Source organism: Artemia sp. Qi Xiang Cuo, chromosome 4 (assembly GCF_049724085.1).
Source record: "Artemia sp. Qi Xiang Cuo chromosome 4, ASM4972408v1, whole genome shotgun sequence".
Classification (NCBI taxonomy): Eukaryota; Metazoa; Arthropoda; class Branchiopoda; order Anostraca; family Artemiidae; genus Artemia; species Artemia sp. Qi Xiang Cuo.
In genome coordinates this window covers 72381405-72525583 of record NC_142797.1, presented here as the reverse complement: position 1 = coordinate 72525583, position 144179 = coordinate 72381405, and the positions used below count along the sequence as shown (strand labels likewise).

General features: G+C 35.1%; 1 protein-coding gene, 1 long non-coding RNA gene and 1 other non-coding gene across 6 annotated transcripts; 2 read left to right on the top strand and 1 right to left on the bottom strand.

Annotated features, from left to right (window-relative positions):
- Positions 1–18507: 18507 nt before the first annotated feature.
- On the top strand, positions 18508–18590 carry TRNAL-UAA (transfer RNA leucine (anticodon UAA)). The gene has a single exon. It is a non-coding gene; the product is annotated as a tRNA-Leu (tRNA).
- A 49416-nt stretch (positions 18591–68006) lies between these two features.
- Positions 68007–119792, top strand: LOC148953406 (uncharacterized). 4 transcript variants are annotated; one of them, XR_016141638.1, is made up of 7 exons: positions 68007–68038; positions 90563–90816; positions 95262–95424; positions 106595–106744; positions 114947–115085; positions 118602–118787; positions 119566–119792. It is a non-coding gene; the product is annotated as an uncharacterized LOC148953406 (long non-coding RNA). The 4 variants fall into 4 exon arrangements; XR_016141635.1 differs by lacking the exons at positions 118602–118787; positions 119566–119792 and having other exon boundaries at positions 114947–115192; XR_016141636.1 differs by lacking the exons at positions 68007–68038; positions 118602–118787; positions 119566–119792 and adding an exon at positions 72580–72598 and having other exon boundaries at positions 114947–115192.
- Positions 119793–120822: 1030 nt separating this feature from the next.
- LOC148953405 (hexokinase-2-like) lies at positions 120823–137239 on the bottom strand. The gene is made up of 7 exons (XM_089087952.1): positions 137234–137239; positions 133708–133923; positions 130080–130179; positions 128482–128674; positions 127401–127646; positions 124488–124674; positions 120823–121826 (listed from the first exon to the last, which is right to left on the bottom strand). Exons 1-7 carry the CDS (start codon positions 137237–137239, stop codon positions 121722–121724), a joined length of 1053 nt encoding a protein of 350 aa, XP_088944078.1. The 3' UTR covers positions 120823–121721.
- Positions 137240–144179: the final 6940 nt, after the last annotated feature.

The following is a 144179-nucleotide window of genomic DNA, read 5'->3' as shown; positions in this document are numbered from 1 at the left end:
TGGGTTGTCTAAAACCTACAATTTGGGGTAGGTAGTTTGCTATTTCTGGCTTTTATGTGCTAGGTTTCATAGCCTTTTGTATGTGTGTTGTCTGAAACCTATGGTTTGGGATGCTATTTGGGCTTTTCAGAGCTAGTTTTCTTAGTCTCTCATAGGTGTGTGTTATCTCAAAATCTGAAACTTAAGTCTATTTTTGGATCGAAAAATAAAACTATTTCCGTAAAATCTGAGCTAAAAACGTTTTTTCACCGTAAACTCTAGTTTTTTGTAAGAAAATTATGGAAAATACAATTCTCTGGTTCAAATCTGAAACTTAAGTCTATTTTTGGATCGAAAAATAAAACTATTCCTATAAAATCTGAGTTAAAAGGGTTTTTGACTGTAAACTCTATTTTTCTGTAAGAAATTATGGAAAATACAATTTATTGGCTGATAGGTGAAAATTTAGTTCAGTTATGGATCGAAAAATAAAGTATTTCTGTAAAATCTGAGCTAACAAATGGTTTTTGGCCGTAATCTCTAGTTTTTTTTTATAACAAACTATGGAAAATATAATTCCCTGGTTCAGATATGAAAGTTAAGTCTATTTTTGGATCAAAAAATAAAACTATTTCCGTAAAATCTGAGGTAATAAGGGTTTTCTGACCGTAAACTCTAGTTTCTTGTAAGACGACTATGGAAAATACAATTCTCTAGTTCAAATGTGAAACTTAAGTCCAGTTTTGGATACTTATATTGATGAGGACTGATGAATCTAATTCAATATTTTTTTCCATAAAAACAGACAATTTTTTTTTAAACTTCGAAATTTTTTTTTAAGAATTAAAATAATCGTTGATGATAGAGGACAACTCCTTGCTACTGTTGCAGGTAACACATTACCTACTGATACATCCAATCGTCAGCTTTAGGGTATTAGCATTCACGGGAGGTCAATAAAAGAAAGGCCTACTCTTCTACTAATGTCGTAAACCTTATCTTGTCTACGTGCCGAAACTGTTACCTGTGTAAACATAATGTGGTAATAGACTGTGAAACTGCCATAAAAATAAAAAGGTCAATGTCAGAAAATATCTTGATGGAATATAAAGATGAATCGATGAAAAACAAAGCACCAGCAAACATTACTGCCTATGATCAAACAGTCAATGAACCAAATAATACCAAAAACGAAAAGCATATTGAGCCTGTTGATGAGACACCATTAAAAATTGTGTATGACTCTAAATGGAATAGTGATTATTCTACTGATTACGAACTAAGAGAAGACAATAGCTACAATATCAAGGGAGAACCTGGTGAACTGTTTTATGGAACAAATTCAAAATGTCCAAAGTTAATCATTGATATTAATAATGTATCATAATATATTTTTGTATTAATATTATACATAGCATTATCTCATTAAAAATAGGATTTTCTCCATTTTATTTTTTAGATTTAAAATATTTTACCAAGCCTCCTATATTTAATCTTCGTCTGTCTCTGAACTGTTGGGGGGGGGGGGGGGTTGTTAATAGGTATGCTTTTGCTTTATGAATTTTTGTCTACCTGGTCTACATGGTTCTATAAGCGAAGTGTGGGATTGTAAGTTATTATGTCGTGTGATTATAATCTTGGGGATTAATTGGACGACTTCGTCTTTACGTCAGAAAAAAATTTGGGTCATTAGTAATTCGGTTTTGACTGAGGATTTTTATGCTTGGAAAGATGGGTGTATCTTATAAATTATTCATACGTTTTGGTTATGTTTTGTGCGTTTTGTTTCTGCTCTTGAGATTAACAGATTAAATCTTTTGTGTTTTAAATTCAAAAGTTATTACACAAGGTTTAAGCTGTTTTTGGTCGCTGATACCTCGACATAAGGACTTTAGCTTTTTATTACAGTGTCGTTTTTGGAACTAGTTAAATTTCCAGACTTTAACCTCTTTTAATGAGTGAAAATATTGTCAAGATATTGATACTAATGAATACGTGGATTTAAAAACGCATGACACTTAAATTGAATATGCAAATCAAGCTTGGAACAAAAAAAATTCAATGCAACCAAGAGATTAGAGCTTTTACTTGGATGAGACACCTTTGAATTTTTTACGACAATCACTTCCATATAAAGTATCCCTGGGAGAAAAAATAAAATATATTACATTGGAGCCGTATGGCCTTTACTATAGACAAAGCAATAGCGTTGCCACTGATTTTAGCTGTTTTTCCTTATGAGTAATAAAATGGTCACGCGGTTATTTTTTCTCAGTGTATTTTTTTAGTTTTGTGACAGATATGGTTTGTGATATCATGAATCCATTTATTATATTTTGTTTACATAGTGTTTCTTGTTGTTTGTTGTCAAAGTCTGTCTCGTCTTTTAATTCTGGCGATAGCTTTGCGCGTTTTTTATAGGTTTTTTATACTTTTTTCTTTTTTTTTTGGGGAGGGGTCTAGAAGTTACCCCACCCCATTACATGAAAATACAAAGTCCATGAATGCATCACCCAAGGCCATATCCTGGTAGAAGAAGCTGCGAGCCTGGCAAGTGATGTGGTAACCTGGAGGTGCCTGGTATCATCGTTCTCTACGCCGAACCCTCAGCAGGCGCCTCAAGTCAAATAAGTAAAGTCTTTTTTTTTTGGTGAAAGTGATCATTTGTAGGCTAGTTTTGTTGTGGCATAGTTTCCCTTCAATCTCTTTGGTCGCTTAAAAGAGGCACTAGGATTCTCGAAAGAGTCCTCTCACAATATGCTCTGGCTACACGATTGACACGATAAAACCAGGAAAAAAACAACAACAAAAAACCAAGCAACCACACATCCGTTATATTCCTCTTGGAAAAAATAAATGGTTCAACATTTTCAAAAAGTTCCTGATAACAAAATGTAAGTAAGGAGCGACCCCGCTCAATAGTAACCGAATCTTTACACAATGGATTTTTAATAACATTAGATGCGTAAAGGATCAGATCTCTATTCCGACTTTAAGTAGATACGATCCACAGAGTCTAGTCTAATCTATCAAAACTTTTGGACCTGGAAAAAGCTTTATTATTTTCGAAAAAAAAGGGGAAAACAACCCCTGAAAGTAATAGAATCTTAATGAAAATCAAACCGTGAGATTCAGCGCACCTTAAAACGCCACTTTTGATGTATAAATCTCCAATCCTTTTATTTGCTGGATTGTGTATTTTTACAATGAGTATAATCCCATAATCGTGCTTATTTGTTGTTATTTTTTGTTTTTTTCTCTGTTGCTATCATATCCATCCAGTAGAACCAATCTACCGATTGGGGTGTAATTACACAAATCCTAGAGCGTGTCATCGACTTTTAGAGGTTCCATAGAAAGATTAACGGTTGCTTAGACCCCTCTATGACTCCTTTTTTCACAAATTCACCCACTCAAAATGCTGAGATCGCTATTTTGCTCAGCAGAGACAAAAATTTAATAAATATATCTTTGAGGATGACTTAATTCCCCACAATCCTCGGGGGGAGGGCTTTAAGTTATGAACTTTGCCCATAGTTTATATGTAATCTCGATTATTGGGAAGCATACACACTTTCTCAGGAGGGATTTTATATGGGGGTGGAGGGGGTAGGAGGATGGATATAGCTATTTTGGTCAGCATAGCCGAAAATTTAATAAATATGTCTTTGTGGATGACTTAATTCCCAACAGTTTTCGGGGGAAGGGCTGCAAGTTATGAACTTTGCCCATTGTTTACATATAATATTGGTTATTGGGAAGTATAGAGACGTTTTACGATGGGATTTTTTTTTCGGGGGGCGGGGAGGCGGCGGGGGGCACTTGAGAGAATCTTTCAATAGAGGATGTTTCCTTTTTTCTTAGGATCAATATTTTGTGCTGGAGGTACATGTGCGCATATAAGGATTAAAGTAATAATATTTGGGGATTTAATACATTGTCATATATAGATCTTAAATCGGCAAAGGGGCCTTATGTCTTTAAACTTCGTAGATCGTTTCGTAGTTGCTGTGTGGGGGGGTTGAGAAATTTTTTTTTTTTGCTTATTAAATTTTTGTTTAATTTAACAAAATTTTTATAGATAAAATTTTTTTTAAAGGGTGTTATTTATTATGCTAAAATTAATTTTTATTATTTTAACGTCTTAGGTTAAGCGTTAGAATTAAATTTGGGTCGTTGGGCTTATAGTTTGGAATGTGGTGCTTCTTTTCTATAATGTGTGGTATTTTCCTAAATATCTTCCTGTTTGGGGTTTAATTTTTGTATATATTGTCTCTGCTCTTGAATGTCTTAGAGTAAAGCTTTTGTGTTTTAACTTCAATAATTAGTACGCGAGGTTCAGGCTGTTTTTTATCATTGATCTCTTGTAATACAGACTTTAACCTTTTCTTACAATCTCGTTTTTACAATCAGTTTAACCTCCAGACTTTAACCGCTTTTAATACAAACAGACATACAATAGATATTAATGCGTATGAATAAATGAATTTTAAAACTCATGAAACATAAATTGAATATGCAAATCAAGCTTGAAACGAACAAAAATCACTACAAACAAGAACTTTCAATTTCCAATTGGATGAAACAACTCTGAATTTTTTTCGACCATCCCGTCAAAATAAACTATCCATGAGAAAAAAAATAAAATATAAAATATTGGAGCCGTAAGGCCTGTACTAAATGGAGTTTAACAGTACTTTTCTTTCGGACACCTTGTTTACCTCGTGCGTTATTCGATGTTTCCTGGGTTAAAGTTTCGCAGTGTAGTGAATTATTTACGTTAGGTTTCATGTTTTTGATAGTAAGACTTCGTTTAATAAATTGTTTGTTAAATAGTATTCCGTAGTTTTGTTTTTCAAATTTTGCGTTGTATTTTAAATTTAGTAATAATGGTTTGCGTTTTTTTATACGTTTTTTTATACTGTTTTGTTCATAGGTTAGTGGACCGCAAGAAGAGGCAGCCACCCACTAGGTGAAATAACAAAGTCTATAAATTCATCACCCAATTCGACATCCTGGTAGAAGAAGCTGCGAGCCTGGCAAGCGATGTGGCATCCTGGAGGTGCCTGGTATAATCGTTCTCTACGCGAAACCCTCAGCAGGAGCCTGAAGTCAAGTAAGTTTGCTCAGCATAGTCAAAAACTTAATAAATATGTCTTTGAGGATGAATTGAGTCCCTAAAGGTCTCGGGGGAAGGGCTTAAATTTTTGAGATTCTCCTTTTGCTTGAACATTATAGCGGTTATGTGGAATTAGAAATCCGGGTTCAGGAGGGTTTGTTTGGGGGTAGGGAGAGGGTAGGAGGAGGGGGTAGGAGGAGGGACATATCAGATTTTGTCATATCTTCCGAATATATGACAAATATGTGATTGATGATAATTTCATTTACCAATATTATTGGGGGAAGGGCTGCAAGTTATTAACTTTGCCCATTGTTTAAATATAATATTGGTTATTGGGAAGTATAGAGATGTTTTCAGGAGGTATTTTTTCTTGTGGGGGGGGGAGAGTCGGCGAAAGGGGCTAGTTCAGAGAAGTTGTCCAGGGAGGATGGGTCCTTTGGGGCAGATATAGTTCTGTGAAGGGAGTGCCAAATTTCTCATCGTTATTTAAAATATGATCATAAATTAAATAGTATATAGTATTATCCAAAAACTAAATTTTGTTTGATATGAAATCAAAAAATGAAATTTTGATTTTTTTTTTATTATCAATATTTTGTACTGGAGGCAAATGAGTGCATATAAGTATTGAAGTCATAATATTTGGAGATTTACTCCATTTGGAGATATACTTAATGGAAAATTATATTGGATTTACCTTAATAATTGGGGTCCAAGACAGGTGTGTTGATATGAGGTGCTATGTTATTACGTTACATATACTTCTTTGATTTTCGAAAGTTCAGTAGCTTGTGTGTCCGCCCTGTAATTAGATATCTAGTAGATATCTAGATATTTACCATATTTCAGTCGAATTACATTATGTAATTTTCTGTCATTTCACTTTATGTAATTCATTACGCTAATGCCTTACGCTATGTTGCTTAATGCCTTACGCAAATTCCTTACGTTATGCCTTACGCTAATATTAATTTTTTGTTTTTTTTAACGTGTTAGGTGTAGTTTTAGAATTAAATTTGGGTCATTGGGCTAATAATTTCGAATGTGGTGCTTCTGTTCCATAATATGTGGTATTTTTATATATATTTTACTGCTTTTAATATTCAAATTTGTTCAATATTTCAAAAAGAAAAACTTTATTTTTTTGGTTAAAAATTAAAATAATTCAGAATCGTCACTTCAAGGAATATTGACCAGCACTCTTTTTAAATTTCCTTGAAATGGTGATTCTAGAATTGTTTTTGTCTTTTAAATTGTAAGTATTTTATTTCCAGTGTTATTTTTATTTGTTTCTACTTATCTTTGAAGATATAGGCTTATAGGCAGAAAGTCAAGCTATTCTTATAGCTAATATTTCACCGTTTTAGAATGATTTCCATGTGTTGAATCTTCATCGTTTGTAATATCTTTATTTGAGTATACATAAATACTATCTAAGAATTTAAGATGAATGCCTAACGCTAATGCAAAAGTAACAGCCTTTTATACGTCCCGATAAGTTCCCATGACAATTGTGTTTTTAATTAAAAACAAAAGTCGGGTAATCGGAAATCTGGTGATTAAAGTAGGGTACAAAACTAAATTACAGCGTAATGTATTATTTATGAAATTTTTTTCACTCACACACAGGTAAAAATATTATAATTTTGAATAACTAACGCTTAAAATTTTGTAAATTTGGGATAAAAAAGGAACGGTTTTGCATAATTTTGGAGCATAATAAGTATTACCAACAGTACTCAATAAAGTTGACTGCTTAATTTTTCCTTTTTTTTGTGGATTTGTCGGATCACGGTGGTTACTTTAGTTGGAAATTAAATTGTTTACTTAAATTAATTAATTTAGAAGACCCTTTTTCCAGATAAAACAATAATATAGTCCCTTTTGGTATTTTATTTTTTATTTTTTTTTTGTATTGTTTGTTTGCAATATTAAATAGTTCATTTTGTTAGTTTCTAGTCTTTTTTTTGTTTTATCTATTTTCTCTCGTGTTTCAGTTAATGTTTAAAAGGTCAAAGTTTCGTCTTTTTCTGGGTTCCTTATGTTATATCTAATATTGTTTTTCGTCATCATCAAGGTTATATATGATTTTTTAAATACTGTTTTTGATTTTTTGGGTTCAAGTTAAGGTTATTCTTCGTTTTCTAGTATTTTTGTTTTTCTTTTTTTTTTACTTTTTTTCTTTTATTGTGGGGGGGGCGACACGGGGACGCCCCCCCCCCCCCGACTAGATGAAATGACAAAGCTGATGAGTTCCTCAGCCAAGACCACATCCCAGCGGAAAATGCTACGAGCCTAGCCACCGATAGTTTCAACCTGGAGGCACTTGATCTCATCGTTGTCTATGATAAACTCTCGGCATGAGTCTATAGTCATGTAAGTCAAGTATGACTTTGGTAATAGTAATCCGGTGCTGGAGTCGTTTTTTATATTTTTAAAGATTCTTCATTTATCTTTAAAGTTTTTTTGCACTGAAATGCACTGAACTCAGCATCGTTTTAAAGTTCACCGAGGTAACACCAAATTAAATTGGATATCATTCCTTGCTGGATTTAGGAGGGACATTAAGAAAGGAACTTGCTCTGAAATGCCCTTTGAAAAGTATTTCTTGGTGTTGAGGTATCCAAAAAGCTGTAAAGTAAAGTTGTGAGTGAAAAGGATGGGTACTTCAAGTTGGAAAATGGGTTTAGAGGGGACATTAAAAAAGGAACTTGCTCTAAAATGCCTTTTGAAAGGTATTTCATGGTGCTGAGGTATCCAAAAAGCTGTAAAGTAAAGGTGTGGGTGAAAAGGATGGATGCTTCAACTTGTAAAATGGGTTTAGAATGGACATTAAGAAAGGAACTTGCTCTGAAATGTCTTTTGAAAGGTAATTATTGGTGTTTAGGTATCCAAAAAGCTATAAAGTAAGGTTGTGAGTGAAAAGGATGGGTACTTCAAGTTGGAAAATGGGTTTAGAAGTGACATTAAGAAAAGAAGTTGCTCTAAAATGTCTTTTGAAAGATATTGCTTGGTGTTTGAGCATTCAAAAAGCTGTAAAGTAAAGTTGTGGGTGAAAAGGATGGGTACTTCAACTTGTAAAATGGGTTTAGGATGGACATTATGAAAAGAACTGGTTCTGAAATGCCGTTGAAAAGTATTGCATGGTATTGGCGCATTCAAAAGAACCAAAAAGCTGTAAAGTAAAGTTGTGGGTGAAAAGGATGGATACTTCAACTTGTAAAATGGGTTTAGGAGGGACTTTAAGAAATTAACTTGCTCTGAAATGTCTTTTGAAAAGTATTTCTTGGTGTTGGGGATATCCAAAAAGCTCTAAAGTAAAGTTGTGGGTGAAAACAAAGGATGCTTCAACTTGTAAAATGGGTTTAGAAGGGACATTAAGAAAAGAACTTGCTCTGAAATGTCTTTTTAAAGGTATTTCTGGGTGTTGAGGTATTCAAAAAGCTGTCAAGTTTAGTTGTGGGTGAACAAGATGGGTACTTTAGCTTGTAAAATGGGTTTAGAAGGGACATTACGAAAGGAACTTGCTCTGGAAGGTCTTTTGAAAAGTATTTTTTAGTGTTGAGGTATCCAAACAGCTTCAAATTGTAATTGTGGGTGAAAAGAAAGGATGCTTCAACTTGTAAAATGGGTTTAGAAGGGAACATTAATAAAAGAAGTTGCTCTGAAATGTCTTTTGAAAACCATGCCTTTTGAAAGTATTTCTTGCTGTTGAGGTATCCAAAAAGCTGTAAAGTAAAGTTGTTGGTAAAAAAGAAGGATGCTTTAACTTGTAAAATGGGCTTAGAAGGGAACATTAAGAAAAGAAGTTGCTCTGAAATGTCTTTCGAAAACTATTGCTTGATGTTGGGGTATTCGAAAAGCCTTATAGTAAAGTTGTGGTGATAGGATTGGTACTTCAACTTGTAAAATGGGTTTAGGATGGACATTAAGAAAATAACTTGTTCTGAATTGTCTTTTGAAAGGTATTTCTTGGTGTTGAGGTATCCAAAAAGCTGTAAAGTATAGTTGTGGGTGAGAAGGAAGGATGTTTCAACTTGTAAAATGGGTTTAGAAGGGACATTAAGAAAAGAACTTGCTCTGAAATGCCTTTTGAAAGGTATTTCTTGGTGTTGAGGTATCCAAAAAGCTGTAAAGTATAGTTGTGGGTGAAAAAGATGGGTAGCTCAACTTGTAAAATGGGTTTAGGAGGGACATTAAGGAAGGAACTTGCTCTGAAATGCCCTTTGAAAGGTATTTCTTGGTGTTGAGGTATTCAAAAAGCTGTAAAGTAAAGTTGTGGGTGAAAAGGAAGGATGCTTCAACTTGTAAAATGGGTTTAGAAGGGAACATTAAGAAAAGAAGTTGCTCTGAAATGTCTTTTGAAAACTATTGCTTGATGTTGGGGTATTCGAAAAGCCTTATAGCAAAGTTGTGGTGAAAGGATTGGTACTTCAACTTGTAAAATGGGTTTAGGATGGACGTTAAGAAAATAACTTGTTTTGAAAAGATATAATAAAGCCTTAAAAAAGTATTAAAAACGGGGAGGGGACTCTTTGGGGGTCCGGGAGGGCCTTTGGGGGTCTAATGGGCTTTTGGGGTCCGGGGGCCCTTTGGGAGCCCGGGGGACCTTTAGGGACCGGGGGCTTCCTTCGGGGTCGGGGTAGGGTGATCGGAGCCCTTTGGGGTTGGGTAGAGGACCTCACGACACTGTTCAAATAGAACTTGTGTATTATAACGACCACAGAGTTTCACCCTCAAATCCTCTACTATATGGTGTGGGCGTGGGAGTTTTTAAAAAAAGTGTCCGGATCGGGATTCGAAGGGGTATTGTCCTCGTGGGAGCTCATGAGGCCTTTCTACTCCTAAGACTTTTTAATCGACAATAAGTTGGTCCAAAATTGGGCAAGATTGTAGTTCGGTGTCGCAAAATGGCAAAAAGTACAACTTTACTGTGGCACAATCTTTTTCGTCACTTTAATAGGGCTCACAGTTTGTTTCCACACACTATTTGATTCTACATCACAAAAGATGAAACTTACATAATCCAAATTTACAATAAACTGTATCGATCCTCTATGTAATTTCAACTGAGAGAAGAAATAAAATTATTATTTATAATTTAAAGGAATTATTCTAATTTCAATTAACAAATTATATTCTTTATTAAAACCCTAAAAAAATAACTACGTTTTATAACAAGTACATCTATATGCTTTTTATAATATTAAAAGTCCTATTTTGATCTTCGTATGCAAGAAAATGTTAATAACATATGTTACTCCAGTGTTATACAAAAATGCAGTTTTTCGTAGAAAATTGATCTAATTTTAAAACTTTTTTTTATTACAAAATGCACTAGATCTGGGAATTTCCTTTAAAATAAGCCATTAAACAGCTCTCTATAATGTTTCTATGGCGATAGAGTCCTAGCCAATTGCGACTTCGCAGATGATATTGCCCTAGTATGCACTTTTGCAGCTGAACTCGAGGCAGTCCTTAATACAGTGTCGGAAAAAACCTCAGAAGTGGTACTACACATTAGCTGGCAAAAAACAAAAACAATGATCATCGACCCGGCAGGTAATTCCACCAACTCACAAGCATTTAACGCATTAGGGCACACTGTTGAAGTTGTTAAGTATTTTACTTACCTTGGATCTACCGTCTCGGATAACGACTCAATTGAAATGGAAGTCCAGTCGCGCATCGCCAAAGCCACCTCTATTATGGCTCGATTATGTCATTCCGTGAGGCAAAGAGTCACATCTCTCTCTACGCTGGACCACCAGTAGGAGCATTAAGTTAAAGTAAGTTTATGATGCTCCAGTGCTGCAAATGAAACTAAAAGAAAAAAGGATTCCGTATATGCAGAATATTGTGGTTTCAGCCACTTTTCTTGTTTTTTAAGTCAATAGGTTTTCCTTGTCGTTCAATCCAAGGAACGGTAAGTTTTCTATATAGGGGTATCGGACAAAGTGGTACTTATAGTTTACTTCTTGTTTTGTTCTGACTTTATTTTCAGGAGCTATGGGTTGTTGTATTTCTTAGTATGGGACGTGATTGTCTCTTATTAGGTTGCTAGCTACCGCTGCAACCTGGATTAAATAAAAAAAACAAGTTTTTTTAACTGATTCTAAGGAGCAACATTCAAACTCAAAACGAACATAAATTATTCTTTAAATGAAGGAATTGCCCCCCTCCTCAGTGCCTTGCTCTTTACGCATATGCTTTTAGCACTTTTAAAAAAGCTTCCTATTCTAACTAAACAGCCCTTGTGTTTCAGTAGCCATTCTTAAGAAAATTAAGAAAAACAGTTAAACTTTAGCGAAAAGAGCAAGGTATTGAGGAGGGCGCAGCTCTTATACAGAATAATTTCTTTTCGTTGTGAGTTTTGTGCTGGTCCTTACTTTCAGTGAAAAGACTTTTTTCTGATTGTTTTTCAAATAATGCTGGTAAGCCTGACTCACCCTCCATGAAAAATTCACCCCTACCCATCACGGACAAGAAACTTCTCTGTTGAAAATTCCTCCCAAATAAAATATACCCCCCCCCCCTCTTTAATATTCTATTAAAACAATTCCATCCTAGCTGAACCCCCCCACAAAAAAAAATCTTGTGAACGATTCAGCGTGAATAATTCTCCTGGTCATAGTTTCATTTGAAAGATACTTTATTTTCTAGTCGTTTTCTCGATAACTCCAGAAATTCGCCCTTCCGAAGAAAACTTTTTCCAGAAATCCAAACACACCGTAAATATTCCTGGATAATTCTCCTGGAATATCTAGTTGAAGAGAGACTAGAGGACAGACAGAACCCCACTGCTCTCTATCTTTTTAAATGCCCCTTCTATTTGAAAATAGTCAACATTTTTTAATTGTAAATTTTTTCAAATAAATCATTAGGTCTAATAACAATGCCTCCAGGAATGCATCAACCCATAACCCCGGAGCAAGGATTGTAAATCATATAATTTATCCGGGTCTAGGCGTTTACCCCCCAAAACAACCCACCAAAAATACCCTTACCCGGAAAATACCCCCCCCCTTCTGGTACATAATCCCCCAGAAAGAGCCCCCTCCCCGTGTGACTGGTTTTTTCCGATCACTTTTGACTTACAAAAAAGGACTAGAACTCTTTTAAACCATTAAGATGGGGCTTTCTGATTATTTTGTAGTTAGAAGGAGGGAGATCAAAGAATATATTTTAATGCCAAGACATCCCGACTCTCATTGAGCATTTAGATAAATACAAAATTAGTTCTAGGGACAGACAAGGGGAGATTGGATGTAGGAATGGGTATATAATCCCCCGAGCGGCAACCAGGACTTTCGTGTGGGAGGGGATTTTCAAAGGGGCAGGGGACAAGAAACTTTAAAATTCGCTTTAAACTTTAAAAGGGGCACACCAAAAAAGCACCCTTTAGGTACTTCCTTCCCTACATAGCTACAAAACAATCAGAAAACCCCATGGCAGGGGTTTACAGGCCTTATATATAAGTAGAAGGGCCTTATTGACTCCAGAACGAACCACGTGGTTTATGGTTTTCTCAGTGAGAATGAAAAAACAGGAATTTTATCACTTGGAAAAACAGGAATTTTGTCTGTTTTATGGTTTTTGTCAGTGAGAATGAAAAAACAGGAACTTTCTCACTTTCATGGATGTCAATAGCAATTTATGTATGTTTCATGGTTTTTGTCAGTGAGAATGGAAAAACAGTATTTTTCTCACTTTGCTGTCAGTCATTAATCAAATTGTTTCCGGGCAAAGTTTAGTAATGTCTGACAGGTACTGCTCCAGGAATAGATCCAAGTCATTAATGTTTTTGCCTCGGAAACAACTCTTTTGGTCGAACTCCAAAGGATATTAATAACCAAACGCCATGGAAACAATTCTCCATGAAACATCTTAGCGATGAATTGTTTTAGCGCGGGAATTAGGTTTTTTATTAATTTGAAATGCATTAGCGCAGAGATGCCAAAAACAAAAGGAACACGCTGACTTACGTTTGGGGATTATTTGGGTGAAAATGGATTAGAAAGGTTATGGAATTATTTCGGCGAAAGATTTTTGAAGAGATTTTGGAAGAGGATTTGAGGGTGAAACTCTTTGGTCGTTATAATACACAAGTTTCATTTGAACAGTGTTGTGAGGTCCTCTACCCCAACCCCAAAGGGTTCCGATCCCCCTACCCCAACCCCGAAGGAAGCCTCCGGTCCTCAAAGGTCCCCCAAGCTCTCAAAGAGCCCCAGCCCCCCCCCTCCAAACGCCCTCCTCAGACCCTCAAAGGCCCTCCCCTGGTCCTCAAAGGGCCTCCCGGACCCCAAAGGGCCCCCCGGCCCCCCAAGACCCTCCCCCGGTCCTCCAAGGTCCCCCGGGCCCGAGAAGCGCCGCGGGCCAGGAAAGCGCCGCATGGGGATGCGCCGCAGGGGGATGCGCCGCAGGGGGATGCGCCGCAAAAAGTAAACTAAAAAGTAAAAATTTCGAAATGTTATCCCCCAAACGCCCTCCCCATACCCCAATTCCGAAGGAACCCCCCGGTCCCCAAAGGTTCCCCGGGGTCCCACCCGGCCCCCCACACCCCCCAAGGCCCACCCCCGGCCCGGTCTTTCGGTGATGTTTGTTGTGTGTAAACGATGATTTGGGGTGTATGGGGTGCTATTTTTGAGTTTTCTAAGTTGGATTTATTAGTATTTCATTAGTATGTGTTGTCTGAGACCTATGATTTGGGCTGGGTGGTTTGCTATTTTGACCTTTCTGAGCTGGATTTCTTAGCCTTTCATAGGTGTGTGTTGTCAGAAAATTATGATTTGGGTAAGACTTGATAGTTTTATATTATAGTATTATCTTATAGATTTTTGTCTATATGATTTGCATTTATTAAATATCTATTCGAGTATAGTTTCATCATAGAGCCATAGCATAGAGTTTTTGTTATGGCTTGATTGCATTTCAAATGTAGTTAATATTCGGATTTTTTAAATTCTAGTTTTTGTTGAAGTTCTAGTTTAGTTTAGTTTTATATAAGAGTTTAGAATTTTAGCTTAGAGTCTTAGCTTAAAGTTTTTGTTAGAGTTCTAGTTTAGTTTTGTTTTGGTTAATACTTTAGAGTTTTTAGCTGAGAGTCATAGCATAGAGATTTTGTCGAAGTTCTAGTTTAGTTCAGTTTTAGTTAAGAGTTTAGAGTTTTGGAAAACTTACACACACACGCCAAAACTTACACACACACACAAAAACTGACACACACACACAAACAAACAAAAACACAAAAAAACAAAAAAAAAAACACACAAAAACACTAACAAAAACTTAGACACACACACACACACACACACACAAAACATACACGCACACACACGAAAACTTACACACACACTCAAAAACTTACACACACAAAAACTAACACACACACACACACACACACACACATACACACACTAACACACCCACACAAACACAAAAACTTACACAAACAAAAACATACACACACACACAAACACACACAAACTTACACACACACACACACACAAAACATAAAACAAAACACAAAAGCATAGACACACAAAAACAAAAACGCACACACCCAAAATAACACACACAATCAAAAACTAACACGCAAACAAAAACTTACATTCACACAAAAACTTACACAAACTCACAAAAACTAACACACACACACAATAAAAAATACACACACACACAAAAACTTACAAACACAAAAAATTACAAACACAAAAACTTAAATAATAAAACTAAATCATACATTAAAAAACAATATTAAAAACACGCAAAAAAGATAACAATAAAACACACACACTTAGAAAAATACACACACACAAAGGCTTACACACACACACAATTACACAAACACACACAAAAACTAACAAACACACGCACAAACTTACATGCATACGCAAAAACTTACATGTACACAAAAAATTACACACACACACAAGAAATTACACACGCAAAAACTATAACACACAAACACAAACACACACACACAAAAAAATACACACACACACACACACAAAAACTTAAAAAAACAGAAAAAAATACACACACACAAAAACTTACACACACACACACACACACAAAAAACTTACACCCACACAAAAAAGCTTAGACACACAAAAACTTGAACACACACACAAAAACTTACACCCACACGCAAAACCTTACATGCACACAAAACTTACATGCACACAAAAACTTACACACACGCACCAAAACTAACACACACACACACCCAAACTTACACACACACCCACAAAATTAAAAACACACACAAACACAAACACGAACAAAATAACAAAACCACACGAAAACAAACATGCACACACAAACTTACACACACACACACACACACACGAAAATTTACACACACACACGTCGAAACTTACACACACACACAATCTGAGACACACACAAACTTACACACACACACACAAAAAAACTCACACACACACGCAAAAAATTACATGAACAAAAAAACTTAAATGCACACAAAAACTTACACACACACACTAAAACTTACACACACGCACAAAAACTTACACACACACAAAAACTTACACACACACACACACGAAAACTTATGCACACACACACACACACACACACACACACACACAACAATAAAAATTACACATGCAAACTAAAACTTACATGAACATAAGAACTTAAAATCACACAAAAACTTACACACACGCAAAAAATATTACACTCACACAAAAAATCTTACACACACACACGAAAACTTACACACACACACTAAAACTTACACACACACACACACACAAAAACTTACACACACACATGAAAACTTTCAGACACACAAAAACTTACACACACACACGCCAAAACTTACACACATACAAAAACTTACACACACACAAACACACAAAAACTTACGCACGCACACGAAAACTTACGTGCACACAAAAACTTACATGCACACAAAAACTTACACGCAAACATAAACACACACAAACACAAAACTCACACAAACACATGACAAATTACACACACACGCCAAAACTTACACACACACAAAAACTTACACACACACACACACACAAAAAATTAAAAATTCACTAGAAAACTTACATGCACAAAAAAACTAACAATAACAAAAAAAAATAAAAAAACACACACAAACAACAACATACAAAACAGACACACAAACAAAACCTCTAAATAATAAACACTCACTCCAAATAAAAAACACAAAAAATATAATACACACACACACACACACACACACACACACACACACACACAACATAAAAAAAATGAACAATACAAACGCTCACACACACACGCACAAAAACATACACACGCGCACACACAAAATACAAATACACACACACACGAAATCTCACACACACACGCCAAAACTGACACACACAAAAACTTACATACACAAACAGACACACACACAAACACATACACGAAAAAACAAAAACACGCACACACAAAAAAAAAGTACACACACACACAAAAACACAAAAAAAAAAAAAAAAACACAACAAAAAATAAACACACACAAAAAATATAAAACACAAAAAAACTAACAAACACACAAAAAAAAAAACAAACACACGCAAAAACTAAAAATCAAAAATAAACATACAAGAAAACACAAAAATACTCACAAACTAAAAAATACAAACACGCAAACAATACTACACACACACAAAAACTTCCGAACAAACGAACAAATACACACACACACACACACACACACACACACACACAAAAACAAACACAATCACATGAAAACTTACAAGCACAAAAAAACTTACACACACACACACACACACACGAAAACTAACACACACACACGTCAAAAAATACACACACAAAAGATAATACACACAAAAACTTACACACACACACACACAAAAATTTACACACACAAAAGCTTAGACACACAAAAACTTACACACACTCACAAAATCTTAAACGCACACACAAAAACTTACACACACACACACTAAAACATACGCACACACACTAAAACTTACGCACACACACTCCATAACTTAACACACACACAAAAACTTACACACTTACCATATCACAGTTACATTCTCTTGATTTTTCGAAGTTCATTTTGAATTTCTGTCATGAAATGCAAGAGTTGGAAAATTTGCCTTCTCACAGTTACAGTCTCTGGTTCTTTTAACGTTAATTTTGTTTTTCTGACTAGAACGATACGAGTTGAAAAATTGAGGCGTTTTTCTACTAGCCCGAACAGTGGAAATCCACTAGCACAATATTGGGGTACAAGTCACTCAAATGGAACACTGGACCTCCACTAGATTGGAATTGGGGCTTAGTCCACCAGCCTGAATGGTCGAAATCCACTAGCTCGATATTGGGGTCTCAGTCCACCAGCCTGAATGGTGGAAATACACTAGCTCAGAATTAGGGTCTCAGTCGACCAGCCTGAATGGTGGAAATTCACTAGCTCAGAATTGGGGTCTTAGTCCACCAGCCTGAATTGTTGAAATTCACATTAGACGAGGTTACGTGTGCACACACACACACACAGAGAAAGACGACTAACACACAGGGACAACACACACAAAGAGACGACACACACAGAAAGAAACTGAATTACAATATGAATATGATTAAGAATTGTTTACAAGTCAGGTAGACCTAGTGATTAAGGTGCGAGAATCAAGATCTGGTCCCCATACGGGGTCGTGGGTTCGAACCCCAAACCAAACAAATTTTTTATTATGTAATTTTTTTATTTAAACATGTCTTGTGATTTCACTAAATAACTTATGTAAAAGGATTTATGCAGAACCTAAATTGCTAGGGTCTTTAATAGATTAAATAAAAAAAAAATAGAAAAGTGCAAAATGTTCAAATTCTCTTCTGAATTTTTCTTAAAGAAGAGAAAAAAGTTAGCCCAATTCTGAACTTTATCAATGAAACTGAATTACAATATGAATATGATCAAGAATTGTTTACAAGTCAGGTTGGCCGAGTGGTTAAGGCGCTACACTTAGGATCTGGTCCCCATATGGGGTCGTGGGTTCGAGTCCCACCCCTGACAATTTTTTCTTATTCTAAATCTTTGGAAACAGCCTCTATTTCTGACCTTTTAAGTTTTGATGTTAGTGTTGTCAGTCAAAAGCTATGACTTTGAGAAAAGAGCTTGAGAAAATTGCCTGATTATCGAAAATGGGGAAACATCCTCCAAAAGTCGACAGGAATGCACCCCCCCCGGCGCTTTCTCGGATATGTTGAATAAAATATGCAAAGTCGACATAGCATTATTTCATTTTTTAAGGTTAATTTATACGAGGTTCTGAATTTTCTTAAAGAAGAGAAAAAAGTTAGCTCAATTCTGAACTTTACCAATGAAACTGAATTACAATATGAATATGATCAAGAATTATTTACAAGTCAGGTTGGCCGAGTGGTTAAGGCGCTAGACTTAAGATCTGGTCCCCATATGGGGTCGTGGGTTCGAGTCCCACACCTGACATTTTTTTCATATTCTAAATCTTTAGAAACAGCCTCTATTTCTGACCGTTTAAGTTTTGATGTTAGTGTTGTCAGTCAGAAGCTATGACCTCGAGAAAAGAGCTTGAGAAAATCGCCATGATTATCGAAAAATGGGGAAACATCCTCCAAAGTCGACAGGAATGTCACCCTCCAGCGCTTTCTCGAATATGTTGAATGAAATATGCAAAGTCGACATAGCTTTATTTCATTTTTAAGGTCAATTTAGACGAGGTTACGTGAATGAAAATGAAAAAGCTCACACTTCAGTTCTTAATTTCTCAAAGACATAAAACATTCAAAGTTCTCTTCTAATTTTTCCAAGAAAATAAAAAGGTTCTACTTCAGTTCTGTTTTTTTCTCAAAGAGATGAAAAATTTAAAGTTCTATTCTAATTTTAAATTAAATTTTAGCTCCTTTGTATTATTGATTTACCCCTCAAATTTATAAATTAGAAAATGAGAGACTCCTTCTATTATTAAAGACAATCGTTCAAACTCGTTCATCTAACCTCAAAAACAATATGTTAGGTTAGGTATAAATAAATATTAATAAATAAATAGAAACATTTCTACATGTTTAAGTTAGGTTAGGTTAACTTTTCTTGAGTTAGCATTGGAAGTTAAAATAAACTTTTCTGGAGAGTATGGTTCGGTTAGGCTAGATTAAGTTAGGTTAGGTTAATTTAGGTTAGGTTAGCCCACGTACGCTTCACTTAGGTTAGCTTAGCTTAGGTGAGAGACAGGCAAAAAGTTAGGTGTATGATTAGATTAGGTTAGATTAAGTTAGGTTAGGTTAAGTTAGGTTAGGCTAGGTTAGCATACGTACGAATCTATGATCTTGAGAAAAGAGCTTTAGAAAATCGCCATGATTACCGAAAAATGGGGAAACATCATCCAAAATTCGACAGGAATGTCCCCGTCCAGCACTTTGTCTAATATGATGAATGGAATACAAACAGTTGACATAGCTTTATTTCATTTTTAAGGTCAATTTAGACGAGGTTACGTGAATGAAAATGAGAAAAGCTCACACTTCAGTTCTTAATTTCACAAAGTCATAAAACATTCAAAGTTCTCTTCTAATTTTTCCATGAAAATAAAAGGGTTCTACTTCAGTTCTGTTTTTCTCAAAGAGATGAAAAATTTAAAGTTCTATTCAAATTTAAAATTAAATTTTAGCTCCTTTGTATTATGGATTTACCCCTCAAATTTTTAAATTAGAAAATGAGGGACTCGTTCTATTATTAAAGGCAATCGTTCAAACTCGTTCATCTAACCTTCAAAACAATAGGTAAGGTTAGTTATAAATAAATATTAGTAAATAAATAGAAACATTTCTACATGTTTAAGTTAGGTTAGGTTAACTTATCACAAGCTCTCATTACGTGATAAACTAACCTCTTCCGGCACGTCTGGTTCGGTTAGGTTAGATTAAGTTAGCTGAGGTTAAGTTAGGTTAGGTTAGCCAATGTACGCTTCACTTAGGTTAGGTTAGGTGAGAGACAGGCAAAAAGTTAGGTGTATGATTAGGTTAGGTTAGGTTAGATTAAGTTAGGTTAGGTTAAGTTAGGCTAGGTTAGCCTACGTACGCGCGCATACGTAGAAAAAAATTGTACGTACATAAGAAAAAAATTGTCTGGTGTGGGGTTCGAACCCACGATCCCGTATGGGGACCATATACTGATTCCAGTACCTACATCCCTTGGCTTCCTGTAAACGTAAGCAAGTATTAATCAGATTAATATTGTACTTAAGTTTCAGTATGACCGTGTCATCTCTTAGTGTTTGTTGTCACTGTGTGTTAGTCATCTCTCCCTGTGTGTGTGTGCGCGCGAAAGCTCGTCTAAAGTGACTTTCACCCATTCATGCTGTTGGATTAAGACCCCAATTCTGAGCTAGTGGAGTTCCATCGGGCGTAATGTTGGAGTGAGCCCACAAGACATATAGAGAAAAGGTTCACCATATAGGTAGTAAGGCTGAGATCCCGCTGGCCAGAAAGGGACTATCTGTCGAACGGGCTAGAGGACTGGGACACCACGAAGGCGCTCGAGACGATAAACCGTTCAGGCTGGTGGAATGTGAGCCCAATACTGAGCTACAAGATTTCCACCATTGGGGCTGGTGGACTAAGACCCAAATTATCCAACTCTTGCATTTCATGACAGAAAATCCAAATTAAATTTGAAAAATTAAGACAATGTAACTTTGAGAAGGTAAAACACAACAAGTCACTACTGAAATATTCCAACTCTTGCATTTCACGACAGAAATTCAAAATGAAATTTGAAAAATTAAGACAATGTAACTGTGATATGGTAAGTGTGTAAGTTTTTGTGTGTGTGTAAGTTTTGGCGTGTGTGTGTGTGAGTTTTCGTGTGTGTGCGTAAGTTTTCGTGTGTGTGTGTGTAAGTTTTTGTGTGTGTGTGTGTGTGTGTGTGTGTTATTGTGTGTGGTTTTTGTGTGTGTGTAAGTTTTTTTGTGCATGTAAGTTTTGTGTGCATGAAGTTTTTGCGTGTGGGTGTAGTTTTGTGTGTGTTTACGTTTTTTTGTGTATAAGCTTTTGTGTTTGGGTTTCCGTTTTTGTTTGCTTTTTTAAGTTTTTGTGTGTTTATGTTTGTGTGTCAGTTTTTTTTTTGTGTTTTTGTTTTTTTGTTTTTGTTTGTGTGTGTGTTTGTTTGTGTGTGTTTTTTTGTTTTTGTGTTCTTTTTTGTTTGTGTGTTTTTGTGTGTGTAAGTTTTTGTGTGTGTAAGTTTTGGTGTGTGTGTGTGAGTTTTCGTGTGTGTGTGTGTGTAAGTTTTGTGTGTGTGTGTGTGTGTTAGTTTTTGTGCGTGTGTGTGAGCGTTTTTTGTGTTGATGTTTATGTTTGTTTGTTTTTGTGTGTGTGTCTTTTTAGGTGTTAGTAAGTTTTTGTGTGTGTTTGTATTTTTTGGCGTTTGTGTGTTTAAGTTTTCGTGTGTGCGAGTGTGTGAGTTTTGTGTATGTGTGTGTGTGTGTGTGAGTTTTTGTGTGCATGTAAGATTTTGTGTGCATGTAAGTTTTCGTGTGCATGTGTAAGTTTTTGTGTGTGTGTGTGTGTGTGTGTTAGATTTTTTGAGTGTTAATGATTTTGTGAGTGTGTGTAATATTTATTGTGTGTGTGTGTTTTAGTTTTGTGTGTGTTTGTGTGTGTTTGCGTGTAAGTTTTTGTGTGCATGTAAGTTTTTGTGTGCATGTAAGTTTTCGTGTGCATGTGTCAGTGTTTGTGTGTGTGTGTGTGTGTAAGTTTTTGTATGTATGTAAGTTTCGGCGTGTGTGTGTAAGTTTTCGTGTGTGTGTGTAAGTTTTCATGTGTGTGTGTAAGTTTTTGTGTGTGTGTGTGTGTGTAAGTTTTCGTGTGTGTGTGTAAGTTTTCGTGTTTGTGTGTGTAAGTTTTTGTGTGTGCGTGTAAGTTTTTGTGCGTGTGTGTAATTGTTTGTGTGAATGTAAGTTTTTATTCGCATGTAAGTTTTCGTGTGCTTGTTTTATTTTTTTTTTTGTATATGTTTGTGTGTGTGTGTGTGCATAAGTTTTCGTGTGTGTGTGTGTGTGAGTTTTTGTGTGTGTGTAAGTTTTTGTGCGTGTGTGTAAGTTTTCGTGTGTGTGTGTAAGTTCTTGTGTGCATGTAAGTTTTTGTGTGCATGTAAGTTTTTGAGTGTGGGTGTAAGTTTTTGTGTGTGTGTGTGTAAGTTTTTGTGTGTCTAAGCTTTTGTGTGTGTGTAAGTTTTGACGTGTGTTTGTGTATGTTTTAGTGTGTTTGTGTGTGTGTTAGTTTTTGTGTGCATGTAAGTTTTCGTGTGCATGTGTAAGTTTGTGTGTGTGTGTGTGTGTGTGTGTGTACGTAAGTTTTTGTGTGTGAGTTTTTGTGTGTGTGTGTGTGTTTAAGTTTTTGTGTGTGTGTTTTAGTTTTTGTGTGTTTGTGTATGTTTTTGCGCGTGTGTTTTAGTTTTTGTGTGCATGTAAGTTTTTGTGTGAATGTAATTTTTTGAGTGTGGGTGTAAGTTTTTGGGTGTTCGTGTAATTTCTTGTGTGTCTAAGATTTTGTGTGTGTGTGTAAGTTTTTGTGTGTGTGTGTGTTAGTTTGTGTTTGTTTTTGTGTGTGTGTGTGTAAGTTTGTGTGGGTTCAAGTTTTTTTTGTGTGTGTGTGTAAGTTTTTGTGTGTGTGTTTGTTTGTGTGTTTGTTTTTTTTTTTGTTTGTGTTTTTTTTTCAGTTTTTGTTATTGAGTGTTATTTTGAGTGTCTGTGTTGTTTCTGTGTGTATGTGTGTTTGTGTTTGTGTTTGTGTGTGTGTGTCTTGTGTGTGTGTGTGTGTGTTGTGTTTCTTTTTGTGTGTGTGTTTTTGTCTGTGTTTGTTTGTTTTCTGTGTGTGTGTGGTTTCTTTGTGTGTGGTGTTGTGTGTGAGTGTGTGTGTGTCGGTCTTTGTGGTTGTTTGTGTGTGTTTGTTTGTTGGTGTGTGTGTTTGTGTGTGTGTGTGTGTTTGTGTGTGTGTGTGTGTGTGTGTGTGTGTGTGTGTGTCTGTGTGTGTGTGTGTGTGTGTGTGTGTGTGTGTGTGTGTGTGTGTGTGTGTGTGTGTGTGTGTGTGTGTGTGTGTGTGTGTGTGTGTGTGTGTGTGTGTGTTTTTGTTTGTTTGTTTGTGTTGTTTTTTTTTTTATGTCTTTTTTTTTTGTTGTTTTTTTTGTGTTTTTGTTTTTTTTTTTTTGTGGTTGTGTTTGTATGGGTGTGTGTGTGTGTGTGTTTGTATGTGTGTGTAAGTTTTGATGTGTGTGTGTGAGTTTTCTAAAACTATAAACTCTTAAGTAAAATTGCACTAAACTAGGGATTCGACAAAAACTCTATTATATGACTCTAAGTTAAAAACTCTAAAGTCTTAACTAAACTAAAACTAAACTATAAATCTAACAAAAAACTTTAAGATAAGACTAATCTAAAATTATAAACTCTTAAACAAAACTAAAATAAACTAGAACTTCAACAAAAACTAGAAGGTAAAACATCAAACTCATAACTAAAATTAAACTAAACTAGAACCCTAACAAAAACTCAAAGGTAAGATTTTAGGCTAAAACTCTAAACTCTTAACTATAAATAAACTAAACTTCAACTCTAACAAAAACTATAAGCTAAGACTCTAAGCTAAAAACTCTAAACTATTTCCCAAATCATAATTTTCTGACAACACACACCTATGAAAGGCTAAGAAATCCAGCTCAGAAAGGTCAAAATAGCAAACCATCCATCCCAAATCATAGGTTTCAGACAACACATACCAATGAAAGACTAAGAAATCAAACTCAGAAAATTCAAAAATAGCAACCCATACACCCAAAATCATCGGTTTCAGACAACATCCAACAACCAACGCCAGGGCCGGGGGTTGGCCTTTGGGGGTCTGGGGGGCTGGCGAGTACCCCGGGTACCCTTGGGGGACGGGGGGGTTCCTTCGGACGTGGGGTCGGGGGAGGGCGTTTGGGGGATAACATTTCAAAATTTTTACTTTTTAGTTTACTTTTTGCGGCGCATCCCTATGGCGCATCCCCTTTGGTGCATCCCCCGACCCCTCGGTGTATCCCCTGTGCCACATCCCCCTGCGGTACTGTTCTGGCCCGTGGCACTTCTCGGGCCCGGTGGACAATTGAGAATCGGGGGAGGGTCTTTGGGGTCCGGGGGGCCCTGTGGGGGTCCGAGGGGCCCTTTGAGGACCCGGGGCGGGCCTTTGAGGGTCTGAGGAGGGCGTTTGGGGGGGGGGGCTGGGGCTTTTTAAGAGCTTGGGGGACCTTTGAGGACCGGTGGCTTCCTTCGGGGTTGGGGTTGGGGGATCGGAACCCTTTGGGGTTGGGGTAGAGGACCTCACAACACTGTTCAAATGAAACATGTGTATTATAACGACCACAGAGTTTCACCCTCAAATCCTCTTCTAAAATCTCTTCAAAAATCTTTCGCCGAAATAATTCCATAACCTGTCTAAAATAGTTTCGCCCAAATAATCCCCAAACGTAATTTCAGCGTGTTCCTTTTGTTTTTGGCATCTCTGCGCTAATGCATTTCAAATTAATAAAAAACCTGATTCCCGCGCTAAAACAATTCATTGCTAAGATGTTTCATGGAGAATTGTTTCCATGTCATTTGGTTATTAATATCCTTTGGAGTTCGACCAAAAGAGTTGTTTCCGAGGCAAAGACATTAATGACTTGGATCTATTCCTAGAGCAGTACCTGTCAGACATTACTAAACTTTGCCCGGAAACAATTTGATTAATGACTGACAGCAAAGTGAGAAAAATACTGTTTTTCCATTCTCACTGACAAGAACCATGAAACATACATAAATTGCTGTTGACATCCATGAAAGTGAGAAAGTTCCTGTTTTTTCAAATTTTCACTGACAAAAACCATAAAACAGACAAAATTCCTGTTTTTCCAAGTGAGAAAATTCCTGTTTTTTCATTCTCACTGAGAAAACCATAAACCACGTGGTTCGTTCTGGAGTCAATAAGGCCCTTCTACTTATATAAATGTTTTGAATTGTAAAGCAACAAGGATTTATATACAGCGAAATTTGGTTAGACTTTAAAACATTTTGGCTAGTTAGGGAGGGTGGGAGACAACTAAAAAGTTGCATTTTATTGCCCAAACATCCAAACTCTCATTGATGCTTCAGATAAATACAGAATGAGTTCTGAGGGAAAGCCATTGGGAGGTATAAATTAATGGATAATCCCCAGGGTTTTATCCAGAACTTTTTTTGGGGGGGGGGGGCATAGAACTTTAAAAAGTGCATCAAAGATGTGAAATTTATATTTGATTTCTGGGAATGTTTCCATCTTGATTTCTGAGAATGTTTCTGGTCTAAGGTATTATTATGAAAGTAAAAATTTCAAGAATTTTTGTTATAAGTCGAAAAAGATCGGAGACCTACCAGCCGTAGGGGGTATTTTCCGCGAAGGTGTATTTTACACGGGGGCCATTTTCCGGTTGTGTATTTTCCGGTGGGAGGGGTGTTTTCCAGAAGGAAGGGGGGCCTAAACGTGGGCTCCCACTATGTACATCGAGTACAATATCTTAAGAATAACTGAGAATATTAAGTTGAAACTTGCAGGTGATGCTGTAAAATGATTTTAGGGCTACAGGACCCTTCCTTTGCCTTTCTTAAATGCCCACAAGTCTCAACACTGATTAAGAATTTGGAAAGTATTTTTTTCAAAATAGGTAAAAGGTCTAGTAGCTGTGCCACAAGAGATTTAATGTCCTCCCAAGCCCCAAAGACATGGATTGTAATTTACAGAATTAATCCTTTTTAATAACATGATTTATCATTAGGAAAGGAAGAATGTTTGATTGTGAGCGTATTTGAAAAGATAAGGTGTATTAAGGTAAAAAATTGAGGAATTTTGAGGGGAATGTTTATCTAAATCAAAAGATAATAGTTGCATCAAGTTTTTCAAAATGGTGCATCGAGAATATCTTGAGAAAGGCTGAGGGTAATAAGTTATAGCTCTCAGGACATGCTGAGAACACTCTTTTATAATAGCTGATGCAAAACTATACCTCCCTGTACATAATTTCATCAAACGTGACCTGAATCAACTCTTTGTCATACTAAGACAGTACTGCCCCTCCCCCCTCCCAGCCTTAGCACCGATTTTAAAGAAGAACACCAAGAATATACAGAAATTTAGGAGTTAGAAAAGGTGTGCGTTTAACTGAACTCTTGTGTAACTGAACCCTAAACAGCTAAACCCCTGTAACAGAACTTCCCCGTGCAATTGATTCACAATGCAACTGAACCCCCGCGAAACTGAGCCCCTGTGCAACTAATTACCCTTGCACTTGAATCCCCACACGACTAAACCCTCGTGTAACTGAACCCTCCTGCAACTGAATCTCCGTACTCAATTTATCAGTATAACCAGGAAAACACAGTAAAACACAAGTCAGAATCTGTATATGTTCAACCTTGTTGGAATTTTTTGTTTTTTATTGTTATGATATAAATGCCTGTCAAAATCATACATAGAAAAGCTCTTTTTGTTGTAAAAGAAAAAAAATCAGATACCGAAAATCATTGAAGTCAGATTTATTTATACTTCTTTCAGATGAATAAGTCCTTTCATGAAAGTTTGAGCACTGAATGTCTGTGTTAAAAATCTTTGAACTTTGTTAATTTAGATAGCGCATTATGATCAGATGTCTTTTGGGAGATTGTAGCTAAACAGGGCTCAAAAGTTATCAAGTATTTTTTAGTAGGTTGCATCAAGACATGGCTAATTGTAGAAAGAGAAAAGCCAAGACAGATAGTCCAAGTAGTTGAGAAGCAAATGTTTAAATGTCTGGGGCAAGGCAAATGGCGGAAGTAAGCATGACTCTCTTATTGGACAGATACCTGTTTGTTAGTTTTTGGAAAGACATACCTGCCTAGAGTCTCAGGCATGTTGACCAAGAATTTAAAATTGACACAACACCGTTAGATTGCCAGTAATGAGAGGCAAACAAGGCAAGCCCGTCTATGGTCTTAAGAAGGTTACACTCCAACCTTTTATCAATTAAATAAAAATTCAACAAATTTTTTTCAACTGAAAGTAAGGAGCTGTGTCTTAATTATTGCAGCCACAGGAAACACAAAAAATGTCTTAATAAAATTCCCCTGCTTAGCGCTGCCATTAAGTAACATCCACGTGTGCGCTATCATCTAGCCATATATGGCATCTGTCCAGACACTTGTGAATGTCAGGTTAAATCTGATAATAGTGACATACGATAAAAATTAGACAGAAAATAGAGCTTAAAGATATAAGCCGACAATTAGCTGAATCAATCCAAGGTCCAACATTCTGTAGAATCACTCCAGCTTCCTTAGGTGAAGTGGGAAAAATTTCATTCTTGATGGATAGACTTACAATTCATGTCAAAGGACACAAAGTTGAAGGAAGAACGAATTCCAGTACCTTGGTGGTCATTATTTTTACATAGTCAGCAGTTTTGGCATATTGATAAGATATGATTAATGACTTTATTGCAGGAGTATGCTTGTCTTCTTCTTGTTCTCTTTAAAATACTAATACCGGAAAGATAATGATAGGATTATCAAAAGGTAATGTGTTACCAGCAACAGTAGCCAGGAGTTGTCCCCTATCATCGACAATTATTTTTAAGTTTGCATTCTCTTGGAGCACTTATTTCTCTGGTAATGTTACCCTCGCATATCCACCGTTTACACGATTGAAATTCTTGGGTACTCCAAAGAAATCTAACTTCTCGCTGTCATGACAACCCATGCATACATTTCCAATAGTGTTACCACTTGCACTTGTTTCATAGTTCAGGTATTTCTCCTTGTCAGCATTCAACACGACGATGATTTTTTCATGTGCGCATACTTTCGTCGAACAATTCATCTTCACTTTTTTACAGATATTAATTGTGTTTATCCTACCACTGCATAAAAAATACTGATTTAATGCACGCAGTAAACTAAATAGTGTCGATAACCTGCCATAGAGCACCAGTGGGAAAGCCGCGTCGTGTCTATGAACAAGCACAGAGTACGATTGGTAGAGCCGTAAGCATATTTCATGTCATTTTAAGATACGTAAAAAGTTTAAAAAATACCATGTTAAAGCCTAACCTAGCCTAACCTAACCTAATTTAATCTTTTTACCATTTTTAAGTTAGGTTAGCTTAGCTTATCATGAGCGCTCATGATAAGTTAACCTAACCTAACCTAACTTGAACATGGAGAAATGTTTCTAATTATTTATTAATAATTTATTTATACCCAACCTAACATAACCTATTGTTTTTGGTGGTTAGATGAATGAACTGAATTTAAGAAAAATTAGAAATAAAGTGAAACTTTTTATCTTCATGGTAAATAATCACAATCATAGTATAGCCATTCTTATCTTCTATAGAAAAATTTAGAATTGATCTTAAAATTTCTTCTGTCTTTGAGAAATAAGGAACTGAAATGGAATCTTATTTATTTTCAATGGTAAATTTCAGAATTGAGCTAACTTTTTTTCTCTTCTCTAATAAAATTCAGAAGAGAACTTTTACATTTTGCACTTCTTCGAGAAAACTCAGAATTAAAGTGAAGCTCCATATCTTCATGAAGAATATTCACACACAAGTTCCATTTGAACAGTATGGTGAGGTCCCCTACCCCAACCCCAAAGGCGCTCGGTCCCCCTAATGCCCCATCGAGCCCCCAAAGACCACCGGGACCCCTTCTCCTCATTTTTTAAAATAATTTTTAATTTTTTTAACATGATATTTTTTAAACTTGTTTACGTATCTTAAAATGACATGAAATATTCTTACGGCTCTACCAATCGTACTCTGTGCTTGTTCATAGACACGACGCGGCTTTCCCACTGGTACTCTATGGCAGGTTATCGACACTACCTAGTTTATTGCGTGCATTAAATCAGTATTTTTTATGCAGTGGTAAGATAAACACACAATTCATATCTGTAAAAAAGTGACGATGAATTATTCGACGAAAGTATGTGCACATGAAAAAATCATCGTCGTGTTGAATGCTGACAAGGAGAAATACCTGAACTATGAAACGAGTGCAAGTGGTAACACTATTGGCAAGGTATGCAGGCATTGTCATGACAGCGAGAAGTTAGATTTCTTACGAGTACCCAAGAATTTCAATCGTGTAAACGTTGGATATGCGAGAGTAACATTAAAAGAGAAATTAGTGCTCAAAGAGAATGCAAACTTAAAAATAATTGTCGATGATCGGGGACAACCCCTTGCTACTGCTGCTGGTAACACATCACCTGTTGATATATCCTATCATCATCTTTCCGGTATTAGCATTTTAAAGAGAAAAAGAAGAAGACAAGCATACTCCTGCAATAATGTCATTAATCATATCTTATCAATATGCCAAACCTTCTTTCTATGTAAAAATAATATGACAATAGACAGTGAAATCGCAGGCAGAATAAAAAGGACATTAGCAGACAATATCATCAATGAATATAAAGATGAATTGACGGAAAGCGAAGCGCGAGTGTACTAATAATGTATAATAATGTATTTAACGTATTTTTATATTAATATTCTACATGTCGTTATTTAATTAAAAATATATAATACATTAATTTTTTAAGTTTTCATTATTTTTAGGGTATGCTAGAACGTCAAACGTTCAGAATATCTATTAAAAAGGTCAGAGATGTTAGAAAAAGAATTTTTAGAGATAAAGATTCTACTAGCAGGCTCAATTTTTCATAGAAGATAGAAAAGTTCAAGATCTCTTCTGAATTTTACCAAAGAACACAATTCATTTTTAATTTCACCAGAGAAAATAAAAAGCTTCCACTTCAGTTTTAAGTTCACCAAGACATAAAAATTTAAAGTTCACTTCTAAATTTTTCCGTAGAAGATAGGAAAAGTTATACTATGATTGTGATTATTTTCTATGAAGATAAAAAGTTTCACTTTAATTCTAAATTTTCTTAAATTCAATACCGACCTTTCTCAAAGAGTCAAATTTAAATTTCTGTTCCAAATATTTTCCCTGAAAGAAGAATCGTTCAACTTCGATTCTGAATTTTCTCAATGAAAATGAAATAAGTTATTGATCATTTCTATTTTCCCAAAATAATATAAAAATTTTCCACTTCAATTCAGATTTTTCTCAAAGAGATGAAAAAATTTAAAATATTGTTCCAAATTTTTCTTAGAAGATAGAAAAATTCAAGTTCTATTCTGAATATCACCAAAGAACACAATTCAATTCTGAAATGTCTGAAAAGTATTGCTTGATGTTGGAGCATTCAAAAGCTGTAAAGTAAAGATGTGGGTGAAAAGGATGGGCACTTCAACTTGTAAAATGAGGTTTAGGATGGACTTTATGAAAAAAACTTGTTCTGTAATGCCTTTGAAAAGTATTGCATGGTATTGGCGCATTCAAAAGAACCAAAAAGCTGTAAAGTAAAGTTGTGGGTGAAAAGGAAGGATGCTTCAACTTGTAAAATGGGTTTAGGAGGAATATTAAGAATGGAACTTGCTCTGAAATTCCTTTTGAATGGTATTTCTTGGTGTTGAGGTATCCAAAAAGCTGTAAAGTAAAGTTTTGGGTAAAACCCATTTGTAAAATGGGTTTAGGAGGGACATTAAGAAAGGAACTTGCTCTGAAATATCTTTTGAAAAGTATTTCTTCTTGTTGAAGTATCCAAAAAGCTGTAAAGTAAAGTTGTGGATGAAAAGGAAGGATGCTTCAACTTGTAAAATGGGTTACAGAGGGACATTAAGAAAGGAACTTGCTCTGAAGTGTCTTTTAAAAAGTATTTATTGGTGTTGAGGTACCCAAAAAGCTGTATTGTAAAGTTGTGGGTGAAAAGAAAGGATGCTTCAACTTGTAAAATGGGGTTTAGAATGGATATTATGAAAAGAACTTGTTCTGAAATGCCTTTGAAAAGTATTTCATGGTATTGGCGCATTCAAAAGAACGTTGGGTTTAGAAGGGAAAATGAAAAATGGGTTTAGAAGGGACATTAAGAAAGGAACTTGCTCTGAAATGTCTTTCGAAAAAAATTTTCTTGGTGTTGAGGTATCCAAAAAGTTGTAAAGTAAAGTTGTGGGTTAAAAGGAAGGATGCTTCAACTTGTAAAATCGATTTAGGAGGGACATTAAGAAAGGAACTTGCTCTGAAATTACCTTTGAAACGTATTTCTTGGTGTTGAGGTATCCAAAAAGCTGTAAAGTAAAGTTGTGTGTTAAAAGGATGGGTAATTCAAGTTGGAAAATGGGTTTAGAAGGGACATTAAGAAAGGAACTTGCTCTGATATACCTTTTGAAAGGTATTTCTTGGTGTTGAGGTATCCAAAAAGCTGTAAAGTAAACTTTTGGGTGAAAAGGATGGATGATTCAACTTGTAAAATGGGTTTAGAATGGACATTAAGAAAGGAACTTGCTCTGAAATGTCTTTTGAAAGGTATTTCTTGGTTTTGAGGTATCCAAAAAGCTGTAAAGTAAAGTTGTGGGGAAAAAGGAAGGATTCTTCAACTTGTAAAATGGGTTTAGAAGGGACATAAAGAAAGGAACTTGCTCTGAAATGTCCTTTGAAAAGTATTTCTTTGTGTTGAGGTATCCAAAAAGATGTAAAGTATAGTTGTGGGTGAAAAGGATGGGTACTTAAGTTGGAAAATGGGTTTAGAAGGGACATAAAGAAAGGAACTTGCTCTGAAATGCCTTTTGAAAAGTATTTCATGGTGTTGAGGTATCCAAAAAGCTGTAAAGTAAAGTTTTGGGTGAAAAGGATGGATGCTTCAACTTGTAAAATGAGTTTAGAATGGACATTAAGAAAGGAACTTGCTCTGAAATGTCTTTTGAAAGGTATTTATTGGTGTTGAGGTATCCAAAAAGCTTTAAAGTAAAGTTGTGGGTGAAAAGGAAGGATGCTTCAACTTGTAAAATGGGTTTAAGAGGGACATTGAGAAAAGAACTTGGTGTGAAATGCCTTTTGAAAGGTATTGCTTGGTGTTGAGGTATCCAAAAAGCTGTAAAGTATAGTTGTGGGTTAAAAGGATAGGTACTTCAAGTTGGAAAATGGGTTTAGAAGGGACTTTAAGAAAGGAACTTGCTCTGAAATGCCTTTTGAAAGGTATTTCTTGGTGTTGAGGTATCCAAAAAGCTGTAAAGTAAAGTTGTGGGTGAAAAGGATGGATGCTTCAACTTGTAAAATGGGTTTAGAATGGACATTAAGAAAGGAACTTGCTCTGAAATGTCTTTTGAAAGGTATTTATTGGTGTTGAGGTATCCAAAAAGCTGTAAAGTAAAGTTGTGGGTGAAAAGGATGGGTACTTCAAGTTGGAAAATGGGTTTAGAAGTGACATTAAGAAAAGAAGTTGCTCTGAAATGCCCTTTGAAAAGTATTTCTTAATATCCCTTCTAAACCCATTTTCCAACTTGAAGTACCCATCCTTTTCACCCAAAACTTTACTTTACATCTTTTTGGATACCTCAACACCAAGAAATACTTTTCAAAGGACATTTCAAAGCAAGTTCCTTTCTTAATGTCCTTCCTAAACCCATTTTACAAGTTGAAGCATCCTTTCTTTTCACCCAAAATTTTACTTTATAGCTTTTTCGGATACCTCAACACCAAGAAATACTTTTCAAAGACATTTCAGAGCAAGTTTCTTTCTTTATGTCCCTTCTAAACCCATTTTACAACTTGAAGTACCCATCCTTTTCACCCAAAACTTTACTTTACAGCTTTTTGGATACCTCAAAACCAAGAAATACTTTTCAAAGGGCATTTCAGAGCAAGTTCCTTTCTTAATGTCCCTCCTAAACCCATTTTACAAGTTGAAGCATCCTTCCTTTTCACCCACAACTTTACTTTACAGCTTTTTGGATAACTCAACACCAAGAAATACCTTTCAAAAGACATTTCAGAGCAATTAAGTTTCTTAAAGACAATTCTCAACCCATTTTCCAACTCGTAGTAATCACTATTCTAACACATCACTTTACTATACACCTTTTTGTTTACCTCAACACCCAGAAATACTTTTCGAAAGGCATTTCAGAGCAAGTTATTTTCTTAATGTCCCTCCAAAACCCATTTTACAAGTTGAAGCATCCTCCCTTTTCACCCACAACTTTACTTTACAGCATTTTGGATACCTCAACACCAAGAAATATCATTCAAAAGGCATATCAGAGAAAGTTCCTTTCTTAATGTCCCTACTAAACCCATTTTCCAACTTGAAGTACCCATCTTTTTCACCCACAACTTTACTTTACAGCTTTTTGGATACCTCAACACCAAGAAATACTTTTCAAAGGGCATTTCAGAGCAAGTTTCTTTCTTAACGTCCCTCCTAAACCCATTTTACAAGTTGAAGCATCCTTCCTTTTTACCCAAAACTTTACTTTACAGCTTTTTGGATACCTCAACACCAAGAAATACAATTCAAAAGGCATTTCAGACCAAGTTCCATTCTAAATGTTCCTCCTAAACCCATTTTACAAGTTGAAGCATCCTTCCTTTTCACCCATAACTTTACTTTACAGATTTTTGGTTCTTTTGAATGCGCCAATACCAAGCAATACTTTTCAAAGGCATTTCAGAACAAGTTCTTTCCATAATGTAAACTTGCTCTGAAATGTCTTTTGAAAAGTATTTCTTGGTGTTGAGGTATCCAAAAAGTTGTAAAGTAAAGTTGTGGGTGAAAAGTAAGGATGCTTCAACTTGTAAAATGGGTTTAGGAGGGACATTAAGAAAGCAACTTGCTCTGAAATGCCCTTTGAAAAGTATTTCTTGGTGTTGAGGTATCCAAAAAGCTGTAAAGTAAAGTTGTGGGTGAAAAGGATGGGTACTTCAAGTTGGAAAATGGGTTTAGAAGGGGCATTAAGAAAGGAACTTGCTCTGATATACCTTTTGAAAGGTATTTCTTGGTTTTGAGGTATTCAAAAAGCTGTAAAGTAAAGTTTTGGGTGAAAAGGATGGATGCTTCAACTTGTAAAATGGGTTTAGAATTGACATTAAAAAAGGAACTTGCTCTGAAATGTCTTTTGAAAGGTATTTATTGCTGTTGAGGTATCCAAAAAGCTGTAAAGTAAAATTGTGGATGAAAAGGAAGGATGCGTCAACTTGTAAAATAGGTTTAGGAGGGACATTAAGAAAGGAACTTGCTCTGAAACGCCCTTTGAAAAGTATTTCTTGGTGTTGAGGTATCCAAAAAGCTGTAAAGTAAAGTTGTGGGTGAAAAGAATGGGTACTTCAAGATGGAAATTGGGTTTAGAAGGGACAGTAAGAAAGGAACTTGCTCTGAAATACATTTTGAAAGGTATTTCTTGGTGTTAGGGTATCCAAAAACCTGTAAATTAAAATTGTGGGTGAAAACGAAGGATGCTTCAACTTGTATAATGAGGTTTAGAATGGACAGAAAGAAAGAAGCTTGCTCTAAAATATCTTTTGGAAGGTATTTCTTGGTGTCGAGTTATACAAAAAGCTGTAAAGTAAAGTTGTGGGTGAAAAGGATGGGTACTTCAAGTTGGAAAATGGGTTTAGAAGTGACATTAAGAAAAGAAGTTGCTCTGAAATGTCTTTTGAAAAGTATTGCTTGATTTTGGAGCATTCAAAAAGTTGTAAAGTAAAGTTGTGGGTGAAAAGGATTGGTACTTCAACTTGTAAAATGGGTTTGGGATGGACATTATGAAAAGAACTTGTTCTGAAATGCCTTTGAAAAGTATTGCATGGTATTGGCGAATTCAAAAGAACCAAAAAGCTGTAAAGTAAAGTTGTGGGTGAAAAGGAAGGATACTTCAACTTGTAAAATGGGTTTAGGAGGGACATTAAGAAATTAACTTGCTCTGAAATGTCTTTTGAAAAGTATTTCTTGGTGTTGGGGATATCCAAAAAGCTGTAAAGTAAAGTTGTGGGTGAAAAGGAAGGATGCTTCAACTTGTAAAATGGGTTTAGGAGGGACATTAAGAAAGGAACTTGCTCTGAAATGTCTTTTGAAAAGTATTTCTTGTTGTTGAGGCATCCCAAAATCTGTAAAGTAAAGTTGTGGATGAAAAGGAAGGATGCTTCAACTTGTAAAATGGGTTACAGAGGGACATTAAGAAAGGAACTTGCTCTGAAGTGTCTTTTAAAAAGTATTTATTGGTGTTGAGGTATCCAAAAAGCTGTATTGTAAAGTTGTGGGTGAAAAGGAAGGATGCTTCAACTTGTAAAATGGGGTTTAGGATGGACATTATGAAAAGAACTTGTTCTGAAATGCCTTTGAAAAGTATTGCATGGTATTGACGCATTCAAAAGAAGCAAAAATCTGTAAAGTAAAGTTGTGGGTGAAAAGGAAGGATGCCTCAACTTGTAAAATGGGTTTAGGAGGGACATTAAGAAAGGAACTTGCTCTGAAATGCCCTTTGAAAAGTATTTCTTGGTGTTGAGGTATCCAAAAAGCTGTAAAGTAAAGTTGTGGGTGAAAAGGATGGGTACTTCAAGTTGGAAAATGGCTTTAGAAGGGACATTAAGAAAGGAACTTGCTCTGAAATGCCTTTGAAATGTATTTCATGGTGCTGAGGTATGCAAAAAGCTGTAAAGTAAAGTTGTGGATGAAAAGGATGGATGCTTCAACTTGTAAAATGGGTTTAGAATGGACATTAAGAAAGGAACTTGCTCTGAAATGTCTTTTGAAAGGTATTTATTGGTGTTGAGGTATCCAAAAAGCTGTAAAGCAAGGTTGTGAGTGAAAAGGATGGGTACTCCAAGTTGGAAAATGGGTTTAGAAGTGACATTAAGAAAAGAAGTTGCTCTAAAATGTCTTTTGAAAAATAATTCTGGATTTTGGAGCATTCAAAAAGTTGTAAAGTAAACTTGTGGGTGAAAAAAATGGGTACTTCAACTTGTAAAATGGGTTTGGGATGGATTTTATGAAAATAACTGGTTCTGTAATACCGTTGAAAAGTATTGCTTGGTGTTGGCGCATTCAAAAGAACCGAAAAGCTGTAAAGTAAAGTTGTGGGTGAAAAGAATGGATACTTCAACTTGTAAAATGGGCTTAGGAGGGACTTTAAGAAATTAACTTGCTCTGAAATGTCTTTTGAAAAGTATTTCTTGGTGTTGGGGATATCCAAAAAGCTGTAAAGTAAAGTTGTGGGTGAAAAGGAAGGATGCTTCAACTTGTAAAATGGGTTTAGGAGGGACATTAAGAAAGGAACTTGCTCTGAAATGTCTTTTGAAAAGTATTTCTTGTTGTTGAGGCATCCAAAAATCTGTAAAGTAAAGTTGTGGATGAAAAGGAAGGATGCTTCAACTTGTAAAATGGGTTACAGAGGGACATTAAGAAAGCAACTTGCTCTGAAGTGTCTTTTAAAAAGTATTTATTGGTGTTGAGGTATCCAAAAAGCTCTATTGTAAAGTTGTGGGTGAAAAGAAAGGATGCTTCAACTTGTAAAATGGGGTTTAGGATGGACATTATGAAAAGAACTTGTTCTGAAATGCCTTTGAAAAGTATTGCATGGTATTGACGCATTCAAAAGAAGCAAAAATCTGTAAAGTAAAGTTGTGGGTGAAAAGGAAGGATGCTTCAACTTGTAAAATGGGTTTAGGAGGGACATTAAGGAAGGAACATGCTCTGAAATCTCTTTTGAAAAGTATTTCTTGGTGTTGAGGTATCCAAAAATCTGTAAAGTAAAGTTGTGGGTGAAAAGGATGGGTACTTCAACTTGGAAAATGGGTTTAGAAGGGACATTAAGAAAGGAACTTCCTCTGATATGCCTTTTGAAAGGTATTTCTTGGTGTTGAGGTATCCATAAAGCTGTAAAGTAAAGTTGTGGGTGAAAAGGAAGGATGCTTCAACTTGTAAACTGGGTTTAGGAAGGACATTAAGAAAGGAACTTGCTCTGAAATGCCCTTTGAAAAGTATTTCTTGTTGTTGAGGTATCCAAAAAGCTGTAAAGTAAAGTTGTGGGTGAAAAGGAAGGATGCTTCAACTTGTAAAATGGGTTTAGAAGGGACATTAAGAAAGGAACTTGCTCTGAAATGTCTTTTGAAAAGTATTTCTTGGTGTTGAGGTATCCAAAAAGTTGTAAAGTAAAGTTGTGGGTGAAAAGGAAGGATGCTTCAACTTGTAAAATGGGTTTAGGAGGGACATTAAGAAAGGAACTTGCTCTGAAATGTCCTTTGAAAAGTATTTCTTGGTGTTGAGGTATCCAAAAAGCTGTAAAGTAAAGTAGTGGGTGAAAAGGATGGGTACTTCAAGTTGGAAAATGGGTTTAGAAGGGACATTAAGAAAGGAACTTGCTCTAATATACCTTTTGAAAGGTATTTCTTGGTGTTGAGGTATCCAAAAAGCTGTAAAGTAAAGTTTTGGGTGAAAAGGAGGGATGTTTCAACTTGTAAAATGGGTTTAGAATGGACATTAAGAAAGGAACTTGCTCTAAAATGTCTTTTGAAAGGTATTTATTGGTGTTGAGGTATCCGGAAAGCTGTAAAGTAAAGTTGTGGGTGAAAAGGAAGGATGCTTCAACTTGTAAAATGAGTTTAGGAGGGACATTAAGAAAGGAACTTGCTCTGAAATGCCCTTTGAAAAGTATTTCTTGGTGTTGAGGTATCCAAAAAGCTTTAAAGTAAAGTGGTGGGTGAAAAGAATGGGTACTTCAAGTTGGAAAATGGGTTTAGAAGGGACATTAAGAAATGAAATTGCTCTGAAATGCATTTTGAAAGGTATTTCTTGGTGCTGAAATATCCAAAAAGCTGTAAAGTAAAGTTGTGGGTGAAAAGGAGGGATGCTTCAACTTGTAAGATGGGTTTAGAATGGACATTAAGAAAGGAACTTGATCTGAAATGTCTTTTGAAAGGTATTTCTTGGTGTCGAGGTATCCAAAAAGCTGTAAAGTAAAGTTGTGAGTGAAAAAGATGGGTACTCCAAGTTGGAAAATGGGTTTAGAAGTGACATTAAGAAAAGAAGTTGCTCTGAAATGTCTTTTGAAAGGTATTTCTTGGTGTTGGAGCATTCAAAAAGCTGTAAAGTAAAGTTGTGGGTGAAAAGGATGGATACTTCAACTTTTAAAATGGGTTTAGGAGGGACTTTAAGAAATTAACTTGCTCTGAAATGTCTTTTGAAAAGTATTTCTTGGTGTTGGGGATATCCAAAAAGCTGTAAAGTAAAGTTGTGGGTGAAAAGGAAGGATGCTTCAACTTGTAAAATGGGTTTAGGAGGGACATTAAGAAAGGAACTTGCTCTGAAATGTCTTTTGAAAAGTATTTCTTCTTGTTGAGGCATCCAAAAAGCTGTAAAGTAAAGTTGTGGATGAAAAGGAACGATGCTTCAACTTGTAAAATGGTTACAGAGGGACATTAAGAAAGGAGCTTGCTCTGAAGTGTCTTTTAAAAAGTGTTTATTGGTGTTGAGGTATCCAAAAAGCTGTATTGTAAAGTTGTGGGTGAAAAGAAAGGATGCTTCATTTTGTAAAATGGGGTTTAGGATGGACATTATGAAAAGAACTTGTTCTGAAATGCCTTTGAAAAGTATTGCATGGTATTGACGCATTCAAAAGAAGCAAAAATCTGTAAAGTAAAGTTGTGGGTGAAAAGGAAGGATGCTTCAACTTGTAAAATGGGTTTAGGAGGGACATTAAGAAAGGAACTTGCTCTGAAATGTCTTTTGAAAGGTATTTCTTGGTGTCGAGGTATCCAAAAAGCTATAAAGTAAGGTTGTGAGTGAAAAAGATGGGTACTTCAAGTTGGAAAATGGGTTTAGAAGTGACATTAAGAAAAGAAGTTGCTCTGAAATGTCTTCTGAAAGGTATTGCTTGGTGTTGGAGCATTCAGAAAGTTTTAAAGTAAAGTTGAGGGTGAAAAGGATGGGAACTTCAACTTGTAAAATGGGTTTAGGATGGATATTATGAAAAGAACTCGTTCTGAAATGCCGTTGAAAAGTATTGCATGGTATTGGCGCATTCAAAAGAACCAAAAAGCTGTAAAGTAAAGTTGTGGGTGAAAAGGATGGATACTTCAACTTGTAAAATGGGTCTAGGAGGGACTTTAAGAAATTAACTTGCTCTGAAATGTCTTTTCAAAAGTATTTCTTCTTGTTGAGGTATCCAAAAAGCTGTAAAGTAAACTTGTGGATGAAAAGGAAGGATGCTTCAACTTGTAAAATGGGTTACAGAGGGACATTAAGAAAGCAACTTGCTCTGAAGTGTTTTTTAAAAAGTATTTATTGGTGTTGAGGTATCCAAAAAGCTCTATTGTAAAGTTGTGGGTGAAAAGAAAGGATGCTTCAACTTGTAAAACGGGTTTAGGAGGGACATTAAGAAAGGAACATGCTCTGAAATGTCTTTTGAAAAGTATTTCTTGGTGTTGAGGTATCTATAAAGCTGTAAAGTAAAGTTGTAGGTGAAAAGGAAGGATGCTTCAACTTGTAAAATGGGTTTAGTAGGGACATTAAGAAAGGAACTTGCTCTGAAATGTCTTTTGAAAAGTATTTCTTGGTGTTGAGGTATCCAAAAAGCTGTCAAGTAAAGTTGTAGATGAAAAGGAAGGATGCTTCAACTTGTAAAATTGGTTTAGGAGGGACAATAAGAAAGGAACTTGCTCTGAAATGTCTTAAAGTTGTGGGTGAAAAGGAAGGATGCTTCAACTTGTAAAATGGGTTAAGGAGGGACATTAAGAAAGGAACTTGCTCTGAAATGTCTTTTGAAAAGTATTTCTTGTTGTTGAGGTATCCAAAAAGCTGTAAAGTAAAGTTGTGGATGAAAAGGAAGGATGCTTCAACTTGTAAAATGGGTTACAGAGGGACATTAAGAAAGCAACTTGCTCTGAAGTGTCTTTTAAAAAGTATTTATTGGTGTTGAGGTATCCAAAAAGCTCTATTGTAAAGTTGTGGGTGAAAAGAAAGGATGCTTCAACTTGTAAAATGGGTTTAGGAGGGACATTAAGAAAGGAACATGCTCTGAAATGTCTTTTGAAAAGTATTTCTTGGTGTTGAGGTATCTATAAAGCTGTAAAGTAAAGTTGTAGGTGAAAAGGAAGGATGCTTCAACTTGTAAAATGGGTTTAGGAGAGACACTAAGAAAGGAACTTGCTCTGAAATGTCTTTTGAAAAGTATTTCTTGGTGTTGAGGTATCCAAAAAGCTGTAAAGTAAAGTTGTAGGTGAAAAGGAAGGATGCTTCAACTTGTAAAATGGGTTTTGTAGGGACATTAAGAAATGAACTTGCTCTGAAATGTCTTTTGAAATGTATTTCTTGTTGTTGAGGTATCCAAAAAGCTGTAAAGTAAAGTTATTGGTGAAAAGGAAGGATGCTTCAACTTGTAAAATAGGTTTAGAAGGGACATTAAGAAAGGAACTTGCTCTGAAATGTCTTTTGAAAGGTATTCCTTGGTGTTGAGGTATCCAAAAAGCTGTAAAGTAGTTGTGGGTGAAAAGGAAGGATGCTTCAACTTGTAAAATGGGTTTAGGAGGGACATTAAGAAAAGAACTTGCACTGAAATGTCTTTTGAAAAGTATTTCTTGGTGTTGAGGTATCCAAAAACCTGTAAAGTAAAGTTGTGGTGAAAGGATTGGTACTTCAACTTGTAAAATGGGTTTTAGGATGGACATTAAGAAAATAACTTGCTCTGTAATGTTTTGAAAAGTATTTCTTGGTGTTGAGGGATCCAAAAAAGCTGTAAAGTAAAGTTATGGGTGAAAAGGGAGGATGCTTCAACTTGTAAAATGGGTTTAGAAGGGACATTAAGAAAGGAACTTGCTCTAAAATGTCTTTCGAAAAGTATTTCTTGGTGTTGAGGTATCCAAAAAGTTGTAAAGTAAAGTTGTGGGTGAAAAGGAAGGATGCTTCAACTTGTAAAATGGGTTTAGGAGGGACATTGAGTAAGGAACTTGCTCTGAAATGTCTGTTGAAAAGTGTCTCTTAGTGTTGAGGTATCCAAAAAGCTGTAAAGTAAAGTTTTGGGTGAAAAGGAAGGATGTTTCAACTTGTAAAATTGGTTTAGGAGGGACATTAAGAAAGGAACTTGCTCTGAAATTTCTTTTGAAAGATATTTCTTGGTGTTGAGGTATCCAAAAAGTTTTAAAGTAAAGTTGTGGGTGAAAAGGAAAGATTCTTCAACTTGTAAAATGGGTTTAGGAGGGACATTAACAAAGGAACTTGCTCTGAAATGTCTTTTGAAAAGTATTTCTCGGTGTTGAGGTATCCAAAAAGCTGTAAAGTAAAGGTTTGGGTGAAAAGGAAGGATGCTTCAACTTGTAAAATGGGTTTTGGTTAGACATTAAGAAAGGACTTTGCTCTGAAATGACTATTGAAATGTATTTCATTGAGTGGAGGCTTCCAAAAAGCTGAGAAGTAATGATATTGGTGAAAAGGAAGGATGCTTCAACTTGTAAAATTGGTTTAGAAGGGACATTAAGAAAGGAACTTGCTCTGAAATGTCTTTTGAAAGGTATTCCTTGGTGTTGAGGTATCCAAAAAGCTGTAAAGTAGTTGTGGGTGAAAAGGAAGGATGCTTCAACTTGTAAAATGGGTTTAGGAGGGACATTAAGAAAAGAACTTGCACTGAAATGTCTTTTGAAAAGTATTTCTTGCTGTTGAGGTATCCAAAAACCTGTAAAGTAAAGTTGTGGTGAAAGGATTGGTACTTCAACTTGTAAAATGGGTTTTAGGATGGACATTAAGAAAATAACTTGCTCTGTAATGTCTTTTGAAAAGTATTTTTTGGTGTTGAGGTATCCAAAAAAGCTGTAAAGTAAAGTTATGGGTGAAAAGGGAGGATGCTTCAACTTGTAAAATGGGTTTAGAAGGGACATTAAGAAAGGAACTTGCTCTAAAATGTCTTTCGAAAAGTATTTCTTGGTGTTGAGGTATCCAAAAAGCTGTAAAGTAAAGTTGTGGGTGAAAAGGAAGGATGCTTCAACTTGTAAAATGGGTTTAGGAGGGACATTAAGTAAGGAACTTGCTCTGAAATGTCTGTTGAAAAGTATTTCTTGGTGTTGAGGTATCCAAAAAGCTGTGAAGTAAAGTTGTGGGTGAAAAGGAAGGATGATTTAACTTGTAAAATGGGTTTAGAAGGGACGTTAAGAAATGAACTTGCTCTGAAGTGTCTTTTGGAAGGTATTTCTTGGTTTTGAGGTATCCAAAAAGCTGTAAAGTAAAGTTGTTGGTTAAAAAGAAGGATGCTTCAACTTGTAAAATGGGTTTAGGAGGGACATTAAGAAAGGAACTTGCTCTGAAATGTCTTTTGAAAGGTATTTCTTGTTGTTGAGGTGTCCAAAAAGCTGTAAAGTAAAGTTGTGGGCGAAAAAGAAGGATGCTTCAACTTGTAAAATGGGGTTAGGAGGGACATTAAGAAAGGAACTTGCTCTGAAATATCTTTTGAAAAGTATTTCTTGGTGTTGAGGTATCCAAAAAGCTGTAAAGTAAAGTTGTGGGTGAAAAGGATGAGTACTTCAACTTGTAAAATGGGTTTAGAAGGGACATTAATAAAGGAACTTGCTCTTAAATATCTTTTGAAAAGTATTTCTTGGTGTTGAGGTATCCAAAAAGCTGTAAAGTATAGTTCTGGGTGAAAAGGATCGGTACTTCAAGTTGGAAAATGGGTTTAGAATGGACATTAAGAAAGGAACTTGTTCTGAAATGTCTTTTGTAAGGTATTTCTTGGTGTTGAGGTATCCAAAAAGCTGTAAAGTAAAGTTGGGGGTGAAAAGGAAGGATGCTTCATCTTGTAAAATGGGTTTAGAAGGGACATTAAGAAAAGAACTTGCTCTGAAATGTCTTTTTAAAGGTATTTCTTGGTGTTGAGGTATCCAAAATGCTGTAAAGTAAAGTTGTGGGTGAAAAGAAAGGATGCTTCAACTTGTAAAATGGGTTTAGAAGGGAACATTAAGAAAAGAAGTTGCTCTGAAATGTCTTTTGAAAACTATGCCTTTTTAAAGGTATTTCTTGGTGTTGAGGTATCCAAAATGCTGTAAAGTATAGTTGTGGGTGAAAAAGATGGGTACTTCAACTTGTAAAATGGGTTTAGGAGGGACATTAAGAAAGGAACTTGCTCTGAAATGACTTTTGAATGGTATTTCTTAGTGTTGAGGTATCCAAAATGCTGTAAAGTATAGTTGTGGGTGAAAAAGAAGGATGCTTCAACTTGTAAAATGGGCTTAGAAGGGAACATTAAGAAAAGAAGTTGCTCTGAAATGTCTTTTGAAAACTATTGCTTGATGTTGGGGTATTCGAAAAGCCTCATAGTAAAGTTGTGGTGAAAGGATGGGAACTTCAACTTGTAAAATGGGTTTAGGATGGACATTAAGAAAATAACTTTTTCTGAAATGTCTTTTGAAAGGTATTTCTTTGTCTTGAGGTATCCAAAAAGCTGTAAAGTATAGTTGTGGGTGAAAAGGAAGGATGCTTCAACTTGTAAAATGGGTTTAGGAGGGACTTTAAGAAATTAACTTGCTCTGAAATGTCTTTTGAAAAGTATTTCTTGGTGTTGGGGATATCCAAAAAGCTCTAAAGTAAAGTTGTGGGTGAAAAGAAAGGATGCTTCAACTTGTAAAATGGGTTTAGAAGGGACATGAAGAAAAGAACTTGCTCTGAAATGCCTTTTGAAAGGTATTTCTTGGTGTTGAGGTATCCAAAAAGCTGTAAAGTATATTTTTGGGTGAAAAGGATGGATACTTCAACTTGTAAAATGGGTTTAGGAGGGACAATAAGAAAGGAACTTGCTCTGAAATGCCCTTTGAAAGGTATTTCTTGGTGTTCAGGTATCCCAAAAGCTGTAAAGTAAAGTTGTGGGTGAAAAGGAAGGATGCTTCAACTTGTAAAATGGGTTTAGAAGGGAACATTAAGAAAAGAAGTTGCTCTGAAATGTCTTTTGAAAACTATTGCTTGATGTTGGGGTATTCGAAAAGCCTTATAGTAAAGTTGTGGTGAAAGGATTGGTACTTCAACTTGTAAAATGGGTTTAGGATGGACATTAAGAAAATAACTTGTTCTGAAAAGATATAATAAAGCCTTAAAAAAGTATTAAAAATGAGGAGAGGACTCTTTGGGGGTCCGGGAGGGCCTTTGGGGGTCTAGTGGGTTTTTGGGGGCGGGGGGCCCTTTGGGAGCCCGGGGGACCTTTGGGGACCGGTGGCTTCCTTCGGGGTTGGGGTAGGGGGATCGGAGCCCTTTGGGGTTGGGTAGAGGACCTCACGACACTGTTCAAATAGAGCTTGTGTATTATAACGACCACAGAGTTTCACCCTCAAATCCTCTACTATATGGTGTGGGCGTGGGAGTTTTTAAAAAAAGTTTCTGGATCGGGATTCGAAGGGGTATTGTCCTCGTGGGATCTCATGAGGCCTTTCTACTCCTAAGACTTTTTAATCGACAATAAGTTGGTCCAAAATTGGGCAAGATTGTAGTTCGGTGTCGCAAAATGGCAAAAAGTACAACTTTACTGTGGCACAATCTTTTTCGTCACTTTAATAGGGCTCACAGTTTGTTTCCACAAACTGTTTGATTCTACATCACAAAAGATGAAACTTACATAATCCAAATTTACAATAAATTGTATCGATCCTCTATGTAATTTCAACTGAGAGATGAAATAAAATTATTATTTATAATTTAAAGGAATTATTCTAATTTCAATTAACAAATTATATTCTTTATTAAAACCCTACAAAAATAACTACGTTTTATAACAAGTACATCTATATGCTTTTTATAATGTTAAAAGTCCTATTTTGATCTTCGTATGCAAGAAAATGTTAATAACATATGTTACTCCAGTGTTGTACAAAAATGCAGTTTTTCGTAGAAAATTGATCTAATTTTAAAAACTTTTTTTTATTACAAAATACACTAGATCTGGGAATTTCCTTTAAAATGAGCCATTAAACAGCTCTTTATAATGTTCCTATGGCGATAGAGTCCTAGCCGATTGTGACAACGCAGATGATATTGCCCTAGTATGAACTTTTGCAGCTGAACTCGAGGCAGTCCTTAATACAGTGTCGGAACAAGCCTCAGAAGTGGTACTACACATTAGCTGGCAAAAAACAAAAACAATGATCATCGACCCGGCAGGTAATTCCACCAACTCACAAGCATTTAACGCATTAGGGCACACTGTTGAAGTTGTTAAGTATTTTACTTACCTTGGATCTACCGTCTCGGATAACGACTCAATTGAAATGGAAGTCCAGTCACACATCGCCAAAGCCACCTCTATTATGGCTCGATTATGTCATTCCGTGAGGCAAAGAGTCACATCTCTCTCTACGCTGGACCACCAGCCGGAGCATTAAGTTAAAGTAAGTTTATGATGCTCCAGTGCTGCGAATGAAACTAAAAGAAAAAAGGATGCCGTATATGCAGAATATTGTGGTTTCAGCCACTTTTCTTGTTTTTTAAGTCAATAGGTTTTCCTTGTCGTTCAATCCAAGGAACGGTAAGTTTTCTATATAGGGGTATCGGACAAAGTGGTACTTATAGTTTACTTCTTGTTTTGTTCTGACTTTATTTTCAGGAGCTATGGGTTGTTGTATTTCTTAGTATGGGACGTGATTGTCTCTTATTAGGTTGCTAGCTACCGCTGCAACCTGGATTAAATAAAAAAAACAAGTTTTTTTAACTGATTCTAAGGAGTAACATTCAAACTCAAAACGAACATAAATTATTCTTTAAATGAAGGAATTACCCCCCTCCTCAGTGCCTTGCTCTTTACGCATAAGCTTTTAGCACTTTTAAAAAAGCTTCCTATTCTAACTAAACAGCCCTTGTGATAGTAGAGAGCTATCTTATACTCGTGACACCACACCATATATGGGCATAGAGTCCCTAGGGAGATGGTTTTTGTCAGTGAGAATAAAAAAAACAGGATTTTTCTCACTTGAAAAACAGGAATTTTCTCACTTTGATGGATGTTTTTATGGTTTTTGTCATTGAGAATGAAAAAACAGGAACTTTCTCACATTTATGTCTGTTTTATGGTTTTTGTCAGCGAGAATGGAAAAACAATAGTTTTCTCACTTTCCTGGATTATTGAGTCATTAATCAAATTATTTCCGGGGAAGTTAATTAATGTCTGACAGATGACGTCAAGTTAATTAATATCTTTGATGTATTTCCAAAGAGAATTGTTTCCGGGGCAAAGTTTAGATCACACGCGACAGATGATGTCATGATTGATTGATTTGACACGAAAGGGGAATTATTTTGTTGTTTCTAAGGGGAATTATTGATTCTCGAAAGTGGAATTAATTTGTTGTTTCTAAAGAGAATTGTTTCCGAGCGAATGTCTATTAATGTCTTTGGAGTTCTACCAAGAGAATTGTTTCCGAGTGAATGTTTTGATCTTAGCAATGAAGAGATTGATTCACGAAAGGGTTTCCATATAATTTGAAATGTGTCAGCGAAGAGATGCCAAAACAAAAGGAACACGCTGAAATTTCGTTTAGGGATTATTTGGGCAAAAGCGTTTTATACATTTTATGGAATTATTTCGGCGAAACAGTTAGAGACATTTTAAAGGATGATTTAAAAGATGATTTTAGAAGAGGATTTGAGGGTGACTTTGGTCGTTATAATACACAAGTTCCATTTGAACAGTGTCGTGAGGTCCCCTACCCCAACCCCAAAGGTTTCCGATCCCCCCATACCAACCCCAAAGGAAGCCCCGGTCCTCAAAGGTTCTCCGGGCCCCCAAAGGGCCCCCGGCGCCACAAAGGCTCCTGAGCCCCCATTATAATACTTTTTTAAGGCTTTATTATATCTTTTCAGAACAAATTATTATTTTAGGGAATTATTTCGGCGAAACAGTTAGAGACATTTTAAAATATGATTTTTGAAGAGATTTTAGAAGAGGATTTGAGGGTCAAACTCTGTGGTCGTTATAATACACAAGTTCCATTTGAACAGTGTTATGAGGTCCTCTAACCCAGACCCAAAGGGTTTCGATTACCCAAACCCCAACCCGCACGCAGCCCCCCGGCCTCCAAGGGACCCCCAGCTCCCCAAAGACCACCCCGCCCTCAACCGCCCCCCCAGACCCTCCAAGGCCCACCCCCGGCCCCGGCTTTCGTTGGTGTTTGTTGTTTTAAACCTAGGATTTAGGGTGTATGGGTTGCTATTTTTTGACTTTTCTGAGTTGGATTTCTTAGTCCTTCATAGGTATGTGTTGTATGAAGCCTATGATTTGGGATGTGTGTTTTGCTATTTTTGACTGTTCTGAGCTGGGTTTCTTAGTATTTCGTAGGTTTGTTCTGTCTGAAACTTATAATTTTAGGTGTTTAATTTGCTGTCTCTGACTTTTCATAACAAGATATCTTAGTCATAGGTCGATGCGTGATGTGTGAAACCTATGATTTGGGATGTGCGGGTTGATATTTTCTACTTTTCTGAGCTAGGTTTCTTAGCCTTTCATAGGTGTGTGCGGTCAGAAAAATATGATTTGGGATTTGTAGTTTGCTTTTTGGACTTTTCAGAGCTAGGATTCTTAGTCCTTAATAGGTGTGTGATTTCTGGAACCTATAGTTTGGGATGGATAATTGGCTATTTCAGGCTTTTATGAGCCAGGCATCTTAGTATTTCGTAGGTGAATATTGTCCGAAACTCACGATTTGGGATATGTAAATTATTATTTCGGGCTTTTCTGAGCAAGATATCTTAGTCTTTCGTTGATGTGTCTTGTCTGAACCCTATGATTAGGGATGGGTGGATTGCTATTTTTGACTTTTCTCAGCCGGATTTCTTAGCCATTCATAGGCGAGTGTTGTCTGAAACCTATGATTTGGGATGGTTAATTTGCTATTTCCGGCTTTTCTGAGCTATGTTTCTTAGCCTTACATGGGTGTGTGCTGTCTACAAATTATGATTTGGAATGTCCAGTTTTTTAGCTGGACTTTTCAGAGCTAGGATTCTTAGTCCATCATAGGTATTTGTTGTCTGAAACCTATAGTTTGGGATGAGTAGTTTGCTATTTCAGGCTTTTATGAGCTAGGTTTCTTAGTATTTCGTAGGTGAGTGTGGACTGAAACTTATATTTTGAGATGCGTATATTGATAGGATTGTCATGATTGTGACTTATTTATTAGTAGATTATATGTGGGGTCTTTCTGTTTCCTTGGCGTGTGTCTGTTAGAACAGCTATTTTGGACTCTTCAAATCTGGATTTCTTAACCTTTCATAGGTGTGTCTTGTAAAAAATCAATAGTTTTGGTTAAGTGGTGTGCTATTTTTTGACCGGTATGAGAAGTGATTCTTAGCCATTAGTAGGTGTGTGTTTTCTGAAACATATTATCTGTTTGTTGTTGATTCATATTTTGTGCATACATATATATGTTGCTATGTATACCCTATTCGTTTACTGTCGGAAACCCCTAGTTCAGGGTGAGTTGATGACTATTTTTTACTTCTCAGAGATAAATTTTTTAGCCTCTCGTTTGCATTTATTGTCTTAAACTTATGATTTGAGGTGTGTAATTTCCTAGCTGGATTTCTCGGAGCTAGGATTACTTGTCTCTTATAGGTATCTTTTTGCTTAAACATATAGTTTGAGATTACTAGTTTGCTTTTTAATGCTTTTATGAGCTAAGGTTTTACAGTATTTCGTAGGTGTCTTTTGTCTGATACTGATGATTTGGGATAATTAAACTACTATTTCTGCTTTTCTACGCTAGATTTCTTAGTCTGTCGCTGGTTTGTGTTTTCTGAAACATATGATTTGTGATTAGTGGTTTGCTATTTTTGACTTTTCTGAGATGGATATCTTAGTCTTTCGTTGTTTTGTGTTCTCTGAAACCTATGATTTGTGATGGCTAATATGCTATTTTTGACTTTTCAGAACTAGGTTTCTTAGTCCATAATAGGTGTTTGTTGTATGAAATCTATAGTTTGGGATGAGTAGTTTGCTATTTCAGGCTTTTCTGAGCTAAGCTTTCTTAGTATTTCGTAGGTGTGTGCTGTCTGAAACTTATGATTTGAGGTGTGTAATTTGCTATTTCCGACTTTTCATAACCAGATTTCTTATTCATTGCTAGGTGTGTGGTGTCGGAAACCTATGATTTGGGATGTGTGGGATGTTATTTTTGGCTTTTCTGAGCTAGGTTTCTTAGCCTTTCATAGGTGTGTGCTGTCAGAAAATTGTGATTTGGGATTTGTAGTTTGCTTTTTGGACTTTTTAGAGCTAGGATTCTTTGTCCCTCATAGGTGTTTATTGTCTGAAACCTATAGTTTGGGATGAATAGTTGGCTATTTCAGGCTTTTATGAGCTCGGCTTCTCAGTATTTCGTGGGTGAATGTTGACTGAAACTTACGATTTGGGATATGTAAATTACTATTTCGGGCTTTTCTGAGCTACATATCTTAGTCTTTCGTTGATGTGTGTTGTCTGAAACCTATGATTTGGGTTGGGTGGATTGCTATTTTGACTTTTCTGAGCTGGATTTCTTAGCCGTTCATAGGCGAGTGTTGTCTGAAACTTATGATTTGGGATGGTTAGTTTGCTATTTCCTGATTTTCTGCGCAATATTTCCTAGCTATTTATAGGTTTGTGTTGTCTTCAAAATATGATGGGGGATAAGCAGTGTGCAAATATGACTTTTCAGGGCTAGGATTCTTAGTCCATCATAAGTATTTTTTGTCTCAAACCTAAAGTTTGGGATGAGTAGTTTGCTATTTCAGGCTTTTATGAGCTAGGTTTCTTAGCCTTTCGTAGGGGTGTGTTGACTGAAACTTAAGATCTGGGATGTGTGGGTTTCTATTTTTTGACTTTTCTGAGCTGGATTTCTTAGTCTTTCATAGGTGTGTGTTGACTGAAACCTATAGTTTTTGATGTATAGCTTGCAATTTATTCCTTGTCTTAGCGGGTTTTTTTCTTCACTCGTAGGTGTGTGTTGTCTGAAGCTTTCTATTTGCTGTTTTTAATTTGATTTCTTGGATTTTAATATATATGAATCTTATTATCCCAGAGGTTGTTGTTGGCTTAAACTTATCCTTTGGAATGAGGAGTTTGATTTTTCAGGCTTTTATGAGCTAAGGTTTTACAGTATTTTATAGGTGAATGTTTTTGAAACTTATGATTTGGGATATGTAAATTACTATTTCGGCTTTTCTAAGCTAGATTTCTTAGTCTTTCGTTGGTGTGTGTTGTCTGAAACCTATGATTTGGGATGGGTGGATTGCTATTTTGACTTTTCTGAGCTGGATTTCTTAGCCTTTCATAGGTGTATGTTGTCTGAAACCTATGATTTGGGATGGTAAATTTGCTACTTTTGACTGTTCTGTGCTCGGTTTTTTGGAATCTCATAGGTGTGGTGTCCCAGAAAATTATGATTTTGGATGTGGACTTTTGTATTAGGTATTTACAGAGCTATGATTCATAGTTCTTCTTAGTTATTGTTTTTCTGGAACCTATAGTTTTTGTTTAATAGTTTACTATTTAAGTATCTTCTTAGCCAAAGTGTTTTACTCTTTCGTAAGTGTGTGTTCTCTGAAACTTATGATTTTAGGCGTGCTATGGCATCTTTCTAACTCTTCATAGCCAGATTTCATAGTTTTTCGTATGCGTGTGCTGTCTTAAACCTATGATTGGTTTGCTATTTTTTGAATTTTCTGAATGAGATTTCATAGCCTTTCATAGGTGTGTGTTGTCAGAAAAATATGATTTGAGATGAGTGGTTTCCTATTTTAGACTTTTCTGAGCTAGATTTCTTAGCCTTTCATAGGTGTGTGTTGTCAAAAAATTATGATTTGGGAGGTGTAGTTTGCTTTTTGGACTTTTCAGAGCTAGGACTCTTAGCCACTAATTTATGTTTCTTGCCAGAATCTTCTAGTTTAGGATTAGCAGTTGGCTATTTCAGGCTTTTCTGAGCTAAGACTTATTAGTGTTTCGTTGATAATTGTTTTCTAAAGATTATAAATTTGAGTATCTGAATTAAAATTTAGGGATTTTCTGAGCCAGACTTATTGATTTTCGTCGGTGTATGTTGTCTGAAACCTATGATTTGGGATGTATGGGTTGCTATTTTTTTTTTACTTTTCTGAGCTGGATTTCTTAGTCTCTCATAGGTGTGTGTTGACTGAAACCTATGATTTGGGATGAGTTGTTTACTATTTTTGACTTTTCTTAGCTAGATTTCTTAGCCTTTAATAGGTGTGTGCTGTCCGAAAATTATGATTTGGGATTTGTAGTTTGCTTTTTGGACTTTTCAGAGCTAGGATTCTTAGTCCCTCATAGGTATTTGTTGTCTGAAACCTACAGTTTGGGATGAGTAGTTGGCTATTTCAGGCTTTTCTGAGCTAAGGTTTCTTAGTATTTAGTAGGTGTGTGCTGTCTGAAACTTATGATTTGAGGTGTGTAATTTGCTATTTCCGACATGATCAATTCTATTTCTCCAAAATAATATAAAAAGTTTCCACTTCAGTTCAGATTTTTCTCAAAGAGATAACAAAAATTTAAAATACTGTTCCAAATTTTTCAAAGAAGATAGAAAAGTTCAAGTTCTCTTCTGAATTTTACCAAAGAACACAATTCAATTCTAATTTCTCCAGAGAAAATAAAAGGCTTCCACTTAAAGTTTTAAGTTCACCAAGACATAAAAAGTTTAAAGTTTAGTTCAAAATTTTCCGTAGAAGATAGGAAAAGTTATAGTATGATTTGTGATTATTTTCCATGAAGATAAAAAGTTTCACTTCAATTCTAAATTTTCTTAAATTCAGTTCCGAATTTTCTCAAAGAGATGAAAAAATTTAAAATACTGTTCCTAATTTTTCATAGAAGATAGAAAAGTTCAAGCTCTCTTTTGAATTTTACCAAAGAACACAATTCAATTCTAATTTCTATAGAGAAGATAAGAAACTTACACTTCAGTTTCAAGTTCACCAAGACATAAAAATTTAAAGTTCACTTCTAAATTTTTCCGTAGAAGATAGGAAAAGTTATACTATGATTGTGATTATTTTCCATAAAGATAAAACACTTCACTTTAATTCTAAATTTTCTTAAATTCAATTCCGACCTTTCTCAAAGAGATGAAAAAATTTAAAGTTCTGTTCCAAATATTTTCCCGTAAGAGGATAATTTCAACTTCAGTTCTTAATTTTCACAATCAAAACGAAATAAGTTATTGATCCAATATATTTTCTAAAAAATAACGTAAAAATTTCCACTCCAGTTAAGATTTTTTTCTCAAAGAGATGAAGAACTTTACAGTTCTGTTCTAAATTTTTCATAGAAGATTGGGAAAGTTATACTCTGATCGTGAATATTCGATTTCTTGTTTGAATTTTATATATCAACGCTGTTCACCTCTAATTCATCAATAAAAAATTCAAAGTTCAGTTCTAATTTTTCCCATAGAGGATAGGAAAAGTCATACCATTGTAGTGATTGTTTTACATTAAGATAAAGTCTCACTTTCATTCCAAGTTCTATTAAATTCAATTCCGACCTTTCTCAAAGATATGAAAAAATTTAAAGTTCTGTTCCAAATATTTTCTCGGAAAAAGAAAAGTTCAACTTCGATTCTGATTTTTCTCAATGAAAATGAAATAAGTTATTGATCAAATCTATTTTCCCAAAATAACATAAAAATTTCCACTTCAGTTCAGATTTTTTTTCTCAAGGAGATGAAGAAATTTAAAGTTCTGTTCCAAATTTTTCATAGAAGATAGGAGAAGTTATGCTTTGAGCGTTAATATTCAAGTTCTATTCTGAATTTTACCAAAGAACACAATTCAATTCTAATTTCAACAAGAAAAAATTTAAAGTTCAGTTCTAAATTTTTTGTAGAATATAGACAAAGTCGAATTTTTGTTGTTACTGTTTAACAAGGAGATAAATAGTCCCAATTTAATTCCAAATTCTAAAGAATTAAGTAATGACTATTCTCAGAGATGAAAAATTTAAAGTTCCGGTACGTGTTTTTCGTCTACGAGTTGACATTACCTGCTCTCAGCGCGACTCGTCTTTAGGAAGATATGGAGCTCCACTTTAATTCTGGCTATGTTTTAATTCTGAGTTTTCTTGAAGAACTGTAAAATGTACAAGTTCTCTTCTGAATTTTCTTAGAGAAGAGAAAAAAATAGCGCTCATGAGCGCTCATGATAAGTTTACTTAATCTAACCTAACTTAATCCAACCTAACCTAACCTAGCCTAGTGGTTTTGGTGGTTAGATAAATGAATTGAATTTAAGAAGTGAAAGTTTATAAAGTGAAACTTTTTATCTTTATGATAAATAATCACAATCATAGCATAGCCATTCCTATCTTCTATGGAAAAATTTAGAATTGAACTTTAAATTTGTTATGTCTTTGAGAAATTAGGAACTGAAATGAAAGCTTATTCATTTTCATTGGTAAATTTCAGAATTGAGCTAAATTTTTTTTCTCTTCTCTAAGAAAATTCAGAAGAGAACTTGTACATTTTGCAGTTCTTCGAGAAAACTCAGAATTAAAGTGGAGCCAGAATTAAAGTGGAGCTCCATATATTCATGAAGAATATTCACAATCAAAGTATAACTTTTCCTATCTTCTATGAAAAATTTGGAACAGAACTTTAAATTTCTTCATCTCCTTGAGAAACAAAATCTGAACTGAACTGGAACTTTTTATGTTATTTTGGGAAAATAGATTTGATCAATATCCTATTTCCTTTTCATTGATTAAATTCAGAATCAAAATTGAACTTTTCTTCTTCCGATGACATATTCGGATCAAGATTTTAAAATTGTTAATCTCTTGGAGAAAAGTTTGAACTGAATTTATGAAAACTTAGAATGTGAGTGCAGTTTTTTTTCTTCATGGGAAACAATTGCAATCATAAAATGACTTTTGCTGTCTTCTATTGAAAAACTTAGTAGTGAACTTTAAATTTTTTATTGTGGAAATTAGAATTGAATTGTGTTTTTTGGTAAAATTCAGAATAGAACTTGAATATTCACGATCAAAGTATAACGTTCCCTATCTTCTATGAAAAATTTGGAACAGAACTTTAAATTTCTTCATGTCCTTGCGAAAAAAATCTGAACTGGAGTGCAAACTCTTATGTTATTTTTGTAAAAATAGATTTGATCAATAACTTATTTAATTTTAATTTCGAAGATTCAGAATCGAAATTGAAATTTTCCTCGTCTGAGACAATTTTTGGAACAGAACTTTAAATTTTTCATCTGTTTGACACATATTGGAATTGGATTTAAGGAAATTTATTATTAAAGTGGCGCTTTTTATCTTTATGGGAAATAATCACAATCATAGCATAACTTTTCCTATATTCTACGGAAAAATTTAGAAGTGAACTTTAAATTATTTATGCCTTGGTGAACTAGAAACTGAAGAGTAAGATTCTTCTCTTCTCTAGAGAAATTATAATTCAATCTTGTTCTTTGGTACAATGCAACAGAAAACTTGAACTTTTCAATCTTCTTTGAATAATTTGGAACATTATTTTAAATGTTTTCATCTCTTTGAGAAAAGTCGGAACTGAATTTAAGAAAATTTAGAATTAAAGTGAAAATTTTTATCTTCATGGAAAATAATCACAAATCATACTATAACATTTCCTATCTTCTACGGAAAAAATTGAAATAAACTTTAAACTTTTTATGTCTTGGTGAACTTAAAACTGAAGTGGAAGCTTTTTATTTTCTATGGAGAAATTAGAATTTAATTGCGTTCTTTGATAAAATTCAGAAGAGAACTTGAACTTTTCTATCTTCTTTGAAAAATTTGGAACAGTATTTTAAATTTTTTCATCTCTTTGAGAAAAATCTGAACTGAAGTGGAATCTTTTTATATTAATTTTGAGAAATATTATTATTCGGAAATAGCAAATTACACACCTCAAATCATAAGTTTCAGACAGCACACACCTACAAAATACTATGAAACCTTAGCTCAGAAGATCCTGAAATAGCCAACTACTCATCCTAAACTGTGGGTATCAGACAATAAACACCTATGAGGGACTATGAATCCTAGCTCTGAAAAGTCCAAAAAGCCAACTACAAATCCCAAATCATAATTTTCTGACATCAAACACCTATGAAAGGCTAAGAAATCTAGCTCAGAAAAGTCAAAAATAGAAAACCACTCATCCCAAATCATAGGTTTCAGTCAACACACACCTATGAAAGGCTAAGAAATCCAGCTCAGAAAAGTCAAAATATAGCAACCCACACATCCCAAATCATAGGTTTCAGACAACACACACAAACGAAAGACTAAGAAGTCTAGCTTAGAAAACCCCGAAATAGTAATTTACATATCCCAAATCATAAGTTTCAGACAACATTCATCTAGGAAATATTAAGAAACCTTAGCTCAGAAAAGCCTAAAATAGCAAACTACTCATCCCAAACTATAAGTTTCAGACAACAAACACCTATGAGGGACTAAAAATCCTAGCTCTGAAAAGTCCAAAAAGTAAACTACAACTCCCAAATCATAATTTTCTGACAACACACACCTATGAAAGGCTAAGAAATCTAAATAGCAAACCACTCATCTCAAAACATAGGTTTCAGTCAACACACACCTATGAAAGGCTAAGAAATCCAACTCAGAAAAGTCAAAAAATAACAAGCCACACATCCCAAATTATAGGTTTCAGACAACACATACCTACGAAAGACTATGAAATCTGGCTATGAAAAGTCGGAAATAGCAAATTACACACCTCAAATCATAAGTTTCAGACAACACCCAGCTATAAAATACTAAGACACCTTAGCTCAGAAAAGCCTGATATAGCAGACTACTCATCCCAAACTATTGATTCCATAAAAAAAATACCTATGAGGGACTAAGAGTCCTAGCTCTGAAAAGTCCAAATAGTAAACTACACATCCCAAAACATAATTTTCTGACAACACACACCTATGAGTTGCTAAGAAACCTAGCTCAGAAAAGTCAAAAATAGCAAATTAACCATCACAAATCATAGGTTTCAGACAACACACACCTATGAAAGGCTAAGAAATCCAGCTCAGAAAAGTCAAAAATAGCAATCCACCCATCCCAAATCATAGGTTTCAGACAACACACACCAGCAAAAGACTAAGAAATCTAGCTTAGAAAAGCCGAAATAGTAATTTACATATCCCAAATCATAAGTTTCAGACAACATTCACCTACGAAATACTAGAAAACCTTAGCTCAGAAAAGCCTGAAATAGCAAATTATTCATCCCAAACTAGAAGTTTCAGAAAACAGACGCCCTTGAGAGACTAAGAATCCTAGCTCTGAAAAGTCCAACTAGCAAATTACACACCTCAAATCATAAGTTTCAGACAACACACCTATGAAAGGCTAAGAAATCTAGCTCAGAAAAGTCAAAAATTAGCAAACCACTCATCCTAAACTATAGGTTTCAGTCAACACACACCTATGAAAGGCTAAGAAATCCAGCTCAGAAAAGTCAAAAATAGCAAATCATAGGTTTCAGACACCACACACCTAGCAATGACTAAGAAATCTGGTTATGAAAAGTCGGAAATAGCAAATTACACACCTCAAATCATAAGTTTCAGACAGCACACACCTACGAAATACTAAGAAACCTTAGCTCAGAAAAGCCTGAAATAGTAAACTACTCATCCCAAACTATAGGTTTCAGACAACAAATACCTATGATGGAACTAAGAATCCTAGCTCTGTAAAGTCAAAAATAGAAAAATAACCATCTCAAATCATATTTTTCGGACAACAACAACACATACCTAAGAAAGGCTAAGAAACCCATCTCAGAAAAGTCAAAAGTAGCAATTCACACATCCCAAATCATAGTTTTTAGACAACACATACCAACAGAAGACTTAGAAATCTAGCTTAGAAAAGCCGAAATAGTAATTTACATATCCCAAATCATAAGGATCAGACAACATTCACCTACGAAATACTAGGAAACCTTAGCTCAGAAAAGCCTGAAATAGCAAACTATTCATCCCAAACTAGAAGTTTCAGACAACAAACGCTTATGAGAGACTAAGAATCCTAGCTCTGAAAAGTCCAACTAGCAATTTACACACCTCAAATCATAAGTTTCAGACAACATTCGCCTATGAAAGGCTAAAAAATATAGCTAAGATAAGTCAAAAATAGCAAACCACTCATCCTAAACTATAGGCTTCAGTCAACACACACTTATGAGAGACTAAGAATCCTAGCTCTGAAAAGTCCAACTATCAAATTACACACCTCAAATCATAAGTTTCAGACAACACACACCTATGAAAGGCTAAGAAATCTAGGTCAGAAAAGTCAAAAATAGCAAACCACTCATCCTAAACTATAGGTTTCAGACAACACACACCAATAAAAGGCTAAGAAATCTGGTTATGAAAAGTCGGAAATAGCAAATTACGCACCTCAAAACATAAGTTTCAGTCAACACACACTTACGAAAGGTTAAGAAACTTAGCTCATAAAAGCCTGAAATCGCAAACTACTCACTCCAAACTATAGGTTTCAGACAACAAATACCTATGATGGACTAAGAATCCTAGCTCTGAAAAGTCCTAATAGCAAACTGCACATCCCAAATCATAATTTTCTGACAACACACACCTATGAAAGGCTAATAAATATAGTTCATAAAAGCCAGAAATGGAAAATTAACCGTCCAAACTCATAAGTTTAATACAACACTCACCTATAAACGGCAAAGAAATTCTGCTCAAAAAATTCAAAAATATAAGTCCGCTAATCGAATATCATAGATTTCAGACAACATATACCAACGATTGACAAAGAAATATGGCTCAGAAAAGTCAGAAACAGTGATTTACGTATCCCAAATTATAAGTTTAGGGCAATAGTCGCAGGCAAGAGGCTTAGATGTCTGGTACAGGTCTACCTGAAATAGCCCACTATTAATCCCAAACTATAGGTTCCAGAAATCACGTACATATTAAGGACAAAGAATCCTGGCTCTTAAAAGTCCCAAAAGCAACAACAAATTCTAAATCATAAATTTATAACCTAACACACATAGAAAATGCTAAGAAACCGAGATAATAAAAGTCAAAAATAGCAAACCACCCATCCCAAATCGTAGGTTTCGGACAACACATACCTATGAAAGACTAAGATATCTAGCTCAGAAAAGCCCGAAATAGTAATTTACATATCCCAAATCGTGAGTTTCAGACAACATTCACCTACGAAATACTAAGAAGCCTAGCTCATAAGAGCCTGAAATATCCAATTATTCATCCCAAACTATAGGTTTCAGACAACACATACCTATGAGGGACAAAGAATCCTAGCTCTGAAAAGTCCAAAAAGCAAACTACAAATCCCAAATCATAATTTTCTGACCGCACACACCTATGAAAGGCTAAGAAACTTAGCTCAGAAAAGTCAAAAATAGCAAACCACCTATCCCGAATCGTAGGTTTCGGACAACACATACCTATGAAAGACTAAGAAATCCAACTCAGAAAAGTCAAAAATAGCAACCCATACACCCCAAATCATAGGTTTCAGACAACACACATCAACGAAAGACGGGGCCTGGGGAGGGCCTTTGAGGGTCTGGGGGGCCCTTGTGGGCGGGGTGGTCCTTTGGGAGCTTGGGGGACCTTTGAGGACCGGGGGCTTCCTTGGGGGTTGGGGTAGGGGGATCGGAACCCTTTGGGGTTGGGGTAGAGGACCTCACGACACTGTTCAAATGGAACTTGTGTATTATAACGACCACAGAGATTCACCCTCAAATCCTCTTCTAAAATCATCTTTTAAATCATCTTTTAAAATGTCTCTAACTGTTTCACTGAAATAATTCCCTAAAATAATAATTTGTTCTGAAAAGATATAATAAAGCCTTAAAAAGTATTATAATGGGGGCTCAGGAGCCTTTGGGGTGCCGGGGGCCCTTTGGGAGCCCGGAGAACCTTTGAGGACCAGGAGTTTCCTTCGGGGTTGGGGTAGGAGGATCGGAACCCTTTTGGGTTGTGCTAGGGGACCTCACAACACTGTTCAAATGGAACTTGTGTATTATAACGACCACAGAGTTTCACCCTCAAATCCTCTTCTAAAATCATCTTTTAAAATCATCTTTTAAAATGTCTCTAACTGTTTCACCGAAATAATTGAAAGAACCATCCATCCATCCATCCATCCATCCATCCATCCATCCATCCATCCATTCGTCCATCCATCCATCCATCCATCCATCCATCCATCCATCCATCCATCCATCCATCCAACCATCCATCCATCCATCCATTCCATCCATCCATCCATCCATCCATTCATTCATCCATTCATCCATTCATCCATCCTTCAATCCATCCATCCATCAATCCATCCATCCATCCATCCATCCATCCATCCATCCATCCATCTATCCATCCATCCATCCATTCATCCATAAATGTGACAAAATTCCTGTTTTTTTTATTCACACTGACAAAACCCATAAAAACAGACATAAATGTGAGAAAGTTCCTGTTTTTTCATTCTCACTGACAAAAACCATAAAACAGACATGAATTACTGTTGACATCCATTAATGTGAGAAAGTTCCTGTTTTTTCATTCTCACTGACAAAAACAATAAAACAGACGTAAATTGATGTTGACATCCATGAAAAACATCAAATAAATTGACCAACACACATAACCCTCCAAGATACAACCATCAATGTGAGAAAATTCCTGTTTTTTCAAGTGAGAAGAATACTGTTTTTCCATTTTCACTGACAAAAACCATCTCCCTAGGGACTCTATGCCCATATATGGACTCCCGTCACGACTATAAGATAGCCTTCTACTTTTACTAATAAAACTTTCATTTTTAATGGTCTGTATCTTTTTAGATTCCGTTTTCCAGGGGAAACCTTCATTATGTAAACATATACACAATTTAAGCGTCTTGCAGCCCCTGTCACCTTTATTACTAAAAAATTCGCAAGCAGCAAACCACAATATTATCTGGTAATACCCTTTAAAAGCAAAACTTAATGAGCAGATGGTAGCAAATCTCTAGTAATCAATTTTCTTCCTCTGTGTCTTAATTATTGCAGCCGCAGGAAACACAAAAAATGTCTTAATAAAATTCCCCTGCTTAGCGCTGCCATTACGTAACATCCACGTGTGCGCTATCATCTAGCCATATATGGCATCTGTCCAGACACTTGTGAATGTCAGGTTAAATCTGATAATAGTAGATCTGACATCTAGCCAGAAACTTATGAATGTCAGGTTAAATCTGATAATAGTGAGATACGATAAAAATTAGACAGAAAATAGAGGTTAAAGATATAAGCCGACAATTAGCTGAATCAATCCAAGGTCCAACATTGTGTAGAATCACTCCAGCTTCCTTAGGTGAAGTGGGAAAAATTTTATTCTTCATGGATAGATTTACAATTCATGTCAAAGGACACAAAGTTGAAGGAAGAACGAATTCCAGTACCTTGGTGGTATCTAATCAGGACCAGAATACACTAAATCTTTTTGCTGGACCAGAAAACAAGTCTAATTATCTCAGCCACAGAAACTGGCTCTAGGGCCATCGACTTCAAGTAATTAGGACCAAAATACGGAGATACAATTGGAAATCAGGCTTAGAAAAAGGGGAACTTGCCAAAGAAGCCGTTGCTTTTCCGACATTACAAAATAAGACGTAAATCCAAATAGAACATAAAGCTCACCCCAAACATCCTTCCCATTACTTTATCGCTACAAATTTTTATCTGAATGTTTTAATAGATGAAGGAGGGGTGCTCCCTTCCCTCAATTTTAGTACCATTTTCGAATAACTATAACAATGATAACGGTTCTCCCTTTGCAATCGAAAACAGTGATGTCAGGTGCCTGACTTTAGATAGCGCACAAAGGGAAGCAAAAATGCGCAACACATTTTTGCTATATATTTTTTATGTGGAGTTTGACATTCAGGGTAAATTAGATCTTGCAGGGATGAAAAAAAAAAAACAACCAGAAATTCAGAGACAATGCTACCAGATAGCGTGAATTTTGCTTTCAGAATACTAGAACTCAAAATTGGTAGGATTCAGTCTACATTGACAGATTTTGATTCCATATGCGAAACCTGGAACAGTGAACCATTTTTGACTGATTAAATACACTTTTGTTGTCGAAATTTTCTGTTCTCATTCTCTGGCTTAACAAAAAAGATATTTACGTTAGTTCTCTGGCATGTCAGAGATTTAAATAGAAAAGGGAATTAAAGAAGATCTAACAGAAATAAAATGCTTACCAATAGCTAAAGTGGTATTTTACATTACGTTCTGGCTAATACGGTAAGTTACTCCCAATCAGGAATAGTAATTGTCATTAAAGAACTAAAAAAAAAGAAATAAGTAGATAGTCAGTATAGTGGTCTTGGAATATAGATTAGTTTCACAAAAACGTTGAATTTAAAGGCGTATTTGATAAAAATAGCTAATAGATCATATTTCCCAATGTAGAACTAAAGAGAAGCATGATCCTTGAATGTCATCAATGTCATTCAAAATGTCATTTAGGTAAGTGACATCAAAGTTTACTTCTTTATACAGTTTTTTTCTGACATTGCAATTCTAAGCTTCAAAAAGGTATAAATTCTCAAACTTAGTTATGAGAACAAAATGTTTCGTAGCTTTCAAAATATAAATTAGAACGACCAAGTCAAAGATAAGAAACTAGATTGGCCGTTATTAATGCAACTCTCTATAAAAATTCAGGCTAAAGATAATCTACTGAGATTTTGTCATGAAACAGAAGCCAAAGACATACATATGAGACAGAATTGTACATGGCAAGGTCCTTCAACAGTTCCGATTGTTATTTTATTTGTGTTTTCATTTTACTGAACTTCGAATTAGGTTTGTAAAGAGCGAGGGGTTGAGGAGGGGGCAGCCCCCTTTGCCAGATTTCATGAAATTCCACATTTCATTTTTGCAGATAGGAGCTTGAAACTTCTATAGCAGGGTTCTCTGATACACTGAATCTGATGGTGTGATTTTCATTAAAGTTCTATGACTTTTATAGGATGTTTCCCCATTTTGATGAGACTTTGAAGTCAGCATAAAAACCCAATTCCTTTGATATATCTATTGGTATCAAAATTTTGTTTTTAGAGTTTCGGTTACTATTGAGCCGGGTCGCTCCTTACTTACAGTTCGTTACCACGAACTGTTTGACAAATTTCATAACAGAAAACACTCTCTCGACAAAGGGGTAAGCTTACAGAAGCTTGAGCTATGTCAAACAAAGGTCAGCTTTTCCCACTCTTTTCTGCATTTTTTTTTTGAAATTTGACCAATTTCCCATATGGTTTTTCACGCTAAGGATGATGCACGCTTTGATAAATTGAAATTTAGGTTGTCATGGAGTCTGGAATGCGATATGAGAATCCCTACGGGCTTCTAAAAATTCCAATTGTATTTATAGACAGATTCCTAAATCTGTCAGCAGAAGTTGTCAGTAAACAATAGACTTTAAATTTGAGTTTTGTCATTGTTATTGTGAAGGTAAAATGCGCCCACTTTGTACCGAATTTTTATGAAATGAGTAAAATCGGCGCAATGCGCCAATTTTTAAAAATTCAATGCGCAATCAACTCAAAAAGCGCCCAAATGGCACAAATGCACCCCGCCTGGCAACTATGATCGAAAATGCGACTTCAAGGAACACATCAGAAGGTTTTTCCACCTGAAGTATCTTTACTCGTTTGAACTACATGATTTTTCAGGAGCAATTGCGGAAACCGTGCGGAGATACTTCTTTTGCAATGTGGAAGGTTCGTATAAATGTTTTTTTTCAAACAGTTCGTGGTAACGAACTGTAAGTAAGGAGCGACCCGGATCAATGGTAACCGAAACTCTAGAAAACGGATGTTTGATACCAATAGATATATCAAAAGAATAAAATTTCAGTACTGATTTCAAATATATAATTTTCATCAAGTTTAGTCTTGCCCATCAAAAGTTACGTGCCTGAGAAAATTTGGCTGATTTTCGAAAAAAGGGGGAAAGACCCCCTAAAACTAATAGAACCTCAATGAAAATCACATCATCATATTCAGCGTATCAGGAAACCCTACTGTAGAGGTTTCAAGGTCCTATCTACAAAAATGTGGAATTTTGCATTTTTTGCCAGAAGAAAGATCACGGATGCGTGTTTATTTGTTATTTTCTGTGTTTTTTTCCCCAGGGGTGATCGTATCGACCCAGAGGTCCTAGAATATCGTAGGAGGACTCATTCAAATGGAAATAAAAAGTTCTAGTGCCCTTTTTAAGTGACCAAAAAAAAATGGAGGGTAACTCCCACGCTCATTTTTTTTCCCAAAGTCACCTGATCAAAATTTTGAGATGGCCATTTTCTTCAGCAGGGTTGAAAATATGATAACTATGTCCTTTAGAATGACTTAATCCCCCGAAGTCCACGGGGGGAGGGCTGAAAGCTATGAACTTTACTCAATGTTAACATATAGAACTGGTTATTAGGAAGTATACAGACGTTTTCAGGGGGGATTTTTTCTGGTAGTAGGGGGGTGGGTGGGTTGGGGGTTATATGGGAGGATCTTTCCATGAAGGAAGTTTTCATGGGGGAAGAGACATTGCTATGAAGGGGGCGCCGGATTTCCCAGCATTATTTAAAAAAGTCAGAAATTAAATATAAAAAAACAAGTTTTCCAACTGAAAATAAGAAGTAACATCAAAACTTAAAACGAACAGAAAATATTACGTGTATGATTAGGTTCACCCCTTAGTGAATACCTCGCTCCTTAAGCCAAAGATTTTTTAGTACTTTCATAAGAGCTATTTATTCTAAATAGCGACCTTTGTGATTAAGGGGTCACTTTTAAAGAATTGGAACAAAATTTGAACTTTAGCTAAAAGAGCGAGGTATTGACTAGGGAGCGAGCCCCCTAATATACGTATTAAAAATATATGAATATAGAAGTTCGTTACGTAAGTCAATTCGTAAGTTACTTATATTTATTACTAATAAAAACGTTCGTAAATAAAATGAAACAAGTTTCGAGAAAGCCATTTAACCAAATAAAAGTAAAATTAATATGCAAATTTTGTTTGAATTATTCATGTACGGTGAGCAAAAATCAAAATCTGCATTAATTTAAAAACGTTCAAAAATTAAATAAAAAAAACAAGTTTTTTTAACTGAAAGTAAGGAAAGACGTTAAAACTTAAAACGAACAGAAATTATTCCATATATGAAAGGGGCTGTCCCCTCCTCAACGCCTCGCTCTTTACGCTAGAGTTTGACTTTCTGACGACTCATTTTTTTAAGCAATAAAAAACTTTAGCATAAAGAGTGAGGCGTTGAGGAGGGGACAGCCCCTTTCATATACGGAATAATTTCTGTTTGTTTTAAGTTTTAACGTCGTCCCTTACTTTCAGTTAAAAAAAACTTATTTTTATTTAATATACTTTAAGATCGTTTGGCTACCTAAGTTTTTCTAATCGATACTAACTTGGTCCAAAACTGGGCAAGATCGTTGCTTGGTGTCGTAAAATGGCAAAAAAATGCCACTTTACTGTGGCACTATCTTTTTCGTCACTTTAATAGGGCAGTAAAACTTATAGTTCCTGTTCTAATGAGTCATGTCCTGATTTTATATTACAATCAGCTCAATAATGACATCCCTGGAACAAAAAAAAAACACAAAAAAAAACTAATCTGTGATCTTTCTTCTGGGGAAAAAATTCAAAAATTTCAAAAGTCCACATTAATGTTCTTTAATCTTTTGAAAATGTGGAAATTTTTCTTAGGCTCGTAAGTAGAACTTTTGATATCCATTCGAATTATCCATTTCCTGATTTTCTAGTTAACATTTTCAAGTAAATTTGCATCCGTGATCTTTCTTTTGGGGGAAGAAAAAATGCAAAATTCCACATTTTGTGGATAGGACCTTGAAACATTTATAGTAGGGTTTGTTATTATGCTGAAGTTAAGTATCTGATTTCCATGGATGCTTCCTACCCTTTTAGGGGTGTTTTATTATTTTTCGAAATTTAGACATATATACTAAGGCTCGTAGTATTAGATATGTAAATTGAGCTTAATGACCATTGCATATATAGAACAAGCAAAGTTTTTCAAAATTAAATTCACATTTGTAGTTTGTTTCCACAAACTGTTTGATTCTACATCACAAAAGATGAAACTTACATAAAAACTTTAACTTAAACATAAACTCAAAAAAAAACTGTTTCGATAATTTTCGAGCGAATAGGTTTTCCTTGTTGTTCAAACCAAGGGACATTAAGTTTTTTATATAAGTTTATCGGACAAGCCGGTTCTAATTTCTTGTTTTGAGATGACTCTATTTTTAGGAGTTATGGCTTATTGTATTTCTTAGTATGGGACGTGATCGTCTCTTACAATGCTGCTAGCTACCGCTGCAACCTGGATTAAATAAAAAAAAGAATCAAGTTTTTTAACTGAAAGCAAGGAGCAAAATAAAACTTAAAACGAACAGAAATTATTCTGTAAATGATACAATTGTCCCCCTGTTCAATACCTTGCTCTTTACGCACAAACTTTTAGGACTTTTAAAAAAGCTTCCTATTCTAACTGGACGGCCCTTGTTTTTCAGTAGCCGTTCTTAAGAAAATTAAGACAAACAGTCAAACCTTAGCGCAAAAAGCAAGATATTGAAAAGGGGGCAGCTCTTATATAGAATAATTTCTTATCGTTTTGAGTTTTGTGCTGCTCCTTAATTTCAGTTAAAAAAACTTTTTTCTGATCATTTTACAAACAATACTAGTAAGCTTGACTCACCCTGCATGGAAAATTCTCTCCTCCCCATCACTGGAAACTCCTCTTTGGAAACTTCCTCTCAAGTAAAATGCACCTTCCCCCTCTTTAATATTCTCTTTGAACAATTTCATCCTCTCTGAAAATCCCCCTTTGAAATTTCTTGCGGATGATTAAGCCTGAATAATTCTCCTGATCATGCTTTCGTTTGAAAAAGACTTTAATTTATAGTCTTTTTTCTCGATCACTCCAGAAATCCCTCCTTCCAAGGAAATTTTTTTCAGAAATCCAAACACACTGAAAATATTCCTGGATAATTCTCCTGGAGTATCTACACATACAAAGTTGTTTTGACAAAGACAGAATAAAACAGATAAAGTCCCCCCAGTGTAAAATTTTCTCTGGAAAGCTATTCCCCGGAAATTTCCCTCTCCACGGCAAACTCTCCGAATGGAAACCCACCCCAAACACAAAAAGCTCCCATCCCCAAAAACTACCTGTATACTTCCCAATAACACATACTATACGTAAAGATTGGGCAAATTTAATAACGTACAGGCCTCTCCCCATGGACCGTGGGGGGACATGTTACTTCTAAATACATAGTTATTGCATCTTTCAACTATAATGATCAGAAATGACAGTCTAAAAATTTTGATCGGATAACTTTGGCGAAGAAAGGGGAGTGAGAAGGGGGCTAGTTGCCCTCCAATTTTTCTTTGCCACTTGAAAAGGGCAATAGAAGTTTCAGTTTCTGTTATAATGAAATCTTCGCTGCAATGAATAAATAAAGGCATCCGTGATCTTTCTTCTGACAAAATTAAAAAATTCCAGATTTTTGTAGATATGAGTTTGAAACTTCTAAATCAAAATTCTCTGATACACTAAATCTGATGTTGTGATTTCATTAAAATTCTTTGGTTTTTAGGGAATATTTCCACCCTTTTTCGAAAATCAGGCAAATTTTCTCAGTCTCTTAACTTTTTATGGATAAGCTTAACTTTATGAATCTTATACATTCGCGATCAGTATAATAATCGGACTCATTTGATGTATAATTTGATGTAAAAATTATTTTTTCTAGCTTCTGTTACTAATGAGCCGAGTTGCTCCTTACTTACAGTTCATTACCACGTGTCGTTTGATAATCCACAACTATTTTGGAATGTAGGCAGTTTACTAGAGGATTTCTTCTTTTCTTCATTCTTCCTTCTGGTCTTAATTTCCCTTTGGCCGCTGAATTTTACATATGAATTCCAGTTTCAAAGAGAGAATTGACGGGAGGGGGATTTTCCTCCTGGGACATTTTCTGGGGCGATTAAGCCAGGCCATGGCAAGATACAATACTTATTCCCAATAAGTTAATAGTGTACAAATTAGCCAAGTCTTCAAGACCGTATCCACGATTTTCCTCCAAGGGATAATTTTTTTTTTTTTTGGGGGGGGGGAGTGTCACAAAAAAACTATAGAATATGCAACAAATCTTGTTTACGTGTGCTTTTTTTAGCATTATATGAGTCTGGCAAAAAATTTAGATGGGAGGGGGTTCATACCAGGGACTCCATCCTTCTTGATACGGCCTCGCCAGTCTTTTAAGCTCCAACTAAAAACAAAATTGTTAAATTTGTTTAATTGTCTTGCATGTACGTCCACGAGTTAAAGTTTGATTATTGTCACATGTGTTTTTGGTTTGCGAAAGCATTATTTAAGCTTGAACATTAAAATTTTGGACCTACATCTGTAAAGAATAAAATAAAATGATTAATTTAGTGCAAAAATGGGGACACCACTTCAAGGAAAAAAAATCTAAGAACCATAAACATTTGTGCCTCAATGTTTGCACAAGATATCTTCCATTTTCAATTTTTTGGATCACTCTAGGCCTTTGCCACAACCATTCTCCCTCTCCGCCACCAAAGAAGCACTTAAAGGCAAAAAAATGCAGGCGCTATTTAGCGCAAATATAGAATGGTGTAAATTCAGATATAAGTAGTTGGCACAGTCAAAGTGTTTTAAAAGTTAAAGACCATTTCTTCTACAAAAAAGTTCAGTGTACAGAATAAATTATGAGGTAAAGGGATGCACTTGAGAGAAAAAAAAATGAAACCTGCAATATGAGTTTGAATGAAAGAGAATTTATTTTTCTTTATCTGATTCATAAGATAGAATCAGTCCAATTCGAGTGCTTGTGAAGCGAACATTAAGTCAATAAATCAGATTCATTTAGTAAGTCCAATTTTTTATGATTTTTTTTTTGTTAAGGGTAAGGGGGGAAAACAGGTAGAAAAAAAAACATTAGCTTCTCTAATCGATATTTTTTTTCCAGTAAGACAATTGCTGCAGTCACTATTGCACCCAGGCGACCTCCCTTCTAAGGGTCAGATATAGCCCTAGTTAATATGGAAGAATTAGTTGATTAAGTGGGTCTAACTTCAGGGGCATAGTACTCTTGAGGGGCATAATCTCATATGTAAACAATGAACAAAATTGTAAAGACTACAGCCCTTTCTCAAGGGTTCTAGGGAGTGTTTTTATCCCAATAGACGTAGTTACTGGACTTATCAGGCGCATCGTTGCCTTATAATCACTTTGTCTTCAGTTTCCCCAAATCACTGCCTTAAAACTCTCCATTTGTGGAAAAATAAGATATGTTGAAGCTACGGTAATTAGAATTTAACAGCAATGCAAAACGAAACTTATTCATGGTTCCCTGTTTAAGTTTTAGATACTCAAAAAACACCGACAAAAAAGAAAGTACGAGGAATAGAATTGTATCAGATGCAATGCTGTTGAGTTGCCTAAACAAAAGTGCTATGAGGCTTCTGTAGTTTATTATTTACTACAATTTTTTCAGACGCACTTCTCATCGAAGGGGTGGTAACGTAAACTTCTGAGGGGCATTATCTGATTGAAAGTTCTAGTCTCGTTTTTAAGAGTCAAAAGTGATCGGAGGGCAACCAGTTTCCCCATGGTTGGGGAAACCAGTTTCCAGTTTTTCCCAAAATGCATCGGATCAAAATTTTACATTACCATTAAGCACAATATAATCCTAAAGGCCGAAAAACAGTGCCTTCGTGATAGGCAAAACCTCCCTAGCCCCTGGAGCAAGGGATGTAAGTTATGCAGTTATTGTTAAAATATAAGGATTTTATGGAAGGAATGGTCGTGTAAACTTAGGAGGAGGTCCATTCTATTTGAAATCGATAGTACTAGTTCCGTTTCAAGAATCAAAATTAATCAAAAAGTAACCAGCCTCCCCCTCCGACCTTCATTTTTTTCTCAAAAGTATCTGGTCAGAATTTTGAGATAAAATTAAAAACATTCCTAAGGTTAAATAACTATGCCTCTAAGGCTCCCAATCCCCAACCTCTGTAGCAAGGGCTGTAACCTATTCACGTTTCCTATTGTTAACATATATAGGGCTTTTTGTCAAGAAATGAGGGTATGTTAGATCCTAGATATCAAAAAAAAACTAGGAATATTAAGGTGAAACTTTATATAAATGTCCAGAAAAGCACTAAATGTAATCAAAAAATACTTTTCCTTTATTGGTTGTGAAAAGGAAATACAGCATTATCTAAAGAACCGTTAATTGTATCTGCCGTCACATCGTTCGGGAAATGTATATATCCTTAATTAAATCAAAAGACACTATATGCTTCCAATCTTACAAGAAGATGTTTCTGTAATGTGCTTAGAACAGCAGAAGATATTAAGCGAACTTTAAGGATATGTTGACGAAATTAACAAACAGTTCGTGGTAACGAATTGTAAGTAAGGAGCGACCCGGCTAAATAGTAACCAAAACTCTAAATATGGAACTTTAATACCAAAAGATACATCAAAAGAATTGGATTTTTACGCTAATTTAAAATATATAAGTTTCATCAAGTTTAGTTTTACCCATCAAAACTTACTAGCCTGAGAATATTTACCTTATTTTCAAAAAAAGGGGGAAACACACCCTAAAAGTAAAAAAATCTTAATGAAAATCTCACCGTCCAATTCAGCGTATCAGAGACTCCTACTGTAAAGGTTTCGAGGTCCTATCTGCAAAAATATGGATTTTTGTATTTTTTGCCCGAAGAAAGATCACGAATGCGTGTTTACTTGTTTTTTTTTTTGTTTGTTTTTTTCACAGGGATGATCGTATCACCCAGTGGTCCTAGATTATCGCGAGAGGGCTCATTCGATTGGGAACTAAAAGTTCTTGTGCCCTTTCTGAGTAATGACAAAAATTGGAGGGTAACTAGGCCCCCTGTCACGCTTTTTTTTGTAAAGTCACCTGATAAAAATTTTGAGATAGCCATGTTGTTCAGCATAGTCGAAAATTCAATTAACTATTTCTTTGATGATGACTTAGCCCGCCAAAGTCCTCGAGGGAAGGGCTGCAAGATATGGAGGGATTTTTATGGGGGAAGAGAATTTTCTAGAAGGTGGGACCGGATTTCCCAGCGTTATTTAAAAAACGATCAGAAATTAAATTAAAAAAAAAGTTTTTTCAACTGAAAGTAAGGAGCAACATTAAAACTTAAAAAGACAAGAAATTATTACGTATATGAGGGGGTTCACCCCCTAGTCAATAACTCGCTCTTTACGCTAATGTTTCTTTAGTACTTTTAAAAGCGCTTTTTATTCTAATTAAACGGCCTGTATGATTCAGGGATAACTCTTAAATTGGTAAAAAATTCGAACTTTAGCGTAAAGAGCGAGGTATTGACTATGGGGTGAACCCCTCATATACGCAATGATTTCTGTTCGTTTTAAGTTTAAATGTTAATCTTTACTTTCAGTTGAAAAAATTGTTTTATTTCTATTTAATTGATAAATGGCCGGAGTGTAACTGTCCCATGCCCTGTTTAGCTACAATCTCCCAAAAGACATCTGATCATAATTCGCTATCTAAATTAACAAAGTTCAAAGATTTTCAACACAAATGTTCAGTGTTCAACGTTCAGGAAAAGTCTTATTTGTCTGAAAGAAGAAGTAGAAATAAATCTGGCTTCAATGATTTTTTATATCTGTTTTTTTTTTTATTTTTTTCTTTACAGCAAAATTAGCTTTTCTATGTATGATTTTGACAGGCATTTATCACATGAAATTAAAAAAACAAAAAAAAATCCAACAAGGTTGAAAATATAAAGCTTCTGAATTGTGTTTTACTTCATGACTTCGCGAGTGCGCAATGATCAATAGTTATGTAGTATTGCGCGTTGAGATCCAAAGGAAAAGTACCCTTTGTGCGCTGTGATGTGTCCCATTTATGAAAGAAATTTTCTTTACTCCATGATTCTTGTGCTGTGTTGTAAAGTAAGTTATATTTTCGTCAGGGTTACATTTTTCTTGTATTATTCCTCCTATACACGTACCCCTCCTCCTAATTCTGTAATTTCATGGCTTTTATACAACCCACTTGTTTTCGGCCGATTGTACGGATTTTCCGCCTCGAAATAAAGAAGCGTCATCTGTACAAATATTCAAAATATTTTATTTAAACCATTGACTATGAATTTTTTTTCTCATTCAAAATTACACTCGGAAAGAGTTTTGTTGAACCTCTTTGAATCCGGCTCCTGTTAGAACCTCTTTTTTGTTGCGTTCCGTGGACGATGGACTCTTTAAGCATTGTTTAAGCTTTATTAAGTCTTACGACTCTTTAAGCCTTATTTAAAACTCTATAAGGCAACTATACCTTGGTCCCGGATGCCGCTAGAACCTCTCGTCAGTGCGTACCTTTGATAATGTTTGGATTTTTTGACGTTTTAACGTTTGGTCTTTGATAAGACCAAACGTTGTTACTTGAGCTAGTCTACGAGAGACACTTTTTGAGAGAATGGAGGGTAATGACCTCTCTGGAAAGGTGGTTTTGGTCTAGGGAGAGTTCCTTTATAGTAATTAAATTAAAAAAACAAGTTTTTTTTTTAACTGAAAGTAAGGAGCGACAATAAAACTTAAAACGAACAGAAATTATTCCGTATATGAATAGGGCTGTCCTCTCCTCAACGCCTCGCTCTTTACGCTAAAGTTTGTATTGACAACTAATCCAGATCGTAAATAGCGGCGAAGACCACACTGTCTTTCCATCATAACCAAAAAAATGACATGTAGAACAATTGGTAATTTTTTTTTTCTGTAAGCGGCTCGACGATACATAAGAAGCATAAGATACATAAAAAGAGAAAGAAAGGAAAAAGTTCATAATTCTAAGATTTTGTTTTATGATTAGTAATTTTGTAATCAACGCAGAATTTGAAGCAATTGTATTGATTTCTTAAGTAAATTGATGATGTCTATTATAAGAATTAACATATATGAATATGACAATTGGCTATTTTTTTTAAGAATTCCTGAGCTGGGTAATAACAAATCCGAGGGTAATATTGTTACATAGATGTATCGAATCAAAATTGTAAATAAGGGAGACGACACACTCTCTTGAAACCAAAGTTATGCAGGGGATTTGTCGGTGGTGAACTATCCACGGGGGGAATTTTTTCAGGTTTTTTAAATTTAAAAATACAATCTTAATTAATACTCGGGGGAAATTTTTTGCGGGACGAATTTTCTGCAGGAAGGAGTCTTTTCGGAAGAATTTACTGGGGGAGGGGGGATTTCCTTGAGTTTACTGGCTTTTGAGCTTGCAACAAGGCAAGAAGTGTAAGCTAGTTTTACATAAAAAGTATCTAATGAACGATTTTTGTGAGAAAACTCTAATCAAATAATATAACTGTTTTTTTTTTACAACTTTAGGGGTCGTGGACAGTGAAGATATACCATTGAACTTGAGTAGGGAGCTTCTTCAAGATGGTGCGATAATAAGAAAATTAAGAACAGTGTTAACAAACAGAATTTTAAGATTTTTGAATGACAAAGCCAACAAAAAGCCAGAAGAATACTTCGAGTTCTACCAAAACTATGGATTATTTCTGAAGGAAGGAATAGTCACTGGAACTGAACAAGTTGAAAAGGTAGTAGGTCCATTTATTACCACCATGTATAGTAATGTACATCCACTGAACTTCAAGTACTGTACTGTACTGTACATGTACCACCAGTACTGTTTATCTTAGTTTCATACCTCCTCTAGTTGACCTGAAATGGAAAACTTGATACCATTCGCAAAAAAATCTGTTTACTTTCTTTGATAGCTTGGATACACTTACTTTATTTTGATTTGGTTAAATTTTAAGAGCAGAAGTAGCCACGAAAGTTTGAACATAATACCCTCTGTCGTTCTTGGGATATTGCTGAGATGCCTTATTGGGAATTAGCATTATCACATTACATTTTGATTTATTCTTAAGGCAACATTTAGTTTTTAAACATAATGGGACAATGGGAGGGTGGGAGTGGATGGGGGATTAGTTGCCCCCTAATGACTTTCAACTATTAAAAAGGGCATCAACCCTTCTTATTTTCAATTGAGTGAGCCCTTTTCTAAGTTCCCACGACAATTCTTTTGATACGAAGGGCCCTGGTCTAAACAACAATTACAACAAAAATATTACTAATCACTTTAGACTATTAAAAAGGGCACTAGCCTTTGAATTTCCAATCGAATTAGCCTTTTTGAAGTTTCTACGACAATGCCTTCTGTAAAAACCTTATATGCGCCTAGGGCATAGCTTAAAACCCTTGCCCTGAGAGTTGTGGGGGAGTGTCCTTCTCAAAAACATATTTTCTGTCTGGAAATCAACTAGCCTACGCTAAGCAAAATGGCTATCTCAAAATTTTGATTGGATGTGTTTGGGTGAATGTTGGACGTGGAGGGGGGGGGGGCTAGTTACCCTCCAATCAGTTTCTACTATCAAAAAGGGCACTAGTTCTTTGAATTTCCAATCAAATAAGCCCTTTTGAAGTTTCTATGACAACGCCTTCTATAAAAAAAAACCTTATATACCCCAAAACATAACTTAAAACCCTTGCCCTGTGGGTTTTTGGGGAGTGTCCTCCTCAAAAACATATTTTCTATCTGGAAATCAACTACGCTAAACAAAATGGCTGTCTCAAAATTTTGGTTGGATGTATTTGGGGGAATGATAGGCGTGGGGGAGGGGCTAGCTCCCCTCCAATCACTTGCTACTATTAAGAAGGGAACTAGCCCTTTGAATTTCCAATCGAATGAGCCTGTTTCGAAGTTTCAAAGACAATGCCTTCTTATAAAGCCGTTATTATATAGCCGTTTGAATTTCCAATCGAATGAGTCTGTTTTGAAGTTTCTACGACAACATCTTCTATAAAAAACCTTATATATCCCCAGGGCGTAACTTAAAACCTTTGCCCTGAGGGTTGTGGGAGAGTGTCCCCTCAAATACATATTTTCTATCTGGAAATCAACTAGCCTACGCTGAACAAAATTGCTATCTCGCAATTTCGATTGGATGTGCTTGGGGGAATGATGGGCGTGGGGGGGCTAGTTGACCTCCAATCACTTTCGACTATTGCCCTTTGAATTTCCAATCGAATGAGCCGGTTTTGAAATTTCTACGACATCGTCTTCTATAAAAACCTTATATGTCCCCAGGGTATAACTTAAAACCCTTGCCCCGAGGGTTGTTGGGAAGTGTCCTCCTCAAAAAGATATTTTCTATCTGGAAATCAGCTAAGCTGACATAATATATATCTCAAAATTTCGATTGAATGTGTTTTGGGGAATGATGGGCGTGGGAGAGGGGGCTAGTTGCCCTCCAATCACTTTCGACTATTAAAAAGGGCACTAGCTCCTTAAATTTCTAATCGAATGAGCTTGTTTTGAAGTTTCTACGACAATGCCTTCTATAAAAGCCTTATATGCCCCCAGGGCATAACTTAAAACCCTTGACCTGAGGGTTTTGGGGGAGTGTCCGCCTCAAAAACCTATTTTCTATCTGGAAATTAAGTATGTTGAACACAATCACCATCTCACAATTTTGATTGGATGTGTTTGGGGGAAGATGGGCGTGGGGGGGGCTTATTGCCTCCAATCCCTTTGGACCATTGAATTTCAATCGAATGAGCCTTTTTTGAAGTTTCTACGACAACGCCTTCTATAAAAACCTTATGTGCCCCCAGGGCATAACTTAAAACCCTTACCCTGAGGGTTGTGACAGAGTGTCCTCCTCAAAAACACATTTTTTATCTTGAAATCAAGTACGCTGAACAAAATGGCTATCTCAAAATTTTGATTGGAGGTGTTCGGGGGAATGATGGGCGTGAGGGGGGGGGGGCAGTTGCCCCCCAATCACTTTCGACTATTGAAAAGGGTACTAGCCCTTTGAATTTCCAATTGAATGAGCCTGTTTTGAAGTTTCTACGACAACGCCTTCAATAAAAACCTTATATGCCCCAAGGGCATAACTTAAAACCCTTGCCCTGAGGGTTGTGGGGGAGTGTCCTCCTCAAAAACCTACTTTCTATCTGGAAATCAACAACAAATTTTGATTGGATGTGTTTGGGGGAATTATGGGCGTGGGGGGGCTAGTTGCCCTCCAATCACTTTCGACTATTAAAAAGGCCACTAGAACTCTCGATTTCTAATCGAATGAGCCTCTTTTGAAGTCTCTACGACGACCCCTTCTATATGAAGTGCCCTTCTTTAAAGAACAAAAATAATAAACTGTACATTGTCAACATTGATCTTATATGCCCTCAGGGCATAAATTAAAACCCTTGCCCTGAGGCTTTGGGGGAGTGTCCTCCTCAAAAATATATTTTCTATCTGGAAATCAATTCCGCTGAACAAAATGGCTATCTCAAAATTTTGATTGGATGTGTTTGGGCGAATGTTGGGCGTGGGGTGGGGGGGGGCTTGTTGCCCTCCAATCACTTTCGACTAGTAAAAAGGGCACTAGCCACTCCAATTTCCAATCGAATGAGCCCTTTTCGAAGTTTCTACGACAACTCCTTCGATACGACGTGCCCGGGTATTGAGAAAAAAACACATTGTGCCCACATCGTTCTTTACTTAGGCAGCGCTGGCGCGCTGTCTATGATTAAATAAAAAAAAACAAGTTTTTTTAACTGAAAGTAAGGAACGATGTTAAAACTCAAAACGAACAGAAATTATTCCGTATATGAAAGGGGCTGTGCCCTCCTCAACGCCTCGCTCTTTACGCTAAAGTTTGACTTTCTCACACTCTTATTTTTTTTTAACAATAAAAAACTTTAGCGTAAAAAGTGAGGCGTTGAGGAGGGCACAGGGTGAGGAGGGAACAGTGTGTTCTTTTTTCATTACTAGAAGGGAAGTGGAATATGAAAAATAGGTATTTAAGGGCTAATTTGAAAGCTGATTTTCACATCTACATTTCTCTTTATAAATTTGACAGGACAACGAAATCAAAAAGTATCATTGGACACAAGAAACTACAATCTTTAGTGTCATTTCTAGAGTATAAAGGCTGGGAAGTATGAAAAGGTCTCCATCATTATCTTTAGAAACAGAAATTTCTAACCTGATGTTGAAATCCTCGTTCTTGTATACTGCTCCTCCAAGTCCCCTGGATAAGTTTCATAAATTGTCAGCTGAGTATCGGAACATACTATCAATACAGAGGGATGTTTAATAACTGAATTCAAAGCTCTTATTAGCATGTTTTTTCTTAGAATCGCCTCACTATTACCATTGTAATATTGACTAAGACTAAAAATGCCTTAGACTAAAAATGACACTTTTGGTGCCATTTCCTAAGTTTGAAAGAGCTTGAAAGCATAAAAAGGGGTTATTATAATTTAATTAAGTCGAATTATAATTTCCTTCTCGTTATAATCTGATTGAAAGAGTCTAATTATAGCAAATGTAAATGTCAATGAACATAAGCAGGTATAACGCCCTTGTTTCTTCAAAGGACCAGAAAGTCATTTGTAGCTTACTGGAAAAAATATATATATTTCAAATATTTGTATCTTTTGTGACATTAAAAATTTCACAATTGCTAAAACTTTAAGGGATATTATCTATTAATATCTAGATAACATCTATTGATATCTATATAATTGTAAATGTATGTGTTGTTGTTTTTTTAGTTTTTTCTCCATACCAGGGCACTTCGTATCGAAGGAGTTGTCATAGAAACTTCAAAAAGGGCTCATTCGATTGGAAATTGACGTGGCTAGTGCCCTTTTTGATATTCGAAAGTGATTGGAGGGCAACTAGCCCCCCCCCCACGCACGTAATTCCCCCAAACACATCCAATCAAAATTTTGAGATAGCCATTTTGTTCAGCGTAGTTGATTTCTAGATAGAAAATATCTTTTTGAGGAGGACACTCCCCACAACCCTCAGGGCAAGTTTTAAGTTATGCCCTGAGGGCATGTAAGATCAATGTTGACAATGTACAGTTTATTATTTTTTTAGCTGGGCACTTCATATAGAAGGGGTCGTCGTAGAGACTTCATAAGGGGCTCATTCAATTAGAAATCGAGAGTTCTAGTGACCTTTTTAATAGTCGAAAGTGATTGGAGGGCAAATAGCCCCCCCTAGCCCATCATTCCCCCAAACACATCCAATCGAAATTTTGAGATAGCCATTTTGTTCAGCGTAGTTAATTTCCAGATAGAAAATATGTTTTTGAGGAGGACACTCCCCCACAACCCTCAGGGCAAGGGTTTTAAGTTATGCCCTGAGGGCATATAAGATCAATGTTGACAATATACAGTTTATTATTTTTGTGCTTTAAAACAGGGCACTTCATACAGAAGGGGTCGTCGTAGAGACTTCAAAAGAGGCTCATTCGATTAGAAATCGAGAGTTCTAGTGCCCTTTTTAATAGTCGAAAGTAATTGGTGGGCAACTATCCCCCCCGCCAACCCCCCTCCCTCCCCCTCACGCCAATCAATCCCCCAAACATATCCAATTGAAATTTTGAGATAGCCATTTTGTTCAGCCTAATTGATTTCCAGATAGAAAATATGTTTTTTGAGGAGGACACTCCCCCACAACTCTCAGGGCAAGGGTTTTAAGTTATGCCCTGGGGGCATATAAGGTTTTTATAAAAGGTGTTGTCATAGAAACTTCAAAACAGGCTCATTTGATTGAAAATTCAAAGGGCTAGTGCCCTTTTTAATAGTCGAAAGTGATTGGAGGGCAGCAAGCCCCCACACCCATCATTTCCCCAAACACATCCAATCAAAATTGTTAGATAGCCATTCTGTTCAGCGTAGTTGATTTCCAGATAGAAAATATGTTTTTGAGGAGGACACTCCCCCACAACCCTCAGGGCAAGGGTTTTAAGTTATGCCCTGGGGGTATATAAGCTTTTTATTGAAAGCTTTATCATAGAAACTTCAAAACAGGCTCATTCGATTTGAAATTCAAAGGGCTAGCGCCCTTTTTAATAGTCGAAAGTTATTGGAGGGCAACTAGCCCCCCTTCCCAAGCCCATCATTCCCCCAAACACATCCAATCAACATTTTGAGATAGCCATTTTGTTCTTCGTAGTTGATTTCTAGATAGAAAGTATGTTTTTTATGAGGACACTCCCCCAAAACCCTCAGGGCAAGGGTTTGAAGTTATGCCCTGGGGACATATCAGGTTTTTATTGAAGGCGTCGTCGTAGAAACTTCAAAACAGGCTCATTCGATTGGAAATTCAAAGGGCTAGTACCCTTTTCAGTAGTCAAAAGTGATTGGAGGGCAGCAAGCCCCCACACCCATCATTCCCCCAAACACATCCAATCAAAATTGTTAGATAGCCATTCTGTTCAGCGTAGTTGATTTCCAGATAGAAAATATGTTTTTGAGGAGGACACTCCCCCACAACCCTCAGGGCAAGGGTTTTAAGTTATGCCCTGGGGGTATATAAGCTTTTTATTGAAAGCTTTATCATAGAAACTTCAAAACAGGCTCATTCGATTTGAAATTCAAAGGGCTAGCGCCCTTTTTAATAGTCGAAAGTTATTGGAGGGCAACTAGCCCCCCTTCCCAAGCCCATCATTCCCCCAAACACATCCAATCAAAATTTTGAGATAGCCATTTTGTTCTTTGTAGTTGATTTCTTGATAGAAAATATGTTTTTGAAGAGGACACTCCCTCACACCCCTCAGGGCCAGGGTGTTAAGTTATAGACTGGGGGCATACTATGTTTTTATTGAATGCATTGTTTGCAGAACTTTAAGAAAGACTCATTCAGTTGGAACTTTGACGGGATAGTGCGCTTGTTAATAGTCGAAAGAGTTTGGAGGGCAACTAGCCCCCCCCCCGCACGCCCATCATTCCCCCGAACACCTCCAATCAAAATTTTGAGATAGCCATTTTGTTCAGCGTACTTGATTTCAAGATAAAAAATATGTTTTTGAGGAGGACACTCTGTCACAACCCTCAGGGTAAGGGTTTTAAGTTATGCCCTGGGGGCACATAAGGTTTTTATAGAAGGCGTTGTCGTAGAAACTTCAAAAAAGGCTCATTCGATTGAAATTCAATGGTCTAGTGCCCTTTTTAATAGTCCAAAGGGATTGGAGGCAATACGCCCCCCCCACGCCCATCTTCCCCCAAACACATCCAATCAAAATTGTGAGATGGTGATTTTGTTCAACATACTTAATTTCCAGATAGAAAATAGGTTTTTGAGGAGGACACTCCCCCAAAACCCTCAGGTCAAGGGTTTTAAGTTATGCCCTGGGGGCATATAAGGCTTTTATAGAAGGCATTGTCGTAGAAACTTCAAAACAAGCTCATTCGATTAGAAATTTAAAGAGCTAGTGCCCTTTTTAATAGTCGAAAGTGATTGGAGGGCAACTAGCCCCCCTCCCCCACGCCAATCATTCCCCAAAACACATCCAATCGAATTTTAAGATATATATTATGTCAGCTTAGCTGATTTCCAGATAGAAAATATCTTTTTGAGGAGGACACTTCCCCACAACCCTCGGGGCAAGGGTTTTAAGTTATACCCTGGGGACATATAAGGTTTTTATAGAAGACAATATCGTAGAAATTTCAAAACCGGCTCATTCGATTGGAAATTCAAAGGGCAATAGTCGAAAGTGATTGGAGGGCAACTAGCCCCCCCCCACGCCCACCATTCCCCCAAACACATCCAATCGAAATTGTGAGATAGCAATTTTGTTCAGCGTAGTTGATTTCCAGATAGAAAATATGTTTTTGAGGGGACACTCCCCCGCAACCCTCAGGGCAAAGGTTTTAAGTTACGCCCTGGGGATATATAAGGTTTTTTATAGAAGATGTTGTTGGAGAAACTTCAAAACAGACTCATTCGATTGGAAATTCAAACGGCTAGTGCCCTTTTTAAAAGTCGAAAGGGATTGGAGGGCACCTAGCCCCCCTCTCACGCCCATTATTCCCCCAAACACATATCAAAATTTTGAGATAGTCATTTTGTTCAGCGTAGTTGATTTCCAGATAGAAAAATGTTTTTTAGGAAGACAGTCCCCAACAACCCTCAGGGCAAGGGTTTGAATTTGTGCCTTGGGGGCATACAAGGATTTATAAGAAGGCATTGTCGTAGAAACTTCGAAACAGGGTCATTTGATTGGAAATTCAAAGGGCTAGTTCCCTTCTTAATAGTAGAAAGTGATTGGAGGGGAACAAGCCCCTCCCCCACGCCCATCATTTCCCTAAACACATCCAATCGAAATTGTGAGATAGCAATTTTGTTCAGCGTAGTTGATTTCCAGATAGAAAATATTTTTTGAGGAGGACACTCCCCAAAAACCCCCAGGGCAAGGGTTTTAAGTTATGTTTTGGGGTATATAAGGTTTTTTATAGAAGATGTTGTTGTAGAAACTTCAAAACAGACTCATTCGATTGGAAATTCAAACGGCTAGTGCCCTTTTTAAAAGTCGAAAGGGATTGGAGGGCACCTAGCCCCCCTCTCACGCCCATTATTCCCCCAAACACATATCAAAATTTTGAGATAGTCATTTTGTTCAGCGTAGTTGATTTCCAGATAGAAAAATGTTTTTTAGGAAGACAGTCCCCAACAACCCTCAGGGCAAGGGTTTGAATTTGTGCCTTGGGGGCATACAAGGATTTATAAGAAGGCATTGTCGTAGAAACTTCGAAACAGGGTCATTTGATTGGAAATTCAAAGGGCTAGTTCCCTTCTTAATAGTAGAAAGTGATTGGAGGGGAACTAGCCCCTCCCCCACGCCCATCATTTCCCTAAACACATCCAATCAAAATTTTGATATAGCCATTTTGTTCAGCGTAGTTTATTTCCAGATAGAAAATCTTTTTTTCAGGAGGACACTCCCCAAAAACCCTCAGGGCAAGGGTTTTAAGTTATGTTTTGGGGTATATAAGGTTTTTTTATAGAAGGCGTTGTCATAGAAACTTCAAAAGGGCTTATTTGATTGGAAATTTAAAGAACTAGTGCCCTTTTTGATAGTAGAAACTGATTGGAGGGTAACTAGCCCCCCCCCCCGCCACGCCCATCATTCACCCAAACACATCCAATCAAAATTTTGAGATAGTCATTTTGTTTAGCGTAGGCTAGTTGATTTCCAGATAGAAAATATGTTTTTGAGAAGGACACTCCCCAACAACTCTCAGGGCAAGGGTTTTAAGCTCTGCCCTAGGCGCATATAAGGTTTTTATAGAAGGCGTTGTCGTAGAAACTTCAAAAAGGCTAATTCGATTGGAAATTCAAAGGCTAGTGCCCTTTTTAATAGTCGAAAGTGATTGGAGGGCAACTAGCCCCTCCCCCACGCCCATCATTTCCCTAAACACATCCAATCAAAATTTTGATATAGCCATTTTGTTCAGCGTAGTTTATTTCCAGATAGAAAATCTTTTTTTCAGGAGGACACTCCCCAAAAACCCTCAGGGCAAGGGTTTTAAGTTATGTTTTGGGGTATATAAGGTTTTTTTATAGAAGGCGTTGTCATAGAAACTTCAAAAGGGCTTATTTGATTGGAAATTTAAAGAACTAGTGCCCTTTTTGATAGTAGAAACTGATTGGAGGGTAACTAGCCCCCCCCCCTCCACGTCCATCATTCACCCAAACACATCCAATCAAAATTTTGAGATAGTCATTTTGTTTAGCGTAGGCTAGTTGATTTCCAGATAGAAAATATGTTTCTGAGAAGGACACTCCCCCACAACTCTCAGGGCAAGGGTTTTAAGCTATGCCCTAGGCGCATATAAGGTTTTTATAGAACGCGTTGTCATAGAAACTTCAAAAAGGCTAATTCGATTGAAAATTCAAAGGCTAGTGCCCTTTTTAATAGTCTAAAGTGATTAGTAATATATTTTGTTGTTGTTGTTGTTTAGACCACTTCGTATCGAAAGAATTGTCGTGGGAACCTAGAAAAGGGCTCACTCGATTGGAAATAAGAAGGGTTGATGCCCTTTTTAATAGTTGAAAGTCATTGGGGGGCAACTAATCCCCCATCCACTCCCACCCTCCCATTGTCCCATTATGTTTAAAAACTAAATGTTGCCTTAAGAATAAATCAAAATGTAATGTGATAATGCTAATTCCCAATAAGTCATCTCAGCAATATCCCAAGAACGACTGAGGGTATTATGTTCAAACTTTCGAGGCTACTTCTGCTCTTAAAATTTAACCAAATCAAAATAAAGTAAGTGTATCCAAGCTATCAAAGAAAGTAAACAGATTTTTTTGCGAATGGTATCAACTTTTCCATTTCAGGTCAACTAGAGGAGGCATGAAACTAAGATAAACAGTACTGGTGGTACATGTACAGTACTTTACAGTACTTGAAGTTCAGTACATGTACTTGACTATACAGGGTGGTAATAAATGGACCTACTACCTTTTCAACTTGTTCAGTTCCAGTGACTATTCCTTCCTTCAGAAATAATCCATAGTTTTGGTAGAACTCGAAGTATTCTTCTGGCTTTTTGTTGGCTTTGTCATTCAAAAATCTTAAAATTCTGTTTGTTAACACTGTTCTTAATTTTCTTATTATCGCACCATCTTGAAGAAGCTCCCTACTCAAGTTCAATGGTATATCTTCACTGTCCACGACCCCTAAAGTTGTAAAAAAAAAACAGTTATATTATTTGATTAGAGTTTTCTCACAAAAATCGTTCATTAGATACTTTTTATGTAAAACTAGCTTACACTTCTTGCCTTGTTGCAAGCTCAAAAGCCAGTAAACTCAAGGAAATCCCCCCTCCCCCAGTAAATTCTTCCGACAAGACTCCTTCCTGCAGAAAATTCGTCCCGCAAAAAATTTCCCCCGAGTATTAATTAAGATTGTATTTTTAAATTTAAAAACCTGAAAAAATTCCCCCGTGGATAGTTCACCACCGACAAATCCCCTGCATAACTTTGGTTTCAAGAGAGTGTGTCGTCTCCCTTATTTACAATTTTGATTCGATACATCTATGTAACAATATTACCCTCGGATTTGTTATTACCCAGCTCAGGAATTCTTAAAAAAAATAGCCAATTGTCATATTCATATATGTTAATTCTTATAATAGACATCATCAATTTACTTAAGAAATCAATACAATTGCTTCAAATTCTGCGTTGATTACAAAATTACTAATCATAAAACAAAATCTTAGAATTATGAACTTTTTCCTTTCTTTCTCTTTTTATGTATCTTATGCTTCTTATGTATCGTCGAGCCGCTTACAGAAAAAAAAAATTACCAATTGTTCTACATGTCATTTTTTTGGTTATGATGGAAAGACAGTGTGGTCTTCGCCGCTATTTACGATCTGGATTAGTTGTCAATACAAACTTTAGCGTAAAGAGCGAGGCGTTGAGGAGGGGACAGCCCTATTCATATACGGAATAATTTCTGTTCGTTTTAAGTTTTATTGTCGCTCCTTACTTTCAGTTAAAAAAAACTTGTTTTTTTAATTTAATAACTATAAAGGAACTCTCCCTAGACCAAAACCACCTTTCCAGAGAGGTCATTACCCTCCATTCTCTCAAAAAGTGTGTCTCGTAGACTAGCTCAAGTAACAACGTTTGGTCTTATCAAAGACCAAACGTTAAAACGTCAAAAAATCCAAACATTATCAAAGGTACGCACTGACGAGAGGTTCTAGCGGCATCCGGGACCAAGGTATAGTTGCCTTATAGAGTTTTAAATAAGGCTTAAAGAGTCGTAAGACTTAATAAAGCTTAAACAATGCTTAAAGAGTCCATCGTCCACGGAACGCAACAAAAAAGAGGTTCTAACAGGAGCCGGATTCAAAGAAGTTCAACAAAACTCTTTCCGAGTGTAATTTTGAATGAGAAAAAAAGTTCATAGTCAATGGTTTAAATAAAATATTTTGAATATTTGTACAAATTCGAGGCGGAAAATCCGTACAATCGGCCAAAAAACAAGTGGGTTGTATAAAAGCCATGAAATTACAGAATTAGGAGGAGGGGTACGTGTATAGGAGGAATAATACAAGAAAAATGTAACCCTGACGAAAATATAACTTACTTTACAACACAGCACAAGAATCATGGAGTAAAGAAAATTTCTTTCATAAATGGGACACATCACAGCACACAAAGGGTACTTTTCCTTTGGATCTCAACGCGCAATACTACATAACTATTGATCATTGCGCACTCGCGAAGTCATGAAGAAATGTGCAAGGTTGATCTGTCCCAAAAAAAATGATTGGAGAAGATAGGAATCTTTTTACTGTTTGATATTTATGCTGTGATTTACAATATTATTTTAATTTTTATTGAGAACATTAAAAAAACTGACAAAAATTACTATTTGCCAATTTTTTCGCATATTTCCATTGTGTCATACCAGCATTTTCATTAATAGCTTTACCATACCTTAAGGCTCATTGTGTTATAGTGTGATTGGCATTATCACTAAAAAGGTCATTGAAATAAAGCTATAAATATAAATAAAATTAATACATGCCTGATCTGCAACTAGCTCAGCTAGCCTTTGTTTCGATGTTTTCAGCCCGTAGAGTTTTTTGATTATATGATGACTGAAAAATAAATACAATTAAAATGCGAATTTAATAGTACAGTCCCTAGAAACAGATCTAGAATTGACGTAGAAACAGATCTTTCCAATAATTCACATTAGAAGATATAGGAAGATAAAAAAGATTCAGTACATCCTTAAATAGCAGAATTACATAAGCTTCATTGGAAGGGTCTCCATTTCACCCCCGACCCTTTCATCTCTGCTATTCGTCTCAATGTCAGCGCAATATTGTTGACTTCCTAAAGAGGAATTTGTCCCACCTAGATTTTGAAAAACGCTATTTTTTGGATCTTCATAGCAAAAATAATAAAAAATCTCTCGTACATTTTCGTAAATTGGCGAAATTCTCGTTTGACAAAGCTTAATATTATTTATATTATTAATAATGGTAAATAAAATATGAGATATAATTATTAATGTTATTAATAGTAATATAAAATTATTTATATCATAATAATAACTATGTTATTATAATATTAATAGTATTATTTCTCTTAATATTAATTGCTCATCCAGAAGTTCCATTTTGTTTCTACTATGTTGACGTTTCCATAGAGTAAGATAAACTTTCGTGACGTGAACTGGTACTGCCTACTTCAAGAAAAGAATTTGCTCTGTAAGATTACATAACGTAACAAAAAGTCTTGGTATATGCCGAGAAAATTAACGGGAGAGAAAGAAACATGTTCAGAAAACAATTCTTACTTCATAATATGCACAATAATTATAGTTAACACATTTTGCATGCAGCTAACCTTTATTTTCACTTATTTCATTTTTTTTCCAATTTTTCACAGAAATTCATCAATTTTTCGCAACAACCTTTCTTTAATTTGAAAACTCTGCTAGACACAGCACTTTCATCCCAAGATTCTGGCCGTTTTTCTGAAACAAAGCGCTATCTACATTTATTTTCATAGAATTGTCTTTAATCAATAGACTCTTCTTGAATTTTGTGTTAACGCCACTGCAAAACATTCTCTACAAACAAATTTTGTATAGGGTGCTCTGTTTTAGTGATGATTCAAACTGAAGAAAAGCTATTAAAAAATGATAAATATATTAGAAAAGTTGGAAAAAATTAACATAAGTGAAGATAAAGGATACACGTCCTAACATGAACGCCCATAAGAGGGGGCGTCCGCCCCCCTCCCCTGGCTGAATTACTGTGTTATATATTTGTATTAATTTAAAAAACTTTCCACAGAATAAGTTTTCAAAGAAAAGTAAAGAGTTCTATTCAACCAAAAAGAGAAGAAACAAATTCAAATAATCTTCCAAGCGTAAAACTACCACAGATCACTATCAACAATTAAATTAAACTCAAAACGAACAGAAATTATAATAAATAGCCGAGTCAACTCAAAAAGAGCAAAAATTAACATTAACGGGGCTGACAACCCCCGTGCCTTCTCAAGATCAGGACATAACTTAGGCTTTACTGAAAAAAAAAAATAATAAAAAAAAAATGACCGTGGATTGTCAGTCTAATTTACCTATACTGATATTTATTCCTTAAAATAAAAAATGGGTAAAAAAGTGAGTAAAAAAGCTTTTTACTTATTTAATTAAAAAGAAAAGTGAAAACATGTAAACATATTTTGTTTTCAGTAAAGCGCAAATTATGTTCTGGTCTTGAAAAGGCATGAAGGTTATCAGCACAAATAATGTTGATTTTTGTTCGTTTTGTGTTTGCCTCGGATATTTAATCTAATTTCTGTTCAGTTTGAGGTTCGTGTATTTAATTATATTTAGTTGTTTTATCTTCAAGGGTTGATCTTTAAATTAATTAGTTTATGCCCATTTTAGCTTAATAGAGCTCTGAACTTTTCTTTGAAAAGCTTGTTTTGTGGAAAAAGTTTTTTCAGATGAATTTCTGTTCGTTTTTTATTGACAAAGTCATTTTCATGACAAAAAAAATATTTTATATCTTTTCGTTTTTTTTCCATAAAAATCCATAGTGTAGTATATTTGTATGGGTTTAACATGCCCAATATCCATAAAGACATAGGTGCTGGACCGTTGTACTATGCTGAACAAAACAGATGTCTCAAAATTTTTACTAGATGTGTTTTGGAAATAAATCGGCTTGAGAGACGGGCTGATTGCCCTTCAATCTCTTTTTACTCTTTGAAAGGACCCTAGAACCTTTAATTTTGAATCGAAGAGTGGTGCTGCCTATGATATTGCTTGTATGCCTTTTCGAAAACCTGCATGTATACAGTTTTTTCGTTTAATTGAAACACCCCCTTAACACATCCTAGAAGTTTCACCTTGATACTCTAAGCGTCATTAGTTACAGTAACTGCAGTTGTAGTACTAAAAGTATACACATAGTGCCTTCTGGCTAAATCAAAATCCCCACAACTTACTCTTAAAGATCTAACTTAATAATATAAATTGTTCTTGAGATATTGCTTTGTTACCTTTTTGAAAGTTCACATGCTCATAGTTTGTTTTGACTTAGTTTGACGTCCGCCTAAATATTTCTTAGATTTGATTACTGAAGATATTGTTATATTCTCTTGGACTATTGGCTACAAAATGGCTGTCTCACAATTTCGATCGAATGTGTTTGGGGAAAAGAAGATATAAGGGAGAGGGGGGCTATTTTCTCTCCATCACGCTTTACTCTTAAATGGAACTAGAAGTATGCATTTCCAATCAAATGAGCCTCCTCTAAAGTTCACAAGGCCACTTCTTCATAAAAACCTTACATACCCCGGGGCATAGCTTAAAACTCTTATCCCCATACTTTGGGGGGTTGTGTCAACCCCAAAGGCCGTGTTATGAGATCTTTGGACTATTTTTGAACAAATGGCTATTTTAAAATTTCTATCGGATGCATTGGGGGAAAATATAACGTGGAGAGGGGGGGGGTATAGCTGCCTTCCAATAAATTTGACTACTAAAAATGGCTCTTCAACTTCCAATTTCCAACCCAATGAGCCCCCTCCGAAATTTATACGACCACCGTTTCCATGAAAACCTTAAATTTCCTCGGTGCATACTTTACAACCCTCGCCCTGAGGACTGTGAGGGGGCTTATCCTCAAAGACATAATTTTTGGACTTATAGACTACATAAAAAAAATAACTATCTCGAAATTTGTTTGGGGAAGTGTTTGGGGAAATGATGGGCATTGGGGGGGGGGGGAGGTTGCCCTCCAATCATTTTTGACTATTAAAGAAGGCACTAACCCTTTCAATTATCAACGGACTGAGCCCTTTTCGAAGTCTTTACGCAACAAATCTTAAAATTTATATCAGGTGCGTTTCTGGAAAATACGACGTGTGTATGTTGGGGGGGGGGGGCTGTTTGCCTTCTGATCACATTGACTCTTAAAAAGAGCACTATAACTTCTGATTACCATTACAATGAGCCGTCTTTGAAGTTTATATGACCACCATTTCTATAAAAAACCTTATATGACCCCGGGCATAATTTACAATCCCTGACCTGAAGGCTATATGGGGGGGGGGTTATCCTCAAAGATATAATTTCTGGACCTTTCAACTGCACTGAACAAAATGGGTATCTCAAAAATTATGATTGAATGCGTTTGGGGAAATGATTGGTGCATGGGGAGGGGCTGCATGACCTCCAATCACTTTTGCCTGTTAAAAAGACCAGTAGAACTTCCGATTAACAATCAAATGAGCCCCCTGTGAGGTCTATACCCTTTCTTTAAAAAACCTTATATCCCCACAGGGCATAACGTACAACCCTTGCCATGAGGGTTGTGGAGGGTGGGGGGTTGCCATTTTCAAATTCATAATTACCTGACCTTAAAACTAAACTGAACAAAATGGCTATCTCAAAATTTTGATTGGATGTGTTTGGGGAAGTGATTGACGTGGGGGAGGGGGGCTGGTTCCCCTTTATGAGCTCTTTTGAAGTTCCTATGACATTTTTTTCTATAAGAAGTGTCCTGGTCTAAAAAGAACAATATATTGTGCCCACATCGCTCTTTACTTAGGCAGCGCTATCGCGCTGCCTAAGATATTTTGTCTTGAGATTTCAATTATACAGCACTGTAAGGGCCAATTAAACCAGGTAAGCCCCCGCCCTATAATTCAGTCTACGGGCGCCCATGCGTCCTAAAGTGGCTTCTTTAGTATTAATTTTAACAATTCCTAGGGGACTAGTTTGTCAATTAATTTTTTATTTTTTATCATGAAGGCCAACATATACGAACAGTACATTTGTTTTATTTTTAATTTTTTTTTCATCTAAGTTTCTTGATTCGGATATTCGTCAAAGTATTTTTATGAGTGCTACAAATAGCAGTTTTGTTTTTTTTTTATTTATAAATGGCTCGACGATACATAAGATACAAAATAAGAAAAAGAAAAGAAAAAAGTATTCATAATTCTACAATGAATAAATCTACATAAATCTACAATACCAATCTATAATCTGCAGGCGATTATAGATTGGTAGATTGCACTACCTATAATTTAGTACATTGGTAGAATTAATATTTTTAATTTTAAATTAATTTTCAATTCAATATAATATATAATAAATTAATAATTTAATTCTAAATAGAATTGTATTTTGGACTACCTAAAGATTGGACTACCTACCTATAATTAGGTAGATTGGACTGAATTTGCTCACTGGAATTAATATTTATACTCTGTCTGCATGTTTAGATATTAAAACCTGAATAGCCGTAAATAGAAATTGCTTAAAAACGGAAAAAAAATCGGATGTACCATTCCCAAAGTTAATACTTTATTAATTTATAATTTAAGGGAAAAATATATTTACGCTTTAAGAAATGCAGTTAATTAAGTTATAGGGTAAAACATCGTTTCCTGACATAACGACAGCTAAGTTTCCAGCTGCAAGTACAGCGAGTTCAGACAATATAAAAAAACTTATTTACGATGACATTGATAAATGTCACTGTCATTGAGGCCACATTTCAGATCACGAAATAAACAAGTTTAAGACAACGAATTGTAAGATCTAAGTAAGAGCAGAAAAAGAATTTTTGGATATGCAAATATAAGTTGGTGTAAATTACCTGCAACATTGTCAGCTTGTCCGTTTTGTTAAGTAATCCGAATGCGCTAAATTCTTTGTCGAGTATTTTTCAAATTAAGCAGTGCAAATTAAGTTGTTAAAAATGTTGAAATAAAATCATGCCACCGTTGTCAATATCAGCAGCTACAGTACTGAGTAAATCTGTTTCACAATGACTTCTTTGGATTGATAGATGAGTTTGATTCCCGAAAGAAAAAAATTCCCAAAAAGCAGTAATTTACCCTACGCTCTGAAAAACTCTGAATAATATTTTACAGAATTTCATCCCAGAGCAATTTGAGGCCTCCGTTTTGTCTCTTACTCCCTTTTTATTTTTTTGTAAAATTACCTTGGCGGTAATGGCTTTTGTTACCTTTGAGAGCAGGTCCACGTCGCTCAAACTGCTCTTCTATGATACATCATAACGCTTCATGTCAGAACTTTACCCTGATACCTTTAAGAACGACAATTTGACTGTATATTTAAAGCTAGTAAACTAAAACATTCAACATTCAGTAAGATTTCAATTCAGTAAATAAGTAAGCAAATAATTAAGTAGCTTTTTTACTCAAATTGACAAAAAATTCCCCTCCTCTGAAAAAAAAATCCTTCGTGCGATAGTTTGAACCCTCCCTCCCACCCCCCAAAAAAAATCGACTCGTAAAAACGTAACACAAATAAATATAAACAAATTCTTGATGCATTATGAAAAAATTGTCCCCCCCCCTGAAAAAAAATCCTGGATACGCCTGGTCATATATATTTATGTAAAAATTAGGGCATGCGACTTCAACAGAGAACTGAAAATAATATGACTGTGGGAAAATTAAATATATTAATGCAGGATCAAAGCCTCACCTGGGATTAATCTCTAACTGAGGCTGAAGAGTTTGAAACCGCTGGCTTTCCGTTATCTGCTGAAACTGAGTCTTGGCAAAGTGACTGGCCGCGCCCATTTCTTCGACAGTGACAACGCAAGGATACGAGGCTAATCTGTTTGTCACAGTGACTCTGTTGGCTTTTGAGCTTAAAGTGGCACTCAGCCAATTGGTTAGTTCCTGTATTTCAGATTTTGAAAGGCTGCCTTCTCCTAAAAAGGTAAATGTTGTTTCGAACTGTTACCAATAACATCAACCAGTATAAAAAAACAAAACAAAAATTGTATTGAAAATATAAGAAACTTTTGGAAAAATTCGTAAACTTGTCTAATTCTTTTCTATTTTTTCAGAAATGAAAAGAAATGAAAGGGGGGTTGAAAATAAGAATTGAATTTTTTTTACAACTATTGCCAATTTTAACGCAAAACCCCTATGCCTTCCCAAGGCCAGAACAAACTTTGCACTTTACTGAAAAAATACAAATCATTGTGCATTGTCAGTTTAATATACATATATTTATACTGATATTTAGTAATAAAAATGTTAAAATTATTTGATTTATTAAAGTTATAAAAGTAAAAACATTTATATTTTTTTAAGTGAAGTGCAACTTTTGTTCCGGCCTTGTGAAGGCATAGGGGTTTTGCACCCAACTTATGTTAATTTCTGCTCGTTTTGAGTTTGAATCGGTTATTTATTGTAATTTCTGTTCGTTTTGGGTTTCATTTATTTGTCGATGCTAATTTGTGGTAGTTTCGAGCTTGGTAGATTATTTGATTTTACTTTTGCTCATTTTTTGTTTAATGGAGTTCTTTACTTTTCTCTGAAAAACTTATTTTGTGGAAAATTTTTTTTTAATTAATTGTAAAAAAAATCTAAGAGCCTGAAATATTTATGCAAACATTTTTGCAATCACTTTTAGCACAGTACAAAATGACAAGATGCTTATAGGAATAAATATATCTGAGTCTTCATTCAGGTCGAACAACACATATTCCTGGCTTGGGCTCCCACATGTTGGCTTTTATTTGAAAACTCGACAAGGCGTATTCTCGAGTTGTGGGATACTTACACGTTGTAATGGGACTCTTTTTTATTTAAAATCCCTCACCTGAAAACATCAAACCAATTCTAGATGCTTTTCGCTTCTCTGAAAAGATAAATGACTTCCTAGTCCGGGGGCCACTTAAGCGTAATCTCGTTTATTTCTGAGCTGAGGTGATCAGAAAAACACAGTCAGTTTGACAATAGTTTCCAACTATATTGACAAAGCTGAATCTGAATATGGGTTGTGGTAAAACTGGAGATAGTGGCAAAGCTTGACCTTGTAAAATCAAAAAAACACCCTTTTTAGGCCTATAAAACATGTACTATTCATTTTTTTCTAAGGTTGTACCACTACGATTTAATGGTGCGACAGCTCATTTTTTTTCTAGTATGGTCTTCTAATAGAATAATTTAATTTTTTCCGATATCTTGTATAGCCCAGGGGCTACAGGCTAACATTTATTAATTTTCCCCAAAAATCTTAAAATTTAAAGGTTCATTTTCAACTAGACCACGGGTCTCGGACCTTTCTATGATTTTTGTCTTTTTTCATTCTTTTCCAGAATTTACTTTTTGTATTTAGCTTCACATTACCTTAAAGTTGAAGCTTAAACTGTTCGGTGAATCGTCTAGAATTTCTTGATAAAGTATAGGCCAAAAAATATATGCAAAAATGCATTTTTCCAAAATGATGATGTGACACATCTCTTATGCTAGAATTTAACGCCAAATCCAAATATGAACTTAACGTTTTAACCAAATATCAACTTCAGTTGCTATAGGCTAATTGTTTTACTACTCCATCTTGAGATCAAATTTCGCAGGTACGTATATCGTAGGAAGAAGAAGATGAAAATTATAAAAAGAGCTTTCGTGAAAGAAACAATTTTGTGAAGTCTGTTGCTGATTAAACTTGAGGTTGGTAGTGTGAAACATTATGCATCGTACAGCTCGCGCACTGAAGTTACTTCATACTGTAATAACATGTGACCTAGCTATCTGCAAGGTCATTATCTCACTAAAAAGGAAACAGCCTAAAGCATTCAGTGACGTTGTTCCAAGAATGAGTGGATTACATCAGTGTATGAACTTCCTTAGTGTGATTGGGTACCTTATGAAAGGCTCGGGGCTTGAAGAAATCTTTAGTAAGGCTGGCATATTACTCCCTGGAACTGCAAAAAAAGCTATGACTTGAAAACCCTATTAGAGGTGTATGCAGGCTCACATCGTCGTAGTAGAGGCCTTGTACAGAGTATATTGGAATGCTCTTGAACAGTATAACATTGAATCAGACGAAGAAGCAGGTACTTTTGATGAGCTGTCAGATTTGATATCTACGTTCATGAATTGCGGAGGCTCATTGGACAACCTATACAAACACTTGAAATTTATGAAGCCCTTGATGAATCAGTTCAACAAGTCGAGTGACAAAACCATACAACGACATTGTGGATGGAGTATATGAATCTTGTGCTGATTGTTCTCCAGTTCCTGATGGCAGAGCGTGGGGGAGACTGGGAAGGTCATGTTATGGATGCAACCCTCATGTTGCCTTGTGTGACAGCCGCAGGCCATTATAAGTATGCTGCATGCCAACTCCATTATTTGAGTGACAAGAAAACCTTGCCACCTAGCTTGCGTGATATTTTTGTCAAAAGACTATTCAACTTGAAGCGGAAAAATTGCAAGATAAATTGTGTTTCCCCAGATCATGCAATGGAATCCACACTCGAACTTGAATCAAAACAAAAGGGAGGGATAAAAGGAATCACACATAGCTCAATGGCAGTTTCCAAGTGTACTACTACCAAATCATTCTGTGCTGAGGTTTCCTCTGCCCTTTGTTGACTTGCCGGAATTGAAAGTATGAGTGAATTTGACGGGGAAGGAAGCAAAAATGGAACCTTTGAGAAGCGCCAAGAAAACTTTGTCAGTAATGTGGTCTCTGTTGTCAAACACCATATTGATCCGTTTACATGTATTGAGGAATCATTGGTGAATATCATTTCAAATCTAGTCGCTGATAAGGCAGTGGCAAAGAGCCTCCTGAGTGCACGTGTTAGTGGTTTAAAAGCATTGGAAGCATATTTCAATGGAAAAACCAACCCCTTTTCCAAGGTTAAAGTAAAGACTATGGATTACGAAACCAAAACAGGTCAAACGTTCGACAGCCAAGACCGGTAGCAGCGTTCATGCTGAATTGGAAGCTGTTAAAAGGATTTTGGTTACTGTTAGAACTAGTCAGGGATCTACGCTTGAGATGCTAAGTAAGATCATGCCACACGAACTTTTGCCCTACGCCCCAGCAATATTTGAAGCAGGAGCCGGTGAAAGTATTAAACTTCGATCCGGTACAAAGTCAAGTTTTCTCGAGTTCATTCACACCTCTACAAGTTTAAAAAGTGGCCTAGCAAAGAACCAAATAACACAGTCAGGGTAACTGGTGTGGTGGTTGATTTTATGCGGTTAATCCGGTCGCAAGTGTTGTTGTCTATGTTGCCGAATGCTACAGAAATGGATGTTCCCAAGTAATTGTTGAAGCAAATGATACAGACATTGTGGTCATTCTATTACAGAACTATCGCCAAATTTTCTTTAGTATGTGTGACCTAGACTATGAACCCGGGTTCTAAGTTCATTTCCGTGACAAAGTCTTTCCGATCCATAAAATTGTCAACAGAATATCGTGGGCTGTTTTAGCTTCAATAGGGCTGCTACATTGCTTTAGTGGATGTGATACGGTCAGTTTTTTCTTCTTTTAGGGCAAAAAAATATTTGCTAAATCTGCTGTTAAATCATAGCGTATTCAAGAAATTGCTGGTCTTGCACTGAAAGTGAGGAGTGATATCCAAAACATCATTATGTAGCAGCCCAAAATCTTGCGTATGTGTACGAAATTGGCTGTATCGGTATATATAAAAAAAAACCGTCAGAATTTGATTCTCTCAATGACCTCTGAATTCAATTATTACCCAGAAAAAAGAACTTGAACAGCTTGCCCCCAACTGATGGTTCTTTCGTATATCACGTCAAGAGAGCTATACTTAAGTGGAATATTATTCTTCAGGTTGTGACTCTTAAGCCCTATGTTTTCAACCCACTTGAGCTTGGCTGGACCCATCACCACATTTTAGGAGTCAGTCCAGTGACTTCAGAACTGACCCCCTGGCCTTCATCTGTCAACAAGGCTTCAATCTTTTATTACTTTAAAACTCTGTACGGTAAAAAGTGCCCTTGTCTGGGGATAAAGCCATGCGACATTCTTTGCGCAAGTGATGGGTGATGTGGTGCAGCGACTCTTCCGTGTCCGCTTACTACCTTGCAAAGCTTCGTAGGTTCATTATAATCTGGATTGACAACTATACTTGCATGAAAATCAGAGCTTATAGCAAATTAAATAGCATAGAGTAACTAAAGTTGAAACACGATGATCAAGTCAGGTTAACTTTAGTTAATATTAGTCAAGTAATATTAGTAATATTAGTTAATATTAGTAATATCAGTAATATTAGTCAAGTAATAAGGTCAGGTAATATTAGTTGGTAAACTTTACATGCATTTTGTTTTATTACGCCTACCAATTAGTGCTCTTTTACTATTTTAAATCTTAATTTTTAGCTGGAAGAAAAATGTTCAAGATTAATCCTTTCGGACAAACAAGTCAAAAAAGTTTCAACTATACTTCTAAAGGAAATCGAAGCTGGATTGCGCCAGGAAACCAATAAAAAAGCTGACGTAAAATGTTACCCCACTTACGTTAGAGATTTACCCAATGGCAAAGGTAAGTCGAACTAATGAATGCTTTACCTGGTTCATTTTATCTTTACCGACCAGCTTTATATTTACCGGTTCTACGGAAGAAAATACCTCCCCCTATGGAATATACCCCCCGGAAACATCCCCCCGTGGAGAAAAGCCCTCCGGAAAATATCCCCCCTAAAACACATTTAAAATAACCCCCCAGAAATCACCCCACAAGAAAATCCCCCCGAAAACATCCCCCTCCCCTCGGGAAAAATAACCCTCTGAAAAATACCCTTCCCTCCGAAAATTCATTCTCTTTGAAAGGAAATTATTCCCAAAAATTTACTCCCCACTGAAAATTCCCTCAGACAATCCCCCCCTCCCGCGAAAAATGTCCGTATGCTTCCCAATAGCCTATTCTATTTGTAAGACGTGGACAAATTACAAAACTTAAAAGGCGCTTAAGCTTCTATAATGGAATTCTCTCATTGTTTTGTAGTTTGGGGGGGAGGGGGATTCCTGAAAGAGTGCAAATTAATGAATAAACATCCCATCTGTCTTCAAACCCTCAGATAAATACAGAATTAGCTCTAAGGGAGAGACGAAAAGGGGGTGGAGGTAAAAGTTTATATACAATCCCCAGGACCGCAACCTGTTTTTTTGGGGAGGGGGGGGGAGGGGGGTAAAAGAAACTATAAATTGAGAGTTCAAGAGACTAACCAGTCATGGGGTCATTTTTCAGGGAGGTGTTTTCCGAAGGAAGGGGGTATTTTCTGGGGGGGGGGGGTAAATACCGGCACCATTTCCACTGATCAAAACTTTAAACAAATCAAAAATTTAGGACACTAATTTTAAATGAAGGGTAAAATTTTACTACTAAACGAGTTCAATATAAAACTTCAGCTTTGACATAAAGAGTGAGATCTGGGGTATACAAGTTTTCTCTACAAAGGAGAGAATCCCAACGTTAAAAATGATTTTTATGACTGATCCTTTTAGGGTTTTGTGATTTTTGTGTTTAAGCTGGCACAAAGGAGTTGCAGTTAGATTTCATATATTTAGAGACAAGCTTCGAGTCGTGGTATTCAAGTCGTGGTATAGTCGTGGTCTCTTTTTTTCGATTTCAAGGCCGGTATATAAGAGTAACAAAAAATAGAAAAATACGACAAAAACGACAGTACACACAGTATTTCTGGAGAAAGCACCGAAAATGAAACAAATATCGATAAATAAACTCTTAATCTAGTTTAAAACTGAAAAAAATAGATTATCCTGCTTCCAATTTTCTAGAGAACGGATGGTCTGGACGAGCTATTAGTGATGAAGAACCTGTGAGAGTGCCAGAAAGTGGGGAGAAGATATGAACTTATCATTGGGGACTATGTTTCGCTTTTTTAAATGGGGTGGGTATCTGGAGGATGTCTCTTTTAATTTTATTCTACCTTTCTTGTTCAAAGTCCATGGCAAAATCAACCACTTATAAAAAATAATAAAAAATAGTATCCATTTGCTAGAAAAGTCGCAAGGAATTAATTGATTTTAAAAAGTAAGTTTTTTGTTCAAAACAAATAAAGGGTGACGACGTATTTCCATTACGGGTATCAAAATATACCATAAATTATACCGTGTTTCGGTAGAAAGGATACCGCAAAAACACCGTTTTTTTATCGACCGGCACCGCTTTTTGGTATCGGTCAAATGGCAACACTGCTGTCTAGTACTTTGGTTATTATGGTAAGTTCCATTTTTTTTCTTGAAATCATGAGAAATAAAACCCAGTTTCAAGTAAAGGGTGTTTTCAGCGAAGTGCGAATGACGTTTTGTCCTTCAATGTGTCTAAGGTAGTAGTATCGTAGTAATAGATATCACGAATACATGAATACACAGTATATTTTTACGACTACAAGCCGGAGGCATGAATATACAGTGTGGTTTCACGTGCACACTGCAAAAAAGCGTGCAAACCTATAAAGTGGCCAAACACGTTTTGAGAGTATGGTTGTTTGTTTTTTTTTTTTTTTTTTAATCGAAAACTAGAGACAGTCAAATTGCGTATTTAGGAATGATTTTGTAGGAAAAGCTGTCTGTCACCAATGCATTATCCACTGTTCCATTTCTTTGAAGTATGTGCTATCAAGAGTGGTTTCTGATTTTTTTTTTACAAGTGCCTTTAGCCAAGAATAGTTTGATATGAATGTGTCGGTACATAGCATTTGCGACTTGGATCCTATGAAGGTGGAGAAAAAAAAAGGGTTTAGTATTTGCGAATTGGACTATACGAACGATATTAAAGTGTACTGTATAATACACAAGTGGTGTTTGAACAGTTTTGTCAATTTAAAATAGAGTTTAACGTTATACTATACTAAAACGTTGATACTAAGAGAGATGTAGATGGTAAAAAAAGAATTTTAATAACGGATAGCTTTACTTTTTCGATGTGTTCTGTATAATACACAAGTGGTGGGGTGATGGAAACGGGGTCTCTTAGACTACTAATAGTGCTGTACTGTGGGCCGAGTTGTTAGCGAAAAACCCGTGTGGATGACTTGAAATAAAAATTTTTAACAAGAAATCTCTGAATAAATATTTGTCGGGGGATGGGACGATGGCAGAAGGATGTCTTAGAGTACTTATAGTGTGAAAGTGGGGGGCGAGTTTCTAGCGAAAAACCCGTGTGGATGACTTGAAATAAAATTTTTTAACATGAAATCTCTGAAAAATATTTTTGAGGAGATGGGTTGATGGCAGAAGGATCTCTTAGAGTAGTTAGAGTGTGATAGCGGGGGGGGGCGAGTTTCTAATGAAAAACCCCTGTGGATGCCTTGAAATAAAAATTTTTTAACAAGAAAACTCTGAAAAAATATTTTTTGGGGGGATGGGTTGATGGTAGAAGGATCTCTTAGAGTAGTTATAATGTGATAGTGGGGGGAGGGCGAGTTGCTAGCGAAAAACCCGTGTGGATGACTTGAAATAAAAATTTTTTTAAGAAAAAATCTCTGAAAAAATATTTTTTTTTTGGGGGGGGGGTGGGTTGATGGCAGAAGGATCTCTTAGAGTAGTTATAGTGTGAGAGTCGGGGCGAGTTGCTAGCGAAAAACCCGTATGGATGACTTGAAATAAAATTTTTAACAAGAAATCTGAAAAATATTTTTGGGGGGATGGGTTGATGGCGGAAGGATCTCTTAGAGTAGTTATAGTGTGATAGTGGGGGGGGGGGGTGATTTGCTAGCGAAAAACCCGTGTAGGTGACTTGAAATAATAAAAATTAACAAGAAATCTCTGAAAATATATTTTTTGGGGTATGGGTTGATGGCAGAAGGATCTCTTAGAGTAGTTATAGTGTGATCGTGGGGGGGCGAATTGCTAGCCTATAATCTGATCTAATAAGAGTTTTTGACCATAAACTCCAGTTTTTTGTAAGAAAATTATAGAAAATACAGTTCGTTGGCTCATAGGTGAAACTTAAGTCCATTTATGGATCGAAAAATAAACTATTTCTCGAAAATCTGAGCTAATAAAGGGTTTTGACCGTAAACTCTAGTTTTTTTAAAGAAAATTATGGTAAATACAATTTTCTGGTTCAAATGTGAAACTTAAGTCTATTTTTGGATCGAAAAATAAAAATATTTCCGTAAAATCTGAGCTAATAAGGGTTTTTGTCCGTAAACTTTAGTTTTTTGTAAGAAAATTATGGAAAATACAATTCTCTGGTTCAAATGTGAAACTTAGGTCCATTTTGGATCGAAAAATAAAACTATTTCCGTAAAATATAAGCTAAAAAGGGTTTTTGACCGTAAACACTAGTTTTTTGTAAGAACATTATGGAAAATACAATTCGTTGGCTCATAGGTGAAACTTAAGTCCAGTTAAGGAACGAAAAATAAAGTATTTATATAAAATCTGAGCTAATAAGGGTTTTTGACCGTAAACTCTACTTTTTTGTAAGAAAGATATGGAAAATACAATTTTCTGGTTGAAATGTGAAACTTATGTCCAGTTATGGATCGAAAAATAAACTATTTCTGTAAAATCTGAGCTAATAAGGGTTTTTGACCGTAAACTCTATTTTTTTGTAAGAAAACTATGGAAAATACCATTCTCTGGTTCAAATGGTAAACTTAAGTCTATTTTTGGATCGAAAAATAAAACTATTTCCGTAAAATCTTAGCTAATACTATTAGCTAAGATACATGCGCACACGAGGTTACGTGCGCGCACGTAACCTCGTCTAAATTAACCTTAAAAAAAGAAATAAAGCTATGTCGACTTAGCATATTTTATTCAACATATCCGATAAAGAAAGCTGAAAAAGCATTTATTCACTCTGATATTTAGAGTTTGACAATTATAATTGTTGTAACTGATAAAAGATGTTGATAAAAAAATCAATCTGATACTTAGATTTTGTCAATTTTATCCGATATTTTATCCTATGTATCCGAGAAAAGGATGCTGATATAGAATTTAGTCACTCTGATACTTAGATTTTGTCAATTTTATCCGACACATCCGATAAAGGATATTGTTAAAGTATTTATTCATTCTGACATTTAGATTTTGTCAATTTTATTTGATGCATCTGACAAAGGATGTTGATAAAAAAAAGATTATTTACTCTGAAAATTAGATTCTGCCAATTTTATCCGATGTATCTGACAAAAGATGTTGATAAATAAAATTTATTCACTCTAACGCTTAGATTTTGTTAACTTTATCCTATGTATCCGAGAAATGGATGTTGATATAGAATTTAATCACTCTTATACTTAGATTTTATGAAATTGCTGTATTGTCTGTCTAGGAAGAGACTTCAATCGATAATGAATGTTAATTAAGAATTTGTTCAATTTTTTTTCATAATTTCCTGAATTAAATTTCTATATTGTGTTCCCAAGAGGTGAATTCAAGAAAAAGTTTGTTACTTACTTACTTACTTACTGACTTACTTACAATTTTTCATAATGAAATAATGGCATGTCCAACAACGGATGTTGATAAAGAATTTATTCATTCTGATACCTAGATTTTGTCAATGCTATCCCATGTACCTGAGAGATGGATGTTGATATAGAATCTAATCAATCTGATACTTCGATTTTGTCAATTTTATCCGATATTTTATCCTATGTATCCAAGAAAATGATGCTGATATAGAGCTTAGTCACTCTGATACTTATATTTTGTCAATTTTATCCGACATATTCGATAATGGATGTTGTTAAAGCATTTATTCATTCTGAAATTTATATTTTGTCAATTTTATTTGATGTATCTGACAAAGGATGTTGATAAAAAAAATATTCACTCTGACACTTTGATTCTGTCAATTTTATTCGATGTATCTGACAAAAGATGTTGATAAATAAAATTTATTCACTCTAACGCTTAGATTTTGTCAACTTTTTCCTATGTATCCGAGAAATGGATGTTGACATAGAATTTAATCACTCTTATACTTAGATTTTGTGAAACTGCTTTATGGTCTGTCTAGGAAGCGACTTCAATCGATAATGAATGTTAATATAGAATTTGTTCAGTTTTTTTTCATAAATTCCTGAATAAAATTTCTGTGTTGTGCATCCAAGAGGTGAATTCAAGAAAGAGTTTTTTACTTACTTACTTACTTATTTACAATTTTTTTCATAATGACATATCCAACAATGGATGTTGATAAAGAATTTATTCATTCTGATACCTAGATTTTTTTCAATGTTATCCAATGTGTCTGACAATTGATGTAGGCAAATTCCTTTTCATTCATCTCCAATGTTTTAATAGACATTCTAAACGTTTGATATGCTAGTTTACTCTAAAAATAATGAACACATAACAATGTAATATTTTTAAGGAAATAATGCTATGTAGAATATTAATACAAAAATATATTATGATACATTATTAATATCAATGATTAACTTTGTACATTTTGAATTTGTTCCATAAAATAGTTCACCATGTTCTCTCTTGATATTGTAGCTATTGTCTTCAATTAGTTCGTAATCAGTAGAATAATCATTATTCCATTTTGAGTCATACACAATTTTTACTGGTGTGTCATCAACAGGGTCAATATGCTTTTCGTCTTTGGTATTATTTGGTTCATTGACTGTTTGATCAATGGCAGTAACGTTTTTTGGTGCTTTGTTTTTCATCGATTCATCTTTATATTCCATAGTGATATTTTCGGACAATGCCCTTTTTATTTTTCTTGCAATTTCACTGTCTATTATCACATTATTTTTACACAGGTAACAGTTTCGACACGTAGACAAGATATGGTTTACGATATTAGTAGAAGAGTAGGCCTTTCTTTTATTGACCTTCCGTTGAATGCTAATACCCGAAAGCTGACGATTGGATGTATCAGTAGGTAATGTGCTACCTACAACAGTAGAAAGGAGTTGTCCTCTATCATCAACGATTATTTTTATGTTGGCATTCTCTTTGAGTGCAATCATCTCTGGAGACCTCAATCTCGCATAACCACCAACATAAGAGTTCAATTTTTTTGGTATTCCAAATAAATTTAATTCCTTACTGTCATGACAATGCATGCATACATTTCCAATAGTGCTACTACTTGTACCTGTTTCATAGTTTAAATACTTCTCCTTGTCGGCATTCAATGCTACAATAACCTTGTTATGTGAACACACTTTATTAAAAAACTCCATCTTCACTTTTTTTTAAAGATATGACTTATGTGTTTATTGTTCCACTGCGTAAAAAGTACTGATTTAATACATACAATAGACTAGGTAGTGTCGATAACCGGACAAAGAATACCAGTGGGAAAGCTACGTCGTGTCTCTGACCAATCATAGAGTACAATTGTGAGAGCCGTAAGCATATTTTGTCATTTTAAGATACGTACAAAAAAATAAAGTTGAATAATTTCGAAGTTTTCAAAAAAATAGCTTTTTCTTAGGAAAAAAATATTGAATTAGAACCATCAGTCCTCATCATTATGAGTATCCGAAACTGGACTTAAGCTTCACATTTGAACTAGAGAATTGTATTTTCCATAATTTTCTTACAAGAAACTAGAGTTTACGGTCAAAAACCTTTATTAGCTCAGATTTTACGGAAATAGTTTTATTTTTCGATTCGAAAATAGACTTAAATTTCACATTTGAACAAGAGAATTGTATTTTCCATAATTTTCTTACAAAAAACTAGAGTTTACGGTCAAAAACCCTTATTAGCTCAGATTTTACAGAAATAGTTTATTTTTCGATCCATAACTGGACTTAAGTTTCACCTATGAGCCAACGAATTGTATTTTCCATAATTTTCTTACAAAAACTAGAGTTTACGGTCAAAACCCCATTTTAGCTTAGATTTTACGGGAATACTTTTATTTTTTGATCCAAAATGGACCTAAGATCCACATTTGAACCTGAGAATTGTATTTTCCATAATTTTCTTACAAAAAAACTAGAGTTTACGGTCAAAAACCCTTATTAGCTCAGATTTTACGGAAAAAGTTTTATTTTTCGACCCAAAAATAGACTTAAGTTCCACACTTGAATCGGAGAATTGTATTTTCCATAATTTTCTTATGAAAAAACTAGAGTTTACGGTCAAAAACCCTTATTAGCACAGATTTTACAGAAATATTTTATTTTTTGATCCAACAATAGACTTAAGTTACACAATTGATCCATATAATTGTATTTTTCATAATTTATTTACAAAAAAACTAAAGTTTACGGCTAAAAACCCTTATTAGCTCTGATTTTACAGAAACGGTTTATTTTTCGATTAAAAAACCAACTTAAGTTTCACATATGAACCAACGAATTGTATTTTTCATAATTTTCTTACAAAAAAACTATAGTTTACTGTCAAAAACCCTTATTACCTTAGATTTTACGGAAATATTCTTATGTTTCGATTCAAAATGGACCTAAGTTTCAAATTTGAACCAGAGAATTGTATATTCCATAATTTTCTTACAAAGAAATAGAGTTTACGGTAAAAACCATTATTAGCTTAGATTTTACGGAAATAGTTTTATTTTTCGATCCAAAATAGACCTAAGTTTCACATTTGAACCAGAGAATTGTATTTTCCATAATTTTCTTACAAAAAACTAGAGTTTACGGTCAGAAATCCTTATTAGCTCAGATTTTATAGAAATAGTTTATTTTTCGATACATAACTGGACTTAAGTTTCACCTATGAGCCAACGAATTGAATTTTCCATAATTTTCTTACAAAAAACTAGAGTTTACGGTCAAAAACCCCTATTAGCTCAGATTTTAGGCTAGCAATTCGCCCCCCCACTATCACACTCTAACTACGCTAAGACATCCTTCTGCCATCAACCCATCTCTACAAAAATATTTGTAGATACCATCCCTACAAAAATGCTATCTCACAAGTTGAAACACGATGATCAAGTCAACACTACTGTTGGACTCGGCGTCAAAATTTGGTATAAAAATATGTCTTGCAATACCATTTAAAAAAATGTTAGGCCTACAAATAAGTAGTTAGCATATAACAAACCAAGTTAGGAATTGGCTGAAAATTAAAGTTGATATTTGGATTCTACGCTAAATTCTAGAATAGAATATTGTGTCATATCACTATTTTGCAAAGATTTATTTTCGCATACGTTTTTGGCTTATACGTTAAAGAAAAACGGTGCAGCTTCACCAACTAGTTGGAGATTGGAAATGTTAGGGTGTACAAAGCTCAATATCCAAGGTAATTTCTGGTAAAACATGAAAAATTTTACAAATATTTAAGTTATGAGATATGTGCTTTACCTTGAAATAAACTTTTGAATTCTGAGATTTTCAGGGAAAATTATTATATATTAGCCTATAGCTCCCGGACTATACAACGTATCGTAGAAAAACAAACAAATTATAAGAAACGACCATATTAGTAATAATGTGAGATACCACGCAACTAAATTGGAATGGTGCAACCTTAAAAAAAACACACAGGCAGTACACATTTTATAGACGTAAAAAGGGAGTTTTTTTGATTTTAGAAGGTCAAGCTGTCACCTCCAGCTTTGCCACCACCCCCACCGGTAAAGCAACCACAAGTGACAGCACTGCTATGAATTAAAATGTTTTGTATAGTACGGCCAATGTAGGTCATGACGAGGATGACCACGCTGTCTGATACCGAATGACCTTTGTCTGCCTGTGTGAATGATTCCTTTTAACGTTTTAGTATCTTTAATATGATAATTGTCATTAAAATCTAGTCGTGATCATAGTAACACTCTTTTGCTAGCGATTTGGTTTTCTATTTTTCCATCTCTTTTTTCAGACAATGCAACATCTCAAGGTCATTATACATTATTTCTCCCATAAAAGCTGCAAGAGTTACTTTTGGCATAAAAAAATGGGCTTAAGGTAACCACAAACCCAGTAAGTGCACATGAAGCTAGATGCAATCTTTTCAAGCCTAGTTATCATGTCCCCAAGTACCTCCAACATTTGATTTCAATCAGTCATTTTAACTAGGGGTTTGTCCCAGTGATGGAGTCAAGTTTCGGTAAAGAAGGGTTAAGGAATAAACTTTTAAAAAATTATGTCTTGGGCGCTTATGTAGACAAGGGTGTCACTACCTTCTTTGCTTTGGGGCGAAGGAAGGAATAAAGATATGCTGACAAATCAATTCCGAACAATGCTGTGGATTTTTGAAAGCAAGTAAATAATATGCTCTCTTGAAAAGTTGGAAATTGTAGAAAAGCATCACTACAAATTTTATTACTCTTTACATTAATTTTTTGAAATATATTTTAAGGAAGTAAGGTGTGTAAAAACAGCTTTTGTAGCGCAAAGCGTTAAAATTAAAAATTAAAATTAAAAATGGGGGAAAATGAGCACCTGCTTCGAGAATGTCGTTTTGTATATTTGTTGAGTAAAAACTTTTCAATCTAGCATTTTCGTCTTTTGGAGTGCGTTAAACTGTCTACTTTCTTAATGGAATATGGCGGAAGAATGAAATTGTAGACTGGATGCCATTAAAATCAATAGTGATAATGATTTTCTTTCCATATTTAGTTGTAATGCATTTGATTGCCTTACAGGCAATTTTAAGCACTTCGAAAGTGACGGGGGCTTATGTCTTGACGGAGGGTTTATGTAGGCTTGTGTCACCTTATGTTGATTCTTTGCGGCCGAGGTTTTGCCGAAATCGTCATTGCTTTAAAGTTTATCTGTTTTTTCTATTTTTTGAATATTTTCTTTCAATGACTTCTTTTAAAGAAAAAACTATTCCTTAGTAGTTTTGTTTATACTTTAGTTTTTGACAAAGAAAAGGGCTTCAAAAGCAGGGCTTCAAAAGGGCTTCAAGTTCTGTTTTGGTCGTCGTTTAAACGACGCTTAAAGTAGCTCGAGGCTGAGTTCTATTAATTCAATTATCAGCCCTGTAAATATCCTTCATACGTTCTAGCATGTCTGTCTCATAAAAAAGTTTTCAAATCCTTTTTTTCTTACCACCAAAAATTCTATTTTATGCAAATAGAATTTTATTAGAATTTTACTTAAAAATACGTATATTAGGGGGGCAAGCCCCCTAATATATGAATTAAAAATATATGAATATAGAAGTTTGTCACGTAAGTTAGTTCGTAAGCTACGTATATTTATTACTAATAAAAACGTTCGTAAATAAAATTAAGCAACTTTCGAGAAAGCCATTTAACCAAACAAAAGTAAAATTAATATGCAATTTTTTTTTTAATATTCATGTACGGTGAGCCAAAATCAAAACCTGCATTAATTCAAAAACGCTCAAAAATTAAATAAAAAAACAAGTTTTTTTAACTGAAAGTAACAAGCGACGTTACAACTTAAAACAAACAGAAATTATTCCTCCGTATATGAAAAAGGCTGTCCCCTCCTCAACGCCTTGCTGTTTACGGGGACAGCCCCTTTCATATACGGAATAATTTCTGTTCGTTTTAAGTTGTAACGTCACTCCTTACTTTCAGTTAAAAAAACTTGTTTTTTTTATTTAATATATCAAAATATGGAACGACATCAAAATATGTAACATATCAAACATTTTGGTCCCCTAAACTTCTGTTTGCTTCAAATAAAATTTTCACTCTCAGTTTCGAATGTCGAAGAAAAATATAGGATTATATTAGTTGGTAAACTTTACATGCATTTTGTTTTATTACGCCTTCCAAATAGTGCTCTTTTACTATTTTAAATCTTAATTTTTAGCAGGAAGAAAATGTTCAAGATTAATCCTTTCGGACAAACAAGTAAAAAAAGTTTCAAACTGCTAAAGGAAATCGAAGCTGGATTGCGCCAGGAAACCAAAAAGCTGACGTAAAATGTTACCCCACTTACGTTAGAGATTTAATGGCAAAGGTAAGTCCAACTAATGAATGCTTTACCTGGTTCATTTTATCTTTACCGACCAGCTTTATGTTTACCGGTTCTACCGAAGAAAATACCTCCCCACACGGAAAATACCTCCCCCTATGGAATATACCCCCCAGAAACATCCCCCCGTGGAGAAAAGCCCTCCGAAAAATATCCCTCCTAAAACACTTGGAAAATAACCCCCAGAAATCACCCCACAAGAAAATACCCCCCCCCTCCCCGAAAACATCCCCCTCCCCTCGTGAAAAATAACCCTCTGGATAATACCCTTGCCCCAGAAAATTCATTCTCTTTGAAAAGAAATTATTCCCAAAAATTAACTCCCCACTGAACATTCCCTCAGACAGTCCACCCCCCCCCCCCTCCCGAGAAAAATGTCCGTATGTGTCCCAATAGCAAATTCTATCTGTACATTTCCAATAGTGCTACCACTTGTACTTGCTTCATAGTTTAAATACTTCTCCTCGTCGGCATTCAATGATGCAATAACCTTGTAATGTGAACACAGTTTATTAAAATGCTCCATCTTCACTTTTTTTTAAAAGATATGACTTATGTGTTTATCGTTCCACTGTGTAAAAATTACTGATTAAGTACATGCAATAGACTAGTTCGTATCGATAACCGGCCATAGAATACCAGTGGGAAATCCACAACTTGTCTCTGAGCAATCATAGAGTACAGTTGTTAGAGCTGTATGCATATTTCGTCATTTTAAGATACGTACAAAAAAAAATAAAATAAAGTTGAATAATTTCGAAGTTTTTAAAAAAATAGTTTGTTTTTATAAAAAAAATATTGAATTAGAACCATCAGTCCTCATCATTATAAGTATCCAAAACTGGACTTACGTTTCACGTTTGAACTAGAGAATTGTGTTTTCCGTAATTTTCTTACAAGAAACTAGAGTTTATGGTCAAAACCCTTATTAGCTCAGATTTTACGGAAATAGTTTTATTTTTCGAATCAAAAATAGACTTAAGTTTTACATTTGAACCAGAGAGTTGTATTTTCCATAATTTTCTTACAAAAAACAAGAGTTTACGGTCAAAAACCCTTATTAGCTCAGATTTTATAGAAATAGTTTATTTTTCGAACCATAATTGGACTTAAGTTTCACCTATGGGCCAATGAATTGTATTTTCCATAATTTTCTTACAAAAAACTAGATTTTACGGTCAAAAACCCTTATTAGCTTAGATTTTACGGGAATACTTTTATTTTTCGATCCAAAACGGACCTAAGTTTAACATTTGAACCTGAGAATTGTATTTTCCATAATTTTCTTACAAAAAACGTTTACAAAAAGAGTTTACGTTTAAAAACCCTTATTAGCTCAGATTTTACGGAAATAGTTTTATTTTTCGATCCAAAAATAGACTTAAGTTTCATATTTGAACCAAGGAATTATATTTTCCATAATTTTCTTACAAAAAAGTAGAGTTTACGGTCAAAAACCCTTATTAGCTCAGATTTTACAGAAATAGTTTATTTTTCGATCCATAACTGGACTTAAATATCACATTTGAACCAGAGAATTGTGTTTTTCATAATTTTCTTACAAAATATTAGAGTTTACGGTCAAAAACCCTTATTAGCTCAGATTTTATAGAAAAAGTTTATTTTTCGATCCATAACTGGACTTAAGTTTCACCTATGAGCCAACAAATTGTATTTCCCATAATTTTCTTTAAAAAAGTAGAGTTTACGGTCAAAAACCCTTATTAGCTTAGATTTTACAGAAACAGGTTTATTTTTCGATCCAAAAAAAGACTTAAGTTTCACATTTGAACCAAAGCATTGTATTTTCCCTAATCATCTTACAAAAAACTATAGTTTACGGCGAAAAACCATTGTTAGCTCAGATTTTATAGAAATAGTTTAATTTTACAATCCAAAAATGGACTTAAGTGTCACATTTGAACCAGAGAATTGTATTTTCCATTATTTTCTGACAAAAAACTAGAGTTTACGGCCAATAACCCTTATTAGCTCAGATTTTATAGAAATAGTTTATTTTTCGATCCATAACTGGACTTAAGTTTCACCTATGAGCCACCGAATTGTATTTTCCATAATTTTCTTACAAAAACTAGAGTTTACGGTCAAAAACCCTTATTGGCTCAGATTTTAGGCTAGCAATTCACCCCCCACTATCACACTATAACTACTCTAAGAGATCCTTCTGCCATCAACCCATCCCCCCAAAAATATTTATCAGATATTTCTTGTTAACAAATTTTATTTCAAGTCATCCACACGGGTTTTTCTCTAGCAACTCGCCCCCCCCTATCACACTTTAACTACTCGATGAGATCCTTCTGCCATCAACCCATCCCCCCAAAAATATTTTTTTCAGAGATTTCTTGTAAAAAAAATTTATTTCAAGTCATCCACACGGGTTTTTCGCTAGCAACTCGCCCCCCACAATCAAACTGTAACTGCTCTAAGAGATCCTTCTGCCATCAACCCATCCCCCCCAAAAATATTTTTTCAGAGATTTCTTGTTAAAAAATTGTATGTCAAGTCATCCACACGGGTTTTTCGCTAGCAACTCGCCCCCACTATCACACTATAACTACTCTAAGAGATCCTTCTACCATCAACCCCCCCCCCAAAAAAAAAAAATTCTGAGATTTCTTGTTGAAAACAAATTATTTCAAGTCATCCACACGGGTTTGTCGCTAGCAACTCGTCCCCCACTATCACACTATAACTACTCTAAGAGATCCTTCTGCCATCAACCCAACCCCCTCCCAAAAAAATATTTTTTCAGAGATTTCTTGTTAAAGAAATTTTTATTTCAAGTCATCCACACGGGTTTTTTGCTAGCAACTCGCCCCCTCTATCACACTGTAACTGCTCTAAGAGCTCCTTCTGCCATCAACCGATCCCCCAAAAAATATTTTTTCTGAGATTTCTTGTTAAAAATTTTTTATTTAAAGTCATCCACACGGGTTTTTCGCTAGCAACTCGCCCCCACGATCACACAATAACTACTCTAAGAGATCCTTCTGCCATCAACCCATCCCCCCAAAAATATTTTTTCAGAGATTTCATGTTAAAAATTTTTATTTCAAGTCATCCACACGATTTTTTCGCTACTATCTCGCCCCCCACTATCATTCTATAACTACTCTAAGAGATCCTTCTGCCATCAACCCATCCCTCCCCCCAAAAAAATATATTTTCAGAGATTTCTTGTTAAAAAAAAATTTATTTCCATTCATCCACACGAGTTTTTTGTGAGCAACTGGCCCCCCACCATCACACTATAACTACTCTAAGAGATCCTTCTGCCAACAACCCATCCCCCCAAAAATATTTTTTCAGAGATTTCTTGTTAAAAAAATTTATTTCAAGTCATCCACACGGGTTTTTTGCTAGCAACTCGCCCCCTACTATCACACTATAACTACTCTAAGAGATCCTTCTGCCATCCACCCATCCCCCCAAAAATATTTTTTCAGAAATTTCTTGTTAAAATTTTTTTATTTCAAGTCATCCACACGGTTTTTTTGCTAGCAACTCTCCCCCCACTATCACATTATAATTACTCTAAGAGATCCTTTTGCCATCAACCCATCCCCCAAAAAAATATTTTTTCAGAGATTTATTTTTAAAATTTTTTTAATTTCAAGTCATTCGCACGGGGTTTTCGCTAGCAACTCACCCTCCGCTATCACACTATAACTCCTCTAAGAGATCCTTCTTTTATCAACCCATTCCCCCAAAAATATTTTTTCAGAGATTTTTTTTAAAAAAAAGTTTATTTCAAGTCATTCATACGGGTATGTCGCTAGCAACTCGCCCCCACTGTCGCACTATAACTACTCTAAGAGATCCTTCTGCCATCAACAAATGCCCCAAAAAATATTTTTTCAGAGATTTCTTGTTAAATTTTTTTTATTTCAAGTCATCCACACGGGTTTTTCACTAGCTACTCATCCCACACACTATCTAACTATAACTACACTAAGAGATCCTGCTGACATCAACCCATCCCCCCAAAAATATTTTTTCAGAGATTTCTTGTTAAAAAAATTTTATTTCAAGTCATCCACACGGGTTTTTCGCTAGCAACTCGCCCCCACTGTCACACTATGACTACTCTAAGAGATCCTTCTGCCATCAACAAATGCCCCAAAAAATATTTTTTCAGAGATTTCTTGCTAAAACATTTTTATTTCAAGTCATCCACACGGGTTTTTCGCTAGCAACTCGCCCCCCCCCCCACTATCACAATATAACTACTCTAAGAGATCCTTCTGCCATCAACCCACCCCCCCCCCCAAAAAAAAAAAAAACTTTTTCAGAGATTTATTGTTAAAAATTTTTTATTTCAAGTCATCCACACGGGTTTTTTACTAGCAGCTCGCCCCCACTATCCCACTAACTGCTCAAGAGGTCCGTCTCCCCACACCCCATACCCCCAAAATTATTTCTTATGAGATTTCGTCTTAAACAAATTTATTTAAATTAATACACACGGGGTTTTCGCTCGCAACTCGCCCCAAAGTACAGCACTATAATTACTCTAAGACACCCCGCTCCCATCACCCCACCACTTGTGTATTATACAGTACACATCGAAGAAGTAAAGCTTTCCGTTATTAAAATTCTTTCTTACCATCTACATCTCTCTTAGTATCAACTTTTTATTATAGTATAACGTTAAACTCTATTTTAAATTAACAACACTGTTCAAACACCACTTATGTATTATACAGTACACTTTAATATCGTTCGTATAGTCCAATTCGCAAATACTAAACCTTTTTTTTCTCCACCTTCCTAGGATCCCATTCGCAAATGCTATCTACCGTCACATTCATAACAAACTATTCTTGACTAAAGGCAATTGTCCAAAAAAAATCAGAAACAACTCTTGATAGCACATACTTCAAAGAAATGGAACAGTGGAAAATGCATGGGTTATAGACAGCCTTTCCTACAAAATCATTCCTAAATACGCAATTTGACAATCTGTAGTTTTTGATTAAAAAAAAAAAACTATACTCTCAAAACGTGTTTGGTCACTTTATAGGTTTGCACAATTTTTTGCAATGTGCACGTGAAACCACGCTGTATATTCTTGCCTCAGGCTTGTAGTCGTGAAAATACACTCTGTATTCATGTATTCGTGATATCTATTACTACGATACTACTTACGGTTATTTATACTTATTCAATTAAACAATTAGGCTTTACTCTTTCCTGGTGCCTTTATTGAGCTGCTGTTTAGTTATTTTAAACGTCAAACAGTCTCAACACTATGATAAATTACCCCGAGTAGCCCCTTTGTACTATTACAAGTTCAATTGTGCAACACACTGTCTGAAATATGATATATGATCTACTAATACAATAATACAACTGTTAACAATAATTTATTAAAATTCAATTATATTTACTGCATAAGATTTAAATAAAAAAATAAAACAGGTTTTATCTGTTAGAAGTCAGAAGCAACATTAAAGCTTACGACGAACAGAAATTATTACGTATATAAACTGAAATTTCCGCATTATAACTCAATCCCGGTCAAAATTGCCACAGATAATAACTGCCCTAATTACCCTTAACATTTTCACGCGTAGAATTGAGTCGGCAAAGAGAAAAGCAAGACATATAAAAAGAACTTCGTATAGGAATTCTGGCGAATTCTCCCGGTGTAAAATTTTCCCTGAAAAGTTTACCCCCTGAAAACTTCCCTTTCCATGGAAAATTCTCCCTCTGGAATAGCACCACAGCAACCCCCTCTTGACCCAAAAAATATATTAATACTTCTCAATAACAAACACTATATGCAAAGAATGGGCAAATTTTATAACTTAAAAAGCTTTCCCCAAGGACTTTGTGGGTTAATTTTATCTCAAAAGGTACAGTTATTGAGCCTTTAAACTATTAAATAAAAAAAAGTTTTTTAACAGAAAGTAAGGATCAACATTAAAACTTAAAACGAAATTATTCAGTACCTTATATGAAAGGGGCTGTCCCCTCATCTACACCCTGCTCTTTATGCTAAAATTTTTATTGTTTTAAAAAGTAGAATTGTGAGAAAGAGTCAAACTTTAGCGTAAAGAGCGAGGCGCAGAGGAGGGGACAGTCCCTTTCATATACGGAATAATTTCTGTTCGTTTTAAGTTTTAATGTCGCTCCTTACTTTCTGTTGAAAAAATTTGTTTTTTTATTTAATTTGTGGACGTTTTTGAATTAATTTTATGACGCTAAAAAATTATTACGTATTTAAAGAGGACTGCTTCTTCCTCAACACCTCGCTCGAACGACATACAGTCGTTCTTAAGGAATTTGGCCAAAAGTCAAACTTTAGCGCAAAGACCGAGGTTCTGAGGAGGGGGAAATCCCCTTCGTACAAGCAATAATATTTTTCGTTTTAATGTTACTCCTTACTTTCAGTACGACACATTTGTTTTCTTTTTAACTTTATTTCTGATGGTTTTTAATTAATGCCAGGAAATCTGACCGCACCTCCACGGAGATATTCCTCTTCCAACGAAAATATCCTCTAGACAATTCAACTCCGGTGAAAATTTACCCCGCTTCACTTACCTTGGTAGTATTATCAGTAGAGGTGGTGGGCGCAGTGAAGATGTTAAAAATAGAATAGCCAAGGCTCGGGGTGATTTTTCACAGTTAAAAAAAAAGTCTGGAAGAATAGGAAGATAAGTCTGCAAACCAAGATCAGATTATTAGAAACTACAGTGATGACAGTGGTCAAATATGGCTCTGAAGCAAGGACGCTCCGAAAAGCGGATGAAGATTAGGACACGTTGTGCGGATGAAGGATGACAGATTGCCGAAGATTGTTCTTTTCGGCCAACCATCTAGGGCTAAACGAAAAGCAGGTCGTCCCCGTCTGGGGTGGGAGGACGTGATAAAGAAAGATTTCAAGGAAATGGGAACTTCGTGGGCGGGTGTAAAAAGGGAAGCTTTGAATACATTGGGAGGAGGAGGAGCGTGCGTAGCTGTGTTGGCCTCAGGCGGCTTGGTGCTGCGGTGAGTTGTTATTAGTAGTATTAGTAAATTACAATTAACAAGTCTACGCGTAAAATTGAGACGGAAAAAAGAAAGCAAGACTTTTAAACGAATTTTGTATAGGAATTCTGGCAAATTCCCCCAGTGTATAATTTCCCCGGACAAGTTTACCCCCCGGAAACTTCCCTCCCCATAAAAAAAAACAGCAAAAAAGGCAACCTCCTCCCCAACTGGAAAATCTATACATACTTCACAATAACAAATACTGTGTGTAAATAACTGGCATGTGTAAATTATTAGGCCTTTTAACTATGATGAGCAAAATGGCAATCTCATAATCTTGATCGGACGACTTTGGGGAAAAAGGGGCGGGGGAGGGGGCCAGGTTGCCCTCAAACCTTTTTGGTCACTTAAAGACGGAACTAAAAATTGTAATTTCTGTTAGAATGACCCTCCCCAGATCTTCTAGGACCATTGGACCAGTACGATTACCCCTGGAGGAAAATAAAAATAATAAATAAACACGCACCCTTGATCTTTCTTCTGGCAAAAAATACAAAATTCTACATTTTTGCAGATAAGAGCTTAAAACCTCTACCAGAAAAGAAGATTCGAATTAAAACTTTTTTATTTTGATTGCTCTTTAACTGGAGAGTGGAGTGACCTTCAGAATGATTTTGACCAGTTAATTCTGCCTCTTGAGTATTGGTCATTTTAGCGAAATTCAGTCTTTACTCAAATCCACTGCCTGCTTAAATATTTGAGCAGGTGAAAAATGGATATAAAAACCTTTCATTCTTTATTGCTTTCTTTCGATGTTTCGTATGTAAGCTTTATTACTTCTCATTCCGACAAGAAGAAAATTTGTTAGTTATGCAATATCAAATTTCTTGCCAATGATGAAAACTGTTATACTTCTGCAGCTTTCCCTTGTCAGCAAAAAGGGGTAAAGCAATATTGCCCAGTGTTTTAATTCAAATCAGCTACTGTTTTACATAAGAATCTAGGACATTTTCAAGGGCTATTTCAAGTCTTTGATAGCATAGGTATGCTTCTTACGGTTGGTCTTGACCCTTGAACGCTTCTGTTTTCTCTACCTCCTTGGTGAATTTTTCAACTTTACATTTTAGTTACAAGCAATTGATTATTGGAAATATTTATTTTTTAAGGTTTTACTTTTCTTTTCAGAGGAAGCCCTAAGAGTCTATCGACTGCTTATATCACGTGATTTGAGTTATAGATGGTGCTACTTAAACACAATCACAGGACATAACAGTATAGACTGCTTGGAACTTAAATCAGGACACTGTTCTCAAATGTATTCACAGTAAATAGAGTTATAATGCTCAATTAAAAAACGAAAATCAGCCTTAATGTTTGCTTCACAAGTACAAGAATCTGGACATGTTTAAAAATAAATTTGTTATAAGTCTGTGGAAGCATTTTCTTTTGAAACTAGAGTCATTTAGGAATAAAACTACGAATGAGTCCCCACAATACCATAGAAAGTTTATTTCTTTCAAAAGAACTGTCGAATGTCCACCCTTACCAAATTGATGCCGTATAGTCGTATAATCCTAAGTCGTATAATCCTCAGCGATAAAATCACACATTCAAGCGTTGCTCGCTTAACAAGGGATATCCCGGGCAAAAATTAAGCTTTTAAAATTCATTTCCCCTTGAATATTTGGACGTAAAGTGATTATTGTGAGGATTTGGTACACCCTTCTTTAATTAAACTGTTTAACAGTAGTAGCTTTAACTGTTTAATTGATGGATACAGTAGTAGCCTGTAATTGATTGAAACAATGGAATGCAATAATTTTACAAATCGTGTTTATCCAGTGAACAATTGTACTGAACAATTTTTCCAATAAACTTGTGTAACGTTCAATCAAATGACATAACGCCACTCTTGCACATTTAAAATGAATAATAATAATATGTAATTAAAGAATAGCTAGAGCCTAAAATTTGAGCAGCAACTTATTATATCAATTCTGATATAAATTAAATAGACCAAGCAATATCTAATGACTTACATTAATCTTTGAAAATTAAAAAGATGATTATTACTGTAGAAATGAAAATCATCAAAATGTCATGTTGAATGTATAAATTAAAAAGAACATGTATATACTTATCAAATTTCAATTGGCTACTTAAAATCCTATACAATCGTAACCATATTTCAAATATAAATGCTCAAGATGGCTTTCTTTAATTGTACTTTTCAACACTGAAAATCCTTGAAAAAAAGATAAAAAATACACTCAGAATATGAATGATAACAACAGAGTGCGATTAATATAACTAGCAACCAATAGGAACTAGAAATTAAGAAAGCTTTTCGTTAAGAAAGCTTAACTCTTCATTATCTTCAACCATACTAGAGGAGTTGGGGCTCGCAGATTTCAGCCAGGAAGACTGTGCTAAAGTTTAGTAAGATTTTAGCCTGCATTGTTATAGTTTTGAGCATTTATTGCAGGTAATATATGCTAAGGTACTTTTGTTTTAATATTTATTTAATATTTTATTGAATACATGTAATAAATAAGTACTAGTAAATCAATTCATTTAATATTTTTATTGATTTTAAGGTACCATACTATAATCATGGTTTATTTGATTGTTCATTTAATTTATTTATAAATAAGGTAATTATTTATTTAAGGTGATTCATTAAAAACCTTTTTATAAGGGGATGTGAGGTCAAATTGAAAGAATTAGATAGCTAATATTGCTTTTTAATTCAGTAAGATAAATGTAATTTGACTAAAATAAACGCTTTATTTCCTCTCTATTTCTACTTTGCCCTAAATAGTTAGCAAATGGAAGAACATACCCTCTTGAAAAAAATGACAATTTTACTTAAGAAGTGTCCTTAACATCGCACATTTAATCAGACTTTGGACTGTCTAGAAAAAATTAGTCACAGGAAATGCCTATAAAGACTGCTAAAATTAGCTATGCTAGATGTTTAGCCCAACTATAACACACGTACCAGTTTCAATAACTACGTATCAGCATAGAAAATTTTTTACCGCCAGTACGCTTTTTGGGCAGCGTATAATTAAACAACAAAATATAAATTTTAACAAAAGCTCATTTTATTCTTTAATTAAACACAAATATAATTAAAGAACAAAATAAAAATTTTAACAAAAGCACATTTTATTCTAGAAATTTCATTTAAGGTGAATAAAATAAATACAAACGGATTCAGAAAATAAACTTAGCAGTGCCTTTACCTGCCCCCCCCCCCCCCTTTAATTTTTTCACAAAGCCTATTTTCATGTTTTGTTTTTCTGTTTTAAGGAGCCGTTCCTCTTCTCCCAAAAAAAATGCTAATTTAAGTAGAATAAATTAAATATAAACTCATTAAGAAGTCATAATTTTAGTAGTGCCTTCACCTACCTCTTTTTTTTTAAAAAAAACTTGTTTTGTTATTTTTCCTTTTTTTTGGAGAGCCGTTCCCTTTTGCTAAAAAAATTATTTTCTTTTAAGCAGAATAAAATAAATATAAACGGGTTAAGAAGTCATAATTTTAGCAGGGCCTCCGCCTACCTCTTTTTTTTTAAAAACCTGTTTTTACATTTAATTTTTTTTCGGAGAGCCTTTCCCTTTCTGAAAAAAACAAATTATGACTAGATCTTATCTGAGAGTTCTTACTTGCTAGTCATATGTCATATGGTCAAATTGTCTACTCGATCACAAACCTTGGCTTTTGATTCGTTGTGCGACTATAGAATTTGATTTTGGTTAAAAACTTTCATTGAAATTCCCGTTAAAACTTGGATATTGTTTCTCCTTCTTATAAGAATGACCTATTAAAATGTTTTTGTTGATCCTGTTGAAAATGGATTATGGGTTGTTGATCCTCACAAAATTATTTAATCTAAAACTTAAAAAAAGATAAATAAAAAGCTCAGAGATTTACATTTGTTTATCTTGATGCAGTTTACTATTTTTCATTAGTTCAAGGTTTTGACATTTCAATATTGTTTTGTTTATCTTCAACCTTTTGTGTTTTATTTTTAATTTTTGTGTCATTAAGAATAAAACGGGAAAATTTACTCCCTCAATTTCTACACAATTCCTAAATTTTGCAAAATATATTGAGTATCCAATAGGATCCCAAGTTCTCTTCTAGCATTAAACTTCCTTTTCTTAGCAAACGTCTAAATAGGCTAGTGTTTTACTTCAAGTCGATATGGTCGAGTGCCTTTTCTGCTGTTCTCTTTTGTTTTTATGATGTGACTCTTTGCTTCTGTGTCTCAACTGTGCTTCATATAATATGACAACGTTCCTAGGATAAGTTTAATATTTATTTGAAAAGACACATCTACCAGGCATGACAAAATGCGCTTTGCATTGTTTTCATCAGTAACAGGTCCTATTTCTTTTTTTAGCTTTTCAATCAAAAATAGCTTCCACTTCATATTTTTTGAACTGATATAAAACGTGAAAATGTTGATCAAATTTAAAATAAAAGAGAAAGGGTTTTGGTGTTAAAGCCTAGTTGACAACATCTCTATCAAACGTATAATTCAAAAGCGGGAGAGGGAGTCATGTGAGGATAGAGGCCTTATTTTCTTGATAACTTTCGCGTAACTTCCTATCTTTTCCATACATTGCTTTTCTAGCTCACTGCTCATGAAAAAACGGAGTTTCTTGTTTGTATTACCTGCCTTCTATTAGTATCTTTTTTTCAAATTTCAAAACCGAACCATATCTTTTTTCTAGGTAGCTAAGCAGTGATGATATTATGATTCCAAAGTATATTACTACTATTATTCTTGATTGTTATAGTGAAATAAAAAGTTATTTTTTCTTCCTTTAGATATGTTTGTCAATTAGTTTCGAAAAGGGCTGCTTTCATGGCTGCGGCTGGAGTGGCAACTCTTATCAATAAATAAATGAAAAGCACACCATTGTAGCTGTCGATGGGACATTATATAAAAAACACCCACACTTCCGTCACCTGATCATACAAAAAATAAAGCAGCTAATAAGGCCTGGCTTGACTGTGAGTACAACTCCTTGGTCTTATTTTAAAGTGTTCTGCAATGTCAAAACTAATTACACTTTGAAAAATGCGTCCAGAAACAGATAATTTAACCTAAAAATATTTTTTTATAATCTTAAACACCTGAATCTTTGAAGAATTTCTAAAATTTCGAAGCTTATAAATTTCTAAAACTAAAATTTCTAAGCTAAATTTTTAAGCTAAAAATTTCTCAAGCTTATAAATAAACCAGTGATACACACCCGAGATTGGAGTGACCTTCAGAATGATTTTGACTAGTTAATTCTGACTCTTGAGCATTGGTCATTTTAGCGAAATTTAGTATTTACTCAAAAACCATGCCTGCTTAAATATGTGAGTAGATGTAAAATGGATATAAAAACCTTTCATTCTTTATTGCTTTCTTTTGCTGTTTCGTATGTAAGCTTTATGACTTCTGATTTCGACAAGAAGACAATTTGTTATTTATGCAATATCAAATTTTTCAATGATGAAAACTTTTATACTTCTGCAGCTTTCCCTTGTCAACAAAAAGGGGTAACGCAATATTGCCTAGTGTCTTAACTCAAATCAGCTACTGTTTTACAAAAAATCTAGGTCATTCTCAAGGGCTATTTCAAGTCTTTGAAAGTATAGGTATACTCCTTACGGTTGGTCTTGACCGTTGAACGCTTCAGTTTTCTCTGCCTCCTTGGTGAATTTTTCAAGTTTACATTTTAGTTACAAGCTATTGATTATTGGACATATTTATTTTTTAAGGTTTTACTTTTCTTTTCAGAGGAAACATCTTCACCCTAAGTCTATTGACTGCTTATGTCACGTGATTTGAGTTATAGATGGCGCTACTTAAACACAATCACAGGACATAACAGTATAGACTGCTTGGAACTTAAATCAGGAGATTGTTTTCAAATGTATTCACAGTAAATAGAGTTATAATGCTTCCTTAAAGAACAAAAATCAGCCTTAATGTTTGCTTCACAAGTACAAGAATCGGTACCTTTTGTTTTTTCTGAACATGTTTAAAAATACATTTGTTACAAGTCTGTGTAAGCCTTTTCTTTTGAAACTAGAACCATTTAGGAATAAAACTACGAATAAATCCCCACAATACCATAGGAAGTGTATTTCTTTGGAAAGAACTGTCGAATGTCCACCCTTACAAAATTGATGCCACATAGTCGAATAATCCTAAGTCCTATAATCCTCAACGATAAAAGCACACATTCAAGCGTTGCTCGCTTAACAAGGGATACCCCGGGCCAAAATTAAGCTTGTAAAATCCATTTCCCCTTGAATTTTTGGACTTAAAAATTATTATTGTGAAGTTTTGGTATACCCTTCTTTAATAAAACTATTTATAAGATCAGGAAGATATTCTTAAAACAACAGAAGTAAAAGGTGTTCTTTTTGAGGAAATATTTAGCCTATCCCTCCCTTCCCAATTTAGTTGTGTATACCAGTATATCAATGGTAGGCTCAGACATATTGTCATAGCGCAGTATTTAAAGGATGCAACAGGGATTAGTCTTAGAAATTCAATAAAAAGTTTATGATGTAACTGAAGGTGGAAATTGAAATATAAAATGAACGAAACAGTTGTCACAGCTTTTTGTTCACTCTCCCCCAAGTTTCTAGATACACGTAAAAACGTTCTAAGGGAGATTCAATTAAAAAAAGCATAAATAGAGACCATGCTTTAAATAGAGACACTGGAACAATTCTAATATACCTTATTTACGGTGCCTTAATACAAAGGGAATCAATTAATATAAAAAAATTGACTTTATTTCCGTTCATCTTTAGTTTAATGTTGCTTTTTTGTTTTCCTTGAAAAATTATTTTGTAGATAGTTAATTAAAAACTAATAAGCTAAGGGTGATACCAATTTAATAAATCACCGACAAACTGACGTAGAAATTGTATTGAGTTATTATTTTACCTATAGTAACAAATCCTAAGCCTAATTGATGGAAACAGTAGTAGCCTGTAATTGATTGAAACAATGGAAAGCAATAATTTTACAAATCGTGTTTATTGTACAAAAAATAAGCATAAGAAAGTAACTAAAAAAATAGTAATTTTACTAATATGATAATTATGAAGCAATGGGAAACAGCCACATGACTACTTAATGCTAAAATTGACTAAAAATGAGAATCACAAAAACACTCTAAATACATTTTACCTAAATTTTAATGGCCAAAATAATAATAATTTTCAACTTTCTAAAGAGGCAAGAAGACTTAAACTCGATGTATTCTAAATTATAAAATAGCAATGTAAGATTTATAGTAATAGTTATAACAGATAAATTCAGGAAATAAATAACGTTTTTACTTGAAAAAATTATTGATATTAACTCGATCTCTATGTTTTGTTCAATGTAACTTAACTAAACTTAATGTGAAAAATTAAATATATTGTATAAGTCCATTATAATTACCCTATTCAGTGAACAATTGTACTGAACAATTTTTCCAATAAACTTCTATAACGTTCAATCAAATCACATAACGCCATTTAAAATGAATAATAATAATGTGTAACTAAAGAATAGCTAGAGCCTAAAATTTGAGCAGCAACTTATTATATCAAATATGATATAAATTAAATAGACCAAGCAATATCTAATGACTTACATTAATCTTTGAAAATTAAAGAGAAGATTATAACTGTAGATATGAAAATCATCAAAATATCATGTTGAATGTATAAATTAAAAACAACATTTATATACTTATCAAATTCCAATTGCCTACTTAAAATCCTGTACAGTCGTAACAATATTTCAAATATAAATGCTTAAGATGGCTTTCTTTAATTGTGCTTTTCAACACTGAAAATTCTTGAAAAAAAGAACAATTCGCACAAAATATGAGTGATAACAACAGACTGCGATTAATATAACTAGCAACCAAAGGGTACTAGAAATTAAGAAAGCTTTCCGTTAGATTTTTCTTTCTCAAGCCTCGCTGCAACTGCTGCTACCAGGGCAGCCCCTCTGCCGCTACCATCTCCAGAAAGCTTGAGTTGAAACTGTAAATAGTAAATGTTTCAGAATACGAAATTCCAGTTGACTGTCACCAGAAGTATATTTAATGTCACCCACAGTATTTTTCCTGTGGGGGTTTGGGGGTATGGTACACATCTGGGTTGTCAAGGGGATTGGGATATCCTTCAGAGGGAAGGAATGATGGAATATCTGTGAAAAAGAAAAGCCTGAATATATTTTCAAGATGTGTGAAAACTTATTTTGGGATTTTTTTTTGTTACAATAAATACTAAAATCACAATGAAAAAAAGTAAAGGTGGCATATCAAGTGATGGTAACATTTTCAGCAGGATTCTTCATTAATTCTACAATACATATAAACCCCCCTCCCCACATCCCCCAACCCCCAAACTGCCTTGGGTAAGCGCTTATCAAACAATTATAAGATCTTATGATTCCCAGACAGTTATAAGTGCTAAAGTCACCCTTTGCTTTCCAAAAAATTGAATATTGTTCATTATACTCCAAATGTGTATAAATAAAACAAAAAATGCGAAGACTTATTCCTTGGAAATCAGAGGTATGAATAAGAAGTACTTCTGAATGATTATTAAATAAATAAAAAGTTTTTTTTAGCTGAAAGTAAGAAGCGACATTAAAACTTAAAACGAACAGAAATCATTCCGTATATGAAAGGGGTTGTCCTCTCCTCAACGCCTCGCTCTTTACGCTAAAGTATTTTATTGTTCTAAAAATTAAAGTCGTGAGACAGAGTCAAACTTCAGCGTAAAGAGCGGGGCTTTGAGGAGAGACAGTCCCTCTCATATACGGAATAATTTCTGTTCGTTTTAAGTTTTAATGCTGCTCCTTACTTTCAGCTAAAAAAAAACTTTTTTTTTTTATTTAATTTCTGAAAATTTTTGAATTAATGCAGCGGTGATTTTGGTTCACCGTACATGAATAATCAAAACTAAATTTGCATATTAATTTTCCTGTTTTTTGGCTAAATGGCTTTCTCGAAATTTTTTCTGACGTAAATTACAAATTCTTTAAGAATGACCCCTTAATACCAAAGGTCGTTAATTAGAATAAATAGTTCTGATGAAAGTACAAAAAAACTTTAGCGTAAAGAGCGAGGTAATGACTAGAGGGCTAACCCAATCATATAAATAATAATTTCTGTTCGTTTTAAATTTTGATCTTGTTCCTTACTTTCAGTTGAAAAAATTGGTTTTTGTATTATTTAATTTCTGAATAATGCTGGGAAATCTTTTCATTATTTTCAAATAATGCTGGGAAATCTCGTGCCCCCTTCATAGCACTGTCCCTTCCCCCATGGAGATCCTCCCACGTAACTCCCAACACCCCCCTCCCAATACCAGAAAAAATCCCACCGGAAAACTTCTATATATTTCCAAATAGCCTATACTAAATGTAAACAATGGGAAAAGTTCATAACTTGCAGACCTTCCCCCGGGGACAGTAGGGGATTAAGTCATCCTCAAAGACATAGTTACTGTATTTTTCGACCATGGTGAAAAAATGGCTATCTACAAAATTTTAATCGGTTGACTGGGAAAAAATGAGTGCGGAAGGGGGTCTAATTGCCCTCCATTTTTTGGTAACTTAAAAATGGCACTAGAAGTTTTAATTTCCGTTCGAATGAGCCCTATGACAATATTTTAGGACCACCGGTTTTATACTATTATCCCAGGGAAAAAGAAAAAAAAAACGCATCACAACACGCATCCGCGATCTTTCTTCTGGCAAAAATTGCAAAATTTCACAAACTTGCAACATCTACAGTAGAGGTTTGTGCTACACTGAATCTGAAGATTTGGTTGTCATTAAGATTATATCACTTTTAGGGGCATCTCCCTTCTTTTTTTCGAAAATAAGGCAAATATTTTAAGGCTCGTAACTTTTGATAAAGATCGTATTTGTTGAGGAAATTTATATATTTCAAATCAACATAAAAATCTGATTCTTTTTATGTATCTACTGGTATCAAATTTCATTTTCAGAGTTTGGGTTTCTATTGAGCCGGGTCACTCCTTACTTACAGTTCGTTACCACGAACTGTTTGATGGAATTTCTAAACAGCCTACTACAAAAAATTTTGTAGTAGGTACATATTTTAACCAAGGATCACAGAAAATCCTAGGTTAGAATGGATTTGGATTACAGTGGGGAGGTGGGGTAAAAATACTTTATCTGATGTCCTTGGCACTTGGAGTAGCTCAATTTTAAACTATATGCAAAAGGATTAGGGCAGTGATGCACAGCAGCATCTGTAGAAAATAGTTTTAGAGTAATTTACATGAGTACCAACAGATCCAGAACTCAGGCGTCGTGGTGACAGTGACGCCATGTAGCTGACTATTTTTTAATTCACTAAGAACTTTAATTTTTAATTCACTAAGAAATCTGGTTGCAGGATTATAAAACGTATTACTAACAAGTCAGAATGTTGCTGAGAAAATTGTCCATTTTAAATTCACTGTTGCCAGATTCCAGAAAAACTTTGAGACAAATATTTCTCGAAAATCAACATTTGAACAATTATTGGGGTAAAATTGACGGGATCCAGGTACGAAAAACCTCACTATAAAAAACACAACTGTTTTTCTATGATCTTATTTCAAAATTTGACAAATCTTGATATTGTACCGAAAAGTTTTTAAATATTTATATCATGTACTTACAGTCAATCCAGGATTGATGAGTTTGTTTATCCTTTCCACCATGAGTTTGTGGAAAAAAGGATGGTATGCATAAACAGATCCGTCAACTGCCACGACTACATATTTTTCGTTAATCTTATTTAGCAGTGCTGCAACTCCAGCTGCAGTCAAAAAGGCTGCCCTTCTTGATATAAGTTGACAAACGTATCTAAGGAGAAAAAAACTTCTGAATATCAAAGAGCACAAACAATAATAAGAGCATTTAAAATCAAAATGTTACTTCTTTGTAATCCAAAAAGCCATGATCGTTGTTTGAAATAGAAAGAAAAGAATATATTAACAAAATATACTTGAGACGAACAGTTTTAGAGGATATTGAGGTTGAAGATAATGAAGAGTTAGAAAGGGAATATCTTGAAAACATATAGCATAACTCAAAAATTAATTAAAAAGATTTGAACTAAAATCAGTCCTATTCCCTCTTGATTCCCACTTCGAGACATTTTTAACTGCCCAACCAAATTGGCTTGATTTCCTAAGTTTTTTTATTTTAGTTAATTCAAAATACTGATTTGGGCGGGTTTTCGCAAGCGTTGTCACATCAAACCACGAAAACAAAATAACCAGAATTATTTAATTAAATAGAATAGTGCTTTTAATAATTAGAAATCTAAAAACTAACAATCAGCTGATTCCCAAAGACAGATGCAGACTCAAACAAAATCCGCAACAACCTAAAATCTCTTTGGTGTCATTTTACCAGAATTTAAGTGGACTTCGACTCACGTTTTAAAATTTTGCACATGCTAGTATTTGGAACTTCATGACTGTATGTGGGTCTTTTTCATAAAGTTATATTGAAGAAATTGAGTTTTTCTTTCAAAATTAAGGAGCGACATTAAAACTTAAGACGAACAGCAATTGTTATTTTTGAATTTGTGTGCCAATTACTTAAGACGGACTCATGAAATACAAGTGCCGTTTAATTAAAATTATAATCTTTTTCTAAAAGTTCAAGAAATGTTATTTTAAAGAGCGTGGTATTGAGGAGGGGTTAAACCCCCTCTAATTCGTAACAATTACTGTTTGTTTTAAGTTTTAATGTTGCTCCTTACTTTCAGTTGCAAAAAAATATCCAGGAAATCCAGCTCCCCCTCCATGAAAAGTTCCTTCCCCCAAGAAAAATTTCTTTGTGGAAAGGTCCATCCACATAACCTCCCCTTCCCCGCCAACAATCCCCCCACCCCCGAAAATTATACGTATACTTCCAAATAGACAACACTATTTGTAAACGATGGGTGAAGTTCATAGCTTGTACCCCTTCCCTCGGGGATGTAGGGGGAGAGAGTAAAATCACCCTCAAACGCAAAGTTATTAAATCTTTTGACTATGCTAAACAAAATGGCCACCTCAAAATTTCGATGGGAAAAAATTGGGAAAAATGGGCGTGGGAGGTAGGCCAGTTACTCTCCAATCTTTAATTTCTGTTTGAATGAGCAATTTCTCAATGCTCTAGGGTTATTGGTTTGATGCGATCACCCCTAAAAAAAAGCTAAAAAACACATATCCGTGATGTTACTTCTGGCAAAAATAAAAAATTCCACTTTTTTTGCCGATGAGGGGTTAAAACGATAGTGTTCTTGGACGCGTTGAATCTGACAGTGATTTTTGTGCTTAAATTTTAAGGGGGTGTTTCCCCCCTTTTTTAAAGGATCAGGAAAATTTTCTCAGGCACGTAGCCTTTGATCAGTAACACTAAACTTAATTAATATTAAATATTTGGAAGCAGCATAATAAGCAAATTCTTTTGATATGTTTATTGATGTCACATTCTGTTTCTTAGATTTTCGATTACTTTTGAGCCATATCACTCCTTACTTACAGTCCGTTATTTTTCCTGTCTGGGTCCTCGAAGAAATTAACCTTGTTTTACAACACATTTAACGATATTTGAATGATATACCCACTACCACTCAAGAAGTGAAGTTAAGTTAATCCTAACAAAATATACATAAGCATGATAAAAATATAATATTTTAGAAACAAATTTGGGCAATATATTTGCACATTAGGAGGGGGAGGGGGTAAGGTATAGGTGGTCTGTATACAAAATGTGTTAGCTATAAATATTCCATATATGATGAAGTAGAACTATTTTTTTTTTACTTCAAATACTTTACCCCCAGCCCCCTAATGCCCAAATATATAATCTAAACTATATGTTTCCGGTTTATCCCTTTTCTCACGCTAAGGTGAAAGAAACTAGCCAAATAAACGATAGGGACACTACTTAGAAATAATTGTTAATTTTCAGGGAGGAAGAGGGGTAAATTAGATGAGATTGAATACCCTCAAAATATATTTCCCGGACCAAGTTATATACAAAGTTATATTACAAAGCTATTAAAGTCATATATTCCATATATGATGAAGTAGAACTATTTTTTTAGTTCAAATACTTTACCCCCAGCCCCCTAATAAGCAAATATATAACCTAAACTATATGTTTCCGGTTTATCCCTTTTCTCGCGCTAAGGTGAAAGAAACTAGCGAAATAAACGATAGGGACACTACTTAGAAATAATTGTTAATTTTCAGGGAGGAAGAGGGTTAAATTAGATGAGATTGAATACCCTCAAAATATATTTCCCGGACAAAGTTAAGAATTGGCAATCAAAATCCATAAATTTGACACGTCTACTTCAAAATTTTAGAAGTCCTTATAGCCGCTACCTTTGAAAACATTTTTTAGACAGGAGAAAAATTCCTAAATAATTAATCATGTCAGATTAGCAGCAAAGAAAAGGAATAGTCAAAATAAATTTGCCAGACTGATTTAAAGAAATATTAGCGATCAAATTATCATAATTTGGCAACCCCTCTCTATCAAAATAAAATTTTTACAGTCATTACAACATATTGTAAATGTCTTACCTTATTTTTGCGCAGTCGTCCTGAGTTATAAACTTGACCCCAAGCTCCTTGAATATACATTCGCAGTTGGTGAAGTCTCCTTCTGGACTCTCTTCAATATTACTAATGTACTCAGTTTCAAATATGTATGGTTGTAATAAACAGTCATAAGAGGTTCCATTGAAAATTAAGCTATCTCTTGCCAGTGATACCAAAATGCGTCGTACAATGTCACCCAAATATTTGCCAGATATCATTTTCTCATATCTAAAAATAGGACTAGTGATTATAAATTACAAAAAAACATTAGAATTATTAATTGTGTAGACGAAATAATAAGGTAAAGTGGATTTGAAATGGAAGTCTATTATCTATACTTTCTTAAATGACTTTCATTTAGTGTGGGGCAGAAAGAAAATAAACCCTCTTTCAATTTCTTATACAAATATACAGTATACAGCAGTAATTTTTTTAGTCCAGACATGACCTCAGGTACTAGGGAGGGTTTCTTGGATTTATGACTTATTAAATTTGTTGATGATATAAAGTTCGATGATTTGAGCGAAATTTGTACTGACTTAGGTAAATCAAAATTGATTTAAGAATCTTAGGGCTTTAGGGCATCTTTTTATCAGATTAGGATGTCGTTATACAGAACGATAAATTTGTGTTTGTATTACAAAAAACTAAATTTGTATTATTTAAATTTGTATTACAAAAAACTGTAAACCAGTAAAAAAACTGCGACAAATTGATGCCTAGCGTTGTTTTTTGTTTTTTTTTTTTTTTTTTTTTGCTTCATAATTTGCTTAAATGTCTAAAAATTGGCTCATAGAGCGGATATTTTTTCTTTGTGGCTATAAATGCGTCTGCACGCCATGCAGATGTGGCATGTTGAAATACTGAAAGTACTTATTTGCCTGTGTTTTATTTTAGTCTCATTTACGTTTTGTTTATTAAAGACGTAGATACTTCTGGAATTTTATTGTATCAAGCATACAACCGCTGCATCTATAGCAATAACCCAATGCATTTGATTAGCTTAAAAAATATTAAACTTGTGAAAATAAAACAAAATTGGCCAAAAAATGACTGCACTCACGATTGTCTTCCTCGATCTAAAGTGTTTGCATCTAGGGCTTTGTCAAAGTCTGTCCTAACAAAATCCAAACAGCCGTTATCTCCAAAGGCACCCCATTCAGTGTTAACTAAACACTGTTGAGGATCATCTGAGTCCCCATCCCAGAGTTCTATATTCTCTAGCTTCTCAACGTAACAAGCGTTTGTACCGGTACCTAGAAATAAATAAAAGTTGAATTATGGGGTAAGTTAAAAAAATTATAACGATAGAGATAATAAAAAAATACAGTTCTGTTCGGTTTAAATTAGCTTCAAATGTTTTTCTTTTTTTGAGCACTGAAAACGACTTGGCTTGCCGATACTTCCTTGCCGAAATATCTGCTTTTGTTATTATCACTTCTTTTCTATTCATTGGCTGACATTACCATAGTTTTTCTTGGCAATTTAATTTATTGTTCATTTATAATTTTTTCTTGTTTTTCATAATTTATTTTAATTTATTCATTGTCATAATTCATTTATAATTTATTCATTGTAATTTCTGTTGGCAAGAGGTTTTATTTTTTCAATCATTATTTTCATAATTTTTGTAGTTTGCATGTATTTCCTGGTCTTTTTCATGTTGACACCCCATCTCCAGTATTTATTTAACTAACTTTGTTTTATATATATTTCAGTCAATTTTTCAAAATTTGAAACAGTAAGCTACAATTACCTAATAATACTATGTCACGAGAACCAAGTAGAGGGGATAAAACAAATTTTGACCATTAATTGGAACATTCTTAGTCTGAGGCGGTAGGTGAAACATCTGAATCAGAATAAAAGTCTGACCGGTAAAGCTATGCAGCTACCTATGCAGCTACCAAATAGTGCAATTTGCACTATAGTGCAAATTGTAGTTATAGTGCAAATAGTGCGATTGCACTATACAGTGCAATCGCTTCTTCCCCATCAGTTATACTTCAGACAGCATTACCAAAGATTAAACTACCAAACTACACACCAGAGATTTTTCAAAATGTTCTTGTTTATATATGTACAGGAAAGGCGAGTTGGAAATGAATTTTGCTTTAATTTTTGCGTACAAAAAGGGTTGTCAAAACTAACTGATTTTTCTTATCTATTTTTACGGTCCATCCCGGCACCATGTAACCAAAAAGTCATACTGCCCTACGAACTTTTACATTTTGAAAAATTAAAAGAAAAGTCTTTGATGAACTTTTGGATGTTAATCATCCGCCAAGAAGTCCTCAATATTAGGACGATCTACAAGAACAAAGAACTCTAGCCTTGCATTAATGTATTGCTACTCTCAAGTCCACCAGCTAACTATGAAAGACTGCAGTAAAGATGTATTTACAATTTCCTGAGGAATATTAACATTTGTGAGTAGATTGAAAAGAAAGAGCAAGAGTTAGTAACCCTCCATCATCTGAAGATGGAAAATCATCAAGAAGCCCAAAAAATGCTAAAGTGGACTCCAGAAGGCTTGGAGTTTTAAAAAGAAATTTCAAACAAAAATAGACCTAAGATTGATCCCAGGAGCAATATTTTTTTCTTTTTCGTCATTTGTGCTTAAAAGCTACGCAGCTTTTAAAATAAACAAATCGAACTTACCAACTATTAGCCCTATCTTGCAATAAGGCTGTTTATAAGCTGAAGCCATTAAGGTTCCTGTAGTATCATTTAGAACTGCCATAACTTCAATGTTAATGTCCTAAAGTGAAAGAAAGACTGAGGTCAAAGGAGAGAATAGCTTTCTGGCATAAAACGCAGTGGTCATATTTTATTTGACTATTGTTTAAGCGAAATCAACATTCCCATTTGGTTTTTTCATGATTTTGATTTACATATAACTGTTATAAAAATAACAGTTGGAGTAATGATGGAGATATTCCAGATGGAGTTTCTCACATCTGGTTATCACAATAACCAGATGGAGGAATGGACAAGTTATAAGGCTACTCTGCGTAATAAAACAAATTTACCAGGTATACAAGCAGAATCGTGTTTTTATTAAGAGCTTTCACGTTTTATACGCATTTTTTCCCTCTCAGTTTCTTCTCAGTTAAAGGCCGACAGGTCCAAAAATGATTAATACTTGATGTGAAGCCCTTAGTAGCTAGGGTGTACCCAGGATTTTTGTTGTCTTGTTACTTTTTTATGGATCAAGCAAAATTTCAGTGGGGAGGGGAGTTCAAACCTAGTAACTCATTGGAGACGACCTTGTTTATCATCACCTCTAATCAATGCTACTTCCATTTAATTTTTCCTATTTTACAGTCCTAAAATGCTCTAAAAATTGGTAGTAAACAAAAAATATAGAATTCAATGCACGAAATATTATATTATATCGACCAAGTTATCTTAGAATATTGCAGGAGGGCTCATTCGAATGGAGATTAAAAGTTCTAGTGCCTTTTTTAATTGACCAGGTAAAATAGAGGGCAACTAGGCCCCCTCCCACTCTCATTTTTATCACAGTCACCGATAAAAAAAATTTGATAGGTATTTTGTTCAGAAAAATCGTAAAATATAATAATTATGTCTTTGAGGAGGAATGCTCCCCACAATCCCCAGGGGAAGAGCAGCAAGTTATGAACTTAGCCAAATGTTTGCATATAGTATTGGTTATTGGGTGTAGACCATGCTTTCTATAAAAGCCTTATATGTCCTCAGGGCATAACCTACAACCCTTATCCTGAGTGTTTTGGGTTTTGTTATCCTCAAAGACAAAATTTCCAGACTGTTCGGGTACGCTGAACAAAATAGTTATCTCATAATTTTAATTTTAAGTTTTTGGAAAAATTATGCATGGGGGGGGGCATTCGCCCTATGATCACTTTTTACTAATTAAAAAGGCACTGGTCTTTTTAATTTCAAATCAAATAAGCCCTTTTTGGAGCTTCTATGGCGAAACTTTCTATACGAACCTTTTATGCCCCGAAGTCATAACTTACGACCCTTGTCCTGAGGGCTATGGGGGGAGGATTACCATTCTCAAAGATATAATTTAGAACCTTAAAACTACGCTGAAAAAAATGTTGATCTGAAATCTTTGGGTAAATGATGGGCTTGGGGGAGGAGGAATTGCCCCACCAGAAAATTTCGACTATTAAAAATGGCAATAGTCATCTCAATTCCCAATCGAATGAGGCCTTTTTAAAATTTTTAAGACAACACTTTCTATAAAACTATTATGTTTCCCAGGGAATAGCTCACAACCTTAACCCTGAAGGCTGTGGGGGGGGGGGTGTCATCCTCAAAGACCTAATTTCCAGAACTTTCAACTACGTTGAACAGAATGACTATCTCAAAACTTTGATTGGATTTGTTTGGAGAAATGGCGGGCGTGAGAAAGGCGTTAGTTGCCCTTTGATTACTTTCGACTATTAAAAAGGGCATTAGTCCGTTCAGTTTCTAATCGAATGAGCCCTTTGAGGTTTGTACAACAGCGCTTTCAATAAAAAATAACCTTTATATGCCCCCGGGGCATAACTTACAGCCCCTGCCTTGAAGGCTGTAGGGGGGCTGTCATCCTCATAGACATAATTACCAGAACTTCCAACTACATTGAAAAAAATGGATATCCCAAAATATTGATTTTATGTGTTTGTGGAAAGGGTGAGCTTGAGGGGGAGGTGGGTGCTAGTTGCCCTCCCATCATTTTCTAATTTTAAAAGCTGCACTAGCCATTTCAGTTTCCAATTGGTTGAGCCCCTTTTGAAGTTCCTACGACAACGCTTTTTATAAGAAGCTTATTATGCCCCCAGGGCATAACTTTCAACCCTTACACTAAGGGCTGTGGGGAGTTTGTCATCCACAAAGACCTAATTTCCAAAATTTTCAATGTTGAACAAATGGCTATCTAAAAATCTTGATTGGATGTGTTTTGGGAAAAGGTGGGCGGTAAGGTTATTTGCCCTCCAATCACTTTTGACTATAAACAAGAGCACTAGTCCTTTCAATTTCCAATCGAATGAGCCTTTTTTAAAGTTTATACGACAAAGCTTTTAATAAAAACCTTATATGCCCCCAGGGCATTACTTATAACCCTTGCCCTGGGGGAGTGTCCTGCTCAAAGACATAATTTCCAGAACTTTGATCTGCATTGAACAAAATGACTATCTCACAATTCTGATTGAATGGTGGAAATGGTGGGCGTGGATGGGATCTTAGTTCCCTTCTAATGACTTTCGACTATTAAAATTTGATTCTTTTGATGTATCTATTGGTGTCAAAATTCCGTATGTTAGAGTTTTGGTTACCATTGAGCCGGGTCACTTCTTACTAACAGTTCATTACCACGAACTATATGATATTTTAAAAATTAATTTGTTTTTACTTGCACAATGTACGTGATGTAGCAACTTCCTATAAAATGAGCCATTAAACACTACACTGTTCTATTGCCAAGTTAGCTGCGAAAAAAAAGAAAAACCAAAATATAATAATGAAGTAGTACTCGTTCATTATTCGATACACCTTCGAGATATGAAGTTGTGCTTTTTAAAGTGGATACTCCAGAAATAGTCAAAAGAATCCAATGGTAGAATGGTAAGTATAGCTTGAACATGAAAATGCAGTTTTTTTGTAAAAAGCGATACTAGTTGCCATTCAATTTTTTTGATCACTTAAAAAGGACAATAGAACTTTTAATTTTCGTTCGAATGAGCCCTTTTACGACATTCTAGGACACAATCACCCTTTCGGAAAGGAAAAAAAATAAACGCGTGTCTGCAATCCTTCTGATAAGCTGAATCTGATGGTATCATTTTGATTAAGATTTAATTGCTTTTAGGTTTTTTTTCTCTTTTTTTCAAATATAAGGCAAATTTTCTCAGGCTCCTAACTTGTGATTGGTAAGACTAAACTTGATAAAATTTACATATTTAAAATCAGAATAAAAATCCAATTCTTTTGATGTATCTTTTGGTATCAAAACTCTGTTTTTTAGAGTTTCGGTTACTATTGGGCCGGGTCGCCTCTTACTTACAGTTTGTTACCACGAACTGTTTGTTTGGGATGGAGGAGTGTGCACAGTCTTGTTGGCCTCGGGTGGCTTGGGGCTGTAGTGAGTCATATTTTTATAATATGTACTTTCAAGTCTCTGCTGAATTGCAGCCGTTTAGTGAAAAATTGGGCAAACAGTTAAAATGTGTTAAAACAAGCAAACTTAAAGAGAAACAGAGGATGGAAATTAAACAGAAAAAGAGATGAAAACGAAAATGAAATGAAGTCTTACCCGTCTTCTTTGAATTGCTTGCTGAAGCAAATCAACAACATCCTTGCCTTCCACCTCAGAGCAGGTGAATCCTTTTGTCCACTGGACTAATTTGGCTTTCGTCAGGCCTTCTTGTTGGCATGGAAAGCTGAAGGTGAAACCAAGCGGAAGAACTTCTTTGTCAATTTTAAATTCATGAACAAATAGGGAAAGGCATTCCGCAATATGATCAAAAAGCTGCAAAAAATAAAACACTTTTATCAGATAACGAGTTTAGATAATTTATAAATAACAAGATATGCATTCATAAAACTGCCATACTCCATAAACAAAAAAAGCAAAGAAAAGTACCAAAGAATTGATATTATCTTTTTATATTCTATTTTTTGTGTTTTAAATTTCTGGCTTATTCGTTAATGAGGCAAAAGAAAACTAAGATAACAGAATTTTTTATTGCTGTATTTCCCGAACTATTGGTCGCGAACCACCAGTGAATCGCCGATGATCCACCAGTGATCCATCAGCGAGTATTGAGCGTGCTCAGACCCTATTGAGCGACTGGCCTCTGTATAATACATGAATAAAAAAAGGAAGGGTCAACATTGTATGATTCATTTAGCTATATGTAAATAATAATAATTTAAATATATTTAAATTATGAAAAATACTGTCGCATAATATGTAATGAAACAAAGAATAATTAAAAAAAAACTTTATATTATCACATGCGGGTGGCAGGGCGATTGAAACTACAAACACATATCGTGAACCCGAAACACCCCGAGTGAGTCGGATATCTGTTGTAGGGTAATATCCTTAATTGGTTTATTTGCATATACAGTGAAAGAGTTTTTCTTGTTTGTTTTAAGTTTCAACTTCGCTCTTTACTTCCCAAGAAAAACTTCATTTTTTAAAATTAATCATTGACTGTCGTTTGACTGTTAGGATGGGAAGTTATACCATTAATCTTTTATCTAAACAGAAGATTTGATCTCAGATTTTTGTTCAAGTAGTTTGATTTTTTAAGAAGATGTCACCTTTATTTTAGTATTAAATTTTTAAATTTTTCGATATTAAATAAATTAAATTTTTCGATGTTTCTTATATTAACTTTTGTTTAAATATTTATTACAAAATAAGTTCTGGTTACGTTAAATCTAAGTTTTCGCTCACTCCATGGAGCTGATTAAAAACAAAATCCACAAAATAGTGATTCACTGCAATTCTCGACATGTTCCAAATTAGATTTTATGCAAATTAAATAAGAAAAAACAAGTTTTTTTAACTGAAAGTAAGGAGCGACATAAAACTTAAAACGAAAGAAATAGTTCCGTATATGAAAAGGGCTGTCCCCTCTTCAACGCCTCGCTCTTTACGCTAAAGTTTTTCATTGTTTAAAAAAATATGGTTTAGAGAAAGTCAAACTTTAGCGTAAAGAGCGAAGTGTTGAGGAGGGAACAGCTCCTTTCATATACAGAATAATTTCTGTTCGTTTTAAGCTTTAATGTCACTCCTTACTTTCAGTTAAAAAAAACTTGTTTTCCTTATTTAATTTTTAACGTTTTTGAACAAAGGCAGGTTTTGTTCTTGGTTCACCGTACATAAATAATTAAAACAAAATTTTCATATTAATTTACTTTTATTTGATTAAATGGCTTTCTCGAAACTTGTTTAATTTTATTTGCGAACGTCTTTATTAGTGATAAATATTTGTAGCTTACGAATTAACTTACGTAACGAACTTCTATATTCATATATTTTTAATACGTATATTTAAGGGTACGCCCCCTTGTCAATTCCTCGCTGTTTAAGCGAAAGTTCGAATTTTGTTCCAATTCTTTAAAAATGACCGCTTAATCACAAAGGCCGTTAATTAGAATAAACAGCTCTTATGAAAGTACTAAAACATCTTTGGCTTAAAGAGCGAGGTATTGACTAGGGGGTGAACCCAATCATATATGTAATATTTTCTGTTCGTTTAAAGTTTTCATGTTCCTGCTGTTGGAGTTGTAAAACTTGTTTTTGTTTATTTAATTTCTGATTTTTTTTAAATGATGCTGGGAAGTCCGCCGTCCCCTTCATCGCAATGTCCCTTCCCCCGTGAAAACTTCCTTCATGGAAAGATCCTCCCACATAAACCCCGGGGTTTTCCTCCCTTTTTTTCAAAAATCAGCCAAATTTTCTCAGGCGCCTAACTTTTGATTGATATGAATAAATTTGATAAAACTTATATATTTGAAATCAGCTATATTAGATATAGACAACAAAGCGTAATCATCAAGATAAAAGGCGAACCTATTGAATCACGAAATTGAAAATATGTTCTCTACTTCCTATTTCACAAGATTTGCCCAGGTCTAATTTTTGTCTTCATATTTATGGGTTTTTTTTCTCTATAATCTATCAGTTCCAAATTAGACTTTCTTCTGTAAAAATCTTTGAAAGTGGAGTGAATGGTGGATGTGAATACATTCTCTACATCTGTAAACAGAACAGAAATGAAGTCATTGATTAATTGGAAGGTAGGTATACAATAAATATAATTTTCTAAATAAAAAAGAAATCATTGAAAATAGGACTCAATGCTTTCTATAATAGGATTTGCAATATAACTAGATAGATTAAGTCAACATATTTTGATGATTGAAGTCGGTTGGGAGTAAGAGGGGTACCTGCTTTTGGAATTGTCTATTGGTTTTAATATTTACTTCTAATATCCAATCGAAACTCCCATAATTCTCCAAATTCACTTATTTGTCTGATCTTATTGTAAGATCGGACGGCTACTAGCACACCTCCCACGTCCCTTTTTTTCACCAAAAACTGTTCGACCAAAAGTTTAAAATATCCATTTTGTTTAGCATACTTGAAAGGTTCCAAAACTACACCTCTAGATTGAATGTGACCCAAGCAGCCCCTGAGGTCTGGGGATGACAATATGCTAGGGATAATTTGCTAAGCATAGTAAGGATAATGTACGATCTATGATGACCAGTTTCATTGCTACAAAGACAAATAACGGGTGAAAGAACACGTTGGACTTGTATAACTTGGGCTATTGCACGCTATCGAAATTTGTGGAGGGTAGGACTAAATTTTTTCATGAAAATATAAAAAGGTTGCTATTGTTTCAGTAATTATCCTACATCAACTAGAGTAAAAAGATAACAGCTACTATATTTTATTGAACAAAACTGGGGTTTTGAATCGACAAGAAAAAAATTAAAAATAAAAAGCATACTTTTCGATTAGATCACCGATGGCCAATTTTCAGTAATCGGGGTATAAGCCAAGGGTACCCTTTTCGGAAAATACAGGGAGGAAGCAAGGATTTTGTTCTATTCTCTGCACAAAGACGCTAAATGCATCTTTAATAATTTCAAGGTTAATTTTCGGACTGAGAAAAAAACGTCAATATAAAGGTATTTTTCCACATTTAGGGAAACAGGCGGAATAAACTTCAGTAACTTATGTTTATGAAAGACACTTCTGTATTTTCAGTGCGTCAATATTATTTGGCTCTAGAAAGTTTTTTTCCAGGTTCTACCTCCATCTTAACTCAGCTTATAAGGCTGAAAAGAATGCACATATCTCTATATATCTTCTTTTAGTACGTAGTAAAGCTAGATAAACCATTGCAAATGTGAAATTTTAAATAAAAATGTATTTAAATATTTTTTGACATCTTATACAGGCGCATCCTGTAAGTGTGCTTGTATAGAACATGGTAAAGAAACAAAACAGTTATAAACTACAATGAAAAAGAGTATTATATCTCTAGTGGTTTTTAGTAATTTTTGGTCAATAATCTAGTGATTTATGTGCTGATTTAGTGATATATTTTTCTTCAAGAATCTAGTGATTTTTATTTTCACTGAATGGCAACCCTGAGTAGAAGAGTAGAATATTTTTTATTTATAAAACGTACATAAATAAATGTCACAAAACAGAGCACATGCCTGGTGGCATACTTTAGCGCTGAAAATATTGCCAACGAAAATACAGTCATTTTCTAACTAAATTTTACAACAACGAAAAAGAAAACCCTAATGAACAAAATGCTTAGCATGTCATAAGATATTTCTTCACCAGTCTTAGAAAATGTCGCTTGTTGCTGCATTCTCGAACTGATGCTGGAATTGAGTTCCAGATTTTTGGGCCAGTGTGACGGATTCTGAAACCCGCTCTCGATGTCGGGTGAATTTCGCATGTAAAGTCTGAACGATGCGTAGTAGGATAATTATGAAATTGAGAATTAGTTGGAAAAATGCCGTAGAAACTTAAATATTCCAACTCTTGCATTTCAACGAAAGAAATTCAAAATGAACTTTGAAAAATCAAGAAAATTTAACTGTGACAATTTAAACCACAAACAAACACTACTGAAATACTCCAACTCTTGCATTTCAACGAAAGAAATTCAAAATGAACTTTGAAAAATCAAGATAATGTAACTGTGACAAGGTAAACCACAATCAAACACTACTGAAATATTCCAACTCTTGCATTTCAACGAAAGAAATTCAAAATGAACTTTGAAAAATCAAGAAAATGTAACTGTGACAAGGTAAACCACAACCAAACACTACTGAAATATTCCAACACTTGCATTTCAATGAAAGAAATTCAAAATGAACTTTGAAAAATCAAGAAAATGTAACTGTGACAAGGTAAACCACAACCAAACACTACTGAAATATTCCAACTCTTGCATTTCAACGAAAGAAATTCAAAATGAACTTTGAAAAATCAAGAAAATCTAACTTTGACAAGGTAAACCACAACCAAACACTACTGAAATATTCCAACTCTTGCATTTCAACGAAAGAAATTCAAAATGAACTTTGAAAAATCAAGAAAATGTAACTGTGACAAGGTAAACCACAACCAAACACTACTGAAATATTCCAACTCTTGCATTTCAACGAAAGAAATTCAAAATGAACTTTGAAAAATCAAGAAAATGTAACTGTGACAAGGTAAACCACAACCAAACACTACTGAAATATTCCAACTCTTGCATTTCAACGAAAGAAATTCAAAATGAACTTTGAAAAATCAAGAAAATGTAACTGTGACAAGGTAAACCACAACCAAACACTACTGAAATATTCCAACTCTTGCATTTCAACGAAAGAAATTCAAAATGAACTTTGAAAAATCAAGAAAATGTAACTGTGACAAGGTAAACCACAACCAAACACTACTGAAATATTCCAACTCTTGCATTTCAACGAAAGAAATTCAAAATGAACTTTGAAAAATCAAGAAAATGTAACTGTGACAAGGTAAACCACAACCAAACACTACTGAAATATTCCAACTCTTGCATTTCAACGAAAGAAATTCAAAATGAACTTTGAAAAATCAAGAAAATGTAACTGTGACAAGGTAAACCACAACCAAACACTACTGAAATATTCCAACTCTTGCATTTCAACGAAAGAAATTCAAAATGAACTTTGAAAAATCAAGAAAATGTAACTGTGACAAGGTAAACCACAACCAAACACTACTGAAATATTCCAACTCTTGCATTTCAACGAAAGAAATTCAAAATGAACTTTGAAAAATCAAGAAAATGTAACTGTGACAATGTAAACCACAACCAAACACTACTGAAATATTCCAACTCTTGTATTTCAACGAAATAAATTCCAAATGAACTTTGAAAAATCAAGAAAATGTAACTGTGACACTGTAAACCACGTCAAAACACTACTGAAATATTCCAACTCTTGCATTTCAACGACATAAATTCAAAATTAACTATGAAAAATCAAGAAAATGTAAATGTGAAAAGGTAAACCACAATCAAACACTACTGAAATATTCAAACTCTTGCATTTCAACGAGAGAAATTCAAAATTAACTTTGAAAAAACAAGAAAATGTATCTGTGACAAGGTAAACAACAATCAAACACTACTGAAATATTCCAACTCTTGCATTTCAACGAAAGAAATTCAAAATGAACTTTGAAAAATCAAGAAAATGTAACTGTGACAAGGTAAACCACAACCAAACACTACTTAAATATTCCAACTCTTGCATTTCAAAGAAAGAAATTCAAAATGAAGTTTGAATAATCAAGAGAATGTAACTTTGACATGGTAAACCGCAACAAAACACTATTGAAATATCTCAACTCTTGCATTTCAACGAAAGAAATTCAAATGTACTTTGAAAAATCAAGAGAATGTAACTGTGACATGGTAAACCACAACCAAACACTACTGAAATATTCCAACTCTTGCATTTCAACGAAAGAAATTCAAAATGAACTTTGAAAAATCAAGAAAATGTAACTGTGACAAGGTACACCACAACCAAACACTACTGAAATATACCAACTATTGCATTACAACTAAAGAAATAAAAAATGAACTTTGAAAAATCCGGAAATTGGGGGAGGGACCGGGGGGAGGGGGTCGTTCTGTGTTTCAATGCACAAAAAAATATTAAAAAATGGGGGAGGGAAGGGGAGGGGAGGGGAAGAGTGGAGGGGAGGGGAGGGGGAGGGGGAGGAGATGGAGGGGGAGGGGAGATGGGGGGAGGAGATGGAGGGAGAGGGAGGGGCCCTTTGGGGGTCAAAGGGGTGGGGGCCTTTTGGGAGCCCGGTGAACCTTTGGGGACCGGGGACTTCCTTCGGGGTTGAGGTAGGGGGATTGGGACCCTTTGGGGTTGGGGTAGAGGACCTCACAACACTGTTCAAATGGAACTTGTGTATTATAACGACCACAGAGTTTCACCCTCAAATCCTCTTCTAAAATCATCTTTTAAATCATCTTTTAAAATGTCTCTAACTGTTTCGCCGAAATAATTCCCTAAAATGGCTAAAACGGTATCACCCAAATAATCCCTAAACGTAATTCAGCGTGTTCCTTTTGTTTAGCATCCCTGTGCTTTCACATTTGAAATTACAAAGAAACATTTTCGCGCGCTAAGATCAAAACTTTCGCTCGTGAATCTATTCTCTTTAGAAACAACAAATTATTTCCCCTTCCATGTCGATCAATCAATCATGACATCATCTGTAATCTAAACTTTGCCCCGGAGACATTCTCTTGGTAGAACTCCAAAGACGTTAATTAACTTGACGTCATCTGTCAGACATTAATTAAACCTTGTCCCGGAAACTCATAACATTTGGCTCGAACAACAACAACAAATACTATTTCCCGGAAACTCATAACATCTGCCTCGAACAACAACAGGAAGGAAGTGTCATTAACTTTGCATGGAAACGATTTGGTTAATGAGTCTATAATCCATGAAAGTGACAAAATTCCTGTTTTTTCAAATTCTCACTGACAAAATCCATAAAACATCCAAGAAAACAGACATAAATGTGACAAAGTTCCTGTTTTTTCAAATTCTCACTGACAAAAACCATAAAAACATCCATAAATGTGAGAAAGTTCCTGTTTTTCAAATTCTCACTGACAAAAACCATAAAACATCCAAGAAAACAGACATAAATGTGACAAAGTTCCTGTTTTTTCAAATTCTCACTGACAAAAACCATAAAACATCCATAAATGTGACAAAGTTCCTGTTTTTCAAATTCTCACTGACAAAAACCATAAAACATCCATGAAAAACATCAAATAAATCGACCAACACACATAACCATCCATGAAATATGTAAAAAAAAGTGATAGGTGGCAGCAGGGGTGCGTGACACGAGTAGCACCTCCCCTTCTACTATTGGATGGTAAAAGTTATGGTTAGGCTAGGTTGGATTTGGTTATGTTACATTATATATCTCAGAAATGAATGCCTAACCTAACCTGTCACTGAAATAAAACGGACCTTACTTAAAAAACACGCCTTGTAAATGTTTTGCGAACTTTGTATGAATAGAGTATTATTAATAAATTGTTAAGGTATTGTAACAATTAATAAATTGTTAAGGTAATTTTTAAGGTCCAAAGTCAATTTCCTTCCAAAATTATTGGCTGTCAAATAATTCAAGTTACGACTCTGAACCTATTTTCAATAAAAAGTCCGTAGGGTAATCAAATAGCTAAATAATAAAAAATACAAGTTCAAAAGTTCAAGTTCAAAAATGTTGATTATGATAAGTCCGTAGGCAATCACAATTGAGTTTGTTTTCTAGACTGACTTTACTATCCAGAAAAAAAAAACAAATTTAGAAATTCCTGGAGGTGAAGCTCTTGCTTAACTTTTTTGTCCGTTCCAGGTTCCCGCTGCAGTTATTTTTGAACAACCTAGAGCGAAAAAAGTTACGAAAAGTAACTTTTTATTTTAATCCCACTATTTATTGACAGATACAGGTCTCAGATTCCGAAGTCTGATAATAAAGATTGAACCCTACTTTTTGATGATCTAGCTGGAAAAAAACCAATTCCTTTTCGCTCTTCGTATGGGAAAAATTCATGTTTTGCTGAAAATAATCCATGGGAAAAAGTTAAAATTCCACGTCATGATTTGAAAATTTTCTGTTTTCATGGATTTCCATGGTCGTTATGGCCTCCCCCAGGCCACTTAGCGTGTCCCCAGGTGGCGACAGGAGAACGCCCTAAAGATATGTAGGGTACCTCCATAGGAGGCACTGACCAAGGGGGGAACTTGTCCCTGGGGGTCCATAATAGAAGCTGGGTCACCCTCACCTGGGGTCATAAATACAGGCGAAAGAGGATGAAGGCCCCTCAAATGTACGCTCAAAAGGGCCCACTGGTTTTTTCCGCAAGTCCCATGAGTTACAAACCTTCTCCTAGTAATGGGTTAAATTGTTTGGTGATGCAGAACACCATCGCGGGATGATCCTCTATAGGAGGACAACGGCGACAGGGCGTAAGATCCATATCTATGGGCAACAGCCTCTGCAAAGGGCTGCCTCGACCCGTTCAGGATACCTGCAAGACTGGGGACCTTGCGGTCAACTCTATTCCCACTTGAGGAGTGGCACCCCTCGAGGAAATTACAGCCTAGTAAACGACACGGCATTCGCACGGGATTCTGACTAATGGACATTTCTTCTGGGCTTGGTATGTTTTGACTTGGTATGTTTCCATTCGCTAGAAAAGTAGCAAGGAATTAATTTGTTTTAAAAAGTAAGTTTTTTGTTGAAAACAAACATAGGGTGACGACGTATTTGCATTACGTTTATCAAAATATACCATAAATTATACCGAGTTTCGATAGAAAGGATACCACAAAAACACCATTTTTTTATCAACCGGCACCGCTTTTTGGTATAGGTCAAATGGTAACACTGCTGTCTAGTACTTTGGTTATTATGGTAAGTTCCATTTTTTTTCTTGAAATCGTGAGAAATAAAACCCAGTTGCAACTAAAGGGTAATTTCAGCAAAGTGCGAATGACGTTCTGTCCTTCAATGTGTCCACGGTTATTTATTCTAATTCAATTAAACAATTAGGCTTTACTCTTCCCATTTTTACTCTTTCCTCGTGCCTTTAGTGAGCTGCTGTTTAGTTACTTTAAACGTCAAACGCTCTCAAGACTAAGATGAATTACCACGAGTAGCCCCTTTGCACTATTAAAAGTTACATCGTGCAGCACACTCTCTGGAATATGTTATATGATCTACTAATACAATAATACAACTGTTAACAATAATTTATTAAAACTGTAATATATTTACTGCATAAGATTTAAATAAAAAATAAAACAGGTTTTATCTGTTAGAAGTCAGAAGCAACATTAAAGTTTAAGACGAACAGAAATTACTATGTATATCAGCTGAAATTCCGGTCAAAATTACCACTGATAATTACCCTTAACATCTCCACGCGTAGAATTGAGTCGGCAAAGAGAAAAGCAAGACATATAAAAAGAACTTCGTAGAAGAATTCTGTCGAATTCTCCCGGTATAAAATTTTCCCTGAAACGTTTACCCCCTGAAAACTTCCCTTTCCATAGAAAATTCTCCCTCTGGAATAGCACCACAGCAAACCCCCCTTGACCCAAAAAATATATTAATACTTCTCAATAACAAACACCATATGCAAAGATGGGCAAATCTTATAACTTAAAAAGCTTTCCCCAAGGACTTTGAATGGTAATTTTATCTCAAACTGTACAGTTATTGAGCCTTTAAACTATTAAATAAAAAGAAGTTTTTGTAAAAGAAAGTAAGGATCAACATTAAAACTTAAAATGAATTATTCAGTACCTTATATGAAAGGGGCTGTCCCCTCATCAACACCCTGCTCTTTATGCTAAAATTTTTATTGTTTTAAAAAGGAGAATTGTGAGAAAAAAGAGTCAAACTTTAGCGTAAAGAGCGAGGCGCAGAGGAGGGGGCATTCCCTTTCATATACGCAATAATTGCTGTTCGTTTTAAGTTTTAATGTCACTCCTTACTTTCTGTTAAAAAAACTTTATTTTATTCTGTTTAAAAAACTTTATTTTATTTAAGTTGTGGACATTTTTGTTTTAATTTTATGACGCTAAAAAATTATTACGTGTTTAAAGGGGACTGCTTTTTCCTCAACACCTCGCTCT

Excerpts from the sequence above, each read along its gene's own strand:
- LOC148953405 (XM_089087952.1), bottom strand. Across the intron at positions 130,180-133,707 it reads AAGCAATTCAAAGAAGACGG|GACATTAACATTGAAGTTAT; the intron begins GTAAGACTTCAT and ends CTTTCACTTTAG. Across the intron at positions 127,647-128,481 it reads TTAGATCGAGGAAGACAATC|ATATGAGAAAATGATATCTG; the intron begins GTGAGTGCAGTC and ends TCCTATTTTTAG.